Source organism: Ambystoma mexicanum, chromosome 3q (genome assembly GCF_040938575.1).
Source record: "Ambystoma mexicanum isolate Mex_15411 chromosome 3q, UKY_AmexF1_1, whole genome shotgun sequence".
Lineage (NCBI taxonomy): Eukaryota > Metazoa > Chordata > Amphibia > Caudata > Ambystomatidae > Ambystoma > Ambystoma mexicanum.
The window spans coordinates 1,170,203,315-1,170,347,493 of NC_090926.1; the positions used below are offsets into that span (position 1 = coordinate 1,170,203,315).

Genomic DNA, 144,179 nt, shown 5'->3' on the forward strand with positions numbered 1-144,179 from the left:
TCAGTCCGCAACATCCCGTCACAATTCCAATTAATTAAATATTTACTTATTATTAAAGGCACTGCCAGTGGTCGAAGTGTACGAAAAGAAGTAGTGGAACTATCTTGCCTACTGGCCTGCCCCCGCTCCCCACAAACCGCATCACCACACCTCCTTCCACGCATAATACAAACCCACAAACACGTGCGCCTGATGTTTCAGGGAACGTTTAGTGCAGTTCACTGAAAGTGCAAGTTTCAACTTCTTCCTACTCGGTTATTTTAAAACAAAACCATTCTGGAGCAGTTTCTTTTGAAATAAAATTAGAGGACAAGCAAAACCTGAAGTAGAAGAGCACCGCTCCCAACCACTCCCGCCCATTTTCACCACTGGGCACTGCTAATAAGAAAGAAATATGTTAAAAAAGTAATTGCCCAGGGTTTCCAAATCAATCTGTGCTTTATATGAAAACTCTCAAGGATCGCATGGGTGACAGTTAAAGAAATGTTAGTGTAAAGGTGTTCCCAGCCTAGTGCTCAGTGATCGAAGTGAGTGGGAGCGGGTGGGAGCAGTGTTTCACTATTTTTCTTTTTTTTTTGTTTACCATTCCTCGACTTTTTCTGAGCGTATTCACCATTCTATATAGAGGATTTGTCCATTCATGTCCCTGTGCAAGTGTAAAGGTGTAATCAGAGCCTGCGAGTCACTTAGACTATTGGAAGGCCTCGGCCGCCACGCTTGTCGTTGCACTATGCTTCCGCCTACCCTCTCCCCTGCCGAGACCACGGTTCCACTACTTTTTTCAGTACACTTCTGCCACTGCTAGTGCTGCATCTCTGGCTCTCCTTTTGTTCTGCAGGGTGGGCCATGAAGGAGACATTTTGGACGAGAGCAGAGGATGGAGCGGGCCAGTTTGCCACAGCAAAGCCTGCAAAAGCTTAGTCCTTATTGGGAGCAAGTTAAGTGAAATGCTTTCATTTTCCCCTAGAACACAAAGTTGAGTGCCGGTACGCTCTTTCAGGCTTTGAGAAACACAAGTACTTATAGGCGCTCATTGCGAGGTTGCCGGTAACCAGTCGTCGCCAGCAACCTCGTATTACCGTTACCGCTGCCTGACACCTAGATGCTACCGGGATATCACTGGCAGTGGTGGTACGGTAGTAACAGTGCCGGTGCAAGTACTTATAGGCCCTCATTACGAGATTGCTGGTTGCCAATCGTTGCCAGCAACCTCGTATTACCGTTACCGCTGCCTGACACCTAGATGCTACCAGGATATCACTGGCGGTGACGGTACGGTTCTAACAGTGCCAGTGCAAATACTTATAGGCCCTCATTACAAGGTTGCCGGTAGCCAGTCGTTGCCAGCAACCTCGTATTACCGTTACCGCTGCCTGACACCTAGATGCTACCAGGATATCACTGGCGGTGACGGTACGGTACTAACAGTGCCAGTGCAAATACTTATAGGCCATCATTACAAGGTTGCCGGTAGCCAGTCGTTGCCAGCAACCTCGTATTACCGTTACCGCTGCCTGACACCTAGATGCTACCAGGATATCACTGGCGGTGGCGGTACGGTAGTAACAGTGCCAGTGCAAATACTTATAGGCCCTCATTACAAGGTTGCCGGTAGCCAGTCGTTGCCAGCAACCTCGTATTACTGTTACCGCCGCCTGACACCTAGGTGCTACCGGGATATCACAGGAAGTGGTGGTACAGTAGTAACAGTGCCGGTGCTTCAGTGAAAAACCTGCTGGCAGGGGCCTAAATGGTTGCTCAGTGCCCCTACCGGCAGACTAGAAGTGAGCCAGTCTAGGAAAGGGAGCCTTTATTTCCGGACCGGCTCACTTATAACGAGGCCCTATAGAGTCTCCAATGTAAGAAGTGTGAAGGAATGGGGTTCTCCAGACACGCACCACGCCTGAGCCAGCCGGTACGTTTTCAGGTACCTTTCTTCACCCATAGGCCCGCCAGAAGCTCAGCATTTCCTTTTCCTGTCATTTGGACCATCATCCGCACATTTGCACTGCGCGGAAACCGGACGCTGTCTTTTAACACCTTGCTCCTTTTTGCACACCAGTAAGGCTACCAGCCCTGCTGCCTCCGTCGATAACCCTTGACCCTCAGTTATTGTTTCTTTGCCCTGCTATGGGGAAAGCTCACTACGCTCCCTATCAGCAGCAAGAACGTCACACACCACAATGTGCTTGGAACACACATCACATTCCAAATTCCTCTACTGGAACGCCATCATAATCACTGCTGCCGGCTCCATACAGTCAATGTGGGCCTATTGTTGCTGCGCCACCCGGCCCACAGCCAAATGCAGTCACAGAGGCTATATAAGCACTCACTGTCCCACACGGCGCAGCCTCAGACACTGCACAACCCGCTGGAAACTCCGCTCTGCTGTTGGTATCTTGTCCCTCATGGTGCCGACATGCAAACCTGCAGTCCCTCACTACACCGCTCAAAACACTATAGCGGCTAGCGGACCAAAGGCAAAGCCCACCTCTTGTCTGCGCCCCCGGGTCCAGTAGGACTCCCCGGAAACATTTGAATTCATCCTCCTAGCAGCACTGCCCGCCTGCACTGGTGCTCCCTGCTCGCACTGACCTCACCCCGCAGAGGACCAACCTTATCGACCCGGCCTGCTGGACAACGTTAACCAGCACCACCGACCTGGTCTACGTGTCCACCACAGGCCTCCTGCCAGCACCACCCGGCCGCTGGTTTCTGGGCCGCTGTACGAGGCCTGGACAGTTGGATCTTCCTCCGGTGTCCTCCTCACAGCGTCACCAGGCACTGCGGCTCCCTCCAGACACAGCTTCTCCTCGTCAACATATGTAGCACCACGGCTCCCTCCTGACATGGCTTCTCCTCGTCAACATATGTAGCACCACGGCTTCCTCCTGACATGGCTTCTCCTCATCAACATATGTAGCACCACGGCTCCCTCCTGACATGGCTTCTCCTCATCAACATATGTAGCACCACGGCTCCCTCCTGACATGGCTTCTCCTCATCAACATATGCAGCACCACGGCTCCCTGCTGCCATGGCTTCTCCTCATCAACATATGTAGCACCACGGCTCCCTCCTGACATGGCTTCTCCTCGCCAACAGCTGTATTACTTTCTTCAGCACCCCCCGGCTTGCTGGAGTACCCTGCTGGATACTGAGGCAGACCACCTTCACCGGCACCACCCAGTCTGCTGGAATGCCCTGGACCAATTCCTCCTGGGTCCAGGGAAACAACTGGCACCCCTTGGATGGGATCACGCACTTGGAGAGCAGCGTCCTGACACTTGCCGCCCCCTCTGCCGCAGCTACAACATCCTCGTCAACCAGTGAAGTAATGGGGTTCTGAAGACACGCACCAGGCCTGTGCCAGCAGGTAAGTTTTCAGGTAAGTTTATTCCAAGTGTCAGACACACTGGCACATCCCATGCAGCCAGCTTCAGATACCAACTGCCACCCTTAGAACACTCATAGCCACTCACGCCACCACATTCCACTCTGACATCAGTACATTCCACACTGTCCATGCCATCCCCCATAACACACATTACGACAAAGTGCAGTATAGTCTCAAAAGTAAGAAGTGCAGTTACTGAGTAGCACTGGCTGAGCCCATTGGAACAGCACGAGAGCCCCGAACAAATAGCATGGGTCGACCAGGAGGAGGAGGGTCAGAAATGCCACCAGGGCCTACGTTCCTGTCTGCTCTGCCTGCGCCTCGTGGCCTATCTCCTCACTGAGAGCTCAGGGCGGCGGCCGCGCCTGATCTCATCAGCCCCAGTAAACAGAAGTTCACATTGACACTGTAAGAAGATTAAAGCTCTCCCCCGCCATCTTCTCTTCCGTCGAGCAAAGGCGGCCTATTAATAGGGTAGGGCCACGTAGGAATTACTCGGCCAGGCGTGGGATGTGACCGGAGCAAGAGCGTGCTGGCTGCAGACTAGAGAGCTCCGAACACTGAGGGGTTTGGCAGCCGTCCCCGGATGTTGGAGGGTGCGCGGCAAGGGCCACAGGCGGAACCCAGGCAGTGAGCGGGCTCTTCTGCCTCTGACGCACGTTCCCACAGCCCAGATTCGCCAAGCACCCCCTGCACTCCTTCAGACTCGGCAGGCCCATTTCCCTCTCAGTAGCTCTCCGTTCGTAATGGCCGGCTTCCACTTCCGGTCACCCGGCTAGACCTCTATTCCCGGATCTGCCAGTCCCAGCCTCCTTTCCCCACACCCGCCAGGCCAGGCTAGGCTCCCAACCACTCAGCCTCTACTCTCCAGGCCCATCTTACCTAGCGTCCCAGACATAACAGGCAGAGCCTCTGGTACACTCGCCAGGCTCGTCTACCCTCTTGCCAGGCCATGAGGACACTTTCTAAATTCTTTAGGCCCAGTCTCTACACATCTGAACCCACGACTCTTTAGACCTGGGTTTCACCGCCACTTTTCTAGGCTCTTTAGGCAGCCTAAACACCCCGCTTCTACTCGACCAGGCCTCCCCTCTTCAGGCGGGCCTAGGCTTGCTTGACCAGACCTTAACTCCTTACCCCAGAGTCGCCTCGCCTCCCTGGGCACATTAAACCTGGCCTGCACACACCAGGAGTACTGGGACCAGTCTCCACTCTGAAGACTTGCCCGCCATGGCTGAGCTTTTCACCGGTCGGATCCTCTTACAGAACAACACGAGCCAGGACGAGCTGGACACAGAGCTGGATCTCACTCGGCGCCTGGAGAACCGGGTCCTGCTCCTTTACTTCGGGGCGGCGGAGAGCCAGCGGTGTCAGGACTTCGCCAAGGTGCTCAAAGACTTCTTTGTGCGGCTGACTGATGAGTTCTACGTGCACCGGGCCTCCCAGCTGGTGCTGGTCTACGTGTCTGAGGATGAGACCGAGGAACAGCAGGACGACTTTCTGAGGGACATGCCCAAGAAATGGCTTGTAGTGCCCTTTGAGGATGACGCCTTTAAACGGTAAGGCTTTGGTACCGAGGCAGCCCTTAAAGGGCCTGTCTAGTGAATGAGGCCACAATAGGTCTCAAGACCCAACTAGCATTATAAAGCAAAGGGACATTCTTGAATCCTTATTCTTGAAGCCAGAGACTCGGATATGTTTCCTTTGAAAGAGGCATTCGACTGCATATACAGTGAAGTAACCACCTGGTGTACCATCGAGCACAGCAACATACTTAAGACCATATCTTAATTCAGCCCAAAAATGACCCCCCATTGGTTTCTGTGGGCAATACCTTTTACAGTGAGTCTTACCTATGACAAAGTATCGGTGCTGGGCTTCATTTCTTGAATCATTCCATACTGAAGTGCAGTCACGCAGTTCAGAGTTGAAGGGCCTGTGTTCTGTATGCAGTCTGCTGCTGTTCTCCAAAGTGCAACTGGGGGTTACTTCAATGTTTAAAAACAGGTTTGCACTGGAAATGAGATGCCCCTCTTGCTTCTGGGGGTGCCCATGGTTCATTTTAAAGCACATCAGCGCTGTAACTTTGAAGTTGTCTTAACTATCAGTTTTCCATGAGCCAGTTAGCACATGATTGTCAGTTCCATTGTGCCCAGTTAGCACATCCTGGGCGGTTTCCATTATGGCTGTTTAATCCATCAGAGCCATGCTGTATCACACCCAGTTAGGATACCATGGCCCGTTACATTTATGGCACATTTGCACATTATAGCCAGTAATATAGTGGTCGAATTCTAGTATGCCCAGCTAACACACCATGACCACAAACCATGAAAACCAGTGAGCATATCCTGGCCAGTTTCCAGTGTGCCCAGTTAATACATCAGGACGTGCATCATTACCATCAAGGCACGGATTATCTTCAGGAGAAATCCGTACATTATGCGCCAGAGAGAACTCTGCGCTCTAGCCAGGCTCACTTATTAGTGCTTCCTAAACAGCGTCGAGCAAGATGAGGTGGGCGCGCATTCTCGGTAGCTGCCAGTATTTCATGGAATGACTGCCTCTTGCACTCAGAAGTACCGTTAACATCTCCAATTTAGACGCTCTCTCAAAACTCTTTTGTTTTAGCTGTTTGCCATACTAGTTTGTTCATCCTCGTGCCAGGATGCCTTTTGGTGAACGTGCGCGCTACAAGTGTTAATAACATAACATTTCTTGGGGAAAGTAACTTTCAGGCCAAAGATTAGCTCAGGGTCAGTGCTTAACGATGCTGCGAAACATGGGTTTCATCTCCAGGCTGGTTTTTAGAAGGAGAATTAGTCAATATAAGCGCTATATATTTATGACCAAGCTACGAGAGGTAGCGAAATGCGTCATCTTTGCTGTACCTCCCGCTTTCTGTATCCTGGACGCGGGTTTTGAGCAACGTTTTTTTATGATGAATGAATAATAAAAATTGACATTTTAAATTACCCCTTGGTGCTGGACTGAGGTGCTAATTTCTACAAGCTGGCAACTGCTTTATACTTTCTATCACCAACACTCCGTGAGTGCGGCTCGTCGTTCACTGAGGGATTGGTGGAAACAGTTCGGGATATATATATTATCTATATATATTCAGTGAAAAAACGTTGTTAAAGGGACATTATGGTTACAAGTAAAACAAGAAACCCCTCAGAAATTAGCCAGTCATGGTAAGCTAAGCAACCATAACTCGCACCACCATTGTACACTGCTAACACTAACACCCAGGACATCAAAGATGACATCACTGATGACATCACATATTTGGGCCACTTGTTTTTGTTGACTGGCATGTAGGCCAGGCAGTTTTGTTTACTGACAGTGAACATTGAAAAGGTACTATATATGTAGACATAAACCTTCTTGTATGTTTTTAAAGTACTTTCCTTAGGGTTTGGTCTCAGCTCATGGCGCAGATATATTGAGCAATAAGCAGGCTTCAAGCACACAATTCACGTATATGCATAATGACGACCTTTAATATTATTGACTTTTTATGGTGATATTTCTTTTTTGCCTACTTTACCTTCCCTGTATGTGTCTCTAGTTTGTATACATTGTGATCTTTATATGTATTGTTTGTACTAACACAATTATGCAGTAAGTCTTGAATTATTACTATTTATTCCATGTTTAACATTACTAAAAACTCTGGCTTATGTAGGCCTGGCAGTTTTGTTTACTCCTGTCCAATCTACGCACTGGGCACCTGGCCACTCTTTGAATTCAGGCCCAGGTCCCTGCCTGTCCTGATGCAAACCCGCACTGCCTCTTGGCACCCCCTGCACTTGTGGTCTGTATCTGTAACCCTACTGTCCCCTCTCCTGCACTTATTAGACTCTTGTCTGCACTTCTGAGCATCTGCACTTGCTGCTGCACTACTTGTTTCCATTTCCTTGTCCTACACTTCTCCATCCTCCCACCCCCCCCCGTCCCCAGCACTTCTCCCCTCCCCTTTGCCTTGCACTTGCACGTTCTGAATGTCACTAGGCCTAGTTAGATTGTTGTTTTTGGCCTCCCAATGTTTCTCCTACCTTGCCTTGTCGCGCCTTGAAACACTTGTGTAAAAGCGCGTTATAAATGCCACATCATATTATCATACCATATCTGCTAAAGTAGCATTAATTGTTTTAGTAGCCAAATTGCCAAATTAAACATACTGTACTTCTATTGTGCATGCTGCAGCCATTAGCTATGTGTATGTATCATTAGGTTGCTGTATTAACAACACTCCAATATAACATTTTGTTTACATGAGCACATGAGTCTTGGGAGGATAGCTCAGGTGCAACACGCTTGCCGTGGAAGCAAGATGACGCAGGGCAACACAGGTACAATGCCCACGTCTCTGCGTAGACACCTCTGGGTATTTAGAGAGTTGTAAATAACCGATTAATATAATGACACTATTTAATACATTAACTACTTCATAATAGGTCTCCTAATCACCCCTGACATCTTGCTGTAAACACAACCCCTTGTAGGAACTTTGCATCACAATTAATTTAATATGTGATGTGATCAATGACATCTTTGATGACCTCGGTGTTATTGTTAGCAGTGTATGCTGGTGGTGTGAGTTGTGGTTGCATAGCTTACCATAACTGGCGAATTTCTGGGGTAGTCAGTTTTACTTGTAACCATAACATCCATTTAACAAAGTTTTTTCACTGAATTTCATGGGTTTTTACCAGTGCTCCCTAATTTGCTACAACGTCCTAATATCATACTCACCCCCATTATAGCAGCTTTTATGGCCAATGGTGAACGTTTGAACTTATAACTGTGCTATTCCTTACCTCCTAGCAACATCTGTAACACTTCCATAAACTTTCTGCAACTTTTCCCACAGTTTTTTGTTCGCCAATTTATGCAACCGTCTGACATCATCGCAGACTTTCCGGACAGTGTCACGTGACCCTGCGGGCAACTGATGACGTGTCCGTGAACAGGACTGTGCTTCGTGAAGTTTGAAACTGCATTTTCAGCTAATCTAGGAAGTTTCCAGCTGAAAATGTACCCCTGCACAGCGCCTAGTCCTATTCTTACTGATTATCCATCTGCAATCCAGATCAGAGCACATTCTTGGAAGAATATTAGCACAACTGCTATTTATCTTCAAAACTGGCATCAACCATTACCATCCCTCCTCCCAGGATCCACCACCACAATCACCAGCTGGAGGGCCTAGACAACAAAAAAGCACAATGATGCAGAAAACAATCAAGAGGACCAGGAAGATGAGGTAGAGGAAATGCCTACCTCTAGCACCCAGAGAGAGTCATGGGTGTGGAGGTTCTTTACCACCTTTGGCTTGGTAGGATAGCTTAGGGGCAACATGCTCACCTTGGAAGCAAGATGACACGGAGAAACACAGGTTCGATCCTGGTGTCCACGCTTAGAAACCTCTGGGTATTAAGCATGTTATAAATAACCTATCATATCATACCTTTGGGGGTGTACCGAAGGCTAAGGCTACCAAGGTGAAATGCACTGAGTGCAGTACTCCTACGGGACCAACACCATGCGCTGCTACAGGAAATCCAACCACCGGGATGTTCTCAGAAAGGCTGTTCCTTTCTCGGAGAGTAGTACACTGTCTTCCTCTACCTCATCTTCCTCAACCAATACTGCCACTACACAGACTACTCCTGTGGGGCAGAAAATCCCACCAGCTAACTTGCACGCCATAAAAGAGGCTGTTGATCCATATCTGTCTAAGACAACAGTCCTCTGTATATACTGCAACACAACACTCTGCAGGAGAGAGTAGTTTCAAAGTGCTTTCGAGGCTGCAAAGAAGGAGCATGAGAAACACTGCCCCCTCCCTTAGATTTAACTCACGCCCAACATCTTCCCCTGTCCATCTGCCCATCCATTTCTGTGGATGATGTCCCTTCCCTTATTTCCCCTTCCTGACCTCTCCTGCAAAAAAAAAGAAAAAAAAACAAACTAAAAAAACAAAAATGGTTCCTTAGGAACCACCTTTCACAGATTAAGAATAGAAGTAAAGGAAATAAACTCCATCTATTTTAATTTTTTCAGTAAAGTAGTTAGACTCAATAACTTTCTCCAACATTTCCATTTGCATGTTGTACCATGCGAATGAAAATAATGCACGGTGTATTTGTATACTAGAGAAGAAGAAAGAAGCACAAAAACAAATGTCTGTCCCACATACTTGTCTCTAGGATACAATAAGGACCATGATCCATGGATTCATCAAACGGTGCCAAATTTGTCAGCCGCCCAAAAAGTGTTATTCTATGAGTTGAGCAACTTAACCATAACTACAGTACTGCTGCCGCAGGCCCTGTAATATATATATATATATATAACATATAATGATCTTGACTGTGGATAATAGTCTGCTACTTTTTCTGTTCTATTTTGTTTGATTCGAACAGTTCTCATGTCTCACTTTGTATAATATTTGGTGGAAAACAACACCAAATAGAAAGTGTTAAAGGCATGGAATATGCCCTGTTATGACTTCATGACAAACTCCCATTATGTCCAATTAGCAACCTATTGACAAAGTGCATTTTTGCCAGTTAACATCCATCAAGCCATGCTAGCATAGCATGGCTGTTTTTCTTCAGGTCCACACAGAACAGATTTCATAATGCCCAGTAAGCACAGAATGCACGTGTTCTGTAAGGCCCAGTTAGCAATGCATTCCCAACCTCATGGTCAGATTACACTAAGCCACCATGGCCCTCAAATGGCCCCAAGTAAAGTGCCGTTGGCTGAAAACGATACATTGATACAACCTCATGCTTCCCACCCTCAAGGGCGGCGTCAGGGCCTTTTAATGTTTTTGGTTGAAATGGGCCCCAATACCCTGCCTCGTGCTGGCGTTCCTATGATACAGCAACATAAAACTTAAATTTAAGACATTCAATGAATGCTTTAAAGTGCGCGTGTTCCAGGATTCCTTTGCAGGCTGTCAATTCCCTGAGCTTTTCAGTATCCAGGTTGCACTCACCTCATTGCTCCTTTACTCCCTTTTTGGCTGTATTTAGCCCCTTGGTGACAGAGTGATGCACCATACATTTAGGGGTAGATCCCATAAAGTAACGCAAATCAAAGAGGTACAGAAAATGCACTTGTTTTAGTTGCACTCTTTTCAAATATGCGCCGCCCTCATTCAGCTGCCCTTTGAGAATAGACCTGCGCCTCTTTTGTAACAAAGTCATCTCTTGTAAAACACATTCTGAATTTGGGCCATAGTGTTTCATCGCTCCTCTGGTAGCACTCCCCTTGACAATCTGCATCCCCTCCAGCCGCCCCTCCCCACGCTGCATTATTTTGTCTTCATCGTAAATTAAACATCCCATGGGTGCCTCACACTGTTTCCCCAGATGTCGCCAAGGGGTGGGGCCCAGACATCATGTTGAAATGGGTCCCCACCAGCCGGGGTGGACTGGGAAACACAAGAGGCCCTGGAAATAATTTTCAAAGTGGCCCTATGTTACACATTTTCGGCAAGGCCAGCACTTATGTGAAAATTTGGAAATACCACACGGAAGAGGCCAGGGTGCAGAGGCCTACTGGGAAATTTACAGAGTTCCCTATAGGCCAGTACACCCCTGCCCACCACCAGCACTGACATATCTTCTGCCGGCCCGGCCCACCCGTCACGCTCCCTTGCCAGTGCACCTTCAGTTCCCTCTGGGCCAGTACACCTCTGCCCACAAGCACTGACATATCTTCTGCCGGCCCGGCACACCCGTCACGCTCCCTTACCAGTGCACCTTCAGTTCCCTCTGGGCCAGTACACCTCTGCCCACAAGCACTGACATATCTTCTGCCGGCCCACCCGTCATGCTCCCTCACCAGTGCACCTTCAGTTCCCTAGAGGCCAGTACACCCCTGCCAACCAGCACTGACATATCTTTTGCCGGCCCGGCACACCCGTCACGCTCCCTTGCCAGTGCACCTTCAGTACGCTCTAGGCCAGTACACCCCTGCCAACCAGCACTGACATATCTTCTGCCGGCCCGGCACACCCGTCACGCTCCCTTGCCAGTGCACCTTCAGTACGCTCTAGGCCAGTACACCCCTGCCAACCAGCACTGCCATATCGTCTGCCGGCCCTGCACACCCGTCACGCTCCCTCGCCAGTGCACCTTCAGTTCCCTCTGGGCCAGTACACCTCTGTCCACCAGCACTGACATATCTTCTGCCGGCCCGGCACACCCGTCACGCTCCCTTGCCAGTGCACCTTCAGTTCCCTCTGGGCCAGTACACCCCTGCCAACCAGCACTGACATATCTTCCGCCGGCCCGGCACACCCGTCACGCTCCCTTGCCAGTGCACCTTCAGTACGCTCTAGGCCAGTACACCCCTGCCAACCAGCACTGCCATATCTTCTGCCGGCCCTGCACACCCGTCACGCTCCCTCGCCAGTGCACCTTCAGTTCCCTCTGGGCCAGTACACCTCTGCCCACAAGCACTGACATCTCTTCTGCCGGCCCGGGCCACCCGTCATGCTCCCTCACCAGTGCACCTTCAGTTCCCTATAGGCCAGTACACCCCTGCCAACCAGCACTGGCATATCTTCTGCCGGCCCGGCACACCCGTCACGCTCCCTTGCCAGTGCGCCTTCAGTACGCTCTAGGCCAGTACACCCCTGCCAACCAGCACTGCCATATCGTCTGCCGGCCCTGCACACCCGTCACGCTCCCTCGCCAGTGCACCTTCAGTTCCCTCCGGGCCAGTACACCTCTGTCCACCAGCACTGACATATCTTCTGCCGGCCCGGCACACCCGTCACGCTCCCTCGCTAGTGCACCTTCAGTACGCTCTTGGTGAAATGCTAGAAGTTCTTTAGGCAGTGGTTAATAGAGGTAGGGACTCCAAAGGTTGGCCTCCACAGCCAATGCCATCAAGCACTGTTTGACCAGTGCTGCCTCAGCAAACGTGCTTGACCGCCATTGTGTTCTCTAGCGCATGCCTTCACATGCGCACGCAGAGGCCTCAGCACCGTGACATAGGATCTTGCCATGGAGAAGACAGGTCTAGTGGCCTGGAGGTCACCGCGTCCTGCCAGGGAGAAAGCGGCGATAACACTGGGTGGGCAGCCGCAGGGTCGGACTGGGAGAAGAAATAGGGCCAAATAAAAGTGTCCCACCCCTCGCTTAAAAAAAGGGGCCCAGCCCTACCCTAAAAAAAGAGTGGCCCTCAAACCATCATCCGTGAATCGCATCAATTCACGATTTCACAGAAAATGCTATCCCAAAAACTCACACCTGGATAAACTGCCCTTTGCAATAGCATGGTCAACTTTTCAAAATGGCTCCGCATGACCCTTTACGCGCGGTGACTCAAAAATGGTTTGTAGCGCGCAAGAGTTTATACAGTGCCATTTGTTTGCAACAACATATGGACACTTTTGTTTACATACGACTGTTGTGATGTTTAAATCTCCTGTCCTCTCTGGGTGCAGAGCAGTCGACCATTGACTGATGACTGCACACCTAGTGCACATTATTTTATAGGCTTAGCCATTCTTGTATTTTAGGCCTGGCAGTTTCAGGTATTGTTTTTGGTCTCGTTTTGCCATAATGTGTCCATGGGTGTGTAGTACATGGGACTCGGGCCACACCACAACTCCAGGGGAAACCTGAGGCACAATGGTGTTGCCCCGGCACTCTGGTGGTCTGCCAGAGAGAGAGTGTGATTGTGTGTGCGTGGCAGAGAGGGGGTGGGCCTTATGATTTGAGTAATTAGCATAGCATACGCTTTCCATATCTCGTGTGCTGTGAGCACCTGGGCATTTGATGACAATACCTGGGAAGACAGAAAACAATTTCTCTATGCATAAGATGTTTTATCTAAATTGTTTACTGAAAGTTTAGCAGAAGTTAATAAACTGAAGGACTCAACAGTGCTCCTTTTATTGCATCCAGTCGGACTGCTTGGCTAACATTATTTGTATTGTCAGAACTTAAAACATCCAGCAAACAATGGTCGAAGTGTACGAAAAGAAGTAGGGGAACTATGTTCCCTACTGGCCTGCACCGCTCCCCATAACAAACCCCATCACCAACCCCTCCCCCCATCCCCTTTCTCCTACGCACAATACAAACCTCTGTGGTTGGCTTTACAAGTTGGTGCTGCACATGGCACACACATCATGCACCATCATATGTAAAGATTTTCACCATTGAAAAATGTAGCACATTATTTTTGTAAATTAGGGAATGGAGCAAACGTGTAGTGGCCAGGTTCAAACTGGAGGGTATTTTAGGAAAGCATCCACCAAAGGCAACCAATTCATCAAACGCAAGTTGGCTAAGCTATGCTCTATGCTATGCTCTATGCTATGCTCTATGCTATGCTCTATGCTATGCTCTATGCTCTGCTTTATTGTGGACAACATCTGCAAACGTTCTAAAAGTCAGGAGGAGGCCTTGAAGCCACAGAAACTGAAGCTATTTGCGTTCTCTGAATGCATCCATCCATCTCTATCATGCTAATGGTATGAAATGTGGCATTTGGGATATCTCCCTGTAGAGTTGAGGTCAGCAGGGTTTGGCAGCAGGTAAATAACACAGAGTGGATCCATGATTTGAACTTTCATATACCCCATGCATGCCACCCAAGTCATGGCTAAGCGGGATTTTAAAAAATGCACGTTTGCCGTTGCCAGTAACGACCTGCTAGGGCATTTGTGGCCAGACATGGCTCTGTACCAGGTGGCGACGGGGATCGTAGAACGAGTGCAACCAAATGAGGGGTCCGTGAAGGGGCTGGTGCATGAAAGTGGAAATAAGGTGATGAGCCGGGAGCGCCCGCGGTATTTCTTTCCAACTCTTATTGGGGCACCTTTGACTAAACCCGTTACACCCTCGTGGCAAGATGGCATTCTGAATGCACGCCGCTAGTGACGCTCGCAGACAGCACCACCCCTAAAACACTCCTTGAACTGATGTACCATGCACTGTTATTGCAGTAACCGCTTCAGTGGTACATCCATGCTGTGTGTTGTCACTTCAAATGATCATTTTCTCTGGGACATCCAATAATCATAGAATACCTATCCTCCACCTGCAAGCCTGCACGTTGCTATCAAAGGACGCAATCCAGACTTATGAAAACATTTGCTCGCCTGTGCCCATCAGTACAAAGCCCCTGCGCGCTGTCTCACCCCTACAAAGCCGTCCCAGACCCAACACCATTGCAGCCACCGCGTGAGTCTCTGCTCGCCACCCTTAGGCGAGCTCCCCAACTACCGGCAGCAGAGATAAATGTGGCCTGCGAAAGCACCCCCATGCCTGACAACCCTGTAGGTGGTACGGCTGAGGGACACATACGCTATTACAACATAACCTGGCCGCCAAACGGGCCGGAAAGCACAGACCCAACCACCTGCTGGAACGCGAGGCAAATGGAGGGAGGGTGCATGTTAAACAAAGGGCTCTAACAGCCAACACTATAGGGAACAGGCCCGTTCCCTGCCCCTGCTCCACACTTACCTCCTCATCCCCCCTCACCTCGTCCACCTGTCACTAACAAAGAGCAGGACGCCAGGACCCAAAGACGATGACGTGGCAGGTGGCTCCGGCTCTTCAAGTTGGTGTGGGCTGAATGCAGGCCAGCCACCAGAAGGCCTGCTGTCCTGGTGTCCTGCACGTAGGGGGGCGGAGCCAGAAGAGCACTCATCGTGGCAAATAGCTGCTCCGTCCCCCTACTCCATACCGTTGCGGGTGCATTTTCTTTTTTTTTTCTCACCCAAACCGGCCCCCAGACGTGGACAGAAACCGGCCCCCAGGGACTCAAAATGATTTCGGCCCGGCCACGGGCCGAGTGGCCGATGGGCCAAGCCGACCCTGTGTGCAGGATCCGGGACGAACTACGGAAGATGTGGGCCCTATGAATGGCGCTTGAAGTGGTAGTGGAATTGTTGAGAATGTGCACCGAGCAGGAGAGGAGCAGGTGGGTAGAATGAGGGGGACCTGTTAGTCATCAGGCAGACATTTAAGAGGCACTTCTGAGAACTGTTCAAATGGGGGCCTCCTCAGGGCCTAATAACTCTGACTCTGAGTAGATCACAGTGCCTATAAAAAGAGGTGTAGGAGACCGAATGAGCAGGTTTCCTGCCGGGCAAGAAACTGGCGTACCTTGGAGATATGCAGTAGTGGAGCAGGAGTAGTGAAATGGACTGTGTTGAATACGGGTGCCCCTAAAGAAACGGATATTTTGCTTATTGTGGTGAGTGTTGCGCAGAATCGTGAATGCGTGTCCAATTTAAATCGTGAAATCTGTTCAGGCGAGAGTGAAGTCGCCTTGGTTCATACGTAAGATAGGCGGGGGAAACACTTCTGGTATGCTGCAAAAATACTGAGCAAAAGTAGAAGATTTAAGGGCCTCATCACAAGTCTAGCGGTGTGGGAAAAGAATGGTGGTATTTCTGTTTCTGTCTCTTCTTTGGGGGATAACGGAATTACAGTTTTTCCTGAACTTTGCAGATTTACCACCGCCAGATTTACTGTGTGGTAAATCTGACGGTTTTTGGAGGAAAAGTGGCATATTCACCTCCTGCTTGTTGCTGGTTGGAAATCCTCCACATTACCTCAAAAAATCTGCAGATTTACTGATGGTAAATTCGCCGGACAACTCCATGGAGCCCTTTGGACTCCAAAAATGGGGAGTTACCATCACTTGAATCCTGTGGTAACCCCATGGACTGGCGAGGGGGTAGTGCAGTCTGCTACAGTAGGTTGCCATTCAAGACTATGGGGGCAGGCAGCACAGTATCTGCAGATTGGTTAGGAAAGGTTGCGGGTGACAAAGTGTGTGCTCCAAAGTCCAAGCACACCCATTGAGGTGTTTTAAGTGTCAGAGGTTTGGTCACGTGGCCATTGTCTGTACAGGTGTGCAATGTTGTGCTACATGTGGGGGTGCCCATGATGTCAAGGAATGCTTAGATGAGAAAGCACCTGTTTGCAGGATCTGTTGTGGGGGATCACTGTGCTAGGTATGAAACGCGCCCTGTGCATATGCGAGAGGCCTCAGTCCAAGCGGCGAGGGCCTGTCCTAACGTTCCCTCTGCTGCTGCGGGTTGCACGGATGCAAGTGAGAGGTCAGAGGAGTGATGGTTCCATGGAACGGTTGCCTATCGCAGCGATCAGATAGCTCAGCGAGCTGAGTGCTCGTTTCTGACATCTGTGCATAACCTGCTGACACGGGTTCGAATCCCAACCAGATCAGCCTTCTGATATCGATACATTCAGTACCATGCTGTGGGAAATGGTGTCAGCTGTTATCTTCGGGTGACCTAACGCTATATATAAAATATCATATTTTCATTACTGGTGTTTCCAAAGTTCAGGTGTATGAGAGTGTTTTGGTGAGGAGAAAAGGCAAGTTTTTGCTCTTTAAGGTTAAGGTAATTAATTGTTCCTCTCAAACGCAGAGTAAGACTGAAAAAATGTTGATTATAGTTAAAGCTTTCGAGAAGATTTTGAACATCATCGGATTTACAAGGAGCTACTTAAATGAGACCTTGAGTAGGAGACTGTGTGATCTGCACAGAGGTATCTACCTATATGGTATAGGGTGCTTGTGTTTTGATTTGCTTGGACGAGGGTTCTGCTTGTATGTAGTAGGAGGGCGTACATCATCCAATCGGATGGATCAGTGTCTGCACCGCCCATCACAGTGCGAACCCCGAAGCAGGTGCTTGTCAGTACATGCTACCTGGGAACGCGTGCTATATTTTGTCAGTACATGCTACCTGGGAACGCGTGCTATATTTTGTCAGTACATGCTAACTGGGAATGCGTGTATATTTTGTCAGTTCATGCTACCTGGGAACGCGTGCTATATTTTGTCAGTAAATGCTACCTGGGAACGTGTGCTATATTTTGTCAGTAGATGCTACCTGGGAACACGTGCTATATTTTGTCAGTACATGATACCTGGGAACGCGTGCTATATTTTGTCAGTACATGCTACCTGGGAACGCGTGCTATATTTTCACGGTACATGCTACCTGGGAACACGTGCTATATTTTGTCAGTACATCCTACCTGGGAACGCGTGCTATATTTTATCAGTAAATGCTACCTCGGAACGCGTGCTATATTTTGTCAGTACATGCTACCTGGGAAAGCGTGCTATATTTTCGCGGTACATGCTACCTGGGAACACGTGCTATATTTTGTCAGTACATCCTACCTGGGAACGCGTGCTATATTTTGTCAGTTCATGCTACCTGGGAAAGCGTGCTATATTTTGTCAGTAGATGCTACCTGGGAACGTGTGCTATATTTTCGCGGTACATGCTACCTGGGAACACGTGCTATATTTTGTCAGTACATCTACCTGGGAACGCGTGCTATATTTTGTCAGCAGATGCTATCTGGGAACGCGTGCTATATTTTGTCAGTAGATGCTACCTGGGAACGTGTGCTATATTTTCGCGGTACATGCTACCGAATACGTGCTATATTTTGTCAGTACATGCTACCTGGGAACGCGTGCTATATTTTGTCAGTAGATGCTACCTGGGAATGCGTGCTATATTTTCGTGGTACATGCTACCTGGGAACACGTGCTATATTTTGTCAGTAGATGCTACCTGGGAACGTGTGCTATATTTTCGCGGTACATGCTACCTGGGAACACGTGCTATATTTTGTCAGTAGATGCTACCTGCGAATCCGTGCTATATTTTCGCGGTACATGCTACCTGGGAACACGTGCTATATTTTGTCAGTACATGCTACCTGGGAACGCGTGCTTTATTTTGTCAGTACATGCTACCTGGGAACGTGTGCTATATTTTTGCGGTACATGCTACCTGGGAACACGTGCTATATTTTAGTCACTCGGCCCGGCTGGGTGGCCGGGGTGCTCTGAGCATCAACAATGTCTGCTTTCCTCACCAGATGGCCTCCGTTTCCTTCAGCCCATCGACAGGTCATCGGGCTTCCCCCCCATCCTCTAAGCCAATTAGGCAGGGCTTGTAAGTATGGGTATACGAGTGCTAGAATGCTAGGCAGACCCGATTGAAGATGTGTGGGGGCCCATTTGAACATGATGGTTGCCCCTTCCCCCTTGCTTACATCGGACAGCAGTCTGAGACTCTGCTAAGGGCATACACCATAATGCAGATAAAGACATGGGTAACAGCCGCCAATTATCACGAGGGACGAGCCAGCAGGGAGCTGAAACACCGAATGCCCACTGAATAGCTATGAATCCCTTCTTTCTACGCAAGTGGCCCACGTGGACCCACCAGTGTTAACAAGATAATAACACTTCTGTTTAACCCAATAGAAGTGACGGCCTGACGGGCTCCAGCAAATGCAGCTTCTAAGGCGACCGATGCAAACGCACACTGTAAGCCCCAGAACGTAAGTCATATATAAAGAATGATATTGCTGTGTTATTAGACTGCTGACTGGGAATATGGAGACAGTTCTAGGCCCCCCCCTGAGGCTCAAGGCCCCTTTCATTTGAAAAGGTTGAAAGGCCCTGATGACGCCCATGATGCTAAGTGCTGCTGGTGAGAAACCAGGCTGCTCTTAAGGGGCACACATCGCATGGAGTCCCTTGGTGGCTATATTGCTCTGGAAGACGGTGAGAGCTGTGGAAGAGCCATCAAATAAGAGATTTTGGACAAGTGGGTTCATATGACATTTCATCATATGACAAATATACTGTTATTTGCATGAACTTTCATGTTGTACAGCGTGATGACGCCATTTGTTAACAGCAGGGCCATTTAAACACTATCCTACTAACCCTCATGCCGCCTCGATGCCATGCCATGCTGCTGTATAATGTGTGTGCGCGATAAGGTGCATCTTTGTGAAAAAGTGTGCCCAATTGGTGGATTATTGTGTTGTGTTTTGAGAAGTAGCACTGCACACTCTTTGTGAGATGTAGGCTACACTGTTGTGAGGCACTTGATTGGCAGGTTGCGCTCATTCAAATATTTTTTTTGAAACATGTTTATTAGTTTTGCATTTTGTTTCGAAACATCTTGTTGCAGTACATTTTTCTGTATAGCATATCATGATGTGTCTTCATTAATTACCCCCTCCGTACCCTTCCTGTGTCACACAACCAATTATACCACTATTCCTTTCCCCCTCCTGATGCTTATTCCCTTATTTGGGCCGCTTGCAACCATTCCCACCTCTCAGCGCATCGTACTCTCGCTCCTTCTTCAACATCTCTGGTGACTCTGGGTGGTTTGTCGTTAGGGTGGTAAAAGGATTCTGGACAAGTGCCTCCCAGGTCATTATATCATCATTGCTTTCCATGCTCTCCATTTGTAGCGCGTTATGCTACACTGCTGTTTCTGCTATTGACCATCTGTTCATAACTTCCCACCCTCTGTCTATGTTCGGACCCTCCCGTGACTTCCAGGCCATGGCAATCCTTCTTTTTGCCAACACCCATGCTAGGTTTATCAGCTTGTTTTCTGGCTTAGCTAACTCGGGTCATGCAAACACCCCAAGGAGGCAGGTCGCGGGCTTCCATTCGTACCATATAATGCCCCCTTTTTGAGCCTTGATTCCATGACTAGCAGAACTTTTGGATAACCGGGCAAGACCAGAACATGTGCTCCATTCCTGCCTCGCTCGCACCGCACCTTGGGCACCCCCTTGTTTCTGAGCCTGGGAAGCTTGACAATAGCTGTGGGGTCATGTATGCTCCATGGAGCATATAACATTGTGTCTGCTTCAATCTGGCGTTTCTGGAGACTTTTTTGGGGTACTGTAGTGCTCTGGACCATTCTGCTGTTGTGAAGTCTTTGCCCACCTCTCATTCCCACTCGACCATTTCTCCTGGTTATGTCTTTGGGTAATGCGTCTAGTAGCCCCTGATACAACCTGGACACCCCATGTCCTCCATCGGACACGTTATATAGCGAACCCTAGTACTTCATTCTCTACGCACTGGACTGGAAAGTCTGGCCATCTTTCCTTTATTGCATGTAGAACCCTGGGGTATGTCATGAATTGCCCCTTGTGTACTCTGTATGTGTACCTCAGGTCCTGGAACTCAAGGAGTGTGTCTGCTGAGAGCAAGTCTCCGACTGTCACTACACCCTTCTCCCGGTGTAGCCTACTCTGGGCTAGATCTTCCATATTCCTCCTGCAAATGGCTGCTAGTAGTATCTGTGGGGAGTAGGGTTCTTTGAGTTTTAGCATCTTTTTGGTCCTGGCCCATAGCTGTCTGCCTACCTGCAATAGACCTGAGGGTTCGTGATCCTGTCCTTCGCTAGCCACAGTACTTCTTTCAAAAGATACGGGGCTATTTCAGCGATCAGTATGGCATGTTCCACCATCTCCGAATCTGCCAGCCACCCTGTCAAATGCTGCAGTTGCCCAGCTAGGTAACAGAGTTCGAAATGCGGGAGGCAAAACGCCCCTTCCTCATAGTCCCTATAAAACACTTCTATGGCCACTCATCTTCTGGCCCTTCCCCATATGAAGCTTCCTATCACTGATGTAAGCTCTCTGAAGAGGGTCCTCGGGGTGAGGTACGGGACATTTACAAAGTGGTATAACAGGCGGGGGAGGGCCACCATTTTGAGGAGCGCTACCCTGCCCATCATTGAGAGGGGCAACTTTCCCCAGAACTTGCAGGCTCGATCGTACCTTATTTTATTCTGAACGATGTACCGCTTATATCACGCCCCTCTCTTGGAACCGCCCCGGTCACACTGAACCAAGAATCAGTCTGGTTTGCAAAGTTTAAAAATGTATTTATGTATTCACAATATAATCACACTAAGTTTAATGGATATACAATAATCACCAATGGGGTGATGTAACACTAAGCAATCTCTTTAATCGCAAGGAGTAATAGTGAGCAAAACAATTCAGCACAGAAATAATACTTTTGTGTGTGTGTCCAAATCAAATAGATATGAGGTTACTATTTCCCCCTGCACACCCCTCAGTCCCCCAACGAGCAATGTCAAGAGATAGGAGGAGAGAGAACAGGTTTCAGGAATGCAGAATTCAAACAAAATGCCAATCCCAATTTCCCCCCAGCAAACACAAGAGAGAAACAGAAATGATCGGCAAACTGTCAAAATGGTTTTAAAGTTATCTGGGAATGGCTTGGGTAAAACACTAAATATGGTTTAAATTGCTGAAATGGTTTAATTTCTAATGGGAGCGGCTTTAGATAGTTGCAGACAAACACTGACAATGATTTGATACTAATAAGCAATGTGAAAACTTTAAACTGAGGTCGGCTGCAATCAAAAGCTGTTTTACACATGTAATATTTTGCCAAAATGAACATTTGCTGCAAACTTTTCCGTGTGCGGTAAACGCAATCACGGGAGAACTATATGGAGTTGGTTCTACGGAAAGCTGTGGATGTTAGCAACAAGCAGAAGTTGTAATGTTGTTTCTAGCATAAATATTGAGGAAGTTACGGACGTTTTAGTGGAGGTCGTTTTTCTGAGATAGGCGTAAGAATGGGGAAAACAGGGATACACTTTTAAAAGACAAACAGGATTTTTTTATACTAGATTAGGACTGTAGAAAAAGAGAATGCCACACATGAATCTCCATCACTCCTCGCCAGGGACCCTTCACGTGGTGGATAATCAATTTTCTGGGATTCACTTCACTGGCACGGCACAGGATTGGGTTTAATCTGCCCTTCTTGGTTCTAAAGATAATTATTTAGCAGGCAAGCAGTTACAGCACAGCCCGGCTGTTTCTTTTGTTCCCCTTAGCTTTGTGGGATTCTTTCTGGTTCTGGAAATTCAAGGCCTAGTTGAAAATGGTTCAACTAATGGAATGGGCCTTTCTGCTTGCCAAGTTTCTGGAGTCTGGAGCAAGGAAAATTGATGGTTCTCTCGCAGGGTGCTCCGCTAGCAATCGGTTAGTGGGTGAATCTGTGTGTGTCTTCTAAGCCCTCAGCTGTCTCTATTTATGCTTATGATAAAGAGGTGTGTGCTGGCTTATCTTAAGCGTGCCCCCTTAGGCAGGCAATTGGCTAGAATCTCTTCTCTCCCTTGATTGGAGGAGAAAACAGGGTGTCACCATGATGGCGTGAGTCTATGAGTCAGAGAATCCTCCCCATGTCCCTTTGAACATAAAATCTACTTTTGGTACAATGCATATTTACATGTGTGCGATCTATAGAACAATAACATATATAAATCACATATTTTGTGCAGCAGATACTCCTCCGACCCTCATCGCTGTGGGATCTTGTGTCTGCTTTTGACAGAATGCTGCCCTTTTTGTCCAGAACTCAATGTCCAGTTTATCGGAAAATGTGTACAATTATGCGCGTTGAACTTGGGCATAAGGGAATAACGTTTCATACTTCTGGCACAAAAATATTTGGTGTAAAACCACCTTTTCAGCCATTTCTTTCTAGAACATGTCACACGGTTTTGCTGCCTCTCAAAATGTACAGTCAGAATTTAGATAAAGATGTTTGTAATTTGAACAATTTTAGGTGGTGAGGTTATATGTCTTTAACAAAATGTTTCTTTGTGAATGTCCAGCCCCAAATGTCTGTTTGTCTCCGCCTCCTTCTGGCTCTCTGCAGTGAGAAGCAGTCTCCTCCCATTTCCTCCAGAGGCCCAGGCCATTTTTACAACTTTTCACACTTAGCCTTCCTTTGACTAGAGGAAGTCCATTGTCTTCTTCCCCTGGCAGACCAAATTCTCCTCCCCTAATCTAATCATCACAGACGTGTGATTTCCTGGAGGAGTGACCAGAAGGGAGATGCCTGGCCCCCGTGGGGGAAGCTGTTGGACAGGTTAAATGGCTTTGAGGCAGTCTTAAATTCAATGTCATTCTGTTACATTTATTTTTCTTGGTGTAAAATAAACTTGCAATTTCAAAACAAGCAGCTAGAACACTTATTCCAGCTTCTTAACCATGGGATTTAAATAGTTACATCCTAGGTTACTCTCAATAACAGGTCGCTTAGTTTTCAGACATTAGATTTCAGTTGTACGAGTTTAAATCCTTATGATGCAATCTACTGACAGCTGTCATACAGGCGGCCATGGGTACTGCGCCCACATTTTGACAGATTTCACAGGCAGGCACATTTTTGCTGTGAATGTTTTGACAAATTCAGCTTTTCAGAAGATTGTCTGTTCATAATGATTTCTTGAACTAAATGACTTGTAACACCCAGCAATAATATTGGATGTTTGATGGTGTTTTGTGACGGCATTCTGCAGTTTTAGCAACCAAGAAACAAGATTTAAGAACAAGATTTTGGATTTCTTTCAGTAAAGCCCTGTTTTTCGTGCAGGCTTCAATTTTACTTGTTGGGCAGCCCAGTGACATGTTTCAGGAGTGAGATCTCCTTTCCACCATTGACAACATGCATGGTAGATTTGGCAGCCATCTTTTCGTGTGTGGCGCAATTTTCAAAGGTTTTGCCGTGCACAAGGGTTTTCGCGGCCATTTTGATAATTCCGGCACCACCAGAACACAGTGATGCCGCAGGGCAGAGAATAAGTGGGTTAATACATCCCACATCTCTTATATACGATCCACACCTAAGGTCTTGTATAGGCAGGTCATGAGAGAGAAGGCGTGTCGTGCCCTACGACCTCTGGGATACAGGTGCATGGCCATTTCAGAAATAAATGTATTTTTACGTATACTTTCTGGCAGCCTCATTGGCAAGCTCAGCCGCAAGGCCTATACCCACTGAATGAGCCTGCATCCAGGGTCGGACTGGGGAATAAAATTGTCTCAGGCACCATTGAAAAAATGTCCCACTGTTGCAAATGGCTATTCATTCCTTTTGTGAGTAGTGCCCAAAAAGGAGGTTTATGATAAAATGTGATGTAGTGCATTTTAAATAATATTTATTCAGTAAAATTATTAGCTGCATGGAGAAGTAACTTATCAGACTGACCAACATGGGCCAAAAAAAAGCCCACTTTGACCCAAAAAACGGGACCACACTAGCATTTTATATTTTCAGTTCGGGCATTGCCCTATTGCCCTATATGCGTGTCCGAGCTTGCTTACATTTGTCAGAGTCTTTTTCTAGAAGAACTTTGGCATGCAGGGCACCCAGGTTTGCTCCGTTTTTTTGCACACTTACCAAGCACCTTCCTGAATCCCTGGACACTCAAAGTGTGCAAAGAAAATACTCAGAACTCCTGAATTTACCATCATCACACGCACACGTGAGCACCTTCCTGAAATGTAGATGTGAGGGGGTGAGTCTGGTGTGATGGGGAGCAAGTTCCAGAGTCTGGGTCCATAGACCGAGAAGGCACGTCTTTCTGGTTCATTCCTGCCTGCTCTGGCTGATTTCATGTCTGCATATACCCTTATGTCTGGTGGATCAGGCCTTCAGAGATGCTGAGTTTCTCAGTGAGGTAGCTTGGGGACTTCAAGGCAACCGCCTTGTGGATGATGCCAAAGGATTTGAGGATAATACGTGTTTGCAGCAGGAGCCAGTGCAGTTTGATGAGGCTGGGCGATGTGGTGGAATTTATGGAGCCTTTTGATGAGTCATGCTGTAGCATGTAGGACACATCTCAGGGGTTCCAGGGTAGTCACCAGAAGGCTTTCCAAAAGGGCATTGTCACCATCAAGGTGGGAGAGCCCCAAGGCTTGGACAGCGGATCTGAAGTTGTTTTATGGGATGAAAGGCTAATTTTCAACAGGAGAGAAAGTTGGTACCAAGTCATTTGTATCTTCCTTGCTATGTCCTGTTTGAAGGAGAGGTGTCTGCCGATGTTGAACCCAAGAATCTCGGTCAGTGTCTCTTGGTCTACTTTGTCAAATGCTGCTGAGAGGTCAAGGAGAAACAGAAGGCAAGGATGGACATCATCGAGGATTTTAAGGACATTGTTGATCACTTGGATGGTATCAATTTCTGTGCTGCATCTGGGTCTGAAGCCAGATTGGTAGGACTGAAGGAGGTTGTTGGCTTCGATGTGTTGCAGGAGTTGCGTGGCTGCTTTCCCAAGGATAGGATCTTACCTAGGAATGGAAGATGGGTGATGGGGAGGTTGTTGCTGAGGTTGTCAGGGTCCAGTGTTGGTTTTTTGAGAAGCTGGAGGATTTGTCCAGTCTTGAGTATCAAGGGGAGGGTGCTTTGAGTTACGCAGCTGTTGATGATTGTCAGATAAGGGATGAGTGCTTCAGTCGGAAGTGTGTTGAGTGCAGAGGCAGAGAGGATGTCACCCACATACAAGCAGCCATGAGCGATCCTAAGGTGGTAGTGAGGTCTTCCATAGTTAGTGTCTTGAAAGTTATCCAGATAGTTGTGGTTTTGTGAGATGGAGTTTATAGCGTGCTGTCAGTTGTGGCGTTGGTATCTCTGTGTTGGTGGACCATTCTGATCTTGTTGATAAACGAAGAATTGATGGTGGTGGATTTTCTGATGGACCGTGGTACTAGTGGGTCTGGCAGAGGGTTGATGCAATGCTTGACGGCTTTGAAGAGGCTTTTATTGTTGGTCTTGGTTATGGTGTTTTGGTGTTAGTTGGACTTGGCAGTGGTGATCAGTTAACATGAAGTTCTGCATTTAGCATGGAGTTCTTTTAGCAGGGCGAGGTCTGATGTGCTGGAGGATTTTTGTGTAGTCTCTTCTGGTTGTCTGATGGTTCTTTTGTTGAAGTCGATTTCTTGAGTGTACCAGGTGTGGAAGGTTTAGGCTTGAGGGTGCTCTAATTTACTGGGACATGGCCGTTGATGTTGGTTGTGAGGGTGGTGTTGAGTTTTTGGAGAAGAAAGTCACAGTTGTGGTTTGTCTGAGGTAGATCGGCCCATGTGAGGAGGAGGTTTGTGAGGCCTTCCGTGAGGGTCTCCACTGGGTAGTTCTTGAATTATCTGAAGGTCTGTTTACTGGGTTTCCGATTGGTGTACTTAGCTTGGGTTCTGTGACTAATGTCAAAGGGGATTGCCAGATAGTCCGACCACTCGAACGGGATTGGAGAGCTGTGTTATAGGTTGGGCAGGACAGTGATGATGAGGTCGAGGATATTCTCTTTCCTGTGAGTTGGGTCATCATCCATGATTCCTCCCTATTGCCTATGCTAGCTGTGGCTGATGGGAGGTTTAGTAAAAAACATCTGGACAGCCAAATATTTCAGCCCTTTGGCCTAAGGGATCACCATTCTGCCTGGATCAGAAACATATATTTATATTTTTGTGATGCTGGTGGCCCTTCTATTAGTCTCTTCTGCCTTACCATTCCAACTCTATGCTGCTGATATCCATCTCCTGATCCACCTGGAGGCAGATAACTTGCCAAGTACCATTTCACATGTCATTGGTAAGATCCAGGAGTGGACGGTGGACAGCAGCCTCTGTCTGAATGCAGTGAAAGCCGAGATCAATCACTCTTCCATTCTCCCTACCTTCCTTAACAGTGGTACGTGGGGTCGAGAATACAGCAGTGATAGGCTCCCTTGAATTCTAGATGTGCTAGAAACACTAGCCACTGTCTATCCCTTATGCAAAAAGGACTGTACTGTCCCTCCTCCCTGCAAACTATCCCTAGGGGACATTGGTGAGCCGACTATCTAGGGAAAGCAGAGAGAGAAGCTATCCCTAGGGGATGGTGGTGAGCCGACTATCTAGGGAAAGAAGAGAGAGAAGCTATCCCTAGGGGACAGTGGTGAGCCGACTATCTAGGGAAAGAAGAGAGAGAAGCTATCCCTAGGGCACAGTGGGAAAGAAGAGAGAGAAGCTATCCCTAGGGGATGGTGGGAAAGAAGAGAGAGAAGCTATCCCTGCAGGACGGTGGTGAGCCGACTATCTAGGGAAAGAAGAGAGAGAAGCTATCCCTAGGGGACAGTGGGAAAGAAGGGAGAGAAGCTATCCCTAGGGGATGGTGGTGAGCCAACTATCTAAGGAAAGAAGAGAGCAAAGCTATCCCTAGGGGATGGTGGGAAAGAAGAGAGAGAAGCTATCCCCACAGGACGGTTGTGAGCCGACTATCTAGGGAAAGAAGAGAGAGAAGCTATCCCTAGGGGACGGTGGGAAAGAAGAGAGAGAAGCTATCCCTAGTGGACAGTGGTGAGCCGACTATCTAGGAAAAGAAGAGAGAGAAGCTATCCCTAGGTAACGGTGGGAAAGAAGAGAGAGAAGCTATCCCGAGGGGATGGTAGTGAGCCGACTATCTAGGGAAAGAAGAGAGAGAAGCTATCCCTAGGGGACGGTGGGAAAGAAGAGAGAGAAGCTATCCCGAGGGGATGGTGGTGACCCGACTATCTAAGGAAAGAAGAGAGAGAAGCTATCCCTAGGGAACGGTGGTGAGCCGACTATCTAGGGAAAGAAGAGAGAGAAGCTACCCTAGGGGACGGTGGGAAAGAAGAGAGAGAAGCTGTCCCTAGGGGACACTGGTGAGCTGACTATCTAGGGAAAGAAGAGAGAAAAGCTATCCTTAGGGGACGGTGGTGAGCCGACTATCTAGGGAAAGAAGAGAGAGAAGCTCTCCCTAGGGGATGGTGGTGAGTCGACTATCTAGGGAAAGAAGAGAAAGAAGCTATCCCTAGGGAACGGTGGGAAAAAAGAGAGAGAAGCTATCCCTAGGGGACGGTGGTGAGCCGACTATTTAGGGAAAGAAGAGAGAGAAGCTATCCCTAGGAGATGGTGGGAAAGAAGAGAGAAAAGCTATCCCTAGCGGACGATAGTGAGCCAACTATTTAGGGAAAGAAGAGAGAGAAGCTATCCCTATGGGACGGTGGTGAGCCGACTATTTAGGGAAAGAAGAGAGAGAAGCTATCCCTAGGGGACAGTGGGAAAGAAGAGAGAGAAGCTATCCCTAGGGGATGGTGGTGAGCTGATTATCTAGGGAAAGAAGAGAGAGAAGATATCCCTAGGTGACAGTGGGAAAGAAGAGAGAGAAGCTATCCCTAGGGGACAGTGGTGAGCCAACTATCTAAGGAAAGAAGAGATAGAAGCTATCCCTAGAGGACGGTGGGAAAGAAGAGAGAAAAGCTATCCCTAGGGGATGGTGGTGAGCCGACTATCTAGGGAAAGAAGAGAGAGAAGCTATCCCTAGGGGACGTTGGGAAAGAAGAGAGAGAAGCTATCCCTAGGGGATGGTGGTGAGCCAACTATCTAGAGAAAGAAGAGAGAGAAGCTATCCCTAGGTGACAGTGGGAAAGAAGAGAGAGAAGCTATCCCTAGGGGACAGTGGTGAGCCAACTATCTAAGGAAAGAAGAGAGAGAAGCTATCCCTAGGGGACGGTGGGAAAGAAGAGAGAGAAGCTATCCCTAGGGGATGGTGGTGAGCTGACTATCTAGGGAAAGAAGAGAGAGAAGCTATCCCTAGGGGACATTGGGAAAGAAGAGAGAGAAGCTATCCCTAGGGGATGGTGGTGAGCCGACTATCTAGAGAAAGAAGAGAGAGAAGCTATCCCTAAGGGACGGTGGGAAAGAAGAGAGAGAAGCTATCCCGAGGGGACGATGGTGAGCCGACTATCTAAGGAAAGAATTGAGAGAAGCTATCCCTAGGGGAAGGTGGTAAGCCGACTATCTAGGGAAAGAAGAGAGAGAAGCTATCCCTAGGGGACGTTGGTGAGCCAACTATCTAGGGAAAGAAGAGAGAGAAGCTATCCCTAGGGGATGGTGGTGAGCCGACTATCTAGGGAAAGAAGAGAGAGAAGCTATCCCGAGGGGACCGGGGTGAGCCGACTATCTAAGGAAAGAAGAAAGAGAAGCTATCCCTAGGGGACGGTGGTGAGTCGACTATTTAGGGAAAGAAGAGAGAGAAGGTATATCTAGGGGACGGTGGGAAAGAAGAGAGAGAAGCTATCCCTAGGGGACGGTGGGAAAGAAGAGAGAGAAGCTATTTCCAGGGGACGGTGGTGAGCCGACTATTTAGGGAAAGAAGAGAGAGAAGCTATCCCTAAGGGACGGTGGTGAGCTGACTATTTAGGGAAAGAAGAGAGAGAAGCTATCCCTAGAGGATGGTCGTGAGCCGACTATCTAAGGAAAGAAGAGAGAGAAGCTATCCCTAGGGGATGGTGGTGAGCCGACTATCTAGGGAAAGAAGAGAGAGAAGCTATCCCGAGGGGACGGGGGTGATCCGACTATCTAAGGAAAGAAGAAAGAGAAGCTATCCCTAGAGGACGGTGGTGAGTCGACTATTTAGGGAAAGAAGAGAGAGAAGGTATATCTAGGGGACGGTGGGAAAGAAGAGAGAGAAGCTATCCCTAGGGGACGGTGGGAAATAAGAGAGAGAAGCTATTCCCAGGGGTCGGTGGTGAGCCGACTATTTCGGGAAAGAAGAGAGAGAAGCTATCCCTAAGGGACGGTGGTGAGCCGACTATCTAGGGAAAGAAGAGAGAGAAGCTATCCCTATCTTTTCCTAGCACTTACACTAACAGCAGGACAGCACTAACACATCAAAAATCAGGTAGTAATATTTAAAACCGGTATCAAGGTGGGTCTCGGAACTTTTATTAGTGAGCCATCCATGTACCAAAAGTAAAATAATCGCCACTCCCAAAAATTTCAATAAAAGGTGGATACTACAGACACCTCCTTGGTGTCTATTATTTTGTAATCTGTTGTTTCTCACAACACTGATTTCTTTTCCAAGAGTTTGTATTTTTATTCAACACGCCGACCGGTTTCAGCGGCATGGGACTTTTTAACTGCCTTCTTCAGGACCGTATTGGTCACGCTCATTTTATGGGGACATCCCACCCTTTTCTCATTCGTGTACCAGCAAAGTTGTTTGGGGAAAGGACCCCACAAATGCCTGTTACGCGGCTGCCTTCCTTAATGGGGGCCACAACTGCCCCTGCCAAGCAAGCTTATACCCTTGGTGGCATCTTCTTTCCAGATCACCCAGTCACATGCAGATCAACGAGGTAGCGAAAAAAGCCCAGTTCCAATTGCATGTGTTGAAGAAAAACTTGAAGGTGTTGGATTCCAATTATAGGGTGGGCATGGTTCGACCCCCTGGTCTACTGCCACAGTGCATGTACGGGCACAGTAAAGCAACTAAGCAGCCTAGTCCCAACAGAGCTCCGGTATGAGCACTGGTTGGGTCTAAGAGGAAGGAACACATTTCACCTATCTTGAAGGACTTACATTGAAACACATCCTTGAACTTGAGGAAGCTGAAGAGAACTCACTCGCTTGGTCAGGCCTCCCAGCGAAGGCCAGCACATGCCTGATCTCCACCATTGCACCCCATTCTCCCCACAACCCCCAGATCTGAGGGTATGCTTTTCTAGAGATAGCCTGAGGACCTCTTTGACTTTACTCTTCAGGCCCAAGCAAACAGACCGTAGTATATTGATAAGGTGATTGCTCGTTATAATCGCCCGGGCTCCAGGCCTGTGATGTGGCACAGAGAGTTTCCACCTTATTTTCCATTGCTCCATCCTGCTCCCCACCCATCGGCACTGCGCTATAGAGCGAATTTTGTGTGGGAACATTATAAAATCACAGTAAATAAACATATACTAGCTGTACCTAGCGTATGATATGACGATCACGCTCTTTCTCTCTCTCTCCCTCTCTGCTCTCCCTCTCTCTCGCCCTTGCTCACTCTCTTTCTCTTCCTCTGTCTCTTGCTCTCCCTCTCTCTCTCGCACTGTGTCTTTGTCCTTTTTTTTGTGGGCTAGAGCCACGTGGTCAGATGCATGTTTCCTAGAGCTACCCCAGCCGTTGCTGACAGCAGCACAACACACAGACATTGAAAGGCTGCTGTATTTTGTTATGCCTAAAAGGAGGAGAGCAGCAGTGACACGAGCATCCTCCGAGGTGGGACCCAACCTTCTGTTTGGAGGCGTACATTCTCGCTGCGTTTGTCCTTCGGATACATTGTCAAAACACTGACGGCGCATCGTCCATATGTGGGGAAGTGGAGGGGATGGAGATAGTCTCTGCAGGGGGTGCTGAGGTTCTGGCAGACCTTGGAAGGGACCAGAGGACCAGGCTGCAGGGTTTATAGTTCAGCTCGTTATTCTCTATTTTATCTAAGTGTTAGTGTTTGTGCGTACTGTAACAAATGTACAGGTTCAGCAAACCAATCAATATCCAGCATTAAAAAATCACACATTGCCTTAGTGCGGGCAAGAGAAACAGGTCATTGGTTTGATTCTGAGCGTGACCCTTTCCAAGACTTAGGGCTAGTTTGAAAAATGAAATAGTATGTATTCTTGGGAAACGAAGCTATTAGAAAACAGGGAATTTATTTAATTGTACTAACATTGCAAACTGGCTGATATATTTTTACAATGCTAATTTGTATTGATCACTTGTAGCAGCATTGTACACTGGCTCTTTTTTCAAACTGTTACAATGTTTATTTCCAATGGTCACTTGGGACGATAGCTAAGCAGGGCACACCACAGCAGCTTGCTGGAGCTGGCATGCCTCCCTTGGATGCACGTGCTCACCCTGTTAACGTTTGGCACTCAGAGGGAGCTGGTGAATGAATATATTTTATTTATTTATTTATTTATTTTAATTTTCACAAAGCGCCACACGCCCAAAACTGGACACGGGTCAGGAATCAGGAGGGGCAAAAAGCATACTCAGGGGTTTAACAGGGTCTCCAGAAGATCGATGTTCGGACACCAACCAGACATTCTCGCGGGACTCCTTAAGAAGTGGCAGGGTGCTGGATGCTTCAAGAGCAGGCACAGGGCATTTGAGTTTCCTATAGAACAATGTGTTCTATCTGATCAGGCCATTATGATTGTGCGCCTTGTTGCAGAAATGTGCTGGGAAGCATTGTATGGATGAAAAACCTTGTGCGGCCCCTCCTGTTGACAAGGGTGTTGGCTTAAGCTGGCATCCTTGGTATTGCACTTAGAAGAGGCCTGATGGTAGCCTTCTATGGCACTCAGAAGATATAGAGCAGGACTATAAGGGCAGCCTGTTTACTGCGTTAGAAACATCCTCTGACCTTAAGCGAGCCTGTCTGCAACGCCTAAGATGTTCTAAGATAGCCGGTCCATTTGCGCTTAGAAGACCTTGAGGGCAGCCTGTCTACAGTGCCTATAAAGCTAGCTTGACTCTTCACACAGACGATTGGATCACACAGCGAGATCATAGATAAGCTCCATCTGAGCTTAAGGTACGTATAAACGCATCGCTACGGTGGGCATCTGCCACAGGCGCTTTCCATCCACACACTTTAGAATGCAGATACGGGTACAACAAATTTGGTCTAGCTGGACACGTAACATTTTCGCCTCCTTACACCAGACTTGCCTCAACACCTCTGTAATTAGAATACAGAGACAACCTACGATAATATTCGGTCTAGCTGGTCACACATCGACCCTCCTGCACAAGAGTACTGTAGTGGCCTCCCACAGCACCCACCCACATGCCTGACCTCTTAGGTTGCGCACTGGTGCGGCCAGCCTACCTAATTCCTAATCTTGGCCAAAACGCACACGCATCTTAAAACTTGTCTGAGAATGTTCCCATCCCTAAACTTCAATCCCTGAGGGCGTTCCCACCACAAGCGTGTTGAGACCATACAAATGGGAAAAGGCACTATATAAATTAAAACTATTACCACTACTTGTTCAAGTGGGTATTGCAATTAGAATAATAATGTTGCACTTGTCTTTCTGAGCAAAGCCCATTATGAACTCCTAAAACCATCATAAACATGATAGAAGGTTATCATTCCAAGATGTACATTCCTGTGCACTCCTCTTGTACTCTTTCGAAATACCTTTATACGGACGGGGAAGGGGGCAAATAGCACCAGTGAGGGATCCAACCTGCTTTGCATAAAATGAAAGAGTTTTTTGGGAAGATATGAATGACTACCAATCTTTCTATTGGACACATATATTTGTGATAAAAGAGTTATAGGCTTGAATCGCGAAGTTCCTAATGCACACTGGCTTGGTGTTCATTTCAGTTTTCACATCTTCTACCCTAACATTAAAGCGTTTGTGAGCCTGACCCATATAAACTCATTTGGATAGTCTCAGGATTTAGATGTGAGGAAAGAATGTCTGCACCATCTGTCACTCCATTGAAGTCCAAGAGTCTGGGGTTTCTTCTCCCACACGAGGAGTGCCTCACAAAACATGGTTCTTTTCTCATATGAGGAGGGCCTTACAGAAGTTTAGAAGAGGAGTGGCTCAGGGTAAGATGCCTGTGCGTAGGGGTCTGTGCACATGCCCAGTCCCCAAAACACGGACATCCTTAGAAAATTAAATATATAGTATGAATACACCAGTAAGATAGTTAAGCACTAGCCTCAGGTACACTTGTTTCGAGCTACGGCCAAATCCCGGCCGGGTCGACTCAGCTCTTCATCCTAACAAAGTTGATGCATAGAGTGTTATTAAATTGGGCAATATAACATTAAATATTATAGAGCTTTGAAGTGGAACATCTCTGGCAAGAAGCCCTGTATGAAAGCCTGCTATTAGTATTATTATTATAAGTAGTAGGAGCTTTAGTATTATCATTAATATTATTATCAGGCAACTTGAGAGTTCTTTTGTTAATAGCCAAGGTACTTGTTCTACCTCGTTTGATTATATTGCATTATTATCATCTAGAGAGGTGTTCTGTATGAGCCACTTAAGGCCTCACAGCCCCGGCTGTGTCTGGGTTGAAAGCCTTGAATAAGGGCTGCAGGAGAGAGGACCTATGCTGTGGTTTAGTCCTTCACAGGGAATGTCGCTTTCTACATTCCATTCCAGTACATGTTTCTTTCAATACTCAGCAGATCTTTTGGTTGTTTTCTATTTTCGTGAAACAAAACAGAAGTTCAATGCCATTTATTTCCATACTCTGGCAATAACACCCTCCTCTGTTCCACTTTGTCTCACCACCGAGAGTGATATAAACCCTAACATGCAACAATGTGACCAGGGCCCAAGAGGCAGCGCAACACCAACATGATGTGTCGCGCGCGCCACATGCCCTACATGGTGGATAGGATTCAGAACCTAGAGAGGAAAGGAGAGGGGGGGAGTTTTGGACTCTGGAATTCCTAAATGGAATAAACAGAGACTAGAAGCTGCATGTTTCATTGGTAGAGTCCTCCTTGAGCCAGAGGTCACAGTAGGAGAGTGGAAGGGGAGAATTGCACTGGAAGACACCACTTCGTAGAAAAGCCATGCATGTCTGTAATAACAACACTGCGTCCTAACACAGCAATGTAGTTAAACAAACGTGCTGGAAACACAGGTAATCGATAGTACAGAGCAAGCAAATGTACATTTGGAGGCAATGTATGGACATTTGTCACCAGGAACCTACACATTGCACCAAAGCATAGGTAAAGCTGGAGACCATGTACAGGTCTTTCCACCCAGATCATATAGCAAAATGGGCGGCGTGACCGGAACTTCATCTGCTATCAAATTCTATATTTCTGTATGTGCTTTCTAACATCCTTTTGTACACAGGTGATACACAGACTTATAATCTTTCTGCCTTCCTGCAGCTGTTAGAAATGTGAACTGTCAGGCACTTACACATGTATTCATATAATGTTTTCACAGTGCTAGGTTGCAATGCGCCATGAAACAGTCCAATTAGCGCTGCCGTTTTCACGATAATTAGAAGATGCCAACCAGCTCAGAGCAAAAAGGGACAAATGGTGCAGACATTGGGCCTCATTACGACCCTGGCGGAGTGGGTTTACGCCAGCGGTATTCGCGGCGGACCCGTCCGCCCTACTACGAGTTCCCGTAGCGCCATGGAGCGTTTTCCGCCTGGTTTTTCCGGGCGGAGAAATCCATGGCGCTACGGGACCTTGTTGTTAATTACGCCACCGTATTTTACGGTGGCGTAATTAACGCCTTCCCCACTCCCATTATACCCTATGGGGCAAAAATGGGAATGGGGAAGGGTAAAATGGGGAATGGGGATTTACCGCCCCGCCAAGGTCGGAATGGGGCGGTAAATCCGCCAACCCCCATGGCGCTATCGGCAGCTTTCCGCCGTGCTCCATGGTGCATTTGGCGCCACGATTTCCGCCAGGGTCGTAATGAGGCCCATTGTAATTTGCAGGACCTTTGAGACAAAAGTCATTAGCTTTTAAAAAATGGAGTGTGGCGGGAGGATGTGCGCTCTAACAGGCATAGGGTCTAAAATAATGTAATATCCCACATAAGGAGTAAAAGACAGAAATCTATATGGCAGAGGGCAAGACTTAGAATAAAACACAATGGGCCTCATTACGACCCTGGCGGAAATCGTGGCGCCAAATGCACCATGGAGCACGGCGGAAAGCTGCCGATAGCGCCATGGGGGTTGGCGGATTTACCGCCCCATTCCGACCTTGGCGGGGCGGTAAATCCCCATTCCCCATTTTACCCTTCCCCATTCGCATTTTTGCCCCATAGGGTATAATGGGAGTGGGGAAGGCGTTAATTACGCCACCGTAAAATACGGTGGCGTAATTAACAACAAGGTCCCGTAGCGCCATGGATTTCTCCGCCCGGAAAAACCAGGCGGAAAACGCTCCATGGCGCTACGGGAACTCGTAGTAGGGCGGACGGGTCCGCCGCGAATACCGCTGGCGTAAACCCACTCCGCCAGGGTCGTAATGAGGCCCAATGAAAACTCACTGCTGTCCCAAAATACGTTACATGCCACTGAACACCGTAGACACCAATGCTCTGATTACTTACTGGTAATCGTCATTAATCCTAGTCCCACTCTTCCTCATAACAGTACTTACCTCCTGAGGCCCCTGCCTCCAGCACTGGACCTTCTTTTATTTCTTTGAATCCCTATACCTTCTCCCCATAACCATGTCACTCAGTTTCATATTACCAAGCCGGAGCATGGGACCTTCCCCGCAGGGAAGGTGAGGAGGGTCGTCAGTACTGTGACGAGGAAGAGTAGGACTGGGAGTAATGACGATTATCGGCAAGTAATCAGAGCATTATCTCCACGTCCACTCTTCCTCGTCCCAGTACTTACCTCATGAGGCATACCACAGCAGTAAAGGGGAAAAGGTCCCAATGAGACACAGAGCCAAAAACTGCAGAAAACACACACCTTTAATAACTCCAAAATCACATCTCCTCTGACAAAACCCCAACCCCGAAGGAACCCTCCCCTGAGTGGGAGACATTGGGGGTCATTACGAGGTTGGAGGTAAGGGATTACCGGCACCTGTAAGGACACCGATGCCGGTAATCCCTTACCACCCTATTCCGAGGTCCCTTAGCGGGTCCCTTCCTTAACGCCTGGTTTTACCAGGCGTTATGGAAGGGACCCGTTAAGGGACTTCAGAACTAATAACGGTACCGCAAATTGCGGTACCGTTATTAGCTCCATCCCCATTGAGCCCTATGGGGGCTGGAATGGGAATGGGGAATGGTTCCCGGAATGGGGACTTACCGGGTCCTCCAAGATTGGAATGAGCCAGTAAGTCCCTATTTCGGGAACCCGGACCCGGAATGCGGTAAGGGGGTAGCCATGGTGCTAAATGCACCATGGCTACCTCCAACCTCGTAATGACCCCCATTCAACAGATAGTGGTTGATGAAAGTGCTTTGATCAGCCTAGGTGGCAGCCCTACAAATCTCCTGTAGAGAAACCCCCCTTGCATCAGCCCAGGAAGCCGCCAAACCCCTGGTGGACCGTCCCTGAATATGCACGGGCACAGGGAGCCCAGCCGCCACATAGGCCATGGAGACAACAACCCTGATCCAACGGCTAATGGAGACCACCGAGGCCTTGCGACCTGCACCAATAGGGCCAAAAGTAACCAGTAGATTATCAGACTTGCGTAAGATGGCAGTCAGCACCAAAAACTCCAACACCGACCGCCGGACATCAATGGCATGCCAAGCCACCTCCTCTGGCATTTGTGGATCCTGAAAAAATGCAGGGAGAACCAAATCCTGAGAGGTGTGAAACCGAGACACCACTTTAGCAAGATACTTCGGATCACACCTCAACAACACAGAGTCTGGCAGCACCCTCAGGAAAGGGGGGCTGACACAATAGAGCCCCAATCTCCCCCAGCCTACGGGCAGCCATGATAGCAATAAGAAAATCAGTCTTCAGCGTAAGATGTTAGATGTCAAGCTCAGAAATGGGCTCAAAGGGATGCTCATGAAGGAATCGTAAGGCAAGAGGGAGGTTCCAAGGCGGAAGCCCCTTATAAGCACCGGGACGGGAAGAAGAAAAATCATGGAACAACTTCCCCACCAAGACCTCCCCATCAGAGTCCCCCAAGAGGAATTTTATGGAAGCCCATTGAGAACGAAGTGTGGAGACCACCAAGTCTTTGTCAAAACCCTCCTGGACGTATTGAAGGATAGCAGGGAGACCAGAACGTAGTGGAGGGATCCCAGACTGCCCACACCAGTCCCGAAAATGGCCCCAATGCCTGCCATACGCCTTCAGAGTAGAGGGGCTATGAGCATTCATTATAGACCCGACCACAGAAACTGAAAACCCCTGAGACATCAACCTAGACCGTGCAATAGCCACACTGCCCATTGAATCTGTCGGGCTCCCAACCTCAGACCCCTCTGAAGGGGACAAGGCCACTTCGGAACCAGCCAAGGTTCCTGGGACTGAAGCTCCAACAGAGAGGGGAACCAACTCCGGCGGGTCCAGAACAGAGCTATCAACAACACAGTCACTCTGGACATCTGATTGGCTGAACCTCGCGTGGCAGAAGGGGAAGAGGCAGAAAACCATAAAGGACACCCCCAAGGCCACTGCACCGAGAGAGCGTCCACCCCCCAAACCCTCTCGGCCTGAAACCAAGAGCAGAAGAGGGGAACCTTTGCCGAGGCTGGAGACGCAAACAGATCTTCAACAGGGATCCCGAATCTGACACAGATCTCTGCAAAGACCTGGTCCGACAGAACCAGTTCTGCAGAGGATGGAAAGCTGCAGCTGAGAAGATCCACTATTTCTTCTTTTGTACTCACATTTTGTGTTTAACATATCAAAACTCTTGTCTGTATATATTTCCTGTTTATGTAACTTGAAATGTGCAAGTATCATATTAATAATTATCTACTCAAAATGTTATGGCTTATGTGGCATTTATTTACATGAATCATGCATGAATATGATGGAGTTCGGGGCAAGATTTGGCACATTAGCCCCGGCCAAAAAGGTACTTTACTAATTTAACAAATGTCTAAGGTAAAGAGTACCATTTCTTTTGCAGCAATTGTTTTTGTGTTAGCGAGAAGCTCCACTCGAACATTGTCCACCACCCTGACAAGTGAGGGCATCAGGGACACCAGATGCGATTCCCCCAAGAACCTATAAGAACCGCCAGAGCATTCAAGGAACGGCCAGAACCCCCTTGGTGGTTGACATATGCCAAGACCGTCGTATTGTCCGTCCGGATCAAAACCACCCGGCCTTCCAGAAATACCTTGAAGTACACCAGAGCGCATAGAATGGCACAAAATTGGATGATCGACGGCTCTCCTCCGGATCCCACAACCCTTGAGCTAAAAGGACCCCCAATGTTGCCCTCCAACCCCTTCCGCTGTCATCGGTAGTAAGAGTGGTCACAGGAGCAAGGACCAGGGACACCCCTGCCCTGAGATTCAGAAACCTCAATCACGACAGAAGGGAGTCCTGCAGCACTGGGGACACCGGAATCAAAGCCTCTTAAGCTTGAGACGTCCGGGAGCCAGTGGGAGAGAACACCCTCCCCATCCTGGTGCAAATTTGTGCCCCAATGAAACTAGATCCTGAGAAGGCTCTAGCTGAGACTTCAGCCAGTTTACCAGGAATCCCCAGTCCTGCAATGCCTGGCAGACCAATTGGAGATGAGTCATGACAAGCTGCCAGCAGGACGCCTTGATCAACCAATCGTCCAGGTATGGAAAAATCTGAATGCCCCGTAGGTGCAAATGCGCCACCAGGCTAGCCACCAGCTTGGTGAACACTCTGGAGGAAGATCGCAAATCGAAAGGGAGCACTCTGAACTGAAAATGTTGGGACCCCACTGCAAAACGGAAACACTTCATGTGCCAGGGGTGGAGAGCCACGTGGTAATATGCATCCTGGAGATCCAGAGATGCCATCCAATCCGCCCTGTACAACATTGGAAGAATGTTCTGCAAAGTCTCCATTTTGAAGTGTTCCTTCCGGACGAAGCAGTTCAGGGGCTTGAGGTCCAGAATTAGGCGACACTTCCATGAGGGTTTGGGGACCACGGACAACCGTGAGTAGAAACCCTGACCCCGAACAGGGAGAGGAACGGGCATGATGGCCGCCTTCAACAACAATTCGGAGAGAGTGGTTTCCATAGACAACCTCTTGGTCTGTGACCTGGGAACCACAGTCCAAACCATGCAAACCTTGACAGGTGGAGACAGGAAAAATACTTGATAACCCCTCCGAACTGTGTCCAGAACACAGGAATCCGAGCAGCATCGTTCCCATATTGGAAAAAACTGCCAGAGCCGCCTGCCTACCAGCATGTCTGAACCGTCAGAACTTTGATACCGGACCAGGATGCGAGGAGCGTGGAGGACCCCAACCCCCCTTGCTCTCTCCGAAAAGACTGAGATGTGGAGCCAGGGAAAGACCTGCATTTAATAAGAGGACAGAAAAACATTAACCAATATGGAAACAAACAATCAATCCCCATGGTAACACTGCCTCGTACCACCAGAGGCAGAGCCCACCCGCCTCTGGATCAACGTCGGGAGAAATGATCAAAAGTAGCCGGTAAGCCGCGCCCAGCTGCCTGGGAACGCTTGGCCACACCGGCAGGAGAATCATGCCCCCAACTCCGTACCTCAACCCGGGCCCGCCATTCTGGTGACCCAAGGACCCGGGCCATGATGCCCTGCGCCGGCCACAGCCCCACAGAAAATCGGGCAAGCAATCCTGCTTAACCGGGCCCCGAGCCCCGCAGGGAGCCCGGGAGCACTGCTACACCTGAGGAAGCCAAAGGCTCCGCCACACAGCCCCGTCAGGAGACCAGCAACCGTCGTTCCACAGCACCCTGTGCCAGGGAAAAAAAGTCAAACCTGCCGGAGGCAGGAAAAATTCAAATGGAGTGACGTGGTTATGGGGGAGGAGTTATAGGGATTCAAAGAAATAAAAGAAGGTCCTGTGTCGGAGACAGGGGCCTCATGAGGTAAGTACTGTGATGAGGAAGAGTGGACGTGGAAGTAATGGAGATCGCAGGAGACTCTAGAGGACTCGTCTCAAACGGTGGAAAGATTTCAGCAGCCCCAGCCGTCAAAAATGAAGATCCAGCCCATAGCCTAGGATGATAGACCAGCGAGTTAAGCACTTGCCCCGGAAGTCTCTGTGCTCGATAGTCTCAGGTTTGAATATGGGCGCAGGCGACTCAGCACTTTGTCTTTTCACGCTTAGCAAATTGAGGAACATTGCATTGGATAATAATATCTGTAATTATTGTAGTTATTACAGCACGTGGAAGGGAAAGGATTTCGGCAAAAAGTACTACTTAGGATATTCTCATAGTTGTGAATGGAGAGACGAGTACGCTTAAAAGGAGCATGTTTACATTGGTTCTAATGGGCAGTAAGTTACTGGCGGCCTTATAGTGCTGAAAGTATCACCCCCATTACTGCGCAGCAAAAATATCGCGGATGAAAATGTTGAGTTTTCTACTGTGAATTTCATACAATTATATGTGTGGGGGACTGTTGTGTGGCCTCCGGCCTACAAATTACGCAGCGACACGGGTGTACATCTTCACAACTCCTTTATTAAACAGCAGCCGCCGACCCCTTAACTTTCCCGCTTTTCCTCCCCCTTGCCCCGCCCCCCTTCCCTCTGTCCCTCTCCTTTACTTAAAGGGCCCGTGTCCCTTTTCTCTGCACAACACCCCCCCCTTACTTATCATCGAAGTCCGTCTTTACATTTCTTCAATGAGCCGTCTGGCTAGCCGGTGGGGTCGCTCGGCTCGCTCTTCCCTTTCATCCTCCTGGCCTGCCGGTAGCGGCGCCTCGGGCGGATCGGGAGGGGTCTCTGGGTCCATAGGGTCTTCTTCCTCAAGAGGCATGTCTTCATGTCCACCTTCTTGGAACATTCGTCTGAAGTATGACGCGTTTCGGGTTATTTCACCCTGGTCTCCCAGGGCGGTGATCATGGGTCCTTACACTTCCGTCACTATCATGGGCTTGGGCCGATGTCTCGAGTCCGTTTTCCGGCGTTGGGCCTGCCTGACCAGCACTGTTTCTCCTACGGGGATCAGGGGTTCCTTGGCCTTCCACTTCCGGTCAGTCGATTCTTTAGCTTTTTGTCTTTTCTCCGCTTCTCGTTGTCGTATCTCGTCGTCCTCCTCCGGTGTGTAGTCCTCGAGTTGGGGAAGCCTGGACCTTGGTTTGTATTTGATCATAAGTTCGGCTGGGGTGTACCCAGTTGCCTCGTGGGGGGTATGCCGGTAGCTTCGTAGCATTTGTGAGATGGCTTGTGGCATCGAGGCTTGGTCTGTTGCTGCTTTTTGGCGTGTGCGCTTAATGTTCGCCATAAATCGCTCCACCATCCCGTTGGCCTGGGGCCATAGTGGTGTGATCTTCTGGTGGTGGAATCCGAGGTGCGCCGCAAATTTCCTAAACTCTTGTCCTTGGAATGGGGATCCATTGTCCGTTTTCACTACGTTGGGGATGCCCCATTCTCTAAATACTTCGTTCATTGGGCCTACCACGTGGTGGAAGGCCGTGGATTGTACGTGCTTTACCAGTGGGAATCGTGAGTACTCATCTATGGCCACCAGCAGGTGACCCCCCTCTTCGAGTGGGCCGTAGAAGTCAAGTGCTGCTCGCTGCCAAGGTCCATCAGGGAGCGGAACTATGCGCAGGGGGCAGGGTGGTGAGCCGGCCGCATTTACTTGGCACGGGTTGCAGTGTCTTAGTATGTCATCCACAATGGTGTCCATGTGGGGGAACCACACCTGGTTTCTCAGTATCTTTTTTGTGTTCGCCGCACCTTGATGACCTTCGTGAGCGATCATGACTAGTGGTTTTCTAAGACTTTTGGGTCCTACCAGGCGTTTCCCTCTGAACAGTGTGCCTTGGCTTGTTGTGGCTAGTTCGTTGTGTATTTTTTCCATTCTGGCCAAGTCTCTTCTGTCTACTTCCCCCCCCTCTCCTGACTCGAAGTGTTGGTTGGCCGCCTGTCGCCACTTGTTGTTGGACGGCCACCTTCATGGTGGGGTCAGCTCTGCTCTTTTCCGCAAATAGTTCGGCAGTGATGGCTGGGGGAAGGGCATTGTGTGATAGTTATGCAATGTATCCATCGGCTTCTCCTTGCATTGCGGTGTCTGGTGCTTCTTCCGGGTGTCGTGATAGATAGTCTGCTGGGTTTGCGTCGCCCCCAGGCTTGTGAATGATGGTATAGTCATATTCCTGGAGGCGGATGTCCCATCGTTCGATGCGTGGAGGCATCTTTATTCTCGGGTTGCCAAATAGGGCCAGCAAGGCTTGGTGGTCCGTAACGAGGGTGAACGTTTGTCCAATGACAAAATAATGACATTTTTCGCACGCCCATACTGCCGCCAGGCTCTCCCGCTCTGCTTGTGAGTATGCTTGTTCGGTGGAGTTGAGTGCGCGGCTGGCGTATGCCACGATATGGGTTTTGGAGTTCTCTTGTGGATCTGTTTGAGCTAGGATGGCACCAAGCCCCACTGGGCTAGCATCCGCGATGATTTCTGTTTGCCATCTCGGATTGAAGTATGCCAGTTGGCGATTGGCAGCTAGCTCTTGTTTTATTGTGGCGAAGGCCTGTTGGCATTGGTCCGTCCACTGGAAGGGTTGGTCTTTTTTTAGTAGCTGCCGCAGTGGGCATGTTAGTGAGGCGTATCGTGGAAGGTAGCGGGCGCAGTATCCCGCCATGCCCAGGAATGAGCAGAGTTCGGAGGCGTCCTGTGGGCTGGGCAAGTTGGTAATGGCGCGGATCTTGTCCGGGTCTGCTTTGATTCCTTGGTCCGAGAAGATGTGGCCGAAGAAACATAGGGTGCGTGTGTTGATTTCGCATTTCTGGCTGTTAAGTGTCAGTCCGGCGTCCTGTAGAATGCGGCACACTTGGTGTAGGGCTGTGTCATGCTGATCCTGTGTGACACCAAAGATGAGGATGTCATCACTGTAATTGAATGCGTTAGGGACGGAGCAAATCAGTCTGTGGATCGTTTCCTGAAATATCTCGGCAGCGGACGAGATTCCAAAGTTAAGTCGTTTGTAATGGAACAGGCCCTCGTGGGTGGTAAATGTTGTGATGGGCCTTGATGCAGGGTAAATCACTAGCTGGTGGTACCCCTGGTTGAGATCCAATTTTGAGAATTTCGTGGCTTGGTTGAGCCTGATCAGCATGTCCTCTATGTTCGGGCCGGGGTGCCTTTCCCGTCGGATGGTGGTATTGGGGATCCTCATGTCCACACAGAGGCGGAGACGTCCATCTGCTTTGGGGACAACTACAAGTGGGGAAACCCACGGCGTGGGTCCTGTTGCCCTTTCTATGATGTCATTGTCCAGTAGCGTCTGCAACTCATGAGATACTTTCGCCTGCAGGTGGAACCCTACTCTCCTGGGGTGCTGTGGTACTGGCTGTATCTTCGGGTCAATGTGTAGCTTGATGACGTTGTCCTTCAGTTTGCCCACACCTTCAAATAGGGCCGGGTAGGCCGATTTCAGGTTTTCTATGTTTGGGGCACTGTGGTGGATGGCCTGTATGAAGTGGGAGTTGGGCAGGACGCCTTGGATCACCTCCGATGCGTCGTAGTGGATGTCGATGAGGCATAGGGCTGTGGCAGTCTTGTGGCTCAGCAGGCATCTGCCGATTGCCGGGCTGTGAATGACATGTATCGCGGTCGGTGCTCTCTTGCCCCTGTGTATGAGGTCACATGTGAACTGTCCTTTTGAGGTCAGTGGCTGTGTTGCGCCCCATTGGAATATGTGGGCGTAAGATGGTTGTAGGGGAAACTTGTTTGCTAGATGCTCGTATGCCAGGTGACTCATGACATTTACGGTTGCGCCCGTGTCCACCAGGAATGGTGTGTCTATTCCTCCCAGGTGTACCGTCACTCTGGGTGCCGTGCTGTCGTCGGAGGCCTCTGAGATAAGTCGGACATATTCCCTGCTGTATCGGTCGTATTCCGCATAGGGTAGGTATTCTGTTGGGTGTTCTTCGACTGGTAGGTTTTCGTATGGGTCCCTGGTGTTATCTTCCCTTCGGGGTTCCTCTTCAGGGTACGTTTGCATGTGATATATTTGTTCTTGGTTGGCGTACGGTGCATCAGTTTGGTCCACCTGTAGGTTTTCGACCGCCCTGATGAATCCAGGATTGTTTGGTGTTCTGGGGTTGCCAGCGGGCTTGGCGTATTCTCGTTCCGAGTATGGTCTTGGGTTAAGAGGTCTCAGTGGCTCGGGCCGCGGCTCGAACTTCCTTGTGGTCGGTTGCTGGTTGTGTGGTCTATACGCTGATAGTGGGGGTGTCTTCTCCCGGCACATGCTCTGAAAGTGGTTCTCTTGTCCGCACCTCATGCACATTTGGTCAATTGCGGGGCACTGGCCTCTGTGGGGGAATTCAAACCCGCACCGGTAACATTGTCTTTCGGGTGGTGGGCGTCTTGCGTTGTTCCATTGGTCTTGTCTGTATGTGTTGTTGTGTTGGCGGCCCATTTGATTGGTGGTGACGGCTGCGACGGAGTCTATCTTTCTCGGGTTCTCCATGTGTGCAGCCTGAGCATCCACTCTTTCATATACTCTGGCAAGTTCAGCTATTTCTTTCAGAGGGAGTGGTTTTTTCAGAAGATGTTTGCGGAATATCGATTCCCTCTATCACAGGCATCCCTCTATCACTCTCAGACGGATGGCCTCGTCGTCGTTGAAGTTGGCGAAATCGCAGTACGCTATTTTCCTTTGCAGGCGCAATATGAATTGGCCGATTGTTTCTTGGGGTAGCTGGGTGCACTGATTAAAGATGTAGCGCTCGTAGTCTCTGTTCGGGACTATTATCAATCGATCGTTGATGGCTTCAATGAGTCTTTGGTATGTATTCCTTTCTGCTGCAGGGATGGTCTTGATGACACTTTTTATGTCTTTCCCAACTAAGTTTGTGAACATGTCTAGTTTGTTCGGGGCGTCTTGGTTTCCTACTGCCCTCATGAATTCCTCAAACTCGTCCATCCATTCTTGCCACCTTTGGCCTTGGTTTTCTTGCGGTTCTAGCGAAAATGGGTTTGGGCGGCGTAGGAAGGAGACTGGATTTGTGGGAGTCACACCAGGCATGGCAGGTGCCGTGGTGTCTACTGCTGCGCTTCCACCACTCCCTGGTTGTGACATGATCACTGAAATCGGGTGTCCCTTGGTGTGTGGCTGGCGCCGGCGTGTGCCAGTGACTCCTCGGTTTCAAGTGGCTTATTGCTGGTGCTCGCGTGTGTTTCACTTCCCTCACTCTCAGGTGGGCCGTTCTGCGCTGTCGCACCTTTCTCTTGCTAGCACTCGCACGTGCGTGACGTTCCTCGCTTTCAAGTGGCTCGTTAAAGCACTCTCACGTGCATACAGTTCCTTGCTTTCAAGTGGTGTGTGATGTTCCTCGCTTTCAAGTGGCTCGTTAAAGCACTCGCACGTGCATACAGTTCCTCGCTTTCAAGTGGCTCATTAAAGCATTTGTATGTGCATAAAGTTCGTTCCTCGTTTTCAAGTGGCTCGTTGAAGCACTCGCACGTGCATACAGTTCCTCGCTTTCAAGTGGCTCATTAAAGCATTCGTATGTGCATAAAGTTCCTCGCTTTCAAGTGGCTCATCAAGCATTCGCATAAGCATAAAGTTCCTCGCTTTCAAGTGGCTCGTTATACGTTGTCGTGCCTTTCAATCCCTCCCCTAGGCCTGTGGGGTCTGTTCGGTACCTGCATGTGCGCCTGGCACCTCTCGAACTCCAGGGCGCTGCTCAGCGACCCGCTGGGCTCCTCCTCGCTTTCGGTGGTGCGCGTCTCCTTTCCTTTTCTCCACGGGCTGCAGGGCTCCTTCTCGGCTCCTGTGCAACTCAGGCTGTTCTCTTCGTGCGCGTATGCTCCTCCACACCTCGCGTTCAGTCCTCAGCGTCGGGTCCTTCGGCTACTCCGGATGCCTTCTTCGGGCGCGTTGGCTCCTCCTTGCCTCACGTTCTCTCTGCCTGGCAGTCTTCTTCGTGCGTGTGGTCCGTCTGTCTTCGTCGCCAGTTGTTGTGAGGCCTCCGGCCTACAAATTACGCAGCGACACGGGTGTACATCTTCACAACTCCTTTATTAAACAGTAACCGCCGACCCCTTAACTTTCCCGCTTTTCCTCCCCCTTGCCCCGCCCCCCTTCCCTCTGTCCCTCTCCTTTACTTAAAGGGCCCATGTCCCTTTTCTCTGCACAACAGGGACGGGGGTTAGGGGAATAAATAATGTGAGGGGTGTTCGCATTGAAATGTGTGAAAAGAAAAACAAAATTCGACATTTTCGTCCTCTGTGTTTTATATTCGCAGTAATCACATATTGGCATTTGGGATTTCAAAATTATTGCGCTTCAGCAGATGTTTTTGACTGGTTCCCATGATCCTCCACTGTTGACTAAGATGACTACGGCTGATGGGAGTTTAGTCCAAAACATCTGGCAATCCAAATGTTGCTGACCCCTTCTCGACAGCACTCGACAGCACTCGTCTTGCACCGAAGAATTAGAAAATACCGATCTTCATTTCGGGATCAAAATGTTGCCCAACATCCTGGTTGGTCGCAATCGGGTCTGCATCCTTTTGGGTTTTACTTTTGCCCACACTATACCTTTCAATATGAGCATTTACCCTCCACGAATATAACACGTGTCCAAGAGGAGCGAGCATCTACGAACACCGAAGGATTATTAATGAAGTACAGGGTACGCTTATTCCTGAGGATTTGTGGTGGTCCTACAAGAAGCTTTGTGGACTGATAGTAGGATAAGAGCAAAGATGGAGCTGGAGGCTAAATGTACGCTATGTTGTACGACAGCAGTCAGGGGACAGGTTCAGACCAGATGGAACCGGCGGTTCCACTCTGCTGTGAATTTGTTCGCATGCATCTATACCCCTACAACGACTAGGGAATCGAAATCTGTAACGTTAGATAGACCAGTGGGAGAGATTAACAGAGGTTCTTCAAACCATGTTTCAACCTGTTTGGAGGTTGGAAGGCTGTGCAAGGTGTATACCTCAGCCGGTTGAGGGTTCACTGTTGAGATCTTGTATGTGATCTGCAGGTTCGAATCCTGGCAAGATCGATCCAGCCTTTAGTCCTTTCGAGGTTGATAATGAGGTAATAATTATATATAAGGTTCTCTGTAACGTGTGTTGCATAAAAGCACTACAAAATGGCGCATTATTATCAGTATCTGGTTGACCGATATATGGACCTGTTCAGAGTAGAATCAATGTGTGCCATGAAGGCCACCACCAGAGTCGTGATAATGATATGATAGGTCATTTATAACGCACTTGATACCCAGAGGTTTCTAAGCGCGGACCGAACCTGTGCTGCTCCGTGTCGCCTTGCTTCCAAGGCGAGCACGTTGCCCCTGAGCTATCCTCCCGAGACATGTCTCTCCTGCCTGTATTCAATGGTAGGGTGGGACTTTATAGACGTTTGATAGGAAGGGTGTCCCAGTGGGGTTGTATCTTGGAACTCGGATGCCAATCCCTTCCCTCCTATTGATCTCTAGAGCCCTCGTGTGAGTGCTACATCTCAGGTCCACTGGCCAGCGTAAGGTGGGGCAAGGGCATTCAGGATCAGGCTCCTCACAGAATCTCTGGTGTCATTTAAAGGCATATATTGCAGACTTACTGTGGAAGGTTTCTAATATGCAAACTAATCTGAGTGGACTTTCCTGGAAGAGGGCGTGTGGCTGTGCTGCTCTTCCAAGACCTACCTGCCTTTTCTTATCCCCAGAGAATCATCAGGAAAAACCTGAATCCTCAGGGAAAGACTGCCATATAGGTACCAACTAAGAAGCTAGGGTCCCTCTGTGTTTACATGAAAGGGTAGGAACATATGAAATGCAAACTGTGGCAAGGGGAAGCATAGGTCTGACGCGCGGGCAGTAGCAGATGCGTATGCAGACCAGCTTGCTGCATAGCCCTGTGCAGCCGCTAGTGCGGGAACTCATCCGGCAAGATACCAACACGGAACGGTATCCCTACATATTATCCCACCAAAAATATTGCTGTACATATGGTCGTTTGTCTCGCCATAGGTGATATTTTTGGGGGGGATAATTTGTGGGAGCGGGGGTTGTGGGGGTGTCCCTCGCACATTTAAAAATAATGCAGGGGTTGCGGGGGTCCAGGCTCAATATCGCTGCAAAAATATGGCTATATTTATGTATAGCAATATTTTTGTGGGGTTATTAACACATGGATCCCACGGAACCTTGGGGGAGGGCGATCAGAGAGAGAAAGCACCTAGGTGCATCGGCAGAGCTGAAGCAACAAGCGACTCTTCCCAAAAGGTACCCAAGAGAGGTAGAGATGTGAGAAACCAGAGGGCAGCCAGTCCAACGTGGGGGTGGAACAAAACCAAGAGTGTGTCACCGAGGAATGCGGCAAGCAACCTTTTAAAGATGGCCCCACCATTTTCTAGTTGTATTCAATCAAGTGTCATAAGTCCCTCGTCTATGTTTACAGCCCAAGGTCTAATCCAGGGTTCATATTAGAATGATAATTTGTGTGCAAGTATTCCCCAGAACCTAGTCTGAACTCTCCTCTATTGGTCATCTGGCGGTTTGACCACCCAACTTCCACCTCGGCCTGACTCCCCACCCCTTCCTGCCGCTTATCTCCTGAATCCTGCCAGAAGCCCCCCAAAGAGCTCTACTAGGGGGTGCCTTTCTACATCTTTGGAGACATAGAAAACAATGGCAGCCTTCCCAAGAGGACCTTAGCCTGCTCCTCAACACCCTCACTGCCCCCCTACAACTCGGTCAGCCCTGGTGACTTCCCTCTCACCTCCCACAGCCAGGCCTAATGCTGGTAGTATGCAACTCGCAATCCCCCACTCACTCGGTGCACACGCCACTGGAAGCCTACTGGACATCACCCATAACTCCAGTTTATTCAAATTTAAATCACACAAACTGCATCAACAAGCACATGTTCAACTCGGACATTTCCTCGTGTACAGGTCCATTTCCACAGCAACCAGCTAATGCCTCCCTCACGCCAATCCCAAAGCAGAAATCACCAGAGAGTATCCCTTAATACCTTCTGACCAATAACTTTCTCTTTGTGATGAAGGAGACCCGATTTACAAGTTACAAGCGGCAGGGGAGAAGGATTTCTTCCATTTCTGTGTGCACGTGATCCTCGATGTGGAGCCACGCGGAAGAGACGTGTAAGAACACCAGGGAAGAGGGAACATCAGCCAGAGAATTGGAAGTACATGGAGCCACATAAAGCTATGATACCAAAGAGCGCAACGCAGAGCTGAAAGTTTGAGAGAACTGCTCACTGTGGAAAGGCAGATGGAAAGATGGAAAGAGAACAGACCCGGGCAGACAGATGGACGTGCAAACTACATTCACAGAAGATGGAATTGCAGGAAGAGGATTTTTGAGAGACACTTTCGTGCTGGAAATGGACAAAATGTAATGGGGGAACCATCTCATCCTTGGAAGGGCAGGCCGAGGGGAAGAGGAGGCGGGGTCGAGGGGTGTGACCACCGACTAGGTCACGCAATACAGGATGTCTTCATAGAATCCAATCCTGGTGATTTGCATAAAAGCAAAGAGCATTATGGGAACATAAGAATGTCCACAATTTTAAATACATGTATTATAGTGATTCAGTAAGAAACCCTTTTGATCGAATAATGGAAGTTGGGCTCTGCGATTTTGATTGGTCGCACTACTCACCCTAAGAAACACATGTCTGTACATTTCAAGACATATATATACTAGTTCGGACAACTGCAGCAGGTACATGATGTTTTGGCTGTTTCTGTAGTCAGTTTTCTGTGCTGAGTTTATGTGGCTTGCTCCTGCATGTGATAACTCGGCTTCTGGACACATCAGGGAGTATCCTGTTCTGAAGCCAAGTTATCACATGTGCAAGCAACCCAGCCCATGTGAATGCAGCTCTATCTTGTTCCTGTGCTGGAGAGACTGTGTGAAATAAAATTTATGGGCATGCAGGAGTCTTGGAGAATAGAAGTTGCTCTGGAAGCACCTCAGACACAGAGAGCTGCTGGAGAGAGGTAAAAGTACTAGGTGGAGTAAACTAACTGTACAGAAAGTGCAGTGGAGTTGGAAGAGGACTGAGACAGCAGGGATGACCCCAGTATAGACAAAGGAGAGAATATTGCATGAGGGGGAGTTGTAGGTGTTACTACTTTCCAAGGTGGCACTGAGAAGCGAAAGAAAAATAAGGTCCATTATATGTGGCGTGTCTTGGTCCTAACTCCCCAACAGTAGAGCACAGAGAAGTAAAAGAGCAACTAACAAGCATTGGAGTGTGGAGCTAATACTCCAAAGGGCTGCTGCGCAGACACAAAAGCAAACAAAGAAACATTGAATGTTTGGTGTTGTATTACAAACACCCCAAACGTAGAGGGCAGCTAGGCCTGATTAAGAAAAATGTACCACAAATTAATGCATGTTGGAATTTGTGTGTGCCCGCCCTCCAGTGCTAGCGCTCAGATGGCAGAAGATCAAAGTGAGCGCGGACGGTTGTTGGCAGAGTTCCACTACTTTTATTTTTTACTGTCAACAGTTCCATTATTTTTTACAACCGTTTTCATCATTCCCGAACTGTACTTTTTGAAGTCAATGCATACCTCATCAATTTACCATTTTACACCAGTTGAAGCTAAACTGAAATCTGACGGTATATTTATGAAGCCTAGATATGGTATGATATGATATGGCATTCATAACGCGCCTATACAAGTGTTTCAAGGCACAATGAGGCACAGGAGGGGGAGCAAAAGGAAGACAGAGACAACAATACTACTAAGCCAGGTGACATTGAGATCGCGCAAGTGCAAAGGGGAGGGGAGAAGGGAAAAGTGCGGGGGGGCTGGGGAGGAGGCAGTGCAGTGCATAGGATAAAAGAAAAATAAATAAAAAACAATAAATACAATGAATAAGAAGTGCCGCCAAGTGGTGGCAAGTGCCGGGGTAAGTGCAGGCATCAAGTGTCAGGTGCTGGTAGGCGGCTGTAGGGATACAAAGAACAGCCCCCGAGTGCATGGGCTTGCCAGTGGGGCAGTGGAGGTGGGCAACTGGCGGGGAGGGATCTGGGCCCAAGAACAGATGACCAGGTGACTAGTGCAGTTTCAGTCAGGAGTTCAGCAGGGGAGAGGAGGAGAGAAAGCAGAAGCAAAGAGGAAGGTCTTGAGTTGCGTCCGGAACCGGAGATGGTTCTCCTCAAGTTTCAGTGAGACAGGGAGGCTGTTCCAGAGGGAGGCCCCAGCCGAGGAAACAGATCTACATCCAACTCGTTGCTTGGAGAAGCGACTGAACCCGAGGGAGTTGGCGGCGGATGAGTGAAGAGCTCGAGAAGGAATTTATTTAGTAATAGAGAGTTGAAGGTATTGAGGCCCCAGGCCCCTGAAGGCCTTGTGGACAATGCAGAGGGTCTTGAACTTAATCCTCGCAGCCACTGGGAGCCAGTGCAGAGATTTCATTCCTGGAGAGGTACGATCCCTGGGCTTGAGGCCACAGACACATCTCACAGTCCTGTTTTGGATGAGTTGCAGAGTGCTGAGTGTAGATGCAGGCAGATTTAGAAAGAGGCTTTTGAAGTAGTCCAGCCTAGAGCGAACCAGAGCTCCGGAGACAGTGAGCTTCTGGGGGAAGGAGAGGAAAGGAAGAATACCTCTGAGGAGGTGCAGCTGGTAGTGTGACTTCTTAGAGACGTCAGAGATGTGAGGAGAGAAGGAGAGTGTGGAGTCGAAGATGACCACAAGGGTTTTAGCCTCAGAGGGGGGAGCAGGAAGAGGGCCAAGAGAGGCAGGCCAGAGAGTGACAGGAAAGGAGGGAGCAGGTGTGCCGATGAGGAGAATCTCAGTCTTAGATGACGGGCTTGGATGGATTCTAGCTGGCTTCATCATAGCCAGGGGAAGATGGAGGGAATCCTGCTAGCACTAAGAAGGAATATCTCCTCGCACTCCATCTACCCCTCAAGTTATCTCAGGTTAAATGTCCTTTGCAAGGGATATTATTTACATTTGTATTATTAGTGAATTTCAGTTAATACACATTATGTAAATACAATACAATTCAAACATAAAATCATCAATAAACAAATTGCATTACAAGATCAATATAACATACTATAAAAATTAAAGCAATCATACATTCATTACATTGTGCAAAATCAAACATGCACGAATTTGACAGCCATAGCATTTCATCCATCTCTAACCGCAGAGGTAGCCGTCCTACCAACTCAAATACAGTTCGGTTATTATATATTATTTTTTTTAATAACGCGCTTTTACTGAAGAGGTTTCTAAGCGCGGACCCAGGATACGAACCTTTGTTGCTCGGCATCGTCTTGCTTCCAAGATGAGCAAGTTGCTACTGAGCTATACTAATTATGGTATTTGTGGACAAAGATGCCCGTTCCACTCAAAGCCCTATCAACTTCTAACCATAATCTGATGATTACTTTGAGGAGCGCCTATATCCCGATAGACAACAAAGCCAAAACTATTCTGTTTTAATTTCAATACTGCTAACAAAGCGCCCCAAATAAAATACATGCTTATCAACCAATGTCTTGCATTCAGTTAGTACATGTCGACAACTGTCCACATTATCTGTTTCCCTGCACACACAACACTTTCTTTCTGATACAGGTATGTTGTACCAAGCTCTGCACACTTCCAAGACTTGCAATTTATTTAATCTTAATTGAAGGAATATTCTCCTGTATTTTGGGCAAGGAAATTGGATGAAATATCCCTGTGCTCTTAGATATGTGAAATGTTGCCTGGCAAAAGTAAGGAGACTTTTAAGTCTTCCAATATGGTTGTGGCTCAAACACCAATGCCATTTCTTGGCATGCTTCTAAAGCTCCTGTAGAGAAGCCCCTCAACACTCACACCAGGAAAAAAACAACACACTAGGGAAAAAGACCAAGCACACCTCTTGCAAGGAGAAACAAGTTTTATTTATACAAAATTAGAAATGCTCCAGCAAAGGACTCTGCTGCCACGGATCGTTTCGGCTGAAATCAGTTTATGAACAACACTTTATGAAGGCATACAGCGTCATCAGTGATCCAAATGGCTGAATGGTTCGACTCTATACATAGGCTACCTGCCTCATAGGGGATCCCAGGCCATTGGTGCTAGCCCTGTCTGTCCATCTTCTTCCACATGAGCTCCTCCTTGCCCGTCATCAGGCATAAAGCTGCAACTAATTATCAATTATGTGAAGAAAAACAATACTGGCTCTCTCTCTGACCTGATGTGCGCCTGGTACTGCAGACATGGGCTAAGCGGATACTTCGAGGCCATTGCTTCTAACAAACTACAGCTAGATTCCAGACATGTTGGCGCCCAACCAAAGTTGCACACCCTTGTTGAAGCTATGTTGTTTTATCCCTCCCAGCACCTAGCAGCACAAATCACACAACCTACGGTCAAGGCAACTGATCCCTGGTTAAAGATCTTTTCTGATCGATTGGGGGTCTAACAGATTTATGGGTTGTTGTCTGTGACTAATTGGTACCTTGGAATGCTGGGGTCTTGGGAGTGGGGCTTTTGGGTGCTATTACGTAGACCTGGGACAGAAAAGGTCAGAGTCTTCTGCCTTTCTTGTGGGATTGCTTTTCACAGAGACCTCGCAACCCCCTCATGGCCTTGCATGGCACATTCCTTCTGGGAAACGAAATGTTGGCAACATGAGACAATGAAGGGTCTATGAATCTCTACAGCTCTGGCCTTTCTCACCGGTGCCCAAGCTACAACCTATCCCCGCATGCGTATGTTTTTATGTGTGTGGATCGGAGCTGCAGCACAAAGTTAGGCCTTGATTCCAATAAGACTGATACTATGTAAGAAAGCGTTTGGTTCCCCATGTTCACTGGACCAAAAGAAACACCCCCAATCTCTGCACTATGGTGCTTGCCACCTACCCCCTGTATCCTCCCCGAGTCCCTACTGCACACTTCCAGGCCTCTCTCTTAGCGCTGGGGGGTCTGGGACGATTTCCCCTCCTTCCCAACATTCTCCCATTTCATTAATACTACATTAACAAACTCCTATTTGAGCCCCCCGTCCTTTTTACCCCTTATTTCCCTTTCCAATTTTTCAGCTTTCAAGTATGGAGTTGACCATTTCTTTGGTACCCATGCCTTACATACAGAGCGTAAACTTTCCCTTGCCTGCGCATATTGCTCAGGGGTACATGTCATATATCTATATATATGTGTATATACATCCTCCATCCCCTGCTTAATCTACCAGTGTTCTGTGTAGTTCTCAGGGTCAGGTAGGGGAACTGTGGTGGTACCCGGGAGGTGAAGAGGTTGCTCTATCGCAACCATGCGGGGCTTGTTTGGATTGTCAGTCTGAACTGTCATCTTTTGTACCACGAGGTGCCTCCTATTCCCCAATTAAAACCATCATCACTGCACTGCTAGGCACTGCTTTGGCAGCAAACTGAAGTCCCGACTGGCAAGTGCAGAATATTACCAATACGAACACAACCACAGGAACCAACATCTTCACGATTGCCCCCGTCCAGGATGTTGCCCAAGAAAAAAGGTTGTCAAACCAGTCTGTCTCTTGTATGCCCGCTTCTGTTTGTATATGAGTACCAAGGACGTGCAGGGCCCTTATTATATTTACAAGGGACCCATTTTCTGCATCATTAGGGGGTGTGCAAGTACAGCAAGAATCGCCAATCTTCTTGCAGATCCCTCCCTCCGTGGCTGTGAGGAGGTCTAGAACGTATCTATTCTGCAGCGTCATGAGCCTGATTGCGTGCATTTCCATCTTGATCACGGTGAGGCCTTGTTCTGTGTCATTGACCAGCTGGATAATTTCTCACTGCACAATCTGGAGCCACATGCCGTTCGTGGTGGTCTGCACCCCCGATAGCAACAGCAATGCAAAAATGCAAAAAAAAAAATTCTTCTTTGCTGTAGAGCCGGTATTGATCTGGAATTTCTTTTAGTAATTGTGTGGAATCTTGCAATAGATAATACAGTCTTCTCCTCCTGCTGAATTTTTTCTTTTCTCCTTCTCTGGCAAGATGCGAAACATGGGCTTCTGTGGTAGCACTGTGGTGGGGATGCCAGACCCCGGTGTAGTTGTTGGAACCAACAAGCCAACTGATCCCACTATCAAATGTTCTTCAAGGACCACCAGGAGTACAGAGTGCAATGAGGCTAGTGAGCAGGTGCCCCTCCATGATGGTGGAAGGTAGAAATGCCTGCTGGCCGCACACTCAGTAGTTATCCATCCCAGCAGCTGGCCCTTTTTTGAGGTCTGAAATGTGTAATGTTTTGTTGCACCTACTATTGACCCACACAAGGACACTACCTTTGTTGTAAAAGCACAGTTCATATTCTTCCTACTGTTGCACTTTCACTGGTTTCTCCCTTGCCTCAATCCATCTGAGTTTTGAAACTTGCTCATTCCTGTATCTGCTGCATACACTGTTCACTTTATCTATCACGTCTTCTCTGAATCCCACTAGTCCTCCTGCCATGCAGCTCATTGTAGTTTCTTGCCATCTGTTCGCCACCAACTTGACACCTTCCAACTTTCGATACAGTCTTTGCAAGCACTGCATACTCTTGGGGTTTTGGGCACATTGCAGTTCATCAAGGTCCGCCACCTCTTGTCGTATGCTTTGTGACTGGAAAGTGCTTCACAGCCTGCACAATGTCAGATGCAGTAAACATTGAGCCGCCACAATTGGAATTTGCTTGAGGGCTCCCGACTCATCTGGAATCAAGGAGCACACGTAACAGCTTCCATTAGCTTTCGTTTTCCCGATTTAGCTCATTGCTGCGTACCCAACTATTACTTAACTCTGGATGGTGCACATCTTCCATCATGTCTGACCCAAGAACTTGCTATTTATCGTATTTAACCCTTCTAATTTGTGTTTTTTAAATGATTCGATCCACCACAATGTGAAAGACTAGGAAAGAAAGTATTATTTACAAGAAGACACTGACCTTGCAGATCAATGGGAAACTAATCTGAATGCAAGTTCAAAAATAATGCTTGAACTTCTACTAGATATGAATATAAAGATATGGAAAACCCAAAGGAAACTATTCAAAAAGGGTAGTTGTTTCTCTACCTCTTATTATGGGAAATTAAAGAGGAACTCTATAAAGCAATAAGGTAGAGTTATACACGACATAAATCCGCATTAGGGAACATCTCTATTCTATTGCACAATCTGACTCCAAATACCCCTTAGCCATGCACTGGCAACGTGTCCATCAAATGGACAACAAATCAATGATCCAATTTGCTGGGATCATGAAGGTTTCACTCCCGCAACGTGGAGGTATTAAAACCCCGGCAATTAGAAGCCCGTTTAATTTGCCAATACCGTACTGTTGATTTTGGTCTAAACACAGACCATGAACTATCCGTCTTTTTGTGATCACTTATGTTTTAGAACCCTATTGTATGTGTAGCTCATGGGTTTCTGCTACATGCCATTAATTAAGGGTCTGCTTAAACCACTATATACTTGTAACAATGGGGATCAGTCAATCAATACATGTGTTTGCACACTATTCTTTAACCTTTATTTTTGATTCATTCATGTAATTATTAACTATCACAGATTCGGGGTAGGATTCGCTAATTGGGTCCTCCTCTTGCATGTTGGCTCCAGAGCCCGTCACTTGTATCAAATGTCTTTAATCAAATGTTCATAACACGGACCCGTCCCTTCTCCGTATGTCCTAGCTGTCACTTCCATATGTGCATCCCACGGGCTTGTTTATATTCAGCACTCATATTATAACGTCTGTACGTACACGATGCTCCTAACTATTTATCCAGTCAAATGTTTTCCTCCATTGTCTGGTCGATTATACTTCTAAATATTACCAGTGGCTATTGCCACATTTTCACATACCATCTTTTCCATTACTATTCTCTTGCACAATTGCAGAGTACAACACTAGTTTAACATGGCGGCCCCCTTGCCATACTCTTAATTCGTCGGCATACGGGCTTCTTCGCTGTTGCCGCCCTTCTCTGTTCCATTCAATTATGGACACAGAACCTCACGCGAGCGGCTCCACTCATTTCATTGAGCAGCGGATGTGTTGGTAAGTCATCGCTCAGTTAGTTTGCAGATTAACCCTAGCCTATACGGGGACCTAAATCAATTCCGTGTTAGTCTAGACGATCGCCGGAGGCAACATCCAATTTGCTAATTGATGTCTCTCTTTTGCTCTTCTTTTTCATTACGAGATGTTTACCACTTGGATTCCGGCCATATTTCAGCATTGCTCTATTTTACTAAAACGTTCTCCGTGCAACTGCAAGTTATTGGTATGTTGCCTTTACTTTTTCATTTTAATTATGTGCTATTTTTGCTCGTCAGATCTGCTAACAGGCGCTCAAAATGTTCTTGTTTAATAGGGAGCCCACGTATTACTTTTCATTTCTAATTAAGGTTCAATACCTGGTAAGCCTTTTACTCTTGGCAACGTTTTTTTTCTCGCATTTTATGCTTTTTATGGATTTCTACCCAACCTTTGACTTATTTTCAATTCAATTAATTGCGCAATTATTTCCATTAGCACGAGATTTGCAGATTGACCAAGATCAAGGTACCCCTATGCAATTTGGGCTTTACCCATGTACTTTTTGGCTGATCACCATTGCAATCCTCTTTCCTCAATTAATGTTTTTTTATTTATTTTTCTATTTCTCTTTATTAACCTGATATCCTTTGACAACCAATGCCGCACTCCATTGGTAATATGCTTTTTACCTTATGTTTAATTCAAATGTATTCTCTGGTAACTTTCTATTCAATTGCTATGGCATTGTGGTTGTTATGATTGTAATCTGGTTGGTACACCCTACCTGCTCCATGTGTTTCGGGTCTGGGTTTTTGTTCTACCTTTATTATTGATTTTGGATTTGTGTAATAATTATTTTTATCAAAATTATGTCCAACCAGCCTCAGTAGAAGAGCATGAAGCTCGAAACACGTGTCAGGCTGCAACCTTGTTGATTAAAATCACTTAATATAATCAGCAAATTGTGCTTTCTATTTGATACTGTGTGCGCAGTGTGAGAGCAAACCCAGTCTTCCCTTATACACAACAGCACTACCAGAAATCAATTAATATTTCAAAAATATATTCATTTTATTCAATAATCCATAAAATACACATATACACAATAAAAAATAGTACATTATAAAAATAAAGTGCTAGTTACACCAAAAAAGGCTAATGATCTAATAGCAGCAGTTCATTACTGGTATATTAATCACATCAGTTTACTTCAGACTAAAGATTTATTTGACATTTAGAAATGAAGTATGATCAGCAAAAATCTCAATACATATCTAGTATCTCAAATTACTAGTTTTCTGCCTCGACATGTTTCAGTTCTCTATCTTTCATCTCAAACTTTCTTCAGGAGGGTTTCTCAATTGGCCACTTGAACTTTATGGTTTAATCTAAGATCGTCTTTCCAAAAAACGCCATTATTAGCACATTTATGCTGGAAGTGCTATTGGTGAAGGATAAAAACAAAGTATAAGCCCATTGGGTACTTAGTAACTAGGCAGAGCAAATCTGCAAAACACAAGGCTAAAGAAAGGAAGTCTTTACCTCGCGTTGGAGTGGTTGTAGTCTGGATTAAATATTGGGTTCGGCTACCTTTCTCCAGTATCACAACAGTCCCTAAATGAACGCAATTATCTGGAAAATACATATTAATTGTATCAGACTAACTGAAGCAACCAGTCACCATCCATGTCTTAATCTTAAAAACGTTTCTGCATGCCACATTTCTTATTTCTATATGTAAAAGGAGTTTATTTAAAAAAGGATTTCTTTATAGCAAGATCCACATTCATAAATGACCTCTTGGTAATGAATGGAGAGGTATGTTCCCAAATAATATGAAGAATCTGTGGTGGAATGGACGGGTACTCAAAGGTGCGTCTCCGCCTTCACAATTATCTGTTAAGTGAACATGCATTCGATCAGGCTCTCGCAAGTAACTATAAGAGCTCCACAGACAGAAATACATAAAGGTCGTTAATGACGTTCACGACGATCTCCTTACCTATCGCGACCAGTAAATGGAGCTAGGTCAGTTCTTGAGGTGATCTTGTAAGGATCCTAAATAAGTGTTGCAATCTCCAAGGGGTAAATTCACAGCCACCAGCTGCAGTAAAAAAGGACAAAGACAGAGCCTTTCAGTAGTTGTCTAGTAGGTCACATGTTTAAAATGAAATGCTCGGGGCAACTAACTGTTGCTTTGAAAATTAGGAGCTCTCTCAGGGTCTCTGTCACAGTGTGCGGGGTGCTCTACTAATAAAATATTGAATGAATGAATGAATGAATGAATGATGAATCCACTTACCTTAGATCTCTGAATGGAGCTTCTACTAGGATCCACGAGTCACTCAGTACTCGCAATCCCAAATTAATTCCACGGCAAAACAACTTGCGGGTGTCACATCCGAACACCTACACTCCGCAATCTATGGATGGTAAGGTAAATGCCGAAAAGCACCGGGAAAATGCAGCGAAAAGCACTGGCAGGGGCCAACTTTAGGGAGGCATAATCATAATACATTTTTTTACAAAGGTAGCGGGCGCCCCTCTCTCGCAAGAACAGACATGATAACCTGTTCAGTGGTTATTAACCACTTGAGAGTTCGCAGCCACTGCTTTTACTCACTGTGCCTTTCACAGATGGGAAATATCCATTTGCATATCAGTCTTTGTCCTGCCCAGGGGCAGTCCAGCACCGAAATACAATGGCAATTCCAATCTGAACGAGAGTACCACCAGCAACCCCATACACGTGTTTCACCCTTGTTGGGGATCATCAGTGAGGTGAAGCTGATGCCTCTCTAAGCACAGTGAGAGGGAGACCACGTCTGGTTGCCCCCAGGAGACCTAGGGTTACCAATCCCAGGTTCCTTAACAAATAGTTTTACAAAGGTAGCGGGCGCCCCTCTCTCGCAAGAACAGACATGATAACCTGTTCAGTGGTTATTAACCACTTGAGAGTTCGCAGCCACTGCTTTTACTCACTGTGCCTTTCACAGATGGGAAATATCCATTTGCATATCAGTCTTTGTCCTGCCCAGGGGCAGTCCAGCACCGAAATACAATGGCAATTCCAATCTGAACGAGAGTACCACCAGCAACCCCATACACGTGTTTCACCCTTGTTGGGGATCATCAGTGAGGTGAAGCTGATGCCTCTCTAAGCACAGTGAGAGGGAGACCACGTCTGGTTGCCCCCAGGAGACCTAGGGTTACCAATCCCAGGTTCCTTAACAAATAGTTTTACAAAGGTAGCGGGCGCCCCTCTCTCGCAAGAACAGACATGATAACCTGTTCAGTGGTTATTAACCACTTGAGAGTTCACAGCCACTGCTTTTACTCACTGTGCCTTTCACAGATGGGAAATATCCATTTGCATATCAGTCTTTGTCCTGCCCAGGGGCAGTCCAGCACCGAAATACAATGGCAATTCCAATCTGAACGAGAGTACCACCAGCAACCCCATACACGTGTTTCACCCTTGTTGGGGATCATCAGTGAGGTGAAGCTGATGCCTCTCTAAGCACAGTGAGAGGGAGACCACGTCTGGTTGCCCCCAGGAGACCTAGGGTTACCAATCCCAGGTTCCTTAACAAATAGTTTTACAAAGGTAGCGGGCGCCCCTCTCTCGCAAGAACAGACATGATAACCTGTTCAGTGGTTATTAACCACTTGAGAGTTCGCAGCCACTGCTTTTACTCACTGTGCCTTTCACAGATGGGAAATATCCATTTGCATATCAGTCTTTGTCCTGCCCAGGAGCAGTCCAGCACCGAAATACAATGGCAATTCCAATCTGAACGAGAGTACCACCAGCAACCCCATACACGTGTTTCACCCTTGTTGGGGATCATCAGTGAGGTGAAGCTGATGCCTCTCTAAGCACAGTGAGAGGGAGACCACGTCTGGTTGCCCCCAGGAGACCTAGGGTTACCAATCCCAGGTTCCTTAACAAATAGTTTTACAAAGGTAGCGGGCGCCCCTCTCTCGCAAGAACAGACATGATAACCTGTTCAGTGGTTATTAACCACTTGAGAGTTCGCAGCCACTGCTTTTACTCACTGTGCCTTTCACAGATGGGAAATATCCATTTGCATATCAGTCTTTGTCCTGCCCAGGGGCAGTCCAGCACCGAAATACAATGGCAATTCCAATCTGAACGAGAGTACCACCAGCAACCCCATACACGTGTTTCACCCTTGTTGGGGATCATCAGTGAGGTGAAGCTGATGCCTCTCTAAGCACAGTGAGAGGGAGACCACGTCTGGTTGCCCCCAGGAGACCTAGGGTTACCAATCCCAGGTTCCTTAACAAATAGTTTTACAAAGGTAGCGGGCGCCCCTCTCTCGCAAGAACAGACATGATAACCTGTTCAGTGGTTATTAACCACTTGAGAGTTCGCAGCCACTGCTTTTACTCACTGTGCCTTTCACAGATGGGAAATATCCATTTGCATATCAGTCTTTGTCCTGCCCAGGGGCAGTCCAGCACCGAAATACAATGGCAATTCCAATCTGAACGAGAGTACCACCAGCAACCCCATACACGTGTTTCACCCTTGTTGGGGATCATCAGTGAGGTGAAGCTGATGCCTCTCTAAGCACAGTGAGAGGGAGACCACGTCTGGTTGCCCCCAGGAGACCTAGGGTGACCAATCCCAGGTTCCTTAACAAATAGTTAAGGAACCTGGGGTTGGTCACCCTAGGTTACCCGGGGGCAACCAGACGTGGACTCCCTGCTCACTGTGCTTAGAGAGGCTCAGCTTCACCTCACTGATGATGCCCAACAAGGCTGAAACACGTGTATGGGGTTGCTGATGGTACTCTTGTTCAGAGAGGAATTGCCATAGTATTTCGGTGCTGGACTGCCCTTGTGGGCGGGACAAAGACTGATATGCAAATGGATATTTCCCATCTGTGAAGGTACAGTGAGCAAAAAGCAATGGCTGCGAACTCTCAATGTGGTTAATAACCACTGAACAGGTTATCATGCCTTGTTCTTTCGAGAGAGGGGCGCCTGCTACCTTTTTTGTATTTTTGAAAGGAACTTGGGGTTGGTCACCCTAGGTTACCTGGGGGCAACCAGACGTGGACTCCCTGCTCACTGTGCTTAGAGAGGCTCAGCTTCACCTCACTGATGATGCCCAACAAGGCTGAAACACGTGTATGGGGTTGCTGATGGTACTCTTGTTCAGAGAGGAATTGCCATAGTATTTCGGTGCTGGACTGCCCTTGTGGGCGGGACAAAGACTGATATGCAAATGGATATTTCCCATCTGTGAAGGTACAGTGAGCAAAAAGCAATGGCTGCGAACTCTCAATGTGGTTAATAACCACTGAACAGGTTATCATGCCTTGTTCTTTCGAGAGAGGGGCGCCTGCTACCTTTTTTGTATTTTTGAAAGGAACTTGGGGTTGGTCACCCTAGGTTACCCGGGGGCAACCAGACGTGGACTCCCTGCTCACTGTGCTTAGAGAGGCTCAGCTTCACCTCACTGATGATGCCCAACAAGGCTGAAACACGTGTATGGGGTTGCTGATGGTACTCTTGTTCAGAGAGGAATTGCCATAGTATTTCGGTGCTGGACTGCCCTTGTGGGCGGGACAAAGACTGATATGCAAATGGATATTTCCCATCTGTGAAGGTACAGTGAGCAAAAAGCAATGGCTGCGAACTCTCAATGTGGTTAATAACCACTGAACAGGTTATCATGCCTTGTTCTTTCGAGAGAGGGGCGCCTGCTACCTTTTTTGTATTTTTGAAAGGAACTTGGGGTTGGTCACCCTAGGTTACCCGGGGGCAACCAGACGTGGACTCCCTGCTCACTGTGCTTAGAGAGGCTCAGCTTCACCGCACTGATGATGCCCAACAAGGCTGAAACACGTGTATGGGGTTGCTGATGGTACTCTTGTTCAGAGAGGAATTGCCATAGTATTTCGGTGCTGGACTGCCCTTGTGGGCGGGACAAAGACTGATATGCAAATGGATATTTCCCATCTGTGAAGGTACAGTGAGCAGCAAAAAGCAATGGCTGCGAACTCTCAATGTGGTTAATAACCACTGAACAGGTTATCATGCCTTGTTCTTTCGAGAGAGGGGCGCCTGCTACCTTTTTTGTATTTTTGAAAGGAACTTGGGGTTGGTCACCCTAGGTTACCCGGGGCAACCAGACGTGGACTCCCTGCTCACTGTGCTTAGAGAGGCTCAGCTTCACCTCACTGATGATGCCCAACAAGGCTGAAACACGTGTATGGGGTTGCTGATGGTACTCTTGTTCAGAGAGGAATTGCCATAGTATTTCGGTGCTGGACTGCCCTTGTGGGCGGGACAAAGACTGATATGCAAATGGATATTTCCCATCTGTGAAGGTACAGTGAGCAAAAAGCAATGGCTGCGAACTCTCAATGTGGTTAATAACCACTGAACAGGTTATCATGCCTTGTTCTTTCGAGAGAGGGGCGCCTGCTACCTTTTTTGTATTTTTGAAAGGAACTTGGGGTTGGTCACCCTAGGTTACCTGGGGGCAACCAGACGTGGACTCCCTGCTCACTGTGCTTAGAGAGGCTCAGCTTCACCTCACTGATGATGCCCAACAAGGCTGAAACACGTGTATGGGGTTGCTGATGGTACTCTTGTTCAGAGAGGAATTGCCATAGTATTTCGGTGCTGGACTGCCCTTGTGGGCGGGACAAAGACTGATATGCAAATGGATATTTCCCATCTGTGAAGGTACAGTGAGCAAAAAGCAATGGCTGCGAACTCTCAATGTGGTTAATAACCACTGAACAGGTTATCATGCCTTGTTCTTTCGAGAGAGGGGCGCCTGCTACCTTTTTTGTATTTTTGAAAGGAACTTGGGGTTGGTCACCCTAGGTTACCCGGGGGCAACCAGACGTGGACTCCCTGCTCACTGTGCTTAGAGAGGCTCAGCTTCACCTCACTGATGATGCCCAACAAGGCTGAAACACGTGTATGGGGTTGCTGATGGTACTCTTGTTCAGAGAGGAATTGCCATAGTATTTCGGTGCTGGACTGCCCTTGTGGGCGGGACAAAGACTGATATGCAAATGGATATTTCCCATCTGTGAAGGTACAGTGAGCAAAAAGCAATGGCTGCGAACTCTCAATGTGGTTAATAACCACTGAACAGGTTATCATGCCTTGTTCTTTCGAGAGAGGGGCGCCTGCTACCTTTTTTGTATTTTTGAAAGGAACTTGGGGTTGGTCACCCTAGGTTACCCGGGGGCAACCAGACGTGGACTCCCTGCTCACTGTGCTTAGAGAGGCTCAGCTTCACCGCACTGATGATGCCCAACAAGGCTGAAACACGTGTATGGGGTTGCTGATGGTACTCTTGTTCAGAGAGGAATTGCCATAGTATTTCGGTGCTGGACTGCCCTTGTGGGCGGGACAAAGACTGATATGCAAATGGATATTTCCCATCTGTGAAGGTACAGTGAGCAGCAAAAAGCAATGGCTGCGAACTCTCAATGTGGTTAATAACCACTGAACAGGTTATCATGCCTTGTTCTTTCGAGAGAGGGGCGCCTGCTACCTTTTTTGTATTTTTGAAAGGAACTTGGGGTTGGTCACCCTAGGTTACCCGGGGGCAACCAGACGTGGACTCCCTGCTCACTGTGCTTAGAGAGGCTCAGCTTCACCTCACTGATGATGCCCAACAAGGCTGAAACACGTGTATGGGGTTGCTGATGGTACTCTTGTTCAGAGAGGAATTGCCATAGTATTTCGGTGCTGGACTGCCCTTGTGGGCGGGACAAAGACTGATATGCAAATGGATATTTCCCATCTGTGAAGGTACAGTGAGCAAAAAGCAATGGCTGCGAACTCTCAATGTGGTTAATAACCACTGAACAGGTTATCATGCCTTGTTCTTTCGAGAGAGGGGCGCCTGCTACCTTTTTTGTATAATCATAATACACACTCTAAGGGATCAGAAAGTGATATACGATTCACTCGGGAGCTGAGTGAAGAATTCATTGATGACTCCCGCAAAAATACACCCAAAGCGGGAGTCGCTTCTAGTGAACCTGTCTGATTACAGTCTAACAGAGGTTGAACAAAAGGTCCTTAATAAAGGACTAGGATAAAATTGAGAAAAATTAGAACGTTTTACAGAGACGAACAAGATTATCGTGTGGATCGTGTGTTCACATTCCGGGACAAGTTTAATCAGCAGAAAGTTTCCCATTTATGTGTAATTTTCCCTCCAGTTGTGTAACCACCACTCCCCCACCCCCAACCATTTGTTGCTGCAATCAGGGGAGTTAGATTGAGAAGAAATTAGTGTTTAAAAATAGGCGTTCTTAGCTTGTGTGAGTGTTAAGTGCTGGTAAGGTTTATTTTTGGGCCAAAGACATTCTGCTGTATGAGGAAAGCATGATCCATTGAGGTCCATGGCTTTCCTTTTCTGCCTCAGGATAGGGAATGTGTACGCTCCTGCAGCCTATGTTGTATGTGAGGGGAGCTTCCACTGCAGAGACCCATTCCTTATCTGTTGGATGTGCAGGAATCTCCTACCCTTGCCTTAACTGGCACTGATGCCCCCGTTCTACAGGATGAAAGCTTGTATTGACGCTGCCCTGGTTTGCCTTTTCTGTCTCCATGAGGGAACCCTACAGTTCTCCTACTCAAGCTGACCTGTTCTGTGCGAGCGAAGCATTAAATGTCCTGTATTGCTTTTCGGCCTATTCCTATTCTTTGCAGGCAAGTGATGCTAACAGCACCAGTGCTCATCTGACCCATTTGTGAGACGTGCTTGTGGTTCTCCACCCTGTGCATTATCTCTTAATTGTGAGAAAGACGCGCTCTTCTGCTGCATTGTGGACCATTGCTGCAGGATAATGGTTTACATACCATTTAATCTTTGTGTATGCCTGGGCTGGATGTCACAAACTCTACTCTTTTGTGAAGGATACAACTCATTTTAACTGCTGAAATTGTACTTAACTATTAGAATAAGGAGTAAAATACTCCCACCTTCAAATAATATCTGGAGCTCTACTACTGAGACCTGGACATCATATTTTTCATCAAAGCCTTCCTAAGAACCGGAAGTTAGTTCTGTCACCCGACATCTAAATCGGATTTTCCTTTGGAAGTTATCTGAAGAACTGATATTAACTTCATATCAGTCTTCCAAAGATATGGTAGTAGCTTGATGTTCGTTTCATCATCATGGAGTAGGTGGCCACATTAGCCAGAGAGACTTTCCCAATAGCTGGTGATTGCTTGTTCTTTAATATTGATGTCATTGGAAGCCATCTTTGCTTGGGAGCCATGTTTGCTTGGGAGGCATGTCAGAAACTGATACCACCTTGTTCTTCTTTCTCTCTCCCAGGGAGCTCGAGGGCATGTTCGCTGTGGAGGACCTACCCACCGTGGTGGTGCTGAAGCCCAGCGGTCAGGTCATCTCGTGGAACGCCGTGGACGAGATCAAACGCCTGGGACCAGCAGCGTTTAAGAACTGGCAGGAAGTGGCTGACGTCATCGACCGCAACTTCCTGGCCGCGGATTTCTTCGATGAACATGTCAGCAGGAGCTTTACGGATCCAATGCGTCGCCTGAAGTACAAGCTAGAGAAAAAGAAGAAGGAAGGTCGAGGGGACGAGGATGAGGAAGACAATAAGGGACTATTCTAACTCTTCACTTGTATACAGGCGCGTTATAAATTACTTATATCATATCATTCATGATTTCCATAGTGGCTCACAGGACTGAGATCTCAATTCTGAATTCCAAAACCTCAAGGAAAACTGAAGTCACTGTATTATCTGTGTATTTAAATATTATTATTATTATTGATCAATTCAAACTTAAACAGCTCATGTGTTATGAGAGAATGTCTTCCAGAAGGGAGCAGAGACTTTGGGACAAGAGCGTCCAGGATAGGCATCTCCGCAGACGGCTTGGCTTACCTGCCCCCATCCCACCCCATCTGGAAATAATGTAATATATTTGTAATATACACGTGCGAAAAAATGAAACCTCGTAATTAGGGAATGGTCATAACATGTAGATTCTGCTTAAATACTGACAATTTGTACCAAAAGGCAATGCATGTTAATGTGATTTTTTGTTGTGTTTATGCTCGTAGAGTTGTTTTATTTCTTGTTTGTAAAGTGTTTGCGCACAGGAAGTAGGAAGTGAGACACATCACTTGCTGTGACCCCTGTCCGGGGACACCTCGAAGCCTCAAAATATGCACTAGCCATTGGTGAGTGAAAATTGCCTCTTGGCGAGTAAGAAATGGTGTGCTTTGCCCATGTAGAGAAATGAGGGGGCAGGTGACTTAGTTATACCTTGCTAGTAGCTTGTAACTTAGAAACTTTGCAAAGCCGTGACAGGTGTGATGGACCCCCCTTTGGTGGCCCTGAACTATGGTCTGAGCCTTACTTAAGAAACAGCAGCAATGAAAGCTCCATTGGAGCAGGAAGGCTAGCGGCTCAGAAGAATTGAGGTGAAGAGGTCTTCTTCTGAGCCCCTTAAGGACTGCCCGAGGCCTGCTTGCTGTCCCAGGTTGGACGCTACTTGTTGATCTGGGTTCCCTTCTCACGGGGTAAGAGCGCTCATGCAGGATTGCATGGTGTACAGAAAGCGGTCCTGCTACGTCCCTCTCCACAGACAGAGAAGAGAACATGAAAATGGCCCAAGCCTCCTGCTTGCTGTACTGCTATGATGCTATGAGGGATTGGTGTTGATTAAATAAAGCCTCCCATAGCCTCCATCTAACAGAAGTTCTCTGGTAATGGATGTGTGCCAGACAGAGCCTCAATTTCAGCCAGGGAGCAACGGTATTTCCCCTAGCGCTACTCCCAGAGCGTGTGCGGAGAGAAAAAGTCGATAGAGCCTCCTGCATTCCATGCAGCTGTTGGGGATATTAGGAAAAAAATCTCCCATTACAGGGCCATTGCGAGACTCCTGTTATCCATTTATTACTCCTGACTCCACCCATTTGTACACGGCTCCGCCCATACACCCCGCCCACCTGTCACAAAGGTAAACTCGGTTGTTGTAGCTGTCATTAGAAACATGCTTGCAGTTTGCCCTTTACAGTGGAATGCAATAAATGAAATCATAAACCAAAACCCATAATCCATCAGATAACATTAACATGTGCGCATGTTTTAAACTCCAAGAACCAATACAAAGGTTTTCCCTGGAACTTGCAGTACCGAAATAGGGCATTTCACCTTGTTGTTTTTTTTTTCATGAGGTTATATAATGCAGTGGTGAGGTGTCCAGCCTGCAAACACGATGGCTGTGGTGCAACCCCGAGGTCCTCTTTAATTCACAATTCATTAACCTGGTCAGAAACCCAGGTCAGCTGATGGCATGGTTACATCATGTCAGTGTCACGTAACCTACGTCTCGCCTTATTTGTCTTTGATGGCCTTGCAAAGTAACACGCGCTGATGAACATTTTCTTTTCTTGCTGCATCAACCTTGTATATTTCCGTGTCTGCAGATATGTTTCAGTATGTTACACGTCTGTACCCCAGAAACACAGGATTAAAGGATGGTTCCGGGACTTTTTTTTTATTGTCCCTACGGTTCGGCCATGTGTTTTTAAGCATAAATCGGTAGATCGTAGAAAACTTTCCTATGGACCTTACCCGACTTTTCGTCCATTAACGCACTCCAAATCAGCTGCCATTTTCTGATAATCCTATCATTTCCCCCCATCGACCTGGCTCACCTGCTTTTGCGGCACTAAATCAAATCCCCCGCCCCTGAAACAGACTTTATCAAAACATTCATATTCCCCGCCTCTATCCGTGACGTGACTGTGCTGCGTAGGCAAACGCGCCCATGCGTCTTCTACGCGACTCCACACAGAACCCGGAAACCAACACAGATCAGCTCACAACACAACGCGCCACAACTCGGAATATGAAACTGTACTTTTAAATCAAACCGCAAGATTGTAAATTTGGTAAAGTACATTTATTTGACATCAAATGTTTAGAGAATATTCAGCGATTTGCATTTTTATTTGCTCACGTTCCAAAAAGTTTGTTTTGAGGCACGCGATGTTCCTTTGCTGTACACAGGGTCTTAGATCATCTCACAATACAGCGCCACAATTCGGAATATGAAACTGTGGTTTAAAAGCAAACGGCAAGATTGTACATTTGGCAAAGTACATTTATTGGACATCAAATGTTTAGAGAATATTCAGCGATTTGCATTTTTCTTTGCTCTCGATCCAAAATAGTTTGTCTTGAGGCAAGCGATGTTCGTGTGCAGTACACAGGGTGTTGGTTTACGATAAAATAAGCTCTTCGGTCGCACTGATAATCGCATGGCTGTTCCAACAACGAGGCACTAGGCCACCACAACGGTCTGTATGTTGCATCTAGCCGTTAGTACCGCGTAAGGGCATACTTGTACTTGGCGATCGTCCCATAAAATGGTCAGGGTGGTAACGTTGTTCACGCGGAGAAGCAACTGGCGGTTGTAAAAGCCATCCGCCGGTGTCTGGTACTTGTGACACATACAATAATGAAGGATGTACCTGTTTTAAAAACATAAAAAATGAAATTAGTCTCACCATCAGATCTTTATTAAAATTATTCATTTTATATATTAGGTCGGGAAATTATTTCATAGCTAGGACAGTGCAACTGGGTATTATACGTCAAGGGGGGGCTGTAGGATACTGAGACAGTCCCCCAGTGCAGGGGTTGACAGGGAGGCAGTGCAGGTGGAGAGTGGAAGGGCCCAGGACCGAGGTCGCAGACAGTGGACCAGTTGTAGCAGGGGAGAGTGAGAGAGAAAGCAGAAGCAAAGAGGAAGGTTTTGAGGTGCTTCCGTAAAAGGAGATGGTTCTCCTCAAGATAGTGCGCGGTACAAAACAATATGCCACATAGAACGAACAAGTACAACTTAACCCGTCTTTAAAGCTACTGTATAGTAATTAAATTGCGGTATAAACGCATCTAAAGAGTTACTTACATTATATTTGCATTTTCCATTGTGTCTGTGCGTAGGGCAGCCCCGAAATACCACTCCTTCTATGCCGACGTTATTTCTTCTAATGAACGAACATTAAATGGCTTTCGTTTCTGAAATTATATTCATTATCGTTTCTTACGTTTGCCCCACACCCCCAAAAAGAAGTCTTTCGGGATGGTCCCGGCCTGTCAAGGTCAAATAACAATAGAACCTTATACTGAGTCGTGGGCCATTCCGGCACCCGAGCAAAAAATCAAAGCAGCTGACCTTCACTTTGAACGAGCACACATTCCTAGTTAGCTACATTCAGTGTAAGGCCATCTCACAGGACTTGAAATTTACACTCCATCTTTGCATTTTGTCTGCGTGCATTTGCAGCCCCAGCGAACCATAAATACGGAGACATTCTATATTTTATGAAAAATGATTTATATTACTGTTTGGTTTAATTTAATGCGCAAATGAACAAGGGTGGAGAGACACATTGCATGTACACTGAGCAATCACTTTTATTTACACAATACATAGCTACACATATTCAATGGGCCTGCGACATGAGGAGACTCGAGAGAACAGACAGTCAAATTACAATCATTTAAACCGTGATGTGTATTTCTCAATGAGCTCTGCTTTAGGTGGACATGGAACAGAGGCAATGTTGGGTGGCAATGCAGTTGTCCCCTGCACAGGTTCGTTCACAACTCCATGTATGTGCCTATCTAGGATATCAACAATAAGTCTCTCAATAAACTCATATTGCATATCCTCAAACACTGGTTTGATCACCCATTGTTTACTTCTTTTAGTGAAGGCCTTATTGTAGCGAAGCGTCCCTAAAGTTCCGGTCGTCCTACTTTGTTGACGGCCAACATTATGGTTATGTGCCAAGACCGCTAGAAGAGTCCGATTTATCATGCCCTCCATGCCAAAATGCAATCGTTTTGGCCTGTACTTTAGGCACATATTGTGGAACACCTCCAAATCTCCTGTGTGGCAGAATTCCGTGAGTCCCCTCAAATCTCTTGTTATAGTTTTATCAAATACAATCTTTTCAATGGCTTTGTGAGTGGGTGATGAAGGAATCAACCACTTCTTCTTCCGTGCCTCCTCTGTGGACAAATGGCCATGTTCACAATTGTGGAAATGTTGGTTTGTGGTCCAGCGGTGAACGTTGCTACAGTGTAGCATTACTGACCGCCATTTTTCCAGTAGAATTTCCAACGACCCTCCACATGTTTTTGAGCTCCACCAAAGATGGTTGCTGATTGACTTGGACCACTGTGAAATACCTTGCATATCTTTTTTTTTACCTGCAGCCGACATTTTTTTATTGATTGTTTTTGCAAGATGCCAAACGTCAAATTGGTGATTTATATTTTTGTACTCTTCTCTCATTGTCTTGGCAATTGAAACGTGTCTGTCCGTGGCTATCAGGTCGATCACCATTCCCCGCGATTGTAGTTCTTGCAATGATGCTACAAAGCCAACTTTCTCCATGGCCACTGAGGATGTACTTTGTGACACCTGCACGACCACCGAACTCACAATTTTCTTACTTTCCATGTCCTGAAAGTGGTAGGTGCAGTACTTGGCTGAAAATCCTGGGCTGTCGCACTGTCCATCACCGGCTAGCCTGAACCGTTTGCCCGCGAATGTACTATCAATAGACATTTTTTCCATTCTCCAAGCTTCGCTAATGGCTGGAAATAGATAATCGGTTTGGTATTTGTAGAACTGAGTTTTCGCAATGAAATGGATTCCCACAAACTGAAAGAAAGACTAACTTTTTAAAACTTGAACCACTAAAAAGTGCGGCCGCTGCACAAAGTAGATTGCCTGCTGGCAGTTGCCCCAGCATGGGTTGTGCAGACCATGAGAAAGGATGATATTTTGTACAGGTGGCATGTATTTTAAGGTTAGTGCCTCGAATTGCACGAGTCACATTAATCAATGGCTCCCCACATACTTCCCCACCAACCGAATGCCCACATTTCATCCGAATAATAATATCAATCAAACAACTATCGAATACAATGAATTTGGCCTCTTTCCTTATACGGTCACTCTGCATCCCAGCTGGTTCGGCCTGTAACGTTGAGGACATGTCACTCACATGAAAGGTAGAATCTCTGATATCGTCTTCCGCTATGTTCAGTGATATTGATGGTGTTTCATTGTCGTCCACTTCATTCTCTTCCATTGCAACATCTGTTCCTTCTCCGGCGATGGGTGAATAAAACAATTTCTTCAACTTTCTTGCGGTCTTAGTTTTTGCGGGTGTGGATTCTGTGAATTGATCTCCGACTGCATCCGAACTACCAGGAGGACATTCACTATCAATGGCTGGTGGTGGTATAGCTCCGTTGTCAATCACTTCATATTCTTCCCATTGGCACGATGCATCTCCAGTCTCAAGTCCCTGCCAAAAGGTTTGACAAGCAACATCTCTCGTTCGCTTCACTGTCTGTGTAGATCTAGTGCGTACACCCACTCGCAACTAGAGGACAGATTGGAAAAGGGATGTTCAGTTTAAACACAACTTACAGCATTGAACTATTAACAGTGAAAAACAACATAATATAGTGACCAGGACACTAACCTTCTTTTGCTTTCTTTTCTTTGAAACTTTCTTGCCTCGAACTTCAACATCAGGACGCTGTTGCTCCGACTCGTGCGTGCATGTCTCCACTTCCTCTTGCGCTGCAACGACTATATTTTCATGATAAGCACATCCATCACGCACTGACGCTCCATCGACTCCCTGAAACATAGAACTTTCATTAGTATGTATAATAATATTGAAAACACAAAATGTACTTGGGGACCAATACCCACGTACATCTCAATAGCAAAACACGAATGAACGCTTTGTGTAGAACATTCAAACGACAATTATTCACGCATTGTTGATCTAGTTAGATGGAACTGTCAAGATCCATACCTCGGGCTCCTCATAGACTTCCATTGATGATATTATTGAAGATGATGCTTCAGTAACTCCCTGAAACACAGTAATTGCATTAGTATGGTTTTCTATTTTGTTAAAAAGAACATAAACTTTGTGCAGGCGTCAACGGCTCATCTAAATAGACCTGCACAAATGATCAGTTGTCTAAAATAAATAATGGATATCTAAATATGATTCGATTTGCTCGATCGTTGGAAGTGTCACCACCCAGAGATCTGCATCAACTACTAGGGGTGATGTTCTTGTAGAAGAAGCTCCGTCATCTCCCTGAAACATAGTACTTGCATTAATAAAGAAGGAAGTATAGCCGATGTAATCACGTCATATGATTTCGCTTGATCGAACTGTCAGTATCCATACCTCGAAATGCATAAGAACATCAAGGGACGATGTAACTGCGGTGCACACTTCTGCAAGCTGTTGCGCCGACCCGTAACTGCATGCTCCCCCTTCTTCTTGGACTAATGCTCCATCGACTCCCTGAAACATAGGACTTTCATTATTAATGAACACAATATTGAAAAAAGAAGACACATAGGAGGGCGACGACAGAAGGACATATCAATGGCTAAAAACGAAAGAAACATTGTGTGTAACAATCACGCTACAAGAATGCAAGATCTGATGATCTCCATCGATGGAACTGTCCGGAAACGTACCTCGAGCATCTGAGTGACATCAACGGTTGTCGTCAATGCGTTGGACTCCTCAGCATCTCCCTGAAAGACAGTGCTTGCATTATTTTGGATAACAATAATTATAACTGAAAACAAAGACTAGAGGACGAGTACAAGGGTGTACCATTAGGTAAAATAATTACACGATAAATTAAAACTATTGATTTACATGCCTAAAACAAGTCAGTGGCAGAATAGCTAAGTAAGATTACCCGATAGGCGCTTGAAGTGGCTGATGACTGCAATAACGACACGGATGGAGAATCTTCCGCCTTCATATTGAGTGGATACATAAATGGGGAAATTATTGTTAGCTAATGCTACACACTACCGCAAGGCAGAGAGATAAATACGTAAACTTGACTCACCAGTGGAGGGATGTGGACGAATAGAGTGGGAATAGCGGTTGAGAGCAATTTTCGCTTCGCTCGCGGTGTGTTCTTCTTTATTAGCAATGATGTGGAGTACATGTCTGAGCTAAAGTGCCTGCTGCAGATGCGGTATCGATCACCCCTCTTGTCCGCAAAGACTTCTAGGACTCTACTTTCAAGCTCAGACGGTGGATATCCGCAATATCGGACCCATTCTCTTATCTGATCTATTGTCTTAGGGAAAACATGCATTATAGTACCTTCAGATTTTTTATGGGTCTTCGAAGGGCAACCGCCAATGGAACAGGCAGGCATTGTGGAAAGTTCTGAAAAGTAAAGATCAACAATTCTATATGAATACCAATGTGTTAAAAAATTAAATGACACATAAAAGGTTCAATGCAAGGTTCGTTTTGGTTCTTGGAACTATACACGTTATTCACATGCGGATAAGTATTTGAATAACTTTAAAAAAATAGAAAAATAATTTGACTAAACTCAGAACATGTGACTAGTTCCTTGCATGTACTGTCTTGAACGAAAAGAAATTGGACGCAAAATGATTATGGTACATGGCCTTACCTTGACGAACAAACAGTTAGATGCAGGGATCAGAGTAGTTTCTTGTCGTAGAACAGGGAGCAGTTCACAGGTTGCAAACTGACGAGTTTCCTCGAAGTGGTCACGGAAGTTCACAGAGACGAAGAGCAGATAACCAGCACCTTCACGGGTTGACTAGCAAAGCGCAAAGAAGTTCTCATTAGAAATATGAAGTGGGTTATAAAGAATTCGAAACAGGGGTGTGTTTGTGAATGAATGACGTGTATATGTCGTGGCATTATGCGGTTTGCAGGGGGGCGTCCAGCGTGAGGGGGGATGCTTGGCAGGAGACACGGGGTCTGGAGGTAGACATGGGAACAACAACCCATGCTCTATAGACCACTTTGAAGTGTACATGGTCTTTGGCACCTCTTGGCCTTTATCGCTCCCTGACAGCTCCACTTGCCAGCACAAGTACCCCGGTGCGAACTGCCTTTGATAGGGTGGGGGGTGGATTGGGGCGGTGGTCGTGCAGACAAGACACAGGAAGACTCGTGAATGGAGACACACTTATGTGGATTGCAGGGGGCCGTCCAGCGTGAGGGGGGATGCTTGGCAGGAGACACGGGGTCTGGAGGTAGACATGGGAACAACAACCCATGCTCTATAGACCACTTTGAAGTGTACATGGTCTTTGGCACCTCTTGGCCTTTATCGCTCCCTGACAGCTCCACTTGCCAGCACAAGTACCCCGGTGCGAACTGCCTTTGATAGGGCGGGGGGTGGATTGGGGCGGTGGTCGTGCAGACAAGACTCGTTTGCCGCAGGGCCTCACCAAGGAGAGGCCATCTAACTGCATGTAAGAGGCAGGCTGCAGGATCTAGTACATGGAAGGCAGGGGGGTGAGTTTATAAATACCTCACCCTCCCAGGAGAATATATGGGTGCAGTTCACCCTGGAGACCCTGGATGCCTAGGCAGTTAGTCAGCAGCAGGCTGGCCTGTGGTGGCAAGGCGGCACGGGCCAGAGGGGGTCATCTCTGTACCCGGTGCCCAAAAGGATGATTTATTATGATCAACCATATTGATTATTTACCTATAACCATGTTTTGTATCAATAAAATCCAACAGCCTTTTATTGCCAACGCTTGAACAAAGTGGTGTGGTAAGTATTTTTGGGGGAGGAGGCAAGGCCGGGAGGCTTGATGCCAACCCGCAAAATAACATATGTATGTCTGCTGCATATGGGTTCAACGGTTATGTGGATTGAAGGTGGGCGGCCAGCGTGAGGGAGGATGCTGGCCGGAGACATGTGGTGTGACAAGACAAGGCACAGGAAGACTATTCAATGGAGACACACTAGATTCATTTAAAAAATCAAAACAACCATTGTTAAAATATATGTTGGGTTTTATTTTAGATCTTAATTTCAATTGAACATAAATAATAAACATTACACATTGTAAAGTTCCGGTTGCAGCACATCCAGGGAAAATCCGCGGTATTGTCCACTGTCGCTGGGGAAATGTTGTCTAATGGCAAGTACCGCACAGGCAGGTATTACTCTCCGAACGCGGTGTCCGAGCCTCCCGTGAAGCCACCAAGTGAAGCAACGATAGGCCACCAGCCTGTACCACCTGTGAAAATGAAAGATGCAAACTGTATTAAAATGACAAAACTTTCTTATCACTGTCGATTCAGGTAAAAAATGTCATTCTGCTTTGAAAAAAATTCTATCTAGAAAATGCACAATATGGAACCAATTTACATGCATTCGAATGATATGTAGATGTAATTTTATATGTGGGAGACGACCATGAAATAGTAGTGGCATCACTGACATCACAACCAGAGTATACTTACTCGTTACTCGGATTACGCGGACGAACAGTGCCGCGAAGTTCGTGCATAAGCACCATCATCATCCTCAACACGGTCCGTGAGAGGCAGGCTTCCCTGAACTCTGGCAGCTCGGTGATGCATTGCGGACTTGGCTCGCCTTCCGAAATGTAGGCCAAGCACCCGGAATTTTCACGGCAGCAGCAGTTCTCCTCCTCAGTTGGCATTAGCTTGCACCGATTGCACGTGCACCAGGTGGAGACGCCGTCCATGCGACATGGTCCAGGCTCTTCATCTGTTGACTGGTCCTCCCAACTGCCGTCCGAATCCCCATCGTTTTCGCGTGCTTGCCTTTCCAGTAGTTCTTCCTCGGTGTACTCGGGCTCGTACATATACAGCATTATTGTAGCCATTGTGTGGTAAAGAAAGTAAAATAATTTACAGAGATGGTACAGGTGTTCACAAGGCCTAGAAGCGGCGAAGGTAGCTGACCAGAGCACAGAAACGAGTCACAGAATACTCAAAGTAACACAGAGAGAGTAATGGAATCGAAAATCTGCTGCTGTGTGTTGTGAAACGGTGTGTTTATACTTATTGAGGAAAGAGGCGTCCTGCCATTTCCATGGCGACACTTCATTAGCTGAGGCGCAGCGATTGTTGACACGAAACGTGCTTTGGCGTTGGGAAATGGGCGGTACGCGTCTGCTGATGTCAGGCTCAGGGGCGGGGGATTTGATTTAGTGCCGCAAAAGCAGGTGAGCCAGGTCGATGGGGGGAAATGATAGGATTATCAGTAAATGGCGGCTGATTTCGAGTGCGTTAATGGACGAAAAGTCGGGTAAGGTCCATAGGAAAGTTTCCTACGATCAACCGATTTATGCTTAAAAACACATGGCCGAACCGTAGGGACAATAAAAAAAAAGTCCCGGAACTATCCTTTAAGTAACAAATACAGAAAAATGAACGCGGTAATAGTGCTTGCAATCCTAGTGCTTGCAATCCTAGTGCTTGCAATCCGGTGTCATGACATGATGCATTGGGCGAGAAAAACAACGCAAACTGGGTAAAGGGAATGATTCAATGCTTGCTTAATCAAAATAAACGCGCCAGTAATACAGCTGTCAATCCATTGACACGGATTGAAAGCAGTATTTTTGCCGTATGCATTGGGCTCTTACTTCGGGCCACAATGAGGTCGCGACAGGAGTCAGCCAGCGCTGCTTCATCCTGCAAGTATGAAAAAAAAAGTAAGTAAAAGCTGGCCGCCAGCAACGGCCTCATAAAGTGTGCACTGCAGGCCAGGAACATTTTGCGCCGTTACTGGGTCCCGCCCACACCTCCACCCGATTGGCTACAGCAGCAGTCTTTGGCAGCCAATCGGCTGGAGGATATGACGGGACCCGGAAACAACACAAAAAAAAACAGAGATTCCAGGGTCTTCCCCGGAGACCCGTCAATCAGGATTCCGCCGGCAACATGGGACCGAGACAGCGTTAATAGACCTTAAGGCCCAAATAGACGATTGCAGAGACAACGGCCAAGCGGCCCTACTTCTCCTCCTGGACCTATCAGCGGCATTCGACTTAGTGGACCACACAGTCCTCTGTAGTCACCTCGACTCGGCAGCCCACTTTTCAAAAGAGGCCATAATTTGGATCAAGTCATTCCTGAGTAATCGGACTATGAGAGTCTTCGCTCCATCAGCCTCAGCAGATCCAATCCCCATAACAAGCGGTGTTCCACAAGGGTCTTGTGTGTCACCCACCCTCTATAACGTCTTCACGAAGCCTCTCTTTGATGAAATGGATCATCTGGGTATCGCCTACACTAACTACGCAGACGATACCCAGATCCTCCTCCCGCTCTCAGGAGACTACGCCAAGGACCTGGCCCTAGTGAACAGGATCTATAGCATCGTTCAGGCATGGGTGGCCACACACGGCCTATGTCTGAACGATGATAAAACTGAGCTTATCATCCTGGGCACCACTACCTATATATCCAAACTCAGCCCTGATTACGACAACTTCATTATTGATGGGAACAACATAAAAGTAGCTCATGAAGTAAAAACCTTAGGATTTTACCTAGACGCCACCATGAACTTTAACAAACAAGTTAACTCTCTAGCTTCTGCCACAGCATATACATGCAAACTTATCAGAGCGAGCAAACAATTCCTCTCCACAGATAGTTGCATTACACTTGCCAGAGCCTTGATACTATCCAAATTAGACTATTGTAATGGACTTTACATTGGAGCTAATAAACAGACCATCCACAAAATTCAAGTGCTCCAGAACAATGCTTTGAGAGCAGCACTCAAGATGAATAGAAACGAGCATATATCATCTACAAGAAGAGAATACAAATGGCTCGCCACCGTAGACAAAATTCATCTCAAAATCGCTTCCCTCACCCACAAATGTATCAACAACAAAGCTCCACCTTACCTCATGGATAGATTACGTAAAATGACTTCTTCCAGACCTACCAGAATAGCCAACGCAAACTGCCTCCAAGTCCCGCGCTTCAAACTTGCCACTATAGGAGGAAATAGCTTCCCGGTTAAGGCTGCGCAGTTATGGAACTCCCTCCCCCATGACGTCAGAGAACCTCAGCCTTTTGCAAAATTTAGACAAAACCTCACTAGGTGGCTGAGAGCGAACGACAGTTAAGTAGTCCACTTGTCACATTGTACATTACTGTATATAACTATATATTACGTGAACAGGAGCATGCTCCTTGCTCCCCTGTCCTTGATCTCTCCCTGCTCATATCTGCTTGCTGTAATATTGTTTATGTCTACACTTCCTCCCTTTTCCTGTACTTGCAATTAGCCGAGCATATCTGTAACCAAGCTCAGCGCATCTCTGCACCTCCATCTGATTTCTATGTACCTGTAACTAAGTTGTGCATATCCATGTCTGTTTGCGCCCTGATACTCCAGGGTTTGGCGCGCTATACAAATAATAAACTAAACTAAACTAAACTAAACCCCGAGAAATGGTTAAAAACCCAGAGTCTCTGGGGAAAACCCAGAGGTTAGGCAGGTATGGTGCTGCCTGAGTAAGAGGGATTGAGACAGGGCGGGACTTAGCTTTGAACTTCGCAATAAGAGGCAGCAGGCACACCTTGCATTCATTCAAACAGAGAGTTAGAGCCAGAGGAGCATAGTGGTCTAGAAGGGGAGTATTTAGTAAGGTAAAGTTACAGATAGTGTGGTTCCGGGACCGGACCACCTTGTGGATGATGCAGAGGGACTTGAATTTAATCAGTGCAGCAACCGAGAGCCAGTGAAGACCTTTTAGTGCAGGAGAGATGCGGTCCCTGGGCTTAAGGCCAAGGATAACTCTTGCTGCTCTATTCTGGATTAGCTGGAGGGGTCGCAGAGTGGAAGATGGTAGATTCAGGAGGAGGCTATTGCAATAGTCAAGCCTAGAGGGAACCATGGCTCAGGTAACATTGAGCTTCTGGGGGAAAGTGAGAAAAGGGAGAATTCCTTTGGGAAGGAAGAGCTGAAAGTGGGACTTCTTGGCAATGTCCTGAGTGTGAGGGAGAAAGGAGAGAGAGAAGTCGACGATGACTCCAAGGTTTCTGGCTTCAGAAGAGGGTGCATGGGGAGAGCCCAAAGAGGAAGGCCACAGTGAAGGGAAAAAGGAGGCAGCAGGGGTCCCAATGGGAAGGATCTCAGTTTTACAGACGTTGAGGCAGAGATCATTGTCGGTGCACCAGGACTGGATGGCAGATAGGCAGTCAGGGATGATGGAGGGTGCAAGAGGGACGGTAGGGAGTATGAAAAAGAGGTGTGTGTCATTTGCGTAACACTGGAAGATTGAAGAGTAGAAGGAGTTGGAGTCCAGAGATGTGAGCAGTTCTTCACAGGTGTTCAGAAGAGCAGTTTCCGTGCCTCTGGATGCTCGGAATCCAGATTGATGGTTGTGGAGACCCCCAACAAGTTCAGTGTGTGAGTTGAGTTGGGGCAAAACCAATTCTGCAGCAGTCTGCCCAGAAAGGCGGTGATGGAAATAGGGCAGTATTTGGCTGGGAAGGTAGGATCTGATGAAGGTTTTTTTCCTGAGTGGATGCACAAGGGAGTGCTTAAGAGGGGAGGGGAAAGATCCAGTGATAAAAGAGTGAATGCAGAAATCAACGAGTGCAGGGGCAAGGGAGCCAATGTTATCCTTGATGGTCCTGGAGGAGCAAGGGGGAGACCTATTTAGAAGAGACCTTGATGGAGCGGACAACTCTGGTAACTTCTTCAGGTGTGACAGGAGAGAGGGAGAGAAAAGAGGAAGGGGGAGGTAGGGGTGATGGAAGTGAGGGGGTGTGGGACGTGTTGTGAGGGAGAGTAGCAAAGGTGGCAAGGATGTCCTGGGTTTTGGAGGCAAAGTGTGAGGCCAGTGCATTTCAGAGGGCCTGGGAGGGCGACTGAGGAGGGGTTGGCTAGTTCCCTGCAGATCTTGAAGAGTTCCGCCGTGTTATTGGGTGCACCGGAATAAACAGATAGGCAGGATAGACAAAAAACTGACCTTATACAAACAACCCACACTCCCCCGTTCTTCTTGTTCCCTTATATACTGCCTCTTGCGTGGCTTTACCTTCTTTGCCTTCCATTGACTATCGTGCTCACCTGGTTCCCTGGGCCATTCTCTATGTGACGTTTCCCAAGGGCAAGGTTACTCAAGTGTGAGGATACAAATTGTCCCTCAACCCCGCCCCCTTTATCAAGGTGGGTGCAATGGCAGGATGTGATGTGTGCTCAGCGTTACCATTGCCGGCTCTGTATTGTTTGATGCATCTTTCTTCTGGGTTGGGCACTTTGTCATTTGCTGCAAGGTTTTCTGGGCTTTGTAGTTCTAGCTAAGAAAAGAGAGAACTCTGGCCAGCATGATCCAAGGCAGGCAATGGGTGATTGACAGTGGGGCTCTACAACTGTAACCAGGCACATAAATGCGGGTAGAGAAAGGGGACCTCCACAACACCCTCACCCTACCTCTGGGATAGGACAGCATCTGGCAAACACCCTGAAAGGCCTCCTGCTCCAGATTGAATGAGGTCCCTATCCCCTCTTGACACACACCAGCTTATCACTGCCCCAAAAAGAAACATCAACATCCCAGTAGGACTGATTGGGCCAACAACAATAGCACGTGTTGACCTAGAGTAAAGACAAACCAATTTAAATTGCAATGTTCGAACCCATCGACTCTGTCAGTCAAGCAACCATCACACAGAATTCAGTCCCAGCCTTTGCCCTCTCAAAATCTGTCCTTGCTACTGGTGCCGCAAGAGAACGACCACCGCCTTCAAGAAGAGATGGCGATGAGAGCAGACGTCTTTTCCACCTGTTATTGGGACATTGGAGAAGCTTATGGGGTGCACCACGGCATGTCGTTCCAGAAGCGGTCAAAGCACCTTGTTCCGGAAGATGTCAGATGCCACCTTGACCTGTTGCTGCCGGCAGGAATATATAGGATTCCCCTGCCATGACCTATTTCCCATCACATGGAAGAAAAAAGATTAGCATCAGAATGTGCAGTGATTACAGGGGGTTGAATAATTGCAGCATTACTAGCCAGTAGAAGGATCCTCCTGGACTGCTTCTCCAGGAGCCAGTGGTTTATTGCTTTGATCTGTACTGGAGCCCAAGCAAAGAATGCTTTCATTTCCCCTCACTGCTTCTACAATTTTACTTGCATGCGCCAATGCGTACCTGGAGCTCCAGCCGCATTCCGACCGTTGTTGCTCGCTTTGTAAACTCCACAGGGCAGAGGGCCTCATCTACTTCAACAACATCAGAATCTTAGGAAGGATGCTGTAGGAATATAACCAGGGGCCTCTTAAGGGCCCTGGACCGGCTAATTAAGCCGGATCTAATGGATTCACATGAAAAATACCAGTTTGACAGAGCCAGAATGAAGTACCAGTTGATCCAGCGAACGTACAAGTTCTCCAAACTGTCCAGAACCACATGATGAGCCTGGGAAGCGTTCTGGGTTTCTGTAACTACTACATGAGGCCTGCACCTGGGATTGTCAACATAGCTCAGTCGTTGATGGACCTCACCAATGCTGAGGCAACCATTGATGTGCGCTACCATGCTCGTAATCCCTTTGGTCAACTCCAGACATGTACGTCGACCGACGATGATGTATGTAGATATATTCTATGTACGGTGCGTAGGCATAAGAATTCATTACCTTCTCGACGCTCATCAACACACCCACTTAAGCTATTGGATTTGCCTATGCAGACCCTCATCTGCCATACAGCTTGCATGCTCATGCAAGTCTTGATGGCCCTGGTGCAGTGCGACGACGGGAACCTCAAAGCACTGCCAGTCCAGTCAGCGTTGCCAGCTGCCAGCTGAATGCCTTGGAGAACTCTCCATTTCACAGGCTGGGATTCCAAGCTGGATGATGATGGAGGGAGACTATGTTTGCCAGGTAGAGCTCAGGAATTGAGGAAACCTAGATCCCAAGCAGAAGATGCCAACGCAAGCATTAGAAGTCAGAGCCCTACTTCCATGTGAAGCGTGGGAGAAAGAGGGGCTGTTACACCAAGAGCTTTAGTTCCGGGACCACAGATAGTGACCACTGTGTATGGTAAGGCACTCCTTTGTACTTCCCACCCACCTCACTCCCACAAACGCCTGGGTAGGGACTATCTTTTCAATTGTTCTGTCTTTTGCTATAACTTGCTTTTGTTGTAGCCTGTGCATTTTTATGCACTTCAACCCAGCCCCTTGATACTTCTATACTAAGTATATGTAAAACCAAACCAAGGAAGGAGGAGCATGATCATGACAGGGCGCCCTCTGCAGGAAGAGTCAGACATGCGACCTGCAGACGCGGCACCTGGGACTCCCTCTCTAGCAAAGCTACGCTGTGCGACAATGCTTCCCGTAACTGTTTTAGGAGGATAGCTCAGGGGCGACGTGCTCGCCTTGGAAGCAAGACGACACAGAGCAACACAGGTTCGATCCCCGGGTCTGGTATTAAGTGTGTTATAAATATCATATCATAACATAACCATTTTAGTGTACACATAAAATGCCAAAGACTGTTATTAGAATGGTGTCATTTCCCATTTCCCAAATGTGTGGCGAGTGAGGTGGTCCCAAAGGGTGATTTGACAGCGTCTTTATCACCCCCTTAGAGAAAGGATTCGCTGTTTGTTGCCGCTCCAGCGTCATCATTTTCTGGCGACACCCCACTTAGCTAGGGGGAGGACGTCTGCATAGAGCACAGGATTGCGTACACACACCACGAGTCCCAGGGAGACATCATAGCTTTGCCTCAAGAAAAGCCCTGTACAGTCTCAAACCAAAGAACTCAATTTCCCAGAATCAGAGGAGTGGACCGGAATATAGAAACAAGCAGTGAGGCACTCACCGACCACGTATTGCAGCATCCAAACTGGGGGAAATGCTGCATGCAGCAGAAGAGGGGCCCGCAGGCCTGTGGAGTTACAAAGCAAGACGGTGCTGAATGCCACAAAAGCTTATAAAGTCTTGTGAATCCAATCAGACCCTAATGGAAACCATTTCCTCTTAAGCCAATCCCTGTCCATACTCATGTGAGGAACGGCCAATCCCAAGAGGGAATACTGGAGCGTAATTGAAAGCACCAATCAGAGTCAGCCTTGATAAACTCCACACAGCTTCACAGGTATTAAAAGGACTGGGATCATTTGTACAGTGGGGGTAATTCCGAGGTTGGAGGTAAGTACCAGGCTTTACCGGCATGGAGCAAACAACGTGTCCGATCTGGTAACAGACGGCTAATTGCAGCCTATTACGACTTCGCGGGTACGAGCTTTGCGCCATGCCGGTAAAGTACCTAGCACCATGACGCAAAAGGGCCCGAAAAAGCCCTTACCGTCATGAAGCGCACCGTACTTAACAATACTGCCATAGAACAAAGTGGAAACAGCGATGTCCGTAAATAACGGTGGCCGTAAATTGCGGCCACGGTTAGACAACGGAACCGGAAATGTCGTCATCGCACAGGCACGGGAAGGAGCGTGGCGGCCATCTTTAAAAACACAATCCATTGCAATCCTCAACAGGCAGCACCCTTGGGAGCATTTTGAACCCTGGAAAAGGCCATCAGAATCTGCAGGAATGCCAAAAGCACCCAATAAGACAGCAGACCGGCTCCGCAAGCAGCGATTCAGCCAGACGAATTGCAGATCATGGTTGACACCCTTGAGGAGCACGCTGACATCATGTTCGGCGGAGACATGCGCAGAGACCCGGTGCTCTGGAAGAAGAACATCTGGGCACTAGTGGCCCAGAGGGTGAGCGCAGTCGGCACCACCCCCCGCACACCCAATAACTGGCGCAAGCGGTGGGATGACCTGTGGCTGAGGGTGCGGAGCATCCTCTCTGCCAACCGCAGCCATGCCCAGGAGACCGGAGGGGGCCCAAGTTCCCCCATGAAACTGATGCCATGGGAGGTGATGTGTGCCGGCCTGATTGGACAGGAATCAATAGAAGGCGTCAGCAACATGGAGTGTGGGGCACCGTCGTCCGCTGATGGAGTTGAGTGGCCAAAGTCAACACTGCCAATGCCAATTCCATGATATACACTCCCAAGGAATCACAAAATGGTGCCCTCCCCCACCATTAAAATCATGCCGAACCAACTACGACCCAAGCAAGTTCCAAGTGCAAGGGCATAAAGCACATCACACATAGTGCACAAACTGGCACATCCCATGATGCACACTGTGCAGCTGGTGTGGCCAGTGTGCGAGTCAGACTGCACAGTACCCGGCCAGGATGAGTGACACCGACAACTGCATACATATCACACCCATAAATAGAATGTAGTGCTGTTGCATACCCAAATGCCCATAAACCCCAAATGACTGAATATGTGAACGTAGCCATGAATGTAAGTTGCGTCTCAAATCATCACTAATGCCGTCCCTCTCTTCTACCCCCACAGGCAGTGAGCATGACAGCGAGGACCACGAGACCAGCTGTCCCACCACCTCCAGAGGCAAAGGCAGGGTCCACCGCATCCCAGCCAGGAAGGACACACCTAAACCGGCTCCTGCAAGGCCCATGGAGGGTGCACCACCCCCACCCTTCCCTGCATTGGTGGCAGGTACATTGTCCACCCCAAGGTCCGAGGGGTCCAGCATCGCTGGGGAGGTGGCAGCCACGGCCCCCCTGGAATCCATGGACAGTCCCTTGTCCACCTGTGGAGCGACAGAGTAGGACTCATACCCAATCGTCCACAACCCAGAGGCCAGCAACTACCCACAGGTGTCATGCAGCGACTCGGGGGAGCCAGACACAACTGGCCAATGTGCCCGTGGAGAAGCACAGGAACAGGCCAATCCTGTGCCCAGTCCCCCCCAGCCGAAGCCCTGTCAGGGCATGGAAGCCCAATCCCCTGCAGGGACGACACCCCATCAGCTGATGCACAGCGTGCAGCGCAGCTCACGGCCCTCATCACTGAGGTGATGCAAGGCAATCGCCGGGGCAGGGAGGAGTGGCGGGAGGAACTAAGGGCAATTTGGCAGATGGTGACGGACAGCACAAACCGCCTATGTGAAGTCCTCGGGCGCATTGCTGATGCCCTTGAGGTTGCGCGTCCTTCTCAGCCGGCTCAGCATGAGGACACCCCCTCGACCAGTCACCCGGACGAGCCCACTGCGTCGTTCACTACGTTCCCAGCGCCGCCGGGACATGGCTCCCCCGGGCCCCAGGAGCGCGGAGTGACTTGCATACCTGCCACATGTGGCCTAGATGGACACCATGGGACTAATGTTGGGGAGTTGGGGGGAAGGGAGTGAGGTTGTGTTGGGGAGTTGTGGGGGAGCAGGGTGACGGTGTGTTGGGGAGTTGGGGGGCAGGGAGGTGAGGGTGTGTTTGGGAGTTGGAGGGGTGGGATGGTGGAGGGTTTGTAATACACTTATGTACGTACAATTTCAATACACTGTTTGTGTTGCAAAGGTAAACCTGTGTGGACATTCATCATTGAGCATGTGTATACTGATATCTGACAGTGCATGGTGTACATGTATCCCCACACCCAGTGCCCTATGTCCCCATGTCATGACACCCTCTGCTGACTTGTGTTTCGGTTTTAATGTCCAATCAATGTTTGCCACACGGCATGTCCATGCTGTGCATCGGCACCATGATGCTGTCCTGCCCCTTCCTCCTCCTCCTACCCTTCATCATCATCTGGTGGTAACAGTCCCATGTCAGGAGACAGGGGCATGTTCCAAGGGATGCACATATTGTGCAGCATTACACATGACATGGGGGGCTTGGACACCTTCTCATTGCAGTAGATGGGTGCCCCACCCGACCGGCTGAGGCAACTTATTCGTGCCTTGAACAGGCCAAGTGCCTGCAACAGGCCAAGTGCCTGCTTAATCACCACACGTGCACGGGTATGGGCAATATTGTAGGCCTCCTCCGGCCTGTTCTGTGGGTTTCTGACAGGGATCCTGAGCCACGGCGTGAAGGGACAGCCACCATCACCTGCATGTGTAGGGAATGAAGGTAAGTGGACATTCTTGGTGGACAACTGAACTAGTCTTACATGGCAGCAGGTCATTTCTGCCCATACGCACATGTCCATGGATGCATTGACCCCATTCCTGGCCCTGCTATGTGTCCTGTGCAGTGGAATGATGTAGGGGGTAGCATCTTCGAGATGGTCTATGGACTATGGCATGCACATCTTGTAGAACAAGCATTGTTTATGCATGCAGCAGTCTTGGGGTAAGATCCTTGAAGTGCTGTGTACTGTGAGATTCCGTAGTTGGGTGTGTTGGTTGTAGTCAGTAGCATATTCATCATACTGCACTGATCTGTACTATGGTGTCTTCCAGCACTCCTATGGGTGTGCCGAACCGGTGATGCGGTGTGGTATCCCTGCTGGCCTCAGTTCAATCCACTCCCAGGGATGAATCTCCACTGTGGTGATATGCTGGAGGCAGCCACATAGTGCATATGCAGTGTGTTTTCCTACATGCCCTTATGGTGTGTGAGGGCTGCCGATGAGTGTTACATGTGTTGTGGGATGTGGCCTTGTCACCTGTTGGTCATGTAGTGTTAGGTGTGGGCCTTACTTCATCAATGTGGGCAGTGGTGGCTGGTGAGTTTGAAAACTGGTGGGGCGTACATTTCCCAGGGCAAATTTAGTAGCGAGCGCGCGCAGCGCGCGAGCCCACCCCCCCAAGGGGGGTGCGTGGGAGTTCTCCCCCCGCAAAATGTTTTGAAAAATGGCCTACAAAATGTGCAATTTACTGTCCAAAAAAACCACCGAAATATGAAAAAAGCATTCGGTTTTACATATTAATGGTGGTACACTATTCTGGTTTATAGTCATAATGTCGACAGTCAAAATGTCGACAGTCAAAATGTCGTAAAAAAAATGTCGAAAAATAAAATGTCGACTTTTTTTTTCAATGCATTTTTTTTTATATGGGGGGGTTCCCTCCTCAACCCCCCTTTTTTAATTTTTTTTTTAATTTTTCCCTTTTTTTTAGCTCCCAAACCCCTAAAATAAATATATAATTAAAAAAAGAGAAAGTCGCCATTTTTTTTTTCGACATTTTTTTGTCGACATTTTTGTCTGTCGACATTTTTTTTTCGACATTATGACTGTCCACCCACTATTCTTACGTGTGCAAGTGTGATGGTGTATTTTACAGCAGCTTGTATTGAGAATAGCTGGTACTATGGTGTGTGCATAAAGAAATTCATTATATAGTCAGTAATGATGGAAACATATGTTTGTCATGCTGTTACTGGCATTCACATGCGTTCATCCTCTTACTAAGGTGGGATTTTAGGCATTTTCTGACCTCTCTCTCTCTGTGCCTCAGCCCACTTAATTGTCCAAAATGGGGGTGCATGTAACAGTCTACACCTTAAGAAGTGCTAGATAAATGCTAAACAAGCATTGGCAAAGCCAATGGTGTTTCCTTTGGTGTAGGCATTGCAATGATGGTCTGTGAGTCGAGAAGGCTGGGCACTGAGGGAAAGAGAGGTTGTGAGAGGAAAGGGCGTGGCGAGGGAAAGAAAGGCGCAGAAGAGGGAGGGAAAGAAATTGGTGACGAGCGAGGGAAAGAGTGGCGCTTGCATGGCAACATCTACAGCTGCACGGACGGGTTAAGGAGGGTGGTGCAGTGCACGTGGATGGACAGAGTACGACTTCAGTAGAGGCCCAAAAAGCTGTATGTCAGCAAATGGATCCAGGTGACACCATTTGGAATGAATCGAGGGGGGTGTCCACCAAGACACTCTACTGCAAGCAACAACAAAAAACAAAAAATGAGACAGAAAAGGCTGCTTTCAGGAGCAGGATGTTTCAAGTTGCAATTTGCCAGCCATGAATGGCTCATGCTAGTGAAATATCTAACTGGCATCTAAGACATGGCTTTTACTGGATCCAGGTGCGACACATGAGTTTTAATAAATAATGGAATTTCTATTTACGCAATAAAATCAAACCACCCCCAAACTTTCTTGATAGACATTCAGAAGATGCCCAGACCCCCATGTGGGATCCTGCAGAAACATAGCTCGCTGCAATGATTTCCTGGACACCCTGATACGATAGGTTATTTATAATGTGCTTAATACCCGGAGGTTTGTAAGCGCGGGCCCGGAGATCGAACACGATTTGCTCTGTGTCGTCTTGCTTCCAAGGCGAGCACGTTACCACTGAGCTATCCACCCGAAGGCAAAAGCCAGCAAAGGTGAGGAGGCGTCCTTGTCATGCATTGTCAGCAAAGAATTGTGTGCACTTCACACACTTGGTTTATTAAACACGGAGCACACAAATAGTCGCAAGTGCTGTTTCTATGGACCTTCAAAATACATTTTTATAAAGGATATGATGTTTTACCTAGAATGTACTTTGTGAACACCTTTGTAGTTAAGAGTAGAGTTGGTGATGAAACCGGGCCGCTGGGCTGGGGATGGGGTGACCAGATCTCCTGGTGTTGCTGGGACAGTCCGGAATTGAGCTGTCCATCCCCCCATCTCAACAGTTTTTAAAAACCCTGTCACAGTTTTGGGGGAAGGGGGGGAGGGTCGTGCGAGCCCCTGTTTTTGTGGAAAGGGAGGTACGGCAACAATTATAAAGTACGTATAAATCAAAATACACACAAAATTGTGTCATGGCAGGCTGGCCTCGAACTCCTAAGCATATAGGTACTAGGCAATGGCATCACATTAAGTGAAAGAACAGCAAGGCTTGGAACACGTATCAAAGCAAAAGCTTTTTCTTATTAATAAGCTTATATCCACAGTCAAAAGTGCACAATTTATAGGAGAAGGAGCGGTGCTGAAAATACTGTGGGGCAGAGGGGGATGCGATGAAGGGCAGGGACGGTTTCAGGGTGGTTCGGAGTTGGGGGATGGGCTGTGGGGGTGGTTGTCCTTTTATGGTGTTGGTCGTCCTGGATTGTCATCTGGAAAATCTGGTCACCCTAGCTGGGGATGCCAGGCTTACTAAGGTGGCTACTTGTGTGCAGGTGTGTTATAAATGCCATATCATATCATACTGGCCTGACCACTGTATAGCAATAAGGAAACTGACCTTTCTTTCCCGTCTAACATGGACCTGGGGCGGATCTATTCTCCCTACAGATTCAGGCAATTCTTCACAGTCTCCTCTGTGGCTTGACACAGGCAGCCGCGGCCCGTGACCCCTCCCGCATCATGCTAGGCCTGGCCAGTGGCCACCAGGCACCAGCCGTGGTGGTGCCACTGTGCCAGGCCTCTCCTTCGCGCTGCCAGTGCTCTACTTGTGCCGTTTTATATTTTCAGCATTTTTTGTCCAAAAATGCCAAAAATATTAAACAGCACATTTTGGATGGAGTCGGTGTTACCTAGGCTTGGTGGATTGCCCCGTTTTTTATTTTGAAAATATGGTCACCCTAACTAACCCGATCCTCCTCCAGCCCCGTCCCACAACGGTCTTTTACAAAGATAAGGGCAGTGAGGCCAACGTTATTAGCAAAAGGGCGCTTACCTTAGCTTACCATCTAACTGCATCAGTATTTCAAAGCACGTGAAAAAAGGGATTGAGGAACACGCTGCCGCCATGCTCGTTTTCTTCCCAAAATTATGAAATCTTGCGCGTTTGTGTGAGTATACCACAAACATATCTGAGCACACGCCCGCGTCAAGGACATATATGCAGTGTTTTATTTACACACAAATGGTTCGTTTCTGCAGGGGTCTCATACACTGCACTCAGACCAAGGAAACGGAGGTCACCACCGCTGCTTGGCCTCATTCTGAGTGAAGTCAATAACGAGGCTTTATGGGACGTATGAACCAAGAGAAACAGCTAAACACCGCATTCTATGCCACCTAACTCAGCAGGCACTGTGTCCTGCAAACATCCCCATCACATTCCTTCCAAAACCCATCCCATCCACCCACAACATTTTAAACACCCCCCACAGTGTTGTCCACCAAGATACACCCAATCACATAAGACCGTCCAACAATGATCAAGCTCTTTGCCCCCGCGACGTGACCCCTCCCGCATCATGCTAGGCCTGGCCAGTGGCCACCAGGCACCAGCCGTGGTGGTGCCACTGTGCCAGGCCTCTCCATCGCGTTGCCAGGGCTCTACTTGTGCCGTTTATATTTTCGGCATTTTTTGTCCAAAAATGCCGAAAATATTAAACAGCACATTTTGGATGGAGTCAGTCAGAGAAGATGCTACGCAGGCACTACTGCAGCACGCCTGCCTGGGCCTTGCTGTCCGTGGCCCAAGGCCTTGGGCCTTGGCCCACGGACCGGGGTAAAGAAAGGCCCAGGCCAGGCGGCCCCCGCCTTGGCCCCCAGCTTGGTGGTAGGTGGGCCCAGGCCCTCTACCACCAAGGCAGAGACACAAGGCCCCAAGTTACGGCAGTCACAGTCAGCAACACTGAAAGACGTAGGCCCTGGCCTACACGTCTTTCAGTGTTGCTGACTGGGGCCGTGGACCGCGTCTCCAAAACAGATAACATAACAACATCTGGGACCACCTGGTACTTACCCGCCGGCAACTCGTGGTCCAGGCCGTCTCTGCTGGGCTGGTGGTCTTCAGGGCAGGGCTGCTGAGGCTCAGCTTGCGTCGCGTAGTGTGACTCCTGTCCTGCCGTCGTCCGAAAAGAAAGAATCCAGGGGAGAGAGTGTGAAGGTGGCGCAGGCGCACCCACACACCCTGCACCAGCACGAGATCTGCATAAATACAGTAATGTCATTGGCTGATTGCCAGCCAATGCAAGGGTTGTCATTGGCTGGCAAACAACCAATGACATTACTGTGTCCATGCAGGGGAGGGCCTCGGGGATTTCATTTATTTCCTGACCTAGTGCGCTGTTTGTGCACATTTTAGACTGGCGGGGCCACCCCTGAAGTGCCCCGCCAGCCTTCTAATTAAGGGGCTTACGTAGAGTGCGTGGAGCTATGAGCTCCACGCACTCTACTATTGAAGAAGTTACTCGTAAAACGGGACGCGCCCCGCTGAGAAAGCAGCCGGGCACGGCCCTTAGTATTGTGCTGTGCCTTGCCTTGCCACAGCGCCCCCGCGCTGTTGGCAAAGGAAATGCAAGCTAAAAAGGAGATTCAATCAGAGAAGTTCTCTGATTGAATCTCTTTTAGCTTCCTCTTTCTTTTCTCTTTCTTTTCTGGGGGGGCGGCGCCCGGCCGCCCTATGACAGCAGCCGCCACTGAATGTGGGATTCTGTAGTCATGTGCCGTTACACTGGCTCTGTGGCACAGTGTTTGGTAGGGTGCACATCGTGCACTGGCGTCAACATTTCCACCCGGTTTGAGTATGCAGGCATCCATCTCATGACACTGATGCACTGCCATGGCACAGTCAGGCTACTCACCAAGCAGCCAGGCACGTCGTCCTGCATGTTGCTCCGTGTAGCGAGGTAGCGTGGAGTTCAGCAGGACCATTGAGTCATGAGTTGATCCTGGTTTTCGGCCCCACCCATGGGTGATGATCTTGATTGCGTTGCATACCGTCTGCACGTTGGTGGAGTGGTAATGCTTGCGGTTGCGATACGCCACCTCCATGCCATGCGGGACCGCCAACTCCACGTGGTTGCAGTCCAGGGCACCTATGCAATTTGGCATGCCTGCCAGTGCATGGGAGGCAACTTTTGTATTGTATATCTCCTGGGTAGTCCATGGTAGGGATTTGTAGTCCCTTGTGTGCTTGAGGAGGTGATCCAGCACTTGGTTCAGTGTCCGTGAAATGAACAGTTGTGATATGCCATGCATGTGCCCCACTGTGTGCTGGTAGGTGCCTGTGACATGGTAGTGGAGCACAGACCCTTCAGTTGAGGGGGGATGGCAGTGCATATTTCTATGATGCTCACTATGTCGTCATGTCTCAGGTCGACTATGGTGGTGATGGTGTCACACTGAAGCTGGTACAGGGTGTGGATCTGCTCAGTGGTTAGGTTGAGGGACTGGACATGATGCGTGGGATTGGGGGCTGCCGGGGTGGTAACGGTGGCTGCACTGGTAGTGCATGCTGGGCCTGTCTCACCCTCCTTCTCCTACTGTGTCTCCTCTGTGGTGGGGCCTGGTGTTGTTGGTGTTGTTATTGTAGTTGAGGCCTTGCAAGCAGGGCCTCCTGCTTCAGTAATGCTACCACTATTTGTATCATCTTGGTGTGGGAGGGGGTGTGGTGTGTGGGTGTGATCCTTTTCTGCTGTGGCAGACTCCATTGCCTACACCTGTGCTGATTGTGTGCACCTGTGGCTCTGGGAACCACTGCTCAGGGTTCTTAACACCTTCTCTGAGATGCCTGTATGTACTCCATGCCGGTAAGGTACTTTACGGGCTTAAGGAGGCCGTTATTTACATGTGCGCATTACTTGTGATTAGCTCCGGTTTACGCCATGCCGCTAATATCGGCATGGCGTGTCGCGTACGTGACCCAAGACCGCTATTTACTGCATCGTACTTTACGGTACCATAAATAGCGGTCTGGTTGGTCAGAATAGCCCGTAGCGGTAAACGATGCCGGTAATCCATTACCGGCATTGGTTTTCCCTTACCTCCAACCTCGGAATGACCCCCAGTGTCTTGCACTCAGTGGAAGCAGAGATACTTGCTGGCGGTTCCTCGCTACAAGGGAGTTTGCTGGAGGGAAGAAAGCTGGAAGGAAGAAGGCTGGAAGGAAGAAGGCTGGAAGGAAGAAGGCTGGAAGGACGGCTGCCTCGGAAAGATAAAGGACCATCCCAGAGGTATAACGGTGTAATCTCGGCAGTCTTGTGACTTGTTCCGTGGGTGTTAATCCGCAGATTTTGGGGGTGGCGAGATGTTGTTGGTGGGAGATTGACTGGGGTGACCAAGTTCTGCAGTAGGATTGACTTGGGTGGTAGTAGGGGGTCCCAAGCTTGATACGATTCTAGGGGTGTGGATATTTTACCAGGGGATGTTGGGGATCTACCCACGAGGTATGGTGGACAATGGGAAGTGGCCTATGCATTGAGATGTGATAGTGCAAATACACCTAGGTTCGAGTGTCTCGCTATTGGGAAAGGGCCACTCTTCACAGTACAGCAGTCAGTGGAAAACACCCAGAAACGAAATTATAACCAAACCCACAGCCAACACCACAGATGGCTAAGGATTAAGCCTTGAAATGCCCACCTGCTAACTCCAGCCACTCGATTCAATTGGCGAGGCAAGCCGCAGGAGCTTGCTACAGAGCTTGCTACAGAGCACAACACCGGGACGGACTGGCTGACCAGTCAGGGTCGGAGGGCGGTTATGGAGACGGGAACAAGAAGAGATGAGGAAGAGAGAATGGTAAACAAGTAAAAGGCTGCTACGAGCCCACACAAAATGAAATTCTACCCAAACCCACAGCCCACACCATGGATGTCTATGGAGCACGTGCTGCATACACTTAACACAAGCTTTGCTAGTGAACACCAGAAATTTGTGCATTTGAGCGAAGCTTGTAAGGCCAAACTGTGTATCTCGCTGTTAGACGATGTGTGCAGTGATATAGATTGGTGTGTGTGCTCGGTTTCTTTAATCGCCATAAAATCACGGCGATCCCTGCCATGCTGATTCTTTCACTGCTTTTTTCAGTGCTCGTGTTTGAGAAATTATTTTTGATAGTTTTGTGTATGTCTGGCACTAAAAGCTTGCAAAGCTTGTCCCAATGGAGTTGCTTTTATAGGAGTTTGAGTTAGATGTTGGTGAAAGTCTAACCCATACTATGTCAGTGCAATGTGTTCATCTGGGGCCACCAATGAATACCAAAGAAGGGCCCTGTGTCATCACTGGCCTTTGTCCGTCAGTCCATCCTGCCACCTGGCAGTCGGTACCTACCCAGCATCATCAGTCCCCATGGATGCATATTCTGCCATTCTCTCGCCCGGGCTCTTCAGCGCAGAAGCATATGTGCTTATTGATGTTTTTTTGGAGACATCAGTGCTGGTTTCCGATCGGTTTTCAAGTTTTACATTTTGGGATCTTTGCTGAGTGTTACATGCTACAGAGGGTTTTGCCTCCTGGAGGAGTCTGCCTGAAAAGGCCTTCTATGGCTCCTCTCCTCCCTTATTTCCACACTCTGGTGTGGAGCACTGGGCTGCTACACTCAACAAGGGAATGAAGTCATTAGGGTTAGGAATATCCTTCTCTGAGAGACCAACCCCATGGTTGCTCCATGATTTGGACTCTGTTGGCTTTGATGTCTAGGGTTAATGGGAGTGGTGCTGTAAATCATCTGCAGCGCCCTAACCTAGGGAATTGCACCGCCACCCTTGTGTACGCGGATTGTTACCAGCACCGCCACCCCTGCGTACGCGGATGGTTAACAGCACCACCACCCTTGTGTATGTGGATGGTTACCAGCACCGCCACCCTTGCGTACGCGCATGGTTACCAGCACCACCACCCTTGTGGATGCGGATGGTTACCAGCACCGCCACCCTTGCGTATGCGGATGGTTACCAGCACCGCCACCCTTGTGTATGCGGATGGTTACCAGCACCGCCACCCTTGTGTATGCGGATGGTTACCAGCACCGCCACCATTGTGTACGTGGATGGTTACCAGCACCGCCACCCTTATGTATGCGGATGGTTACCAGCACCGCCACCCTTATGTATGCGGATGGTTACCAGCACCGCCACCCTTGTGTACGCAGATGGTTACCTGCACCGCCACCCTTATGTATGCGGATGGTTACCAGCACAGCCACCTTTATGTATGTAGATGGTTACCAGCACCGCCACCTTTGGGTATGCGGATGGTTACCAGCACCGCCACCCTTCTGTACGTGAATGGTTACCAAGTCACGTTTCCAGTTACTTCAGCACCTCTAAAGCCCATAAATATATCAAACTGATAGAGGCATCATGCTTTCTCTGTGCTGTCTCTCTCTCTCTCTCCTTCTCTTCGCTCTCTCTATTTCTCTCTGTGCTTTCACTATCTGTGCTGTCACTCACTCTCTGTGCTGTCACTCTCTGAGATGTCACTCTCTCTCTGCATTGTTACTCTCTTTGTGCTATCACTCTTTATCTCAGCTGTCTCTCTATCTTTTTGCGCTCTGTGAGAAAGCTGAAGGTGTCTCCCTAGCTAGTCCCCGGGGATCTGTCATCCAGGTGGCCAGGACACGCCCATCACTATTGGATCCACTTCCTGGGGGTGGACCAGTGAGGGAGGATCACCTGGATGGGGGGTCCTTGTGGAGTGGGAGTGGGACACCGACGGGTGAGATGCAGTATCCCCCTTCCTTTGATACCTTTTCCCCATCCTCTCACGTAGGACATTCAAACCACTGCCCCCCCTTCCGACAGAAACACTTTTGCACAACACAAAGGACAACGGACTAATATTTTACTTGACATGTCCCAATACAAGGGTCAGGCAAAGCCAGGCAATTGACAAGAATCACACACACCTGATGGCCCTTTCCCTTCACCACAGGGATAAAAGGTGGAGCCCGAGAGCATAGTAGGAGCACGGCAGACAGCATGATGAGACGTCTAATCAGGCGCAGCAGTTCAAGAGCAGGAGAAAGGCGGCAGGAATCGAGAGGGTGGCGAGGAGAGAAAAAACCTTGCCCTTTTCGTCCCAGGCCCATGGAACCTTTATGAAAGAGATCCCTAAGACTGCAAACAATAGCATCACTGAATTGCAGCAGATGTCAACGGCACACGGGGCAAGTTTATGCTGATAAGCAGGAACGAGGGAGGTTCCTGCAACCATGGTAAGTAGGCCAAAAGGAGGAAAGCCAAACAGTTCATCACAGCCGGGGAGTCAAAGGAAGAACCGATAAGAACCGGCCTGTGTGGAATGAAAGACACAAAGTGGCACGTTTTAACCAAGTTCAATGAACTGTAAAAAGTGTTAACGGGAGACCAGCTACAGAAGGGAACTGGCACCACGTGGCTGCTAAGACACTGGTCGATCCCCGTTTAAATGAAACTACAGAAACCAGAAGGTCGTAGAGAAGCCGCCCAGTTAGGTGAAAGTGATCATACAAGGAAAAACCCCTACAGTCGAATGTCTTTGTTCTACAAACTGATGAGAAAAACCAAGGGAAATGAATCCCACATTGAGAGGAAACAAGGGAAGTGAATACCAGCGACATTGAACTGTGTAAAAGAGACGGCAAGAGTGAGCCTGACCACGGGATGCCAGAGAAAAGGGGCAAAGTCTAAAGTCCCAAGAAACAGTGTGTTGATAAAAGTATACCCGGTCGAGGGATGTCCACTGGAACTATTTAAAAAGACATTACAATTTGTGAAGAAGGAAAATCCATAGTGAACCCGACCGATGGAGGCTAAGATTTGAGAGGGGTCAGCGTCCGGAGGAGGGGTGCCCAAGGGTGGAGAATCCTCACCCTAGGTAAAAGCAAGTAATTAACTTTCATTTGTTGAAGGAACTTTTGTTTTGTTATTTGAAGACATCAGGTCCTCGAAACAAATAGACTTTCGACCATCGATGGCCCTGATAGCTGAAAGCCGAACTGTCATCTCATGCTGGGAGAGTTCGAGAGTGTGCTGTGCTCCACGATCCCACCTTACCCGTGCTTAAAACGTGGGGTAGGGAGACCCAGGCTACCGCATCCTGACATATTATTTGAGACCACTTCTTTCTTTTCTTGACAACTATCCCACACACTTTATGTATTAGTTGTAAGGTTTAGCAATAGGTCTCTTAGTATAGGCCCTTTTTATTTGACACACCACCACTAGGACTGCCTTATATTTCATTTGATGGTCGACGCTTGCTCCCATCTTAGATTTAGGTTTAGATTAGGTGTTTTTCCATTGTACATTCATTGTTCAATAAACAGCCTTGAACTGTGATCACTTGTGTCTGTCTTGTTGCCCCCATGAATGAGTTCCTTACAGCTGTCACTGTCTCTCACTCTCTCTGCACTGTCACACTCTACCTGCGCTGTCACTCCCTCTGCACTCTGATTCTCTTTTTACCTTTCTTCCTTATGCCTTTCCTGTCCCTCTCACCTTGGCAGGCTAGAAGATATCGCCTCTTGCACCCGCATTCCATCTTCTCCGACTCTTACCTTTGCTCAGAGACGTTTTTCTCCCATCCTTCCTCTCACACCCTCTCTTTTTCTCTGACCCTCCCACTCTAACCCTTTCTCGTTCATGTTTCCTTCTTCTCATCATCAATGGCACCCTCTCCCAATAGCTTCCGCCCTTGCTCTGTTGCCCTTCTCATTCCCTTTCACCCCTGCATCCCCTCTTGCCTCCACCCTTGCTCTGTTGCCTTTCTCATTCCCTTTCACCCCTGCATCCCCTCTTGCCTCCACCCTTGCTCTGTTGCCTTTCTCATTCCCTTTCACCCCTGCATCCCCTCTTGCCTCCTCCCTTGCTCTGTTCCCCTTCTCATTCATTTTCACTCCTGCATCCCCTCTTGCCTCCTCCCTTGCTCTGTTCCCCTTCTCATTCCCTTTCATCCCTCCATCCCCTCTTGCCTCCTCCCTTGCTCTGTTCCAATTCTCATTACCTTTCATCCCTCCATCCCCTCTTGCCTCCTCCCTTGCTCTGTTCCCCTTCTCATTCATTTTCACTCCTGCATCCCCTCTTGCCTCCTCCCTTGCTCTGTTCCCCTTCTCATTCCCTTTCATTCCTCCATCCCCTCTTGCCTCCTCCCTTGCTCTGTTCCCCTTCTCATTACCTTTCACCCCTGCATCCCCTCTTGCCTTCTCCCTTGCTCTGTTCTCCTTTTCATTCCCTTTCACCCCTGCATCCCCTCTTGCCTCCTCCCTTGCTCTGTTCCCTTTCTCATTCCCTTTCACCCCTCTTGCCTCCTCCCTTGCTCTGTTCCCCTTCTCATTCCCTTTCACCCCTCTTGCCTCCTCCCTTGCTCTGTTCCCCTTCTCCTTCCCTTTCACCCCTCTTGCCTCCTCCCTTGCTCTGTTCCCCTTCTCATTCCCTTTCACCCCTCTTGCCTCCTCCCTTGCTCTGTTCTCCTTCTCATTTCCTTTCACCCCTGCATCCCCTCTTATCCTCCTCCCTTTCTCTGTTCCCCCTCTCATTCCCTTTCACTCCTGCATCCCCTCTTGCCTCCTCCCTTGCTCTGTTCCCCTTCTCATTCCCTTTCACCCCTGCATCCCCTCTTGCCTCCTCCCTTGCTCTGTTCCCCTTCTCATTCCCTTTCACCCCTCTTGCCTCCTCCCTTTCTCTGTTCCCCTTCTCATTCCCTTTCACCCCTCTTGCCTCCTCCCTTGCTCTGTTCCCCTTCTCATTCCCTTTCACCCCTGCATCCCCTCTTGCCGCCTCCCTTGCAATATTGCACTCCCCTCCTTGCACCCTGGTGCCTAAAAATGTAAAATGCAAAGAACAGCAGTAAACGCCCAAACTATTGGCTTTCCCAATGGTTGGCCTTATTAGCTTGTCTGTTCTTCCTTCTTGTTTTGCCTCTTGCTTATGCACTCGCATGTCCCTTTATACCAGCATAGACGCCCCCTGACCTATCCAGGGGGCCATGAGCACCGCGCGACACCACCAAGCTATTGGGAAACGCAATGGCCTGCTCTCAGACATGGACTACAGCCGTCACCTGTGCATACAAGGTGTCTGCAGCAATCCATGCTTAACTGAAGAATACAAACACAGCTCACTGGCAAGTGGAGCTCGCAATTGCCATGCAGTCCACACAAATAAATGAAGGCAGTGTTCTGCATCTGCGAGATAGAGCAGTGTGATTTGTCGCTGGCGTGTTATGCGCAGCGCGCAGGTTCCAATCCTCAGTAGGCCATAAGTGGAGCAAAGAAGCCCTCAAGATCTCTTTCCCTGCCGGTTCTAAGATGGTGCTCTGGGGCTCATAAAGCAGGGGATGGTCGTAGCCCTTACTTCCTGTCTGTTGTGACCGCCGGCTCCGAATTCTTATGGCCGCAGACAGCTCTGGTACACAGGGAGCACTTGATCCCATCTGCCTACACAGAGAGCGCTGAAGCATCCAGACAAAGGGTGCCAGTGTGCCCCAGGGGCCCAGTATGGGCACAGGAATGTGTTCTGTCAGCTGCGTGGATAGATGCGAGAAGGAAGCTATATTTAAAGAGGCCGCGTCCTTTTCACTTCTACGTTTGCCAAATGTGTCGGGTCCCCTCTGCTGACGACGTTCAAATAACCTTTTGTGTGCAATGGCGCCCGCCCGATGGGGCCCACGGTCACGTTTTAGGGAAAAGTCCTCCTGCATATAATAATAATGTATTTATTATATAGCTCTACAGAGCACTCAAATAACAGAAGACATTATTATCCCACAGAATGGTCAGAATGGTTCCCATTTTATCGACCTTGGACGGATGAAAGGCTGAGTTGATCCTGCCGGTATTTGAGCCTGCCCCAGAAGGCTGCAGACAGATATCAGGGGCGAGCGCTTAGCTCGCTGTGCTATCTGACCAGATACTTAGAAGTGTGATGCCTGTGACGGTGTCACGTGAGCGCAACATGGAGCTGACGACGGAAAACGTCCGCAAAATGGAGGAGGCAGCAGGGTAACCCCTGCGGGGTCATGCCGCCGGGAGCGGGGGCCCTCACCCGGAAGGGTAAAGTACAAGGGGGCGAAACGGCGCCAAAGCTGAATGGGCCGAAAGCCCGCGAAAGATAAACAAAAGGAAGGGGGCGGGGCTTGCAGGATATAAGCAGGCGGGACCAGGGACCAGGCATCTCGCTCCTGCACTGGGACCCGGTCGCCGCCACCTGACAAGGACAAGGAATTTCGTTTCTAGTGGGACGCCCGCCTTCAGAGGACTTCGTTTGGTTCGAGTTGATCCTGCTGCCGTTCCGGGATGGAAGAGCTCCGGGTGCAGCGTTCGTGGAAGGAGGGTCCGTCCATTCGTGAGCGGAGCGAAGGAAGAAGGAGAGGATACATGGAGCGTTGTGGCGAGGGGCGAAACACCAATGAGCCAGATCAGGGTAAGGAGTTGTCGGCCATACAAGAGTGCAGCCGTGGCAAAGAGTAGGATCGGGGAACAGGTAGGAAGCATATTCCTCGGTGCTACCATTAAGTACGGCCTTGGTTGGGTAATAATGATAATATAATATGGGGGCGGGGATGGTGTGGAAGGATGGGTCAAGTTTTGATATTACACATCCACCCCCGGGACTACATACACCGAAATGCAGTGGGCAAAAGCGCCAAGGCATAGGTATAATGGGGGTAAGGTAAGCGAATGAAGTGGCAATAAGGTGCCCAGTTGGCGAGTCTGTTTTGGTGGCCGTAATACGGTGGAAGTAACGGGCGGATGGGTGACGGGAAATATGGGCTCAACGGGTCCAGCGGGGCTGGTCGGTGTTGTTGCAGCGGTTGCACTACCAAAATTCTGGAGACCCCTGTGCGGCTATAGGTTAGGGGGCGAGTGAGGTGAAGCCACGCGGCCAATGGCGGCAAGGCAGTAGGCTGTACGGCAGGTACAAGTTCGTCACACGTGTGGCATTGTACTATGAATTAGGTTTTTCCCAGGAACGTGGCGATTCGTTAAAGATATATATATAAATAATAACGACGTTGAATATATATGTAACGTGTAGAGTATACTGCCAACAAGGACACGAGTAGGTAGTAACAAGGGGCTCTTAGATCAGAAGCCACGGGGAGTAGGAGATGTGCAACGGGACATCAAGGAGATATTTAAACAGTTAGTGCGCGATTTCGGCCTTCACTGGACACGGATTTGGGGTTTACTTGGAATCGCCGGCATCGAAGCAATTCGGGTGCTGGCGCCAGAGATAGGAAGGGGGAGGCGGGGAATACCGCATCCTGGCAGATGGGTGGGGCAAATGGTGGGACACCCCACCGATCGCGTTTGGGGACCTCTGGGCGAACGACGTTGGGCGCAGCATTCAAAACTAGGGCGCGCTTAGGTCGACGAACGGGAACAGGAAAATGCGCGCGATGGGAGTGGGAATTGCTGTTACAGGCAATCTTGAGGGTTAGGAGGAGGCGTTCCAGGGAAGGAGATGGCCATTTGCAGTGAGGAGGGAGCGGAACTCACCAGAGTGTTGCAAAGAGAAAGGTAAATACCACTGCTAGGGAGTTATGGTGCTGGACGCGGGTGCAGTCACTGTAATCAGGCAAGGGGCGTCTTAAAACGAGGTGAATATCTGAAGAAGTGGATGTTTTGTCTGAAATGTATAGCGTATTGGGCTCTCTCTAGTTTGTTCAGGAATCAGCACTGGGGGCACACGTGACGGGGGCTTAAGTATAGCAACATTACTTATTACCTAAGGTTTGACAAATTCCACGGTGTGGGGCAAACCGTTCTTGCAGGGGTTTTCATGAATAGCAAGGGGTTTAATAGAGAGGCGCGAGGCGACCCCAGAGCCCTGTCTACATGCACAGATTGCGGTTCCCGCGGGCTCCCCAAGGGAATGCAAGTCTACAGGCGAACGCAATGCGGTCGTGCGAGTTGTATTGTCTAATTGCCTGCAAGTTACGTATTGAAGGTATTTGCCGTTTATTACTAATGGGGAGCGGTCGGCATGATGGGTGAATTGGAATTATGTGGTTCAACGTTGGCAGTGCAAAGTAAGGGGTGGCCTAGAGATATTCGGCGCTCTGGTGTGAGCTTCAGTGTCACGGCTTATGCGCTGTATTAGTGTCCCGCGTGGGGAACGCAGGCTATGTCGACCTAGTGAGTGTCCCCACTTTCAAACGGGACATTTTGGATGCATTACGATTAGATTGCAATCTCTTTCTCTCAACTGGAATGACAAAGTCACAATGCCCCACCCCATCCACCCGCCCAGGAACTCCAGTTCCTTTATCTTTTCAGTTCTAGACGAAAGTGATTACTTTGGAGTGAGCATTCCCTCGTGACCGGAATGGTGTGATCTTGGACAAATCCCGTTGGGGTCATTTGAAACGGGGTGCGGGGAATGGGTGGAGGAAATACAAGGGGCAATGCTTTATCGCCTCGATTTGAAGCACGCTTCAGTTCATTTTCCAGGACAGAAAAAGCTGAGAATATTCGAGGGGCAGTGTTGACATGTTTCTTTGAGCACTACATCTGCGTTTTACGTAGCACGAAGGGTAGACAGGGTGCTGTGGCTGTGCACTGCTTTCTTGGTGGCGTACCAAGGGGACAGGCACAGCAGAAAGGATAAGGTAATTAATGCGGTGCTGAGTACCCATAGTGTATGTCCCAATGGGCTTCGGGCGCTGCACATTTGAATTGATTTTAATGGTGGGCAGAGTTCTCCCCATTGCCTCGCTTTATAGGTCTGAATCCCCGAATGCATCAACAAGCATTGAAAAAGCCTGCAGGTTGGGCTTCGGTGTAGCTAAGGGGGGGACCTTTTCCATGCAATGCCGCACCATTATGAAGGATAAAGAGTTTTTAAAGTGGATTCATTTATTTGGCGTAGGTTATTGCGGTCAACACTTGCACGCTTCCCGGCCGCCGTGCCAGTTTAATGTGACAATTAAGGGTAATTACACTCAGAATGACTCTGAGCTGCCGCCATAAGCTTAAGTTTAAGGTCTAAGATTAGGAACCTTTTTGTGGGATAATACGGTTTCAGACTTCAAGGCTGAAAGACAATGGAGCCCGGCAGAGGCAAACTCAGCCTTGTTATCCTTCCGAGGTTAATAAATGAGCACCACACACTGGTCAATAATAAGCAGCGCTCAGACACCGGAGGGTTTGTAGCGCTGTAGAAATGCTAAATTAATTTAATTTTTATTTTTAGGGTCAGCGTCCTCTTGGTCTTTGGAAATTCAATGGGTTTGATGCGGGGAAAACGAGAGCCAGGCACAATCTTTACATCAAGTGATAATTTTTCAGGTGAGGTCAGCTCAGGGGGAGCAGGCTGGACTTGGAAGCAAGATGACACAGAGCAACGAAAGTTTGATCCCATGTTAGCGCTTGGGAACCTCTGGGTATTAAGCGCATTAGAAAAAACCTATCCTCCCACCAACGTTCCAAATGATATAAAGCAGGTTAGGAGAGGATGGGAGAATAGGCCGGGGAGGCAATAAGGGCACGGAGGTAGATGGATACCCTTGTAGGCAACCATATCTGGGCAGATTCAGTGGGCATGGGATGGGACATATCTGAATTGGCCAGGGGGTGAAGGTTGCTGGGGCACTCAGGTCAGTGGCTGAGCCACCGAGGTCAATGCACAGGAGGGCATACCCTATAAAACAGGTTGTCCAGGCTGGGCCATGGTGGGGTACCTTATCACCGCAGGGCCTGGTAGTTACAAGGGCATTGATGCGGGGGTGAGGGCTCAGGCTAGCCATTGGGCTGCAGAAGTGGTCAGGAAAGTTACTAATACACAACGCAATATATGGGGCTTGCGCACATGGGTCAGTTCGGTGGAATCAATATAACACCACTAGTATGTGGCAAAAAGTGGGATAAGTTGAACCAAAAGACAAGTCAGTATGTACAGTAGCTTCGTGTATAGACTCCACTACTCGGGGGTCGGACCAGCGCCTCTTGGGAGCCTAACACGGCAGGGGCGTCTGGTGGTGGCAGCGAGGGCTCCGCTTCCTCGAACAAAGGGCTTTCCCTCAGCCCGAAAACACCTGCAAGGGCAGGGAGGTATCAGGCACGGAGGGTTGAGAGAGTTGTGCCTACGAAGGAGATGGTTGGATAATGCAAGGAACGGAGTCGGACCAGCGCCTCTTGGGAGCCTAAAAACGGCAGGGGCGTCTGGGGTTGGCAACGAGGGCTCAGCCTCCTCGAACAAATGGCGCTCTCTCACCCCTAAAAAAAAAAAAAAAAAAAAAAACACCTGCAGGGGCAGGGTGTAACCAGGCACGGAGTGTTGGGAGAGTTGTGCCTAGTAAGGAGATGGTTGGAAGAGAAGGAGGCAGTTGGCTTCAAAGCAGTGGCAGAACCAGGAGCCGGTGGTGCGAGAGCAGGTCAAGGAGGATGGAAAGGTGGGGGGGGGCTGAGGTACCCCAGGATCAGGCACAACTGGCAAAGGTGACATCCCTGGTCAAAGAAGGATAGAAGGACGGGCACCGGGCAGCAAGGTGTACACAGAACTTTCTAGAGTTACAAATTAGGGAAAGGGGGAGCCACGGTGGGCAGTAACCCACCTTTGGCAGCAGTGCACCAAAGGAAACTATGCACAGTATGGGTGGTGGGGCACTCATTCATCTCAAGGGCAAAGGCAAGCTGGAACCAGCAGCGAGAGATCTTGACGGCAGGAGAATTCAAGATCGAATGGCACGGGGTGCCAGGGATGAAATGGGCCCAGCTGAAAGGGCAATTGCATACGCTGCTAAACAAACGGCGGAAGCCGGATGTGTTGGTAATACACTTGGGAGGGAACGACCTGACCAGCTTAGGGAGGGGGACCTTGCTGAGAGACATCACAAGCTCTTTACAGGAAATATCAGCACAGATGGGGGAGACGGAGATCATCTGGTCCGAGGTGATTCCGCGGTTGCAATGGAGGGGGACAGCAAACCATTCGGCGGTAGAGAAATCAAGGAGGAAGCTGAACGGGGCAATGGCCAAATTCTGCAAGGGCAGAGGTTTCTATCAGATCAGGCATAGTCTGATTGACGGGAAGACCCCCGAGTATTTCTTAACCGATGGGGTGCACTTATCCCTTAAGGGAATGGAGCTCTTTTTCTGGAGCATTTGCACCAAATTGCTGGGATTGTGAGAAGGAATGAGGAAGAAGGGAGCCAACGGAGGGCGGGAACCCACCGTTTGGCGTGGCGGTGTTTGGGCAACCAAGCACAAATGATAGACTCCGGACGAGCCAGAAGGAAACAGAATGGGGCTTCGCTCTTCTGGACCAGCGCCTCTTGGGCCTAAACGGCGGGGGCGCCTGGTAGGAACAAACAAGGCTCAGCTTCCCCCCCGAAACAAACGGCGCTCTCCCCACCCACGGACCCCTGCACGGGCAGGATAGGAACAGGTACAATGGGTCGGGGGAGTTGGGGGCCTACTATACCAAGTATAGGGGGAAGCAAAGGAAATCCGGCAAGCAAACGCCACACGCGCAGAATGAGGTCACTATTGTGTACAAATACTTCTGTTGTCATGGAAATAAAACTGCGGCCAATTTTGCCAATTGAAAATCTTGTGTCATGCCAATTCATGGGGGTTAAAAACATTGTGTGCATGCGCAAAGATAATTGGGAGGGAAGGCAAATGGACGGCTGCAGGGGTTAGCAACGTTCGCCGTCACGCGTGTTTCTATAAAATAAAATGGCGTGCCCAGGCTCGGCAGTGCGCGCCGGGAGCGTGATGAGTGAAGTCCTGTGTCCAGTGTCTCATTGCAGGTATGGCGGGCAAGGCCTGACCACGGGGGTCCCGGGTGCTAACACAAGCATCACAATGCCGCCCACCCGTTTGACAAATTATTTGTACTTCTAAGTAACCTGGTTGTCAAGCAGGGGCCATCTCTAACTACATGTTCTACAGCGAACCGTATAGGATAGAAATAACCCGTCACAGTTTTTTTGCCACAATTCCCATCTGACAACCCACCCAGAGTTTTTACAGTACCTACCACTTGCTGTCCATTGCTGTAATGCTTTTTACTTCCCTTCCAACAAGAATAGCATAGGAAGAGGCACTTTAGTCAGTCTCTACTTAGAGGCCATGGAATGAATGGGCATGCCTTGTCACCTCTCTGAGTGTCCCATTACAGTCTGACAGGCATGGGTGGCTCTCCCCCAGGAAAGGGGCAGCAGCAGCACCAAGGATGGGTTCACTGGGCAGCAGTCTATAAGGTGCGGCTGAAATGCCCCTGGGACTGATGACGAGGGAAAACTGCTTTCCATGGAATAGCTCAGCCATCTGGGGGGGCTACTGCATTACACCCATTCGTGTTCCATCAAAGGTCCCCCTTTGGGACTTCATGTAGCTCCACTCACCAAGGATCCAAAATCAAAAACCTTCTCCAAAGTTTCTATGACTGGTGTTGAAATGGTCAATTATCCCCCCGTAGCATATTTAGCGGGAAAGCACTGACGTGTCTACAGCATTATTCACTTACTCTTTGTACCTCAGGTTTAAAGATATTTTTAAATTTGACAGTGATATGCTCCCAGTGCAGTAGTCTGATGTTTGGACTACAACTCCCGCGAACCCTCATCGTTGACTCTGCTGGCTCGGGATGATGGGAGTTGTAGTCAAACATCTGGAGCACCAAAGGTTGCTGACCCCTGCCCCAGGGGCAATGTAGAAGGTGCCGACATTCTAATAACCCCCAAGTGATATTCTATCAGTGGGAAAGAGAATGAGAGGTTGAAAGGGTTCAAGTCAAAGAGATGGAGGGTGGGGGGGGCAGCGTCTGGGCTCATAGCGGCACGGTGGGGGAGGGGTTTGAGCTGTACCCAACAGAGCTCCAGAGTGATACGGGGCTCTGAAGTACCCTACAGAGACAGTGACCTTTGGAGAGCAGCACTAGGGATCCGTGGAGTGGGTGTGGGGGAGGAGGGCCCTGAGGGAATGGCTAGGGAAAGGCTTTCTGAGAATGCCCTTGTGTAAAAACCGCTTCAGAGAATGTTTCTGGGACAGTCAGAGAAGGGCTCAGAGTGGCTCTGGAAGTCGATCTGCACGGGCAGTGGAAACTGCAGGGGGGGGGTTCTGAGTTGGGAAGGGGGTGTAAGGAGAAGGATTCTGGAGGAAGGTCCTGGAAGATGGGGACACTGAGCCGTGGGAGAGAGGGTTGATAGGAGCTTGAGGCAAAATGAACAGTGGGGGAGAGAAGATCAGAAGGCGATGACTCAGAAATTCAAAAGTGATCATAAAGAAATGATAGACAGCTGTCCATGTTGGATTGCACGGGTACGCTGTTGGCATGTATACCACTAGATGCATTACAGACATGGGTGGATACATCGCATTTACTATGCCAGTTTCAATCAGGCCTTAGACGAGGATATTCCACAGCACATAATTTGGCTGTTATGGACATACTTCGTACTAGAGCAAGATCAAAAGGTAAACCACCACTCGATGCTCTTTTTGTTGATTTTAAGGCGGCGTTTGATCTTATTCCCAGAGAAAAGCTTTGGTCTAAACTTAAATTAATGGGTTGCCTGGAGGGATTACTATACTATCTCAGATTACTACAGCATAATACTATGGCAACCTTGAAATTAGATACACAAGGGAATAGGACTAAGTTCATAAACCAAGTTAAGCAGGGTTGCGGCATGGCACACCTAGTTTACAATCTTTTTGTGTACGATTTACCTATTGCAATAAAAGCTGTGCATAACTGTCCACCTTTGATAGGTTCTGCACATTGTCCGGTCCTGGCCTACGCAGATGACCTAGTAATACTTGACCATACCTTTAGTGGCCGCCGCAGATCAACTGAGGCACTATGGTCATTTGCTGAGACCAATGGTCTGGTTATAAATCGTGACAAAATGCAACTTATGGTATATACCAGCAGGAAAACCGCTCGTACCAAATTGTCGATAAACGAGTTGGAGATCTCATATACCCCAATGTATAAGTACCTGGGAGTTGAACTGAACGACAAGGGAAATTATTTTGCATGTAAACAAGCGCGGTTAATCAAAGCTGCCCAGACAACTGCCATGATATATCGTTTGACCCTTAACCATGGGGGATACACAGTCTGGGCTGCGAGACAGTTATATAAACAAATATTAACCCCAATGATTACCGATGGCCTGGAATCACTGCTGACTATTGATCTAAAGTGGTTGCAGATCATAGGAGGCAAATATTGGAGGAAAATATTGGGTCTCCCAGAATGTACACCAATGGCAATAATTGGACTAGAGCCAGGCTTGATATCATTTAAAGCTAGAGTATTGAAAAAACAGGCAGATATGTATACCAGTATGTGCAATAACCCTGAAAACAGATTGCTACTTGCCTTACACCAGGAAACACTTAGAGAAGCAACAACGTACCAGTTAAAAAAAAACACAGAGTCACTTTTTTTTTACACCAGAAAAAATATGTCCTTTTGGGCACAATGTATCAATACAGATAATATGAAGGTTTATTTCGCAATGTATAATGTCTGGCAAAAGGCAGCAAAACTCTTGGAAATAAGTATATAACAGAGACTTGATTTATCCTTGCCCTTACTCTTCTGAAGCCCAAGCTAGGTTGGAAATAGATGTAATTTTGGAATCTGTACATTGAATTTGTATATTGTATATTTTTTAATTGATTAATTGAAACCTGTATGGAATTATGTATTTCTACTTTTTTTAAATGTTTTTATTGTGATTGAAATGAAATGAAATATTGTATTTATGTGATAATAATGAATGATATAGAAATGCGGGGGTGAGAGGGGCTGGGGTGGAGGTTGTGGCTCTGGGTAAGAGGGCTCATGTGGGATTGGGGCTGTTAGAAGCAAACTTTGCAGCAGACATACTTCACGAAAGAGGGTCTCGAAGGGAAGGGCTACAGGAGATGAAGATGACTAGAAGTGGTTCTGCTACAGGGTGTCAATAGAAGACCCACAATTAGAGAGAGGGGAGGCTTAGGTATTTGGGGGGCTGGAGACTAGGGCACTGAGGGAATGATGGCCCTAAAGTGAATGACTTCAGAGAAACAGTTCAATCTGAGAGGGTGGTGTGGCACGGGAAACAGGTGGTCCTCACAGAGGAATCGCAGAGAGTAGAGTGGGTAAAGGGCAAAGGGTTCCTAGAGGGAAAGGCCAGCATGAGGTGAAGAACCTCCCAGAGAGAGGTTCTGAGTGTGTAATAGCCAATGAGAGAAGGACTTTGAGGAGAAGGGGTCTCTGAGTTAGGGGATGGCTCAGTAAGTATTTCTGGTCCAAGGAGGCACTCAACAGAGAAAAACTCTTAAGAAGGTAAAAAACACCGGACAGGACATTAGTTGGAAGACCTTTATTGAAGAGCAGAGAAGTACAGCCACTTGCCCTCTGGTCGAATGTAACTGACAAGGTGAGAACCTTGGCTATGGCCAAGACTCTAAGATCCAGAACAAAGAGACCCTGGAAGCCGCCTAGTGCAGAGGACACAACAACACACTCTCATTCCACCAAGACAAACCGCACTGCAAAAACATGACCAATATCACAGCTGTGGCGTTCCTAACCACTGGTGAATGTGTAGAACTTACACAAAAAGGGTTAGAAATTGCCAGGATCTGGGAGCTATATAGCTCCCTATTATGGCCAAGGGGAGCCTGGTTAGCTTGACACCAAGCGCTACTAGGAGCTACTTCTGACTCCCCAGGCAAGTGGTGCCAGACAAACATAGCTATGTAATATTAACTGTTTAGGTTTGGGAATGTGTATAAAAGAGACAGAAGGACACTTCTAAAAGACATGTAAAGTATATTGGATCATCTATAATGGACACAATGTTAGTTTGCATTTTACGCACCAGTTCCATTTTCTGTCCACTAAATAGTAGCTCCTGGTTCCCAAACGGTAGCACCTGACTAATGGTGGATGTCTGAGCACATTTTTGCTGCTGGTCTACAAATCCTAATTTGATCCCCTGACAAAGCATATCCAAACTAAAATTAGGTACCAGGATTCCTAACTTCACTCTGCGCTCGCCGTTCCGTAATCTCACAGTCTTTGGGCTGTCGCCTCATGGGAGGACTAACGTAACTCCACACCTTATTGGTTTCACAACAATGCAGAAGTGGTCCTCCCTGGTTGGCGCCAGACCCCTTAGTGGTTTAGCTTGACTTCAATAACTAAGATGACTGTTTTTTAAAAAAAAGAATCATTTTTGAGGTTTTGATGGCCCTTATGTCAACACGTGTTTCGACCCTTAGGTCCTTATCGAGACAGTGCTTTACATGTCTTCATGGCCCTATTCACCAAATGATAACCAGCTCCACAATCTTTTATCCTTTTGGAATGTTCTCTCTGTTTAATATTCAGATGTTACGTTATTCCATCCAGTGAACCTAATAGTGCCCCCGTTTTAAGGAAGGGCAAGGTTGCAAGGTTGCGGTGTTCCGCATTTCCTGTACGTTCCTTGCCCTTCCTTAAAATGGAGAGAACATTCCGCAAGGATAAAAGATTGTGGAGCTGGTTATCATTTGGTGAATAGGGCCATAAAGACATGCAAAGCCCTGTCTCGATAAGGACCTAAGGGTTAAAACACGTGTCGACATAAGGGCCATCAAAAACACAATTTGTTTTTTAACGCCAATCATCTTAGTTATTGAAGTCAAGCTAAACCACTAACTAAGGTGTCTGTCGCCAACCAGGGAATACCACTTTTGGATCCTATCCAAAGTAAAGCAGAAAGCATAATTCATTAAACTTTACTAACATAAGTAAACTAATAATGAAGAGTCCACAAAACTGATGAAGACAGGGATGGGGTGTGGACCATCAATTGTTCCCTTTGACCTCAAGTGCTGAATCTGCTGGTCGCCGGCAATGTGGGTAGAGCTGCTACGTAGTGTTTGTTTGACTCGCCCTTTTGTGTTTGCCTGGTGTAGAAGACATACTGCTCCATGGAAGTGTGGATTTCAGCTAGAATTTGGTTGTCCTAGTTTCTTCAAATTCGCTGAAGTGGTCAGCGCCCGGCGCAGCACTCTTTCTGAGCCCCTAGGCGCAGGAGATCTTTTATGATCCCTTTTTTAAGGAAGTGAAGTGGTTTCCATAGGAAGCTTTCAGGTAGACCAGGAGCTCCTCCTTCAATTGTTGCCATGGAACCAGGGAATACCCAGACAGACACTGTAGCCACTTTACATAGTGAGCGTGTGCAGACTCTATTCATACACATGTGCTCACGTGCATCATATAAAAGCTCCAGGCATCTCCAGATTAGCTCCAGAATAAATCATTGTGAATCGGGACCATTGTGTGTTCATATAGTGCATCAGGGCTGGTCAATGGGCCGGCTCTCGCCGGGTGTGAGATCCGGCATCAGATGTCTGGCCGGATCTCGGGACCCAGCCTGCCTCAGCCCAGACCCGGCTTTACCGAGCCCCCCAGCTTCACTGAGGGAAGCTTGCCGCTCGGTGATGTAATCTGCTCTGTGCTCCTTTGTTCAGCTGGCAATCGCGTGTCTGCAGGTTCTATTCACTGAGCCTGTTTCCTTCCTTCTGGCCTGACAGGGACACCACAGGAATCAATGGGCCATGAATATCACTGGGGTGGGGGCCACCACTGTTGAAAGCAGGCGTACTACATGCTGGGCACACTGTTGTTGTCCTAATGTGCATTTTACACTTAAATAGAAAAAAAAGTCCTAACTGAAAAATGCTGCTTGCATTCACTAGTACACATGTTTTCTATGAAATGTATATGTTTTGTTTGTCGGACTACCACATAAATACTCTGTGATTTGTGTTCTGCTCCCTTTGTGTTTTAACACAGGTTATATTTGTAAAGATGTTATATGCTTGTCAAACTGTTTAATTACAAATGCTTCTTTTGTGCTGACAGCAGTTATAAGGAAATTAAAATATGAGATCATGGCTGCCAACTTTTGATTTTCACTCCAGGGGCAGCCCGCACCTCAGCCCTGAATAAGAGCAAGCGACCAGCCCAACCCATCCCCCAGCCAACCACATTTTATTACACTTGTGTTTTTTTCTAAGGAATTGCAAAAAGTCATATAATTAACAACCCGTTTTGAGTATATAACATCTCAGCAATGGTCACGCAACCTGCTGCGCTACCCTGATAGCCTTCTACTCTAGAGCGTGTCTAGGGATCCCTTAATATACTAAAAATCACTGCATTATCAACAGTATTTTGGGGCCACCACTGACATGGAAGTGATTTAAAGTGGAATTGATGTACAGTGCAGTTTGGGGTTTGGAAAGAAGCAGCATGAAAGAAATTGCGCCATATTTTAAAAATATTATTTTGAACATTTCCTTTGAGCAGAGTCTAACTGCCAGCTCTGCCTCCTCGGAACTCCGCCCCTCCTCCAAACTCCACCCTCTCCACCTCTCCTCTTCTGAATTCCTGGCTGAAACTGTACTGGTTACCTGGCCACCATCTGATCTCGGGCCCAGGTCCCCTCTGCCACCAGTTACACACCTGCACTGCCTCCCTGGCAACCCCCGCACTTGGGGACTGTTTGCTGTATCCCTACAGTCCCCCACCAGCACTTGACACCTGATGTCTGCACTTAGCCTTGCACTTGCCACCAGCTGGCCCCACTTCTTTTATTGTTTTTATTTATTCTATTAACCCATGTACTGCACTGTCTCCATCCCCCTCCCACCCTACACTTTTCCTCTTCCCCCTTCACTTGCGCGATCTGAATGAGTCTTGGCCTAGTAGGATCGCTGTCTCTGTCTTCCCTCTGTTCCCCTTCTTTGCCGCGTCGTGCGTTGTGTATAGGCGCGTTATAAATGCCATATCATATCACCCTCACCCCAGCCCTTGTGGGATCCGCCTTTAAATTCTTTCCATTTCCACCACTGTAGTGCATCATGTCATTCTCCTCCAGCTTCTAAGCGCTGTAATCACATTTGTTATGATTACTCCATAGTGAGGGTACCTAATTGCTCTCTGAATGACGAAAAGCTAAGTTGGCTCAGCCAAGCTCTGGAAACGTGTGAATTGCAGGCTGCTCCCATGTCAGAGACCCACATTTTTACCTGCTGTGTAGCTATCCACACTCGGTCTTACCAACAGCTGCATAACCTAGACTTGATAGGTCAAGCCCTCTTTTTGTCCAGACAAACTAAGCATTTGTGCAAAGTTAGTTACCTCGCCCAAGCGTGAAAGAGAATAAACTATCATGTGCGGCTGCGATAGGGAGACTGACAATTGCAAATATTCGTGTGTGCTTTGCTGAAGTGTTTGAGATTTTCTTCATTTTACAACATTGCAATGCGTTTTCCTGTACTAATAGGTCAGGGTGAGGGTTGGAGGAGTTATACTATCACCCGGAAGTGGTAGATACGGTAAGGGGTAATGAGAGAAGCGGAAAAAGGGTAAAGGGGCCACAATTAAGCAAACAACCCCACGCCTGCACTATGTCTCTTCCTACAAAGGGGTTAATGGATCAGGGGGGGTGCCGCTGTGCCAGCCTCCTAGCACCCCTCGCCCCCGCCCGCCCCTGCCACTGGTGTGGGTAATATAAATGTGCGTATATAGAGGGGAGAAGGAGTGGAGGGTGGAAAGTGCAGAGGTAGCCTCGGTATGGCAGGACACCGCATTATAAGAAAACAAAATGCGAAATCTAAATTTATATCAGCCAAATTGATCACTTTCACATTTGTATCTGTTCTGACTTGAGTGTCGTGTAGACCGATGAGACCTCCGTCCCCAAGTGACGCACAGGGGAACGAAAATAGAAACCCGCTGTGCGACCCTTGAGGCCACAGGTGAGAGATGTCTTCCCAGATCCACGGAGCCTCTGGAACACCGATGCTGCTGTCAAGAAGGAAGGAGGTTAAGCACCAGGCAATCACAATACAGGCAGGTAAACAAAATAATCTAAAGTGTCTTACCTATCTGGTGTAAGGGAGACCCAGGTAACCTAGTAGGGAGGTTCGAGGCTCATTAGATGCGGCGGTCCCTGGAATGGTAGAACCGCAGGTTAGCGTGGATGAGGAGTAGCCACCTGTGGGAGTCAGGGCTTGACTTGAATCCCCAGTAGGGAAAAGGCGTAGGAGATCAGCAGGGTACCAAGGGATGATCCAAAGACAAGTCGAGGTGCAGTCCAAATATCCGGCAACAGGTAAACAGTTCCAAGCAAAAGTACCAAGGGGTGTCCAAGGGAGTCCGAGATAGAGTTCCGTGATCAAGGTAACAAGGAGCAAGTTGTAACGCCAAACAGTGTCCGAAGCCAGCTGAGAAGCAATGAGCGTTCTGTCTCTCAGACCTTTATACTGATCGCCCCTGGGTCATGTGACGTCCACCAAGATCACATGGGGAACGATCACGTGACCGGCGTGAAGACGTAAGGCCGCCCTTTCTGCTATACGTTCTCCAAGGCAGTTGCCAATGCAGAAAGGGTTGCAATCGAGCCCGTACACTGGTACGAGGTTTTCGGTTCTGTGGTTTCACCGAATCACTTGAGCCTCGAAGCTTGGGAGGAGATGTTGTGGGAATGTGAGCAGTGTTCTGATGTGTCGTGGCCTGGTGTGTAGAGGATCGCCTAACATAGCCCCCCCCCAACGGCCCACGACCCCGTGGGCAGGACGGATGATCCCTATGGAAGCGGGCTACCAACCGCGGGGCGTTCAAATCAGATGCGGAAACCCACGAACGCTCCTCCGGGCCGTAACCCGTCCAATCCACCAGAAACTGGAGCCTACCCCTAAACCATCTGGAACCCAAAATGGCCGACACCTCAAAAACATCAGGAGAGGTCAAGGACACCGGCGCAACAGGGGTACGAAGACGGACCGAGTCAGGACAGGGTTTGAGGAGGGAGACATGAAACACAGGATGGATACGCCAAGAGCTGGGGAGTACTAGACGGAAAGCCACCGGATTAACAACCTGTGAGATCACATACGGCCCGACAAAGCGAGGCAGCAATTTCCGGCAACCCACTAGGCGAAGATGTCGGGAAGATAACCAGACCCTAGAACCCACCACCAGAGGGGGAGCAGCACGACGTTTGCCATCCACACGGGCCTTCATAGAGGCCTTTGCTTCAGTGAGATGAACCACTGTGCTCGCATGAATAGCAGAAAGATCCCTAAGACATGTCGTGGCCGCAGGATTCGAAGAACCAGAGGCATCAGGGACTGGCAAAACCTTGGGATGTTGACCATAGAGGGCGTAAAAAGGAGAATAACCAGTAGCTGAATGAGCCGCATTGTTATACGCGAACTCCGCAAGCCGCAAAACGGCCAACCAAGAGGACTGATGTTGCAATATGAGGCAACGAAGGTACTGTTCCATCGATTGATTCGTCCTTTCGGTCTGACCATCGGTCTCCGGATGATAGGCCGAAGAATACCTCGTATCAATGCCCAATAGTTTCGTCAAGGATCTCCAAAACCGAGAGGTGAACTGTGAACCTCGATCAGAAACAATGACCGAAGGGAGGCCGAATAGCATAAACACATGTTCAAAAAACAGGTCCGCCAAGACAGGGGCCGAAGGGATGCCTTTGCAAGGAACAAAACGGGCCATTTTTGTGAACGTGTCCACCACTACCCAGATGGTATCGAAGCCTTTCGACTTGGGGAGATCGGTAACAAAATCCATTGTCAATGTATGCCAGGGCCTGGGAGGTACCGGAAGCGGAAGCAACAACCCAATCGGTCGACCCCTTTGATGTTTAGCCTGGGCACATACCGCACAAGATCTGACATAACACTCCACATCGCGCTTCATAGAAGGCCACCAACACCAACGCTTGAGAAGGTCTAAAGTGCGCTCTTGTCCGGGATGGGCATTAAAGGGGGCGTCATGAGACCACTCAAGGGCAAGATTACGTGTATCAGGTGTAGGAAGGAACAGGCGTTCATGTACGAAAGGTAAACCATCAGAATATACCGGATCCCATTCTCGTAACTGGTCAGAATGATCGCTAGTCCAGGATCGAACCGAGTCTATCAGTGACAATGAGGGAGTACAGAGACAGATCACATGACTCTTTTCGAGAACAGTGTCGGGGAATGTAGGCAATTGGACCCCCCCCCGGGAACGTGACAAGGCATCCGCCTTCCCATGCGCCGTTCCAGGACGGTGCATAATACGGAAGTCAAAGGAGGAAAAGAAAAGATGCCATCGGACCTGTCTGCTATTAATGCATTTCAGGGAGGCCAAATCCTGTAGGTTCCGATGATCGGAGTATACTGTGACAGGATACTTAGCCCCCAGAAGATGATGACGCCAAACACGGAACGCGTCCATGACCGCCAAGAGTTCTTTTTCCGTAACGGTATAATGAGACTCAGTACTAGAAAACTTACGGGAGTGGAATGCCACTGGATGTAATTTGCCGGTATTAGGACACGTTTGTGACAGCACCGCCCCGAGGGCAAAGGAAGAGGCATCTGCCTCGACTATGAACGGAAGATCCGGATTGGGGTGTTGGAGTACCGGTGCGGTAGTAAAGGCGGTTTTCAGAGTCTCAAAAGCCTCCTGCTGTTCTCTCTGCCACTGATATGGTACCCGAGGACTAGTCAGGGCCGTGAGTGGGGCTACAATCGTGGAAAAGGAAGAGATGAAACGCCTATAGAAGTTGGCGAATCCTAAAAAGGCCTGCAAGGACTTGAGTGTTTGAGGTACTGGCCAATCTAAGACTGCTTTGACCTTAGACTCGTTCATGGATAACGCCCCAGGGGTGATGTGGAAACCCAAAAACTCAACAGAGGTCTTATGGAACTGACATTTCTCGGGTTTGGCAAATAAGGAATGTTTGCTTAAACGGGTTAATACTTCTCGGACGTGTTTTACATGGTCATCCAGATCACGAGAGAAGATCAGGATGTCGTCCAAATACACAACCATGTACACATCCAGAATATCCCTGAAAATGTCATTCATGAATCGTTGGAACGTGGCCGGGGCGTTACATAAGCCAAAGGGCATGACAAGATATTCGTACAATCCGTAACGAGTACAGAAAGCAGTTTTCCACGCGTCTCCCTCGCGAACGCGTACCAAATTGTATGCGCCGCGTAGATCGAGTTTGGTAAAAATGGAAGCATGTGTCAAATGATCTAAGAGTGGAGTGATTAACGGGATGGGATATCTATCCTTCTTGGTGATCGCGTTAAGACGCCGATAATCCACACAAGGACGTAAATCCCCCTCCTTCTTGGGTACAAAGAAGATAGGACTTGCCGCTGGTGAAGTGGAGGGGCGGATGTGTCCTAAACGCAGGGCGTTCTGTACATATTCTTTTAACACCAGTTCCTCCGAAGGAGACAGAGAGTAGATCCTGCCCGAAGGAACGGTGGAATCAGGAAGCAATTCGATTGGGCAGTCATAAGGTCTATGTGGAGGAAGTACCTCAGACGAGCCTCGATCGAAAACAGATTCGAAAGCCAGATATTCTGGCGGGATCCCAGACACCAACCCCCCAACAGTATGGGACTGTATGACTTCTGGATCGTCAACCGTCAGTGTGAGTTGTGCTAGGGCTCCCAAGACCCGAGAGGGTGTGTCAGGGGCTTGATGGATCGGGAGACAATAATTCTGACAAATATCGGACTCAAAGAGTACAGTGCCTGCTTGCCAATTGATCAATGGATTATGTTCACGTAACCAGGGAATCCCTAGTATGATACCGAATTGAGGTGCGGTGATCAAATCAAAACTTAAGGTTTCTGTGTGTATGTCCTGTATGTTCAACAAGAGGGGTGCAGTTTGATGTCTAACAGGACCAGAAATCAATGCAGAGCCGTCTACGGCTTGGACAGGTTCCGGTCGTGTTTTTACCACTAAAGGTAGATTGAGGGAATGGGCCAAATCAATATCCATGTAATTACCAGTGGCACCAGAATCAATAATGATATTGACTACATGTAGAAGGCCAGTAGAGGGACATAGAGTAGCCTTTACGGAGATAGGTCGAACACGAGCAAAGGTAAGAGGGGTTCCCGGAGAAGATGATGGAACACTCGACCTGGTCTCCGGTTCTAAGGTCGAGCCATCCGAAAAACCTGACTCTTCTTGGGACGTCGAGGACACTCTTTCACGAAATGTCCAGTGGTGCCACAGTAAAAGCACGCATTATCAACCCTTCTTCGTTCCCTCTCAGATGTTGTAATAGGACTGCGTACCCCTCCCACTTGCATAGGTTCTACAGTAACAGAAACGGGAGTATTAACAAGAGGAGGAGAGGAGGAGGCCCCTGATTCAGCTCTACGCTCCGCTCGGCGTGCATCTACCTGCAGGACGAGATCAACCAATTCCTGGTACTGAGTAGGCATAGAAGGGATCACTGCTAAAGCGTCTTTCATGGTGTTACTCAATCCCCTATAAAAGACCACCGCCCGCTTATTTTCTGGCCATGATGTTTCCGCAACTAGCTGATTAAACCTGGTGATGTAATCTATCAGCGTTCTTTTGCCCTGAGTCAATTCCAACAACTCCAAATCCCTAGACTGTGCCTTGTGTCGAGTATCGAATACTCGGGACATTTCTAGGACCAACAAATCAAAGTCATAAAGAACCGGGCTATTGTTTTCTAACAGGGGATTAGCCCAAGCGGCAGCTGTTCCAGCTAAATGGGAAAGGGCGAAGGCGGCCTTAGCAGTGGACGTGGGAAAAGCCAAAGGCCTGCATAAGAAATGTAACTTGCACTGGTTAACAAAGGTTCTGAATGTCTTGGGATCGCCCTGGTAACGTTCAGGAGCAGCCAGGGGGGAAGGAGTTGGGAGGACTATTGGAGTCGGGACTGGCGGTGTAGGGGAGGAGCTGCCCTCTCCAAACTCCGGGTCTGCAGGAAGTGAATGCTGAACGCTCTGTATGGTATCCAGCCTTTGGTGGATCACTGTGTTCGCGGCGGCCATATCTGCCCTTAGTATTGTAATTGCCTGAACTAAAGCAGTTATGGGTTCGTCCGTGGATCCCTGCATCGTCTAACACGACTATACGGCTTCTCAGTCTGTTCTAACTTGAGTGTCGTGTAGACCGATGAGACCTCCGTCCCCAAGTGACGCACAGGGGAACGAAAATAGAAACCCGCTGTGCGACCCTTGAGGCCACAGGTGAGAGATGTCTTCCCAGATCCACGGAGCCTCTGGAACACCGATGCTGCTGTCAAGAAGGAAGGAGGTTAAGCACCAGGCAATCACAATACAGGCAGGTAAACAAAATAATCTAAAGTGTCTTACCTATCTGGTGTAAGGGAGACCCAGGTAACCTAGTAGGGAGGTTCGAGGCTCATTAGATGCGGCGGTCCCTGGAATGGTAGAACCGCAGGTTAGCGTGGATGAGGAGTAGCCACCTGTGGGAGTCAGGGCTTGACTTGAATCCCCAGTAGGGAAAAGGCGTAGGAGATCAGCAGGGTACCAAGGGATGATCCAAAGACAAGTCGAGGTGCAGTCCAAATATCCGGCAACAGGTAAACAGTTCCAAGCAAAAGTACCAAGGGGTGTCCAAGGGAGTCCGAGATAGAGTTCCGTGATCAAGGTAACAAGGAGCAAGTTGTAACGCCAAACAGTGTCCGAAGCCAGCTGAGAAGCAATGAGCGTTCTGTCTCTCAGACCTTTATACTGATCGCCCCTGGGTCATGTGACGTCCACCAAGATCACATGGGGAACGATCACGTGACCGGCGTGAAGACGTAAGGCCGCCCTTTCTGCTATACGTTCTCCAAGGCAGTTGCCAATGCAGAAAGGGTTGCAATCGAGCCCGTACACTGGTACGAGGTTTTCGGTTCTGTGGTTTCACCGAATCACTTGAGCCTCGAAGCTTGGGAGGAGATGTTGTGGGAATGTGAGCAGTGTTCTGATGTGTCATGGCCTGGTGTGTAGAGGATCGCCTAACAGTATCAACAAAACAACATATAATCAAAAATACATAATGAAAGCCACCATTTTAAAGCACGACTCACTTATCTGATTGGCCATTTTACCAAATGCTTTGGTTGTGCTCCGGCAGGGAGACACATGTCTTTACCTAGGGTAAACCTGATCTTTTGGACTGTTCGTATTTGGGGACCTGGGATGTAATTTCACCAAAATGCGAGGGGTAGAGGAAGTGACATCACACGGCCCTTGACCTCCGATGACATGATGTCAGTTGGCCCCGACCCCAAGTGACATCACAGGAAGAGATGGGACACGACCTCACATGCATCTAACACCTGTGTTTCCATAACCTCGCATTTCAGCCAGATGTAAGAACCGCGCAGCCTACCTGCAGATTCAGGATTACCTCGAACTAAACAATCTCCTGGGCTTAAGACAATCAGGTTTCCGCCCTAAACATGGCACGGAGTCAGCTCTGATCGACTTGAAAACTCAGATGGAGTCACTGAAGGACAATGGGAAGCTAGCTCTTCTCCTTCTCCTCGATCTCTCCGCGGCCTTTGATCTGGTCAACCACCAAATACTCTGCCAGCATCTCAAATCCGCAGCCCACTTCTCCGACTCTGCCAATGCCTGGATCCACTCATTCCTGAGCAATAGATCCATGAGGGTCTTCTCACCGCTGGCATCAGCGGATCCCTCCACTATTCACTGTGGCGTTCCTCAAGGCTCGTGTGTATCCCCTACGTTGTATAACGTATTCACCAAGCCCCTCTTCGATGTGCTTGACTATCTGGGTGTCTCCTACACTAACTACGCGGACGACACCCAGATACTCATCCCTATTACAGGAGACTACACAGCTGACACCAAAGCCCTTAACGATGTTTACTCGGTCATCCAGGCCTGGATGGCACAGCACGAACTTTGCCTTAACGATGATAAGACTGAGCTCTTACTTTTAGGATCAAATCATCGGCTCAACAAACTAGACCAAACCTACAAGTCCTTCATTATTGACGGCAATGACATTAAAGTCTCCAAAGATACTAAGACGCTAGGGGTCTATCTTGACTCCTCGCTTTCTCTGAACAGACAAATAAATGCAGCTAGGTCAGCTTCGGCCTATACCTGCAAACATATCACTGCCTGTAGACCCTTCCTAAACTCCACCAACTGTATCACACTCGCCAGAACTCATGTTATGGCCAAAGTCGACTACTGTAGTGCTCTCTACCTAGGGACCAGTCAGTCTAACCTTAATAAATTGCAAACTGTACAAAATAATGCCTTAAGGGCAGCCTTAAACATCCCGAGAGGCTCTCATATCTCCTCCGTCAGATTGGGCTTCCGCTGGCTCCCGGTAAAACAGAGAATTGCCCTGGAAACCCTAGCTTTGACTCACAAATGTCTGAACAACAACGCCCCACCTTACCTGTCCACTCGCTTCTCACGCCACACCTCCACTCGACCTACCAGAGCAGCCCAAACTCACAGCCTCATCATGCCTAGATGCAAACTCCAAAAAGCTGGTGGGGTGAGCTTCCCCGTCCTGGCCTCCAAACTCTGGAACACCTTGCCCACACCTATCAGAATTGAACCATCATTCCACTCCTTCAAGAACAATGCTAAAACATGGCTGCTCTCCCAAGACTCATGGGACCTTGACACAGTCCAGACTCCTATGGGGTACAGGACTGAATATACATTTTCTCTCTGCTCTGTCCCTGTATTATACGCTCTTAATGGTACCCTTTGGTTCATGTATATATGCTGTATATTTTTGTAACTCACTGTAACTACTGCTTTTTGTAACATGTTTAAGAGTATGTACATGTATATATGCTGTATATTTTTGTAACTTCTGTAACTACTGCTTTTTGTAACATGTTTAAGAGTATGCGCCCGGTTGCCCCTGGGCCTGGTTTTTTGCGCTTTATAAATAAAATCAAATCAAATCAAACAGAGGGAGGGGATATATGTCCACGATCACACATTTGGGGAATGACATTTTCCGGATTCGAGATGGGGGTCTATATGTAAAACATACATAATGCAGTACTTGTAACAGAGTATTCAAAATCTCTAAGGCAGGCGACAGCTAGTGTATGAAACATCAATTGATCAATGGACACAGAATTACTTGTTATCTGTGGCATTGATGTGTTACACAAGCAAATAAAAGCACTGACCTGAGGAGGTGTGCACTGTCTGTTTACCCAGGAGCATAATAATGCACGAGCAAGGCCTGAAAATTAAATAATTGACCAGGATTTAGTATCAGCAAAATTCCCTGGTTATACATGTATTTATGAGTCAGCTACCACTACGATAGAAGAAACCTATTGTGGGGAGTAAGCTGAGGCCATTTGTCCCCATGTGCATTTATCTTTAAGCTATGTGACCCTATGTTTTCCCCACAACACAGAGCCAAACAAAACACCTTAATGTCCTAGGCTTTGATACAAGACTCTTCTTCAATCTTTTTTAATGGGGTGAGGTGTTGGGAGGGGGTTTGCACTTCCCAAAAGAGTGGGGCTCAATGCATTGATGATTTTCAGAGCTCTATGTGCAAGGTGCATTATTCATAGACAGTCCCTCCCACCCCCCAGGACTGGCCCGTGAATGTAGCCTCCACAAAGCCCTTTCCAAGAGGGAGTTTGAGTGAGGAGGATGGGTCACTCCATGGCCCTCTCACCTCTGAGACTGTGTCCAGCGCTGGACTTTGCACGTGTGTCCATGAAGAATATGCCGCTGCAGGGGCATGCACTACTCCAATTGAAAGAAGTAAAAAGGTTTTTTAATCAAAGCTTAAATGTTTAACTTAGTGTAGAAAGAAGAGGGCGATGCCTGGTCCCCAAATATACCATCCTGCAGTGGTGGCTGGTGAGTTGTTTTTTTGGAGGGTGGAATTACTTGCCACAAATATGCGATTGTGACTGAGCATATCGAGTGGGCCAGAACTAACGAAAACGTGTTTGGGAGTTTCAGGGGCATTCTTCTCCTTCCCATGAGAAAATGTTTTGAATAATGGGCTAAAATGGTGCATTACACAGCACACTTTCTATGAACATTTGGGTAAAAGGCCAGTTTGCAATCAGTTTTGCAGGGTGTAGGGTAACGCATGAAAAATGTATGATAGATGCAAGTCACCAAAAGTGCACCAGCATATTTCCCAATGCTTTATCATGCTGGTCCCTGCAATATATGGCAGTATAAAAAACATTTGTATGCTGGCTGTGCCCATACATTTCCATGCTGGCTCCACCAACAAATGCAAGTATTCCCATATAAGAACATACTCATGTTCACATAGAGATTTTTTTTTTAGTGTCATTAGTACAGTAGGCACAAAACTGGCTCTGCCAATATATGCCAGTACTCCTATGTGAGAAAATACTCCAGTTGGTTTGGCCATTACAAGTGACATGTCACAATAAGACCACATGTCCGAACTGGTTCCAATGTAAGCCAGCCTAGACCCATAAGAACACTTATCATCCTTGCTTCATCGTAGATGCTCAGTTAATAAAAAGTCATGCTACTGTGAGAAATATACAGGCCGCTACACCAAAACGTCAGTCTAGCGAGCTAATACTAATTAGCATGCTTGCTTTATCAATGATGCTGAGTAATAAATGTTATTCCACAATAAGCAATGGCTAGACTGGCAGTACCAAAATGCCAGTCTAGCCAGGTAATGACACACATGAACCTGGCTTTGCCCGAAAAAAAACTATAAAACATGCAATGTCAATAAAGGATGTGTCAAAAATGCTCTAGTGATCCCCACTCTCACAGGGCCTTACACACACACGCAGGCATCCCCTTTCACCCGCCTATACATCTCCACTCACATTCCTCCCTCCTCCTGTGATTGGCCTCTCGGGCCGTGTACTGTGAGGGCCTGCAGCTTCACCATGGGAGAACGCCATTACCAGCACGGCGACCCCAGGTGGGCTGCAGGGCCTGCACCCAAAAATCGTTCAGTGCTCAATTTCCTCCCCAGCCCTCCCACCTCCCCTGATTGGCCAGCTCACTGGCCATAAGCGACCCTCCCAAGTCAGCGCTCTGCCCGGCAGCCCCTGCGGCTAAGGGCCCCAAGCCTAAGGGCGCCTCCTATGATAGTTGCTCCAAGATGTGTCCGCAGGGGAAGCCAGTGAAGCCAGCAGTCAACAGACACCAACAAAAACTGTAAGTGTGGCATGGGTGGGGTGTAGAGCAATTACTCTACTCCAGAAAGCCCCTGCCACTCTATCTTACCTTCCAATAACACAGACTGCCATAGACCCACACCAGGTATACTCAGAAAGATCTGGGACCACAAGACTGAACCTATTCATGACAGGATTGTAGAAGTTGCTTTGCATTACATACTAACATACTTGTCAAGGTCAACTAGCGCCGCACTTAGATGAAACTTGAATGTTGGCATGTGCCACATTTAGAATTGTGAACATTGGCCTGCGTCACATCTAGATAGGACTTTGAATGTTAGCATGCCCGCACTTAGGTGAAACTTGAATGTTAGTATGTGCAACACTTAGAATTGTGAACATTAGCCTGCGTAGCATCTACATAAGATTGTGAATGTTAGCATGCCCACACCTAGATAGACTTGTGAACTTCAGCCTGCATCGCATCTAGATAAGATTGTGAATGTTAGGATGCCCACACCTAGATAGAATTGTGAACATTAGCCTATGTCGCAGCTAGATAGGATTTTGAATGTTAGCATGCCCGCACTTAGGTGAAACTTGAATGTTAGCATCCCCACACCTAGATAGAACTGTGAACATTAGCCTGCGTCACATCTAGACAACATTTGAATGTTAGCATGCCCACACTTAGGTGAAACTTGAATGTTAGCATGCCCACACTTAGGTGAAACTTGAATGTTAGCATGCCCACACTTAGATAGTATTGCGAACATTAGCCTGTGTCGCATCTAGATCGGATTTTGAATGATAACATGCCTGCACTTAGGTGAAACTTGAAAGTTAGCATGTGCCACGCTTACAATTGTGCACATTAGCCTGTGTAGCATCTAGATAAGATTGTGAATACTAGCATGCGCACACCTTGATAGAATTGTGAACATTAGCCTGTGTCGCATCTGGATAGTATTGTGAAGGTCACCCAGTGCTTCTCTTGGACAAAACTGTGAATATTAGCATGTTAAATGTCGGGTAAGCCACTAACCTAGAATCTAGAAAGTGTGCCCTAATAGCGTCACTGTGTTAAAGCTAAACTTAGAAAGCGTGCCTAATAGCGTCACTGTGTTAAAGTTGAACCTAGAAAGTGCGCTCAATAGCATCACTGTGTTAAAGTTTGAACTTTGAAAGTGTGCCCTAATAGCGTCACTGTGTTAAAGTTGAATTTAGAAATATGCCGTAATAGCGTCACTGTATTAGAGTTGAATTTAGAAGGTATTGCCAACATCACTGAGTGCGCCTGGTCGCATACACTTTACTGATTACCACAATATCACACTACTATGCTTACTCTCTCCTATACACCATCATTCAACTAGAACACAGCAGTACTATGACACATTTGGTAAAGCCGTTCTCATACTAACATGACTCATCAAACTACCGATCATCCTAATAAAACACAGCTAGCTAGCACATACCCGCTAGCTTAGGCATCTCCTTAGGCCTAATGCAGCCAAAACTCAGTCTGGATGTCCACCCTCCAGACTGAACACATTCAACTGATTTCCTCAGCACAATACCTACCGCTATGAAGCAGCTATCATGCAACAACCACACCAGCTGCACACATACCTGGTGCATCCACGCACTTTACGACTCGCTCTCTCTCTCAACTGACTTGAACAGCGGTTCCCGAGAGCGTTCAACCTACCAGCACCTTGAGATCATACCAATGATACATAAGGCGCTATACAAATGCAAAATAACATAACATAACATTTGCACGGCATTCCCCACACAGGCATGCACCCACCCACCCGGAACATTCACACACACAATCACATACATACCCATTCACCCACCAGTCACTCACCCATATACCTTCTCTCACATACACTCAAACTGGCACCCACCCACCCAGAATATTTACACACACTCACATGCCTTTTCACACACTCACCCACTATTCACTCACCCATAAACATCTCATGTCCACTTGCACTGCATTCTCCACACAGGACCGCACCTACCCAGAACATTCAAACACACACTATCACATTCCTACCCATTCACCCACCACTCACTGACCCATACACCTTTTCTCGTGTCCACTCACACTGCATTATCCACACAGACACATACCCATTCAGAACGTTCAAACACACTATCACATTCATACTCATTCGCCCATCAGTCACTCACTAGTACACCTTCTCTTACATCCACTCTCACTGCATTCTCTACACAGGCACACAACCACCCACCCACCCAGAACATTCAAACACACACTATCACATTCATCCTCATTCACCCACCAGTCACTCACAAGTACACCTTCTCTTACATCCACCCTTGCTGCATTCTCCCCACAGGCACACACACACCCATAAAATTCAAACACACACACACACTATCACATTTCCTCTCATTCACCCATCACTCACTAGCCCATAGCACGCACTTCACACATGCAAAAGACACATAACACTTTTTTTAAAAGCCTTCTTACCTGTTCTTTCAGCTTCAGTCTGTCACTCCAGTCGACCCTTGGCTCCTCCAAGCTGCTCACAAACAGGAACCAGGAAGCTAGGAGAGCTCCCAGGTTCTTGTATATGAGCCACGAGGAAGCGGGAGGAGAAGGGGTTGGAGCTAAACGTGGCATGTGACACATGCCACATGTCATGGTTAGCTCCAAACCCTACTGAGCGCTTCCTTCTCGCGATACAAGTCCCAGGCCCAGCCGTCAACCTGATGGGGGAGGGCCGAGCTGGGCCCCCCCACCTGCTGTGGGGGGGCCCCCATACCGCAGGGACTCTGGGGGGGGGGGGCTACTATTCCAGTGCCCAGGAGCTGCCATTTAAATGTATTTTGTTTAAATTCACAGGAGCAAGGGAACCTGCAGGGGTAGCAAGTGAGACCCCCTGGGGTCGCGGCCCCTGGTGACCCCCAAATGATGTCCCAGCTGGGGACACTGCGAGTTGGTGCAACTGCCTGCTGCCTATAAAAGCATTAGCCTGCCAGCATTCAGGAGAGTGGAGTTGACTGGTGAGCGAGTTGACCTGCTGGGAGCCGTCCCTCTCAGCTCTACTCAAGGCCTGTTCTTCTGAGCTTGCTTCTGCAACCAGTCAGCTGAGCCCCACCCCCTCTCGGCTGGCCTGTTCCTACTTCATCACTCCGGCAAAACCCTGCACCCACAACTGAGGCCCTTCTCCCAGGAGGTAGACATGGCTTATTTAAAAACAAAGTGAGGCACGATTCTAGCCCACACCTGGACCGGTATCCCTGTAACAGAAGCATGCACCGAAATCCAAGAGGCTTCTGCTGCACACCACTGTGGCATGTGACCCTCCCAAGTGTGTTGACCCTTTAAGGGAATGTGTCGCTCCCCTGTGTATTGCCCTTTTAACATCATGGCCCAAGCAAATAAAAGGAGCCTCTGCAGACACGTGCACCAGAACGGCTCCCGACTCACAAAAAGAAACGATTCCGTGTCTCATTCATGTAGGCCTGCAGGCCGTGATGCTGCGGGACCCTTTTGCCAGGATGGTGGCAGAGGTCCACATGGTCGTGGGCATGGTTCGCCCTGCCCCCACTGTAGATGGTGCTGGATGTCCATAGCAGACCCCCACCAACCCATGTGCAGCCTGACCCAGCTACTGTTGTCGACGAAGCCTGGGTGACAAGCAGTGGCATCGCTAGAGGTGGCCTGGGGGGCCCCCTGTGAAACTCCATGCCCCCCCTTGTGACCCCTCTACCTAAGACGAGCAGTGACCATGTTCTCCCCCTACTTTTGTCTGTTCCCCCCTACTTTTGTCTTTGGCCCCCTCTGTGCCCCTCCTAAATTTGATTCCTGGCGACGCCACCGGTGACGACTCTTGCAATCGTGTGGGTGCCTTCGCAGGTTAAGAGAGAAAGCCAACATCCGTAGAAGTGTGTGAGTTCAAGTCAAACCTCAAGTCAAGTTCAGAACCGAGCTGAGAACTGCCTGGCACATGGCTACCTAAGTGGCTCTCAGGTGTAAAGTGTTGCCTCTGCTGGGAGCATGGTATTTCCCAGGATCGTCCTCCTGTCTCGTGGCAGTGACCACGTGACTAGCTTTAATAAAAAGAATGAGCGGCCGCCCGCGCATTAGTCTTCAGAGTAATATGGTGTGCTGTGTCATCATTGCGCAGCACCATGCTGCCGCTGCGTAGCTGCCTCCACCATGACAGTGCCCCTGCAGGGCAACGCTGTCCCTCATAGCTGCCTGCCATGTCGGTAGAGCCCCTGCTGGACAACTCTATCGGTTGAAGCTGGTCCCCTGCTGGGCAACTCTGGCGTTGTCTGCTGGTGCAGGTCTGTGAGCCCCCAGGCCATGGAGGAGCCTGTGTGCTCACGGGCTGATAAGGTGCCCCCGGTCTGGAGATGTCTGCTGGGTGCCCCCAGCCGTGATGTCATTTCGGGTGAGGGTGATCCCTCCCTGGACCCCGACTGTGTGATCGCAGTCCCCGTGTATACTGGGTGCCCCCAGTCTTGGATCGCCTGGCCATGGTGCCCCCAGGCCAGGACATAACAATAGCGCAGTGTCCCTGCAGGGCAACACTGTCCCTCATGGCTGTCTTCCATGCCGGTAGAGCCCCTGCTGGGCAACTCTGGCTTTGTCTGCTGGTACAGGTCTGGGTGCCCCCAGGCCATGGAGAAGTCTGTGTGCTCACGGGCTGATCGAGTGCCCCCGGTCTGAAGATGTCTGCTGGGTGCCCTCAGACGTGGTGCCCGACAACAACAAAGGGGAGCAGATGCATAACGTTTTCCTCACTGATCATGCCTGTACACCATCTTGTTACAAAATGCTCATTACTTAATGTCATTCCCCCAGTAACAGTCAGAAATTCTTGTATTCTTTTAACATCACGCTTTCGTATCAAAGTAAACATTTTTTAATCTATGAAGCCGCTCATGGAGAAATCTCAAATTGTGCATGTGCAGGCGGCTGCCTGGAAATATTACTCTGGAATAGATTGAGATTTCTTCATACAAACGTTCGAAAGTGTTAGGGAGTTTTACTAAAGTCCAGCTACGGTAGGACTATAGAAGACTTTTAGTGTACAGGGCTCTAAATCTTAGTATAGGCCTGAACTACCCAAAAGGTTTGGTAGCTATAGCGGAGCAGTCAGGCTTAGTCTAGGAGGGAGAAGGGCTGTCGTAGAGTATAAAGACCTTTGAGGACACAAACAATCAAGAAGACACTTACACACATGTAGTTATATATAAATATTATTATTATTAAACATACTAGGCAATGTTACTTTACATACCAATTAAGGTAAGCGACATTTGTATAGATATATACAGCAGGACCTTTGCAGTTGTAACTCAATTTAATGGTACACCTTAAGTTGGAATGCAGGTTAGCAAAAGAGTTCATCATATGATAGGTTATTTACAACACGCTTAATACCAAGAAGTTTCTAAGCTGGACCCGGGGATCGAACCTGTGGTGCTCGTATCGTCTTGCTTCTAAGGAGAACATGTTGCCCCTGAGCAATCCTCCCAAGACTCTTATCAGCCAACAATCATAAATGATAATACAGATAAGTAAAATAACTTGATACAAACTTGTAGAATAGTTGTTAGCAATTCAAAGTAAGTAAAGCACTTGGCAAAAAATAACACTTTGGTATAGGCGCGTTATAAATGCTATATAATATCAGATCAGATCATGCGTGGAATCACGGGTTCAAGGAAGAATGAATGTATCAAAACCAACACAGAACAGGTAAGACTTGCACTTAAATTCACAGAGTCCTTAGGCTTCAATAGTCCATCCACATCTAGATATGAGTGTTTCAGAGTCAGGTTGAAGGGCAAAACAGGTAAGGCACAAGCTGTAAAGATTCAAGAGTCCCAGAAGAAGACGTGTAGCAGGTAAGTGCAGCTTCTTTGTTGGGAAATAGGGTCAGGAGCCTAGAGAAGGGTCCCTATAGGCGCACAGGCATTTGGCCTGGGAGAACGTGTATGGGCAAACTCACAAATGCGCTAATCAGCACTCCAGCCTTATAGGAGCAGCAAAGTAACTCTAGGTAAGTTCCACTAAGAGTCTCACAGTACCTTAAGCATGATGCGCGTTTGATGCAGCAGAAGACCCGGTCACCCGATTCTTAGTCAGACAGACTGAAGAAGGGACACTGGCAGGATCTCTCAGCAGCAGATGAGTAGAGAGATTGTCTGCAATGGATGCTTCACAGTTCTGTAGTTTTGGTGCCCTTTTTAAAGCACCATTGAAGAACGGTTACAGCCCGGTTGATTCTGTTTGCTTTCTCAGTTCAAGGAGCAGAATCTTGCCTCAGGTGGTCTGGAAGAAGTCCAGAAAAGGTTCAGGAGGATTCAATCTTCGGAAGGTGATGCACTGCACACTGGACATAGATTCCAGGGCATTGGCATTGTTTTGCCAGTAAAGGCCCCCAGCTTCTTGTGGGATGGGTTGAAATGCAGGTCGTCTTCAGACTGGTTTGTCCCACCAGTTAAGGGAGGAAGTCGCCCAGATTGGAGCTTCCCTGTCACTTGGAACATGGGCTGGAGAAGCAGTGGGCACTCTGGGGGCCCTGGCGGTCTCTGGAGGTAGCTGTAGACATCTGTCTTCTTCTCGTCTGTGGAATGGATCTGCCAGTGGTCGCCTCTGGCTTCAGCATCAAGACCCTCTCCTTTTATGCAAGTACCGAGCCATTCAACCTGCATGCTGTCATTCAATATTGGGGTGATGGGCTGTCTTTTCAGGACAGCCAGCCTCCCAGTTAGAACTGGATCTAAGCAGGCACACTGGAGAACAACGACCTGTGGAGTTTCGGAGCCCTCCCTTTCCTCCCGGACACACTGGCGCCTGGGGCGGACTTCACAAGGGTTCTCGGGGAAGACAAAAGTCACACAAAGATCTCCCCACCCAGCACAGCAGAAGAAGGCCCAAGAAAGAACAAACCATCATGAGTTGGTGAAAAAAAGAAGACAGGAACCATTTTGGATCAATGGTGCCCCATGTGTCCCTTGCCGCAGTTACGAATGCGGCCTGTGTCATACGTTTCACATAATTGGTAGAACAAGTATCCACTGCCATCAGCCACTCAGATGGATTAGTTCCCGTATCCAAAAAGGTACAGGAGAATGGAAAAAGAGACACAAAGTATCCTCTGAGCACTCCAGATAAGGTGGGACAGGGGTTGCTGGTTTCATAGGAATAGTGGAGGTAGGAAAAAAAGTACCCTCCTATCATTGGGAACAGTAGTTCTCCCAGGGACATAAAAATAAACCTGGAGAGGGAAGCTCAAGGAGATTCCAGTAGCACTGCACAGAAGGTGCTGTGTGCTATGATAGAAAATTACAGATGCCAGAGCAAATATGGAGTAAAGTAGACTGCACAAAATTAAGCCCAAAAGGGATGGCCAGAGTACAAAACAGGAATGGGTAAGTGAGGATAAAAATTCCCTCTTACTCATGAGAGTCAGAAAAGATCCAATAGTCCAGCAGAAAGTGCTGGCGGACTCACCTGGTGAGGAGAATTTCACACAAGATGGAAATTCTACCTAACAAAGTTATTGAGAAAGGTAATTTTATGAAACGCCATAAGAACTTCGTCTTAATCTTAATCATTAGCGAATCTCCTCAATTGCGCTAAAAAAGCAACACGCCCGTTGTCAGAGGGCATCTGAACGAGCGCAGCTCGGATGCACACATTCAGATGCCGTTTCTCCCCTTTGCACTGGATCGTAACCCGCATTCACAAATGCAATGTGCTTTTAAATGCGCTGAAATGAGGATCAGTCCCCTACCCTGGAGAAACAGATGCTGCAGCAGGCACACCTCATGACAGGGTAATTTGTGACTACAAAAACACAAAAGAGGGGGGACTGTTCAGGGATTTCCAACTGTGGGTAACCAAACTACACTGAATAAACCACACAGGTTAATTGATTGTACAAGTTGAAGAGAGCCAGCGTGCGTTGTCTTTCTCTCAATCTTGCGTTGATGCACTGTGTAGTGCTAAAATGCACATGCTAGGTTAGAAAGAACTAGGCATGTGTCGGCTGCTATTCAAATTAAGACATTTCTTTATTAGGGTTTCTTTGTTTAGCAGGTGCAGGTTTAAAATACAATTCTTCATTAGGTTCCTCTATTTTGAGTTTAGATACTATATCCCACTCAGTCTTTTTTGCAGGGGATATAAAAGAACAAGAACAGTCTTAAACTGTAAGGTTGTTGGTTTGCACTAGATTAGAGTGTTCTGAAGTCGACCGGTTTCTGTGAAATATTGTAGATAGACCACATTCTTCAGGGCTATGTGGAAGGCGCCAGCCTGCGTGCCTTATTGACTTTATATGCAGCGTAGTCTGCAAAAATTGTTGTTCAACACCTGTGGGGATGACAGGAGGGGGGGAGAGAAACAGGGGATACAATTACCATTTTAAATTCTCTTTGGATAGTAAAACTGCATTTACACCCGGTACCACAAACACAGGGGACTTTTATCTTACCCTCTCCATGTTTAGTAGTAGCTTGGTACTTTCTAGGATGGGTTGTTGGGTACACGGTGGATTTGGCAGCCTGTTCCCTAGGGGCCAAGGACGGGACAAACTATATTGTCATATGCATCATACACAAGATCTAGAGCATCTTCTAAATCAAGATATTGTTTAGAACCAGTTCGCAAGTTAACACTATTTTAGAAACGAACCGCGCTTGCAAGTGTGTGCTTGCGCTAAAATATCATCTAAAGACAGGATCGGCTTCGATCGATCCTGTCTGTTCCATTCATGGTCTTGGCCCGGGTGCGCGTCTCTCTCCCTCGACCCCGCTCGCGGGGGAGTGACAGAGCGCGCGCCTGGTCCTGCAGAGGGCTTACCTTCTGCTTGCGTCTCAGGCGTGTGTAGCATCTGGCGGGCCGCGTGTGAATTCTCAACGCGGCGGCTCGCCAGATCGTGTGTATATCTGTTGCCATGACGCTCCAAGCGTCACGTGGGGGAAGACAGGATGGCTGCCTGAGTGTGGCATGGAAGCCGCCATCTTGGAGTGTCCCGTACAGTGTCTTGTTTGTGCTGTTGTGGAGTCTGAGGAAGAGCTGTGAAAGACTGTTCCAGAGAAGTTGTGTTTCTTTGAGTTATTAAATTGGCAAATTATCCTGACTGAGGCAATAAATGTTGGTATTGAGGAACTGAGAATCTGTTTAAGGTAGAAGAAGAGACTTATATCTTCTGTGTTTGAACTCTCTGTTAACAAGTGGAAGTTGCAGCAAACTGGACTGGAACTTCTGTTGCGAATCAGGATGTCCTTGTGCTATTTCTCGAACTGTGAAGCAGAACTACGTTTAAACCTCTGGAAGGGGAATTTTCCCATGTTATGAAGAACTATGGTTACATTTTCATCCCTATGTATAGCCGGCAAACACTGTCTTCTCCGTGCAACAAATTCGAAAGTTAGTACCTTTAACATTCCACTGGTTTGGGCCACCGTTTGTAAACTCCCTGTGATTGTCCTTTGCATAACCCCAATTGATTACCTGAAATATGGCCCACAGTGATTTGTTCGTGTTACCATAAATGTATTGTACCAGCCTCTCAGGTCCATAACCTATTACTGCACCATTATGCCTTCACATCGCACGACCGCTGAAATCCCTAACTGTAACACTATTGCATATTACTCTGGGTGCTAGCCACCAACCAGTTCCGGTAGCCTGTGCTTTTTGTGTAACTTAGAACTGCCTTGTTCATACTAGTCTTTCAACAATGAGTATGGACGCCTTCATCATTCTAACCGCTGTTACCGCCACCTCCTATATCGTGTATTACCTGTACTGCATCTTTCCACAGCAATTTCTATTTCTCAATGATCCGCCTAGGGATCCACGCATCACCCTACTTGAACTCGCTCATCCACGTGCTCTACTACTACTTGCTTAACTACTAAGCACAATCTCACATCAATCACTGCAAATAGAGGTAATAACAGTGTTTCTGTTGTGTGGGAGCGAGGGGCCATCAGGCCCCTCGTGTCCATACTTCTCAGTACAAAACTCGGACCAAGTGCCTCCAGTGATGGGTTCGCCCCTCGCCCTTATGCAATGTCAACTTCAGTTGATATTCGCGTAGATGGGACCATTGCGCACGACACAGGACATCCATTTTGTACCCCCTTTCGACTCCATCTTGGTGACTAGGCCTCACTGCGATAGTACAAAAACGCTCTTCTTCCCTTTCTCGCAATGGCGAGGCACACAGGGCACATGGCCCCCACCATCGTTCCCACTCTGACTGGAAAACTCTGCAGCTCCATCCTCACGCTGAAGCCGGAGGTGCTTGCAACAAATAATAAATGTAACACATCACTCTTCCTCTGAGATCACTGTCCTGCATGTGAACAAGCATGAGCTAAGCACATAGCTCGTTCATCTCCACAAACGTGTCCTTGTCCCCGCACCCTCGCCAGTGGAAACTTACTGCTATTGTGACCCTGCGCCCCTGCAAGGTATTCCTTTCATGTGCCACATCACTGACCAAGCCATGATGCCCACCCAACAGATCCCCAACTAACATTAGACCCCTACTGCAGTATATCGTTGTCTACTACTAACAAATGTCACATACCAGAGATTCTTATGAATGCAGATCTTAACTTCAATCAGTGTTATAATGGTGGTCAAGACCCTTAACCTAAAGCCTTTATAATCCAATGTAATTGATAGTATAGATATACGTGTGACTTTTATAGAGACATGATGAATTATTCAAATACTACAAACGATTGTTATTTAGTGCATGTATTTTGAGAATATATTATGTTAGCTTAGATAGTGATCACCCTGCTTCACAGCGACCTGACCTTCACCCATTCGGAGCAGAGATGCCTGACGTCCACCCTCCCACCAACCAAGCAGCCAACCCGGAGGAAGAGATGCCACCCACACCTTAGGCACCATATGGACTGTCCAATCCGGGACCAACGTAGTATCTTATGTTTGTTGCGTCATTCGCCCTATAAAATGTATTGTAACATTAATTTTGGTCAGAGCGCTCTCAGAGGCAACAGAGATCTTTGAATGCCATTTATTTACATACATCTTGCCTTGAACATTCGCAGCTTGCTCTCTTTGCCTCATTCCCCGTCTGGGGTGTGTCAGTTTTATTCTTTTGCATGAGAAAGACGGGGAGGACACAAACATTTCGTGACCCCCTGCGACGTGATTTTGAGAGGTGCCTCGAGACCCGCACCGTGCGGCGAGATCCGGGGCACCCCCCAGCAAAACCATCACCTCTGCGGCGTCCAGCCTGTGCGCACTACGAGAAAGGCTCAAGGGTTCCCGGTTAACGAACGCCCAACTGAAAAAGCTGCTCGCCGAGGCGGGCCACGGCTTGGTTGGGGTGCGGACCTGAATGGGGTTAGACTGTGAACGGTGACCCTAGGATTACCTGACTGAACACCTGAGTGCCGGGTGCAAAGGTTTCTAAGGAAAGGTAAGGGGGAACAGGTGATAGTGGGTTAAAACCAAGAGTAGGGACTGTGTGAGTGATGCTGAGGCTTTTCTGATCTGTCCTTTATATGGCCATTAGGTTTTTGTGAGAAGTAAGAAGAAGAATAAAAGAGGTATCGTAGCCCAAACGGGGTAGAAGGCGGCGCCGCGTAGCATTGTCTCGTCCAGTGCAGATAAATAAATGGAGATAAAGAAAAAATAGTAGGAGGCTCGTATATTGAGTAGACTCAGAGTAGTTATTTAGAATATTCTTTTTCTGTATAAGCAAGAATTCTTGGGAAAGAGTAAAAGGGTGTTAGAGGTGGGGAGTGAATGAGAAGAGCAGGTAAAACGGGGAAGAGTAAAAAGTGTTCGGTAACGGGAACAAGGGGGAGATAAAAGCGCACAGGTAGTGCATGTGCATGTTATGTGTTATATGTCTTTTTCTTTTTGTCCATTACTGTTGTGTGTGTCAAAATGTTGTAAGTGATTTGTTGGTAAGGGGTTATATATGCAAAAGTGAACTGTTGAACTTGGAAATGCAATGATTACAAAGGTAACGTTGAATATTGATGTCCAATAACTGCCAATAAGTGAGAAACTCTTAATATATTGTTGATCTATACAAGGGGAAGGGTGGTTGAAAGGTGTGATTAGAGGAAGGAGCGGGTGCAAGTACACACCCACAAGCGAAGGGAGAAACACCATCATGGGGGAATAACACCATTAGCTCACATTTGCCAACACCTCCCACTTATAGTGACAGGATACAAAAGTACCACGATCAATGGGTGATGGAGATAAAAGGGGACAGTGTGACACCAATCTGGCTAGAGGGAGGGTCATTCGACAATAGTGTGTTAGACCTAGTGTCCACACACTTGTTGGCAAAATATAAAGGAACACAGTTGCAGAACAGAAGAGAAGTATTGGATCTGTGGCGAATGTTAGAGGAAGATACCCCTACAGAAGAGGTAGATATAGAAAAAACTATCGAAAAACAGAAAACACAGGGAAAGGTAAGTGGAACACCCAAGGGTGAAAGCACAACGACCACAGTTGAGAACAATACGACTAAAATATACCCTTTAATGACAAGACCAGCAGTAGAATACAGCGAGCCTCTGTATATACCAGCGTGCCCCACCCCCACTCCCTCAAATAGAGCGGTAGCCACGGCGCCACCACCATACGACAAAGGAGGCCTTTATAGCCTGACAAGTGCACCCCCTGTGAATTTAGCGCAATTAACCAGAGATTTAGACCGCCAGCTAGCGCATGCACAAATGGAAATAACGCGGCTAAGGGCACTGTGCGACCGAGACCAAATGCTACCGGGGGGAGGGAAGTACCACCGTTGTCCGTAGCAGATCTCACTCCCCCGCTAAGTGCAACAGGGGAATTAGCCCCAGCGACGCCAGAGCCAGCACAGTCCGTACTTTCTCAGGGAACACCTACATCACAAGGGCGAGAAAAAGAATGGCGATCAGGAGAGTTCCTGTTCCATCTGAGTGATAAACCAGTGAGAATTATACGCCCAGCCACCCCAGAAAGCCAGCGCGGAGAAGGACAAGAGGAGAATGGCGAGCAAGAAGAGGAAGTAGAGGAGGTGTGGAGCAATCTAGACGAATAGGAGGAAGGAGTGGCAGCTGTAGGATCCCCACTGCCACATCATTTCGATGACATGGATCCACGATCACCCCCACAATGGCAGGGTAGATTAAGGGAGCGACTAGGGAATATGCTGATAAGTAAGACGAAGAGAGGGACAGTAAGTAAAACAGGGAAGAAGCATAAGTTGCAGATGCCGTTAATAAATAAAGGAGCAGGCAGGCCACACTATATCCCGTGGGCCCAGATGGATAAAAACAACTTGTTGAAACTCCTCCCCCCACTTGCGGGAGGGGATTGGGAAATGGATACATGCGTTCGAGAAGAACACGGCAGGAGTACCATTGGCGATAGGCGATGTAAAAAGTTTGCTAGTGTCCGCCGTTGGTGATGAAGCAGACGCGGTGTGGGAAAAGGCGGGATTTCAGGGAGTAGCAATGAGCTGTGACCGCCACGATGGATCGCCCTTTAACAATGTTTGAGCACAAGTATGGGACGCATTGCGACGCACATTTCCAGATATTCCAGATTTACATTCGGTAATGCAATCTACAATGGAGGAGAACGAGAACCCTACGCAATTCATATTGCGGGTGCAGGACTTGTGGAGAAGCGAAACTGGTACGGCGTGGAACCAATCCACCGCTTTGTTCTATTTTATAATCAAGAAAGGGCTCTCGAAGGAGGTACAGAAGGCCTTGGACAAGATAGCTGGGATAGAAGCCAAGGGTTGGCCTGAAATTCAGAGCATAATTGTGCACCACTGTAGGAGGATCAAAGAGAGAGAAAAGGAGATAGCACAAAAAAGGCTGGCAGACGAAGCGAAACTGGTACAGAATAAATTAGTGAAGGTCGTCGCCATAAACGCCAGTGTAGCAACAGATAGGGAGAACAAGGGGGATGAAAGTGTGGGAAACAGACCAGTGGGAATAGCAGCGCTGTGGGCAGCAGGAGAACAAGGACCGTGGAAAAGAGAAGAGCAACACAGATGACCACAGTGGCAAGAAAGGCCGGCAAGAGGAAGAGGTGGGTACCGAGGCCAGAGAGGAGGGTTCAGAGGGCTGGGGAATAGAGGATTTGTTGGCCAAGGGATGTGAGGAGGACAGCAAGGGTCATCTTGGAACTGTGGGAGATGGGGACACTATTCAAGGGATTGCAGAATGCGGCCCTGAGGGTATTTCCAAGGACAATCACCCATGGACAATGAACAGGTATGGGGATGCCCACACCCAGGTAGCCCCGATGGATTACCAATGGGAGGGGGAAGACCACAAGACCAATGTTATAACGAACCCCAAATACAGCAAAGACAACCACCCTCACAACCACATCACAGTGCATCACAGCCTATGACGAGACAAAACATTGTAGGAAACGCCAGCAACAACAATTTCACAACAACTGCACATGGTGCACCTGCACCGTTCCGCGGCGCCACAGTAGTTGGAGATAATGTTTTCTCAGTGCCCGGACAAGAAAGGTACGCAGACTAGGACAGCCCACAGGGAGCACTTGTGTGTCCAGTCCTATCCACCACCCTGCGTGCTGAAGAGGAACCACTAGTGGGGGCGGAGATAGGAAATAAGCAGTTTATCTTTATGGTAGACTCAGGAGCAGAAAAATCATGTCTTATGGAAGGGCGGTTTCCGCTCTCAGGCAGGAATTTGGAGACGCAGGGGTTCTCTGGGGCTATTTTAAAAGTTCCTTACACCAAAGATCTTGATATAACAGTGGGGGGAAAAACAGTGCGCGCACCCTTACTGTATCACAAAGACGCGCCAATTAACTTGCTGGGTAGAGATTTGCTAAGGAAATTGAACATGACCATTTCATTTACCGAGCGGGGAATAGTGTGTTCCACCCCAGGAGTGTGCCCAGTGAGAGCAATGTTAATGATCAGTATGATGATGAATGAAGTTGTGGTGAGAGGGATACCTATTGATATAGACATGTTTATCTATGGCATCAAAGTGTTAGCCCGAGTAGTACCCGAGATAACGAGAAAAGAATGGAGGACACCATCAGACTTCATATTCTGCCCAATTGTAAATACGGATGTCGTGCCAGGCACGATAATGTCCATAGACATCGAGGCAGTTCAGGTATTGAGCAAACGTATTGTGGTCATAGGACTGGACACGCATGGGTGCGAGTGGAGAACTGTGCTATGCATAGATCCAAACATAATGTTAAGAGACCTAACTGATGAAGAATTATTCACTGACAATGAAGATGATGGAGAGATAATAATGGAAATAAGTATACCATGTGACATCATGATCTAGTACAGAGAGGTACACAACCCACACATGGCTAGTGTTAATGCCCCACCAACAGTATTTGAGGAAGACATGGCAAAAGTAGCATCAGAAATTTGGACCACAGGCCCCCATGATGTAGGGTTATTACACAAAGTAACACCGATAAAGATAAAACTTAAACCAGGTGCCATACCGCCAAGAGTGAAACAGTACCCAATATCCATAGAAGCAGAGGAAGGAATTAGAGAGACAATCAATGCACTCCTGAACCAAGGTATCATAGTACCATCAAACTCCCCATGTAACACAGCCATCTTCCCGATTAAAAAAGCGAAAGGAGGGGCGTGGAGGATGATCCAAAATCTCTGCCCACTTAATGACATCATTCAAAAAGAGTTCCCGTTAGTGCCTAGCCCGGCATCAATACTGTGCAGCATACCCAAAGAATCTACATGTTTTACTGTGGTTGACTTGAAGAATGCCTTCTTCTCCATACCACTTGACCCAGGATCACAGTACCTCACAGCATTCACACTCGGAAATAACAGATATGAACATCGCAGACTCCCACAGGGATATTGTGAAAGCCCAAGTATTTTTAACATAGTATCGCGTGAAGACATTGGAAATATAGACGTAGAAAGCACCATTATTCAATACGTAGACGATTTACTAGTCTGTAGCAAAACAGAAGAAAAGTACAGAGAGGACTCCATAACACTGATAAATGTGTTAGCCACCAAAGGATACAAAGTCGATAAAGGGAAGCTACAGTATTGCCTTGCTGAAGTTGTATACCTCGGACAGTTGATATTGAAAGATGGAAAATGAATACTCCCTGATAGGGCAGCTGCTATACGTAACATAATAAATACCTAAAACAGTGAAGGACATGCACATTTTTTTGGCATATGTAACTAATGCCGAGCATGGATCATTGATTATGCAGCATACACACGCCCATTATTGCAAGCATTAAAAAAAGCACAAAAAAGTAGAGCCCCCAATAAAATGGACACATGATGACTCAGCAGTGCTGACACAAAAAATAACATTAGGCCACACACCATTGGTCTATTACAGTGGAACACTAGATGCAGTGATGCAAGGTCGCTTCGTGTGCGAACAGGCCCTCGCAGCCACGGCCTTCACCATTGAAAAAAGTGCCACAATTGTAATGGGATGTTCAGTAACATTGTGTGCAGAGCATTCATTATTTGCGATTCTTGAGCGGTCAAAATCAACCCTGACAACACAGAGAGCAACCGCATATGAGATAATAATTTCAAGTCCCAATGTGCATGTGGTTCGGTGTAAAACAGTAAACCCAGCAACATTCATTTCAGAGCCATGTACAATGGAGGACATGCAGGAACACGATTGTGCCACCTATGAGGGGGAGGGGGATGATATTCCCAAAGCGAGTGAAAACGCTCTGAAGGAAGGAGAAATATATTTCATAGATGGTTCAGCATCAATCAACCCAGAAAGAGGGGAGAAGCATGTAGGGATGGCAGTAGTACGAATGGAGGAAGATAGCTATGAAACAATTGTCCAAAAGCGTCTCCCGTCCCTTTACTCTGCACAAGCGGCTGAGCTAACCGCATTAATTGAGGCATTACATACAGCCAAAGGATGCACAGTGACTATATACTCAGATTCAGCATATGCAACCACCACTGTCCATTCAGGACTATCACGCTGGCGCAGAAGAGGGTTCAGGCGAGCAGGTGGCTCACCAGTACAGCACGCCGCGCTATTGAATGAATTAATAGAGGCGTTGGCAGAGCCGTCGGTAGTGGCAGTGGTAAAAGCCAAGCACATACCAGCAACACAGATGCGATCTCATTGGGAAACGTGGCAGCCGACGCAGCAGCGAAGGAGGCCTCGTATTTCAATATAACACCAGCAACCAAATGCATTGTCAAAGCAGCCACCGTGGAGCCACTAGAAGAAGCCTATAGTAACACACCCATAGAACAGCTGATAGAGCTACAGAGGAGAGCACCACCGGAGGAGCAACAGTTGTGGAACAAGTGGGGGTGCAAACAATCAGCCACAGACCTCATTTGGAGACAGTAGACAACGGGGAAGGTAGTGATGCCGGTAGAATTACTAAAACTAGCATTTCAACAGCTGCACTTTCCAGCCCATGTAGCGAAACAACACATCGCCGCAGACATCCAGTTACATTGGTTTGTCCCCAACCTACAGGAACATTTGTCAAAATTTATCATAGATTGTACAACATGTCAAACATACAATTCAGGGATGACATTGAGGACATTGCGAGCCACTTGGCCACGCCCAGCAGGGCCATTCAGGAAACTCCATATAGACTACGCTGACATGGGAGAGAGATGTAACAGGGCAAGGTATCTAATTGTGGTAGTATGTCCTTTTTCAAGGTGGGTGGAGGCGGGTCCATGTCCCCACCCAGACTCCAAATGCGCGGCGAAGTTCCTAGTACGAGAAGTGTTTTCCCGGTGGGGAATATGTGATGTGATACGGTCAGACAATGGCACACACTTTGTGAATGACCTCTTCAGGGAAGTGACGTCACTCTTGGGGGTGAAGCACAAACTGTGTTCCATTTATCATCCGATGGCTAATGGAGTGGTGGAAAAGATCAATGGCCTGCTCAAGAGTAAGTTATCAAAATTGTGCAATACATTGTAGAAGAACTGGGTATATTGCCTACCCCTAGCACTGTTCCAACTCAGGACGCAACCATGCAAAGACCACCATTTGAGCCCCCATGAAATTGTGACTGGGAGGCGAATACACACACCACTCTCCCCGATTAGGAGAGCATCAGATGCACACAGGGCTGCCACAGTGCTGGGGGAAGAATTTAAAGAATATTTGACTCAGCTGACGCGCGTAGTACGCAGCGGAGCGCGGCAAATAGCAGCGCATTTTACTGAAAATGTGGCAACTGATACTACCACGCCAGCCACAGATAGCCCAACTGGGCCGCTGATGCCAGGGGCAGAGGTATATATGAGGAGTTTTGTCAAGAGATGGAATTCACCAAGGTTTCATGGCCCCTATGAAGTTATTTATAGTACGCCCACTGCAGTGAAAGTTAAGGGACTGAAATATTGGGTGCACCTCTCACATGTGAGGAGGGCACGCGATATTACACTCCCTCAGAGCGAACAGGAATGTGCAAGTGGTACTACAAGTGAGGTTGAGCAGCAATGACAAACTGATCAAATAAAAAGAAAGTTGTAAGGAGCAAAGAAACTGATGTATCCTCTGATTTGCTTTACTCTAAGTCTCTATCTTTTTTCTTCCCTTTTCGCCCTCTTTTCATCACTATATCTCTCTCTTGTTACATAAATGCACAATGAAAATGAGTATATACGAATGACAGAACAATGCATAATAATAAGTGCAGCAACTGTGACAATAGCAAAAGCAATGAACAAACAAGAAGTGTAAATAAATACATAATGTACATATTTTGGTGACTTAACACATTTTTATCGTCCCTCCAGGTGACCAAAATGGCCCAACGAAGTACATTCGCGGAGAACTCGCTAATGTTAGATAGCAATAGGGATGCCATTAGGGCTAATACATTTAGCAATGTTGAATGTGTTTTGAAATGTGCTGCTGTTTTGCTTTCTGTGATGTTGTTCTTCATGGCCTGGTATTACACTCTCTTGTCTCTGGTTAATGACATGCACAAGGGGGGAGCGGGGCTAATCTGATACGAGAAGGTTCAAGCCTAATATGGACTGGAGTAAAGACAATGTGGGAAGAAAGATATATCATTAGTACTAATGATACAAATGTGACACAACCTTCAGAACACGCCCCTGTTGATCCAACAATTGTCTCCTTGTTACATCCGGGCATAAATATGAGTAATGATTATGAATCAAATGAATA

The 144,179-nt window shown here is 48.0% G+C and overlaps 1 protein-coding gene across 2 annotated transcripts; it reads left to right on the forward strand.

Annotated features, from left to right (window-relative positions):
* The first annotated feature begins 3,850 nt into the window (after positions 1-3,850).
* NXNL1 (nucleoredoxin like 1) lies at positions 3,851-86,794 on the forward strand. Of its 2 annotated transcripts, XR_011259929.1 has the most exons (3): positions 3,851-4,959; positions 66,941-67,548; positions 85,909-86,794. XR_011259929.1 is itself a non-coding variant. In XM_069604012.1 (2 exons), the coding sequence occupies exons 1-2, from the start codon at positions 4,631-4,633 to the stop codon at positions 67,239-67,241; spliced, it is 630 nt and encodes a 209-aa protein (XP_069460113.1). In that variant the 5' UTR covers positions 3,851-4,630; the 3' UTR covers positions 67,242-69,168. The 2 variants fall into 2 exon arrangements, 1 of the variants encoding a protein (XP_069460113.1); XM_069604012.1 differs by lacking the exon at positions 85,909-86,794 and having other exon boundaries at positions 66,941-69,168.
* Positions 86,795-144,179: the final 57,385 nt, after the last annotated feature.

Bases quoted from the DNA above. Each gene is read 5' to 3' on its own strand.
- NXNL1 (XM_069604012.1), top strand. From the start codon at position 4,631: ATGGCTGAGCTTTTCACCGGTCGGATCCTCTTACAGAACAACACGAGC. The intron at 4,960-66,940 runs GTAAGGCTTTGG...TCTCTCTCCCAG, and splicing joins GAGGATGACGCCTTTAAACG to GGAGCTCGAGGGCATGTTCG.